This window comes from Periophthalmus magnuspinnatus, chromosome 15, assembly GCF_009829125.3.
Source record: "Periophthalmus magnuspinnatus isolate fPerMag1 chromosome 15, fPerMag1.2.pri, whole genome shotgun sequence".
Classification (NCBI taxonomy): domain Eukaryota; kingdom Metazoa; phylum Chordata; class Actinopteri; order Gobiiformes; family Gobiidae; genus Periophthalmus; species Periophthalmus magnuspinnatus.
The window spans coordinates 13,780,117-13,924,295 of NC_047140.1; the positions used below are offsets into that span (position 1 = coordinate 13,780,117).

At 39.2% G+C, this 144,179-nt stretch overlaps 2 protein-coding genes and 1 pseudogene across 3 annotated transcripts in view; 1 reads left to right on the plus strand and 2 right to left on the minus strand.

Moving 5' to 3' along the window:
* The first annotated feature begins 10,176 nt into the window (after nucleotides 1–10,176).
* On the plus strand, nucleotides 10,177–68,859 carry slc24a3 (solute carrier family 24 member 3). The gene is made up of 19 exons (XM_055227476.1): nucleotides 10,177–10,377; nucleotides 17,808–17,837; nucleotides 30,087–30,103; nucleotides 39,168–39,247; nucleotides 57,289–57,365; nucleotides 59,780–59,854; nucleotides 60,097–60,181; nucleotides 60,526–60,629; nucleotides 61,604–61,678; nucleotides 62,446–62,471; nucleotides 62,548–62,601; nucleotides 62,680–62,804; nucleotides 63,638–63,798; nucleotides 63,960–64,203; nucleotides 64,623–64,789; nucleotides 65,672–65,786; nucleotides 66,421–66,533; nucleotides 67,917–67,982; nucleotides 68,577–68,859. Exons 1-19 carry the CDS (start codon nucleotides 10,177–10,179, stop codon nucleotides 68,727–68,729), a joined length of 1,968 nt encoding a protein of 655 aa, XP_055083451.1. The 3' UTR covers nucleotides 68,730–68,859.
* Nucleotides 68,860–119,077: 50,218 nt separating this feature from the next.
* Nucleotides 119,078–120,887, minus strand: LOC117382951 (general transcription factor II-I repeat domain-containing protein 2-like; annotated as a pseudogene).
* Nucleotides 120,888–131,883: 10,996 nt separating this feature from the next.
* LOC117382292 (ras and Rab interactor 2-like) overlaps nucleotides 131,884–144,179 on the minus strand; it is a 53,552-nt gene continuing 41,256 nt past the window's right edge. For both annotated transcript variants that reach the window (XM_055227334.1, XM_055227335.1), the window contains 4 exons: nucleotides 136,467–136,775; nucleotides 136,078–136,209; nucleotides 135,257–135,420; nucleotides 131,884–134,802 (listed from right to left, as the gene is read on the minus strand). In XM_055227334.1, the coding sequence (XP_055083309.1) occupies nucleotides 134,380–134,802; nucleotides 135,257–135,420; nucleotides 136,078–136,209; nucleotides 136,467–136,775 (1,028 nt within the window). In that variant the 3' untranslated portion in view covers nucleotides 131,884–134,379. The remainder of the gene's footprint in view (nucleotides 134,803–135,256; nucleotides 135,421–136,077; nucleotides 136,210–136,466; nucleotides 136,776–144,179) is intronic.

The window sequence follows — 144,179 nt, forward strand, 5'->3', positions numbered from 1 at the left end:
TACCCTGGGGGTTGAAGCTAACTTGATGCACTGCTCTGTCTGAAGCTCTGTTACTCAAATTAGACTTCAGTCTGAGCTTTATTTCAACATAATTTGACCATAAATAACTACTAGCCAGCATTAGGGCCAGCCAATCCCAAACAAATAATGAAAAGGTTCAACATTTATGGAGAAGCTTGGAGATTTCTTTCAAAAACTGAATCTCCCATAGACAGGCCCCAAGTGCTACATCTGAAATTACAACATCTGCAAGTTGTAATCTCTCTCATGATTCATATTCAAAACCAGTCCACCATTTTGTTTTGGTTTTTTTTACTCTTGTGATTTCCCAGCCCCCGCATCACCTCGCGGACTGAGATGCGTCATGTAAATCTGACAGAGCAATAAGATAAAAATAGCATCTGCAAGCGGAGATGAGGGGATGAGGCAAAGAGCTAAAAATATCCACATCTAAGCCATAACATGGGAATTCTATCTTAGACCAGATTTTTGTTCTATGTTTATATCTCTGTGTGTCAGATGCCCTCCCATCCTCCTGTATCCTTGTGTCAGATGCCCTCTCATCCTCCTGTATCCTTGTGTCAGATGCCCTCCCATCCTCCTGTATCCTTGTGTCAGATGCCCTCCCATCATCTTATATCCCTGTAATGTTGGACAGAGATGGGGGCAGGTAAAATGTCTCGTTAATCTGCACCTGTTAGAGAGGTTGGATAGATAGAAAGAGGGAGAAAGATGGAAAAGGCCATCAGGGGGCGCTGTGTTGTGATCTGTTCAAACATTAACTTGAGGCTAAATGTGTCACTTCCACAGAAACAGTTAGCATTTAACGTCTGATAGCATCACTCACCGCTGCTGATCAGTGTGTTTTTAGAATAAGAAACTGTTTTGAAAATATGGAGGATCAAATTAATACACAAACATATTAAACAATGTGATATCATACTTCCAGATGTTACATTGTACTTTGCCATGACGTAGCCAAAAGGTCAATTCAAAACGCTGAACCTGATCATTTCTATAAGTGACTAGATCCAAAAACTCACTGTATTACAAAGAACAATGCAATATTAATTTGAGCTGCCCCTTGTATTATATATTCTTTAGGTCTATACTGAAAACCCTCCTATTCTCCCTTGCATTTGTCTGCGTTTCCTGCTTTAAGACCTAAAGCCTCTGCATAAGTCCATAGGTTCCATAGGGTGAGTCCTGTACATGTCTGTGGTGATATTATTATTGTCACAGCTGTATTTTCCCCTCAGTAGCAAACGCCTCAAACTCTGTCACTACCAATACCCTCAACTCTGCTACTCTAACCTTGGCCTGTCCTTTCTCTATCTCTCTATCTCTCCATTCTTTTTCACCTCTTTCACCTCTCATCTTCTCTATTTCCCTTTCGTGTCTCTCTTCTCTCTTTTCCCTCTCCTCTCCTCTGCCTTTCCATCTCATCTCTCTATTCTCTCTCGTGTTCTGCCCCCTCCTTCTCTCCTCTCTCTCTCTCTCCCTCTTTTCCCTTCTCTTCCTCTTCTCCCTTCTATAATCACCCCCCACTCTTCTTCCCTTTCCCCTGTCTCTCTCCCCTCTCTTCCTTTCCTCTCCCTCTACTTCTGTACTTCCCTTCCTAGTTTTCACCTTTTCTCTTTCTCCCTCCTAATTTTTTCCTCCCCCTTTCCTCTCTATTTACCCCCCTCTCTTCTCTATCTGGTCTCTCTATCACGTTTCCTCATTCTCTATTTCTTTCTCCACTCTCTCTCCCTCTCTTTCTGTCTTTTCCTTCATTCTACAACCCTTCATTTGTCCTCTCTATTGTGTCTCTCTTCTTTTTTCCCTTATTCCCCCTCTCCCTTTCTCCTCTATTTTCTCTTTTTCTCTCTCCTTCAGACGACTTTGCAAATGGACCCGTTCCAAATATAGCCCTGGCTGCAGGACTGAAATAGCCCAAAGAGCGTGGAGAAATTAGAGGAGAGGAGGATGAGGAGAGTCCAGGGCAGAGAGAGGCAAGAGAGAGGGAGAGGAGGGGGAGAGTAAAGAAATTAGAGGAGAGGAGAGAGAGAAAGTGGAGAGGGAGACATAAAGGAGGGAGAGGGCAGGGGTGACAGGAGAGAAGGAAGAGAGACTAGACACAGAGAGGAAAGAGAGAGGAGGGAAGGAGTCAGAGAGAGAGGGAAAGGGGAGAGACAGAGGGAACCACAAGAGAGGAGAAAGAGAGTAAGGGGGAAAGGAGCGAGAGAGAAAAGGAGAGGAGGCAGAAAAAAGTCTTGGGGAGAAAACGAGAGGGGAGGAGAGAAGAGGAAAAGGGAAAGGGGGAGAGAGAGGAGAAAGATAGACGGGGGTGTTCTACATGTATGTCTATAAAATATTACAAAACATGAAATAATAGTATATTATGTGTATTATATATAGACCATATATATAAATGGACATAACTAAGCTGCTAGCCACTGCTTTCTAAATGGGAAATGAGCATAGCTGTGCTTCAGGCTCCATCAGATTCACTTTCTATTGAAAAACTGTCACCCCTCTCTGTGTAATTGCACCTGACGGGATCACAACATGATCTTGGTATTTTTATTTGATCTATTTTGATTGTAAATCAAGATATGAACATTAAGAACAGACCAATGAGGCATGTTCTTTCCCCGAGGTCGCTCCCGCTAGTGTTAGCAACAGGTTTGATTGACAGCTTTGCTAAGCGCCCGCATCGCTAGTAAAGCTAGCAACGCTGTCAATCAAACCTGGAAGAGCCTTTACCTTCAACAGCCTTGCTGTGGACTGGCTTTTTTGTTGCTATGATACTCATGGTCAGAATTCCTGATATGGACTCAGCTCCAAATTGGCCCTTACACCTATTAGCCTCGATAAACTTCATTAGGCTGGAGCTATGGGTGACGTCACACTCACTTAGTCCACTTCCTTATACAGTCTATGGTATTATAGTATAGTTTTGTTTTTTATATATAGACCTAGGCAAAATAAGAATATCACTCAAACTGTCAAAAAGGTGTGAAAAGGAGATTTACATAACAGAAACCTGCTCTGTAATCTTCTAAACAAGGGTATCCAAGGGTATCAGAATGATGAAAAGTGAGGACCGCTGCCATAGCGATAAAAATGTAAAACTAAATATTATATCTTTTGAATGGGGAAAAAACTGTTGAAAATGTTGCATAGCAGACAGCTGAAGTGAGTGCATGTGAGGGAGGAGCGTGCACAAAGGGCCCCAGTCACCCCTGTGTCTGCTCTGTGTGCGCCCCGCTATTTATCACAATGTGAGGACTCAAATCTGTATACAGTACACACTCACATCATGGGAAACTACCTCACTTACTGGACCAACAACATGCATTAAATGGGTTAATATGGGTTAAGGTTTAGGTTAAGGTAAGGCAAGTAGTGAGTATGGTTAAGGTTAGGATCAGTCTCCAGAAAATGAATGTAAGTCAATGTGATGTCCTCACATTGTCCACATTAAAGGGGCGTGCACGTGAGCCCTACTCTCCTCTGCTCCTGTCATGTCTATTCACATACAAGCCAGAAATACATGCATTCACACTCTCCATTGTAGTAACATTTTAGCAGTCAAATAATGAACAAGACTTTAGAGGTAGGTACTTCAGGGCTAACGTGTTTCATTTTGCTCTTTGCTTATTTCAGCTCATGTTTTGTTTTGGTTTTTTTTTGGTTTTTTTTTTATGATATTGGTAAATTAATATAGAAAAAGGTTCATTTTCTTAAGTGTTTTTGTATAAGGCATATTTGGTTTTCAGGATTTCATTATCATAATATAATCTATAGCAACACTGACAAAGAAGCCTACCATTGTTTTCCATTGTTTGACCAGTCTCTCAAAGAGCTACACTGTGGTTTATTCACTCCGCACTCGGATGGTGAGATACTTCTGAAGCCACAGCTGCCCTGGGGTACACTACTCTGCGCCATTTGCCCCTCTGTCCATCACAAATTACTCACACCACACTCGTGCAGGGAAGGTGAGTGAAGTGTCTTGCCCAATGACAGAACAACAGTGTGCATGGTGTGTTATCGTGACAGGCCTGTTTACCCTTGTACATGCTACCTCGTACACACTCCCTATCCCTAAACAAAAAACCTGCGCAGAATATAATCTTATAGGGTTTGTCAGATGCCCTCCCATCCTGCTGTATCCCTGTGTCAGATGCCCTCCCATCCTGCTGTATCCCTGTGTCAGATGCCCTCCTATCGTTGTGTGACAGATGCCCTCCCGTACTCCTATGCCTGACGCCTGTAGAGATTATACAATGTTGAGATTTTCATATGAATCTCACATGTAAATGACATATTCTTGTTACGTAACCCCCCTCACATCAGCTGCCCCCCTGCTCCCGTCTGCCCCCCCTGCTCCTTTCTGCACCCTGCTGGCAGCCATGGACATTACACCACACATATGACATCATGTTTCTTTGTGTTCTCTGTACATTTAAGACCCATAATCCGGGAGATGTGTTTGCATTGTCTCAGGATTACACCCAATCCCTCACTCACCCAAAGTGTGGCGTAATCTGCAGCACTCGCTAATGCTACGCTAATGTTACACTGCCTTCCTCCTCCGCCAGATCTGTCGCTGCAAAGCATGATGGGACAGTGACATCACCACACCGCAGGGATGCAGCAGTGTGACAGTACATGTAGAGACAGAGGGCACTGGACTAGAGGGCGAAAATGTGCTAAGGCTGATGCTAATTCAAACCAAATGATTTAGGTCAAATATTTATTTTTATACAGTAAACAGAAGAATGGACACAGCCTGTTCACATGTTCAGTGGGATCGCTATGGATTCTGTCAGGGCCTATGGGACGAGACACAACATGAGACTGGGTCCATGAGAACAAGAAAAGACATCATTCAATATCAATAAATTGTGTGAATTAAAGGCAATGTATCTTATTACTGTCTTAAAACGTGAAAGCAGAACTGGCTCATTTTAAACAGTTTGCAATGGTCCAAAGTTATTCCTCATTTACCTCATGGAGTCCGAGCATCCTAATGATTCACCACAATGAGTTAGCAAGAGCTTTTCACAACGAGACCAGAGTTTTCCTGTGACGGTAAAGCTAACAACATCTAGCATGCTCACGTGCACTTCCTGATTATCGGACAAGCTGAGGCAAGAACAATTTTGCTAAAATACATGGGAAATAGTCAGGTACAGACCCTCTAAAGCCTCACAATATTTCATGTACGTGTCACACTGCCCTTTGGAATTACAGATCTTAAAGAGGTATAATTCATCAGCTCTTAACCCTTGTTTTGTCCCAGATCATTTTCCACATATGTACATCTTGATCTTGTCCCATAGATCCTATATTATTAATTTCAGTTTACAATTTAAAATGTTTCCTCATAAAAAGAATCTGAAATATGATTTGTGTCAGTCCGATTCAAAAGGAGATACAGTTTTGCATTGATACAAATAAAGGCATTAAGAAGAACATTTATGCTAAAAAATACCTTAAGAACACAGATCTGACCTGTAACTTTACATGGTGTCCCCTGCTTGTCTTCAAGGATAGATAAGTTTAATGTCATACTGTGAAACATTCCAGGTAAAGCGATACCATCTCCACGGAGACAAACAGGTGGGGGACCCTTCAGAAAAGTTACATTTAAGAATAGATTTTACATGATCTTTTAGATCTTTTCTTTTTCTTACTTGAGTTTATAACATAGTAGTAAAACCAACAGCTGTTCAAAAAATCAAATTATAAAAATGAGTTCCGTCGAAATGTTCAATTCCATCTACTTCATATCTTTTTATTCATCTTTGTGTGGTATTTTTGTTAATTTTCTCTGACCATTGTCACTGTTCACTATAAGTCACAACAATGACTTCATGACTCACCAGTTTTTAATCAAATCCCAGGGACACATTTGGTAATCTCAAAACCATTTCTGCTCCTTTCTTTCATTTCTCTTTCATAACTCGCTGGACTACATTAATTCAGGTCTGACCGTTTCGCATTTGAATAAAGACAAGCCGTGGTGTCTCGTGCAGTTTTTCACTTCCTGTCTGTATAACTAGTCTCGAGGGGGGAGAGGAGGTGGCCATTTTGAATATTATCATTTTAAACAGTGCTCTTGACCCCTGACCTCTCTGTGTGGCCGCTTCGATTGGGGTCAAAATGCACATCCCTCCATCTTTTGAGAGTAAAAAAGAGCAAGTAGAGACCGAAGTGGTATAGTAGAGGATTATTTAAATTGATTTGTTGAAGTCATTATTTTGAACTCATTAATTAAAACATTATTAAAGGTGCATTAGGTAACTTTTGTGGTAAAGGGTCAGCCATCTTCTTGTCTCTATGGCGATGTTATTGCTTAGTTATCTTGCATTTATTTAAGTAAGTGATTGTACTGCTAAAAACACCTTGAAAAACATGAATTCTTACTGTGAGCAGGGTTGCCTCTCCACAGATCTGAGCTGTAACTAGGTCTGGTGAAGTCATCGTTTTGTCTCCGTGGAACTGGATAAGTTTAAAGCCATTTTGAGGAACATTCCACATGAAACAATAATATTTCATGTAGATAAATGAGGCAGACCCTCCGCTGGGAAAGTTATATACTGTACCTTTAACCCAGGCCTAAAAAAATGTAAATGCAAAAAAACAAAAAACAAAAAAACTGAAATTTTGCCATGTAACTTGTCCCACAGTATGGCATCAAAATTATCTATCTTACATTGATTTAAAGCCACAGTATGTAACTTTTTGCCATAAAATAGCCTAAAATAAAAATGTTTCAGCAATTTAGTTGTGTTTATTGCACTGAAAAACAATACTGTGAGTGAGCTTGCATCTCCACAAACCTACTATGTCTCTTATTTGGCCTGGAGGGGGGGCTCCTCCTGTTTGTTTCCATACAAATGTTGTTCCTTTGGCTATAATATTCCACATTATGGCAAAGAAAAGAGAAAACATTTCTTTCTCCATAGAACATATTCTGCATTATGGTTTTAATTTTTATTTCCATGGAGTCATGCGGGTGACGCATGACTTCCAGAAAGTTACATACTGTACCTTTAATTATGTGTGATTTTACTTACAAATACATTAAAAATCACACGTTTTTTTAATCTCTTCACAGATCTGACCTGTATCTCTGCCTAGTGGTATCACCTGCTCGTTTCCGTGGTAAAGTTTAATGCCATGCAGTGGAAAAATCTAGGCAAAGGAATTACATTTCCGTTTGTTATGTTGCACATTGTGATTGACGGCGCTATGACGACGCACAGATCCCACAGTGATGACATAACTCTCATATTTGATTTATTTCATTATCAGCAGATCTGAGAGAGCAGAGAGACAAGCACAGCCCAGTGTAAAGGACTGATCATGTGCCCCTCACAGCAACAGGGTCCTCTGATGTGCACTGGGACACAAGACAGAGAGAGGAGAGGGGAGAGAAAGAGAGAAAGAGAGGGAGGGAGAGAGATACAACACTCATCTGTACTGTCTGATAAACAGAGGAGAGGGGCAGAGAAAGAGAGGGAAGAGAGAGATACAACACTCATCTGTACTGTGTCATAAAGAGAGGAGAGAAGAGGGTAGAGAAAGAGAGGAAGAGAGGGAGACACAGGGAGAGAGATACAACACTTATCTGTACTGTCTGATAGAGAGAGGAGAGGAGGGGGCAGAGAAAGAGAGAGAGAGGGAGACACAGAGAGAGAGAGATATATACAACATTCATCTGTACTGCTTGATAGAGAGAGGAGAGGAGGGGGTAGAGAAAGAGAGAGAGAGGGAGAGAGATACAAGACCTATCTGTCTGATAGAGAGAGGAAAAAAAGGGGCCAGAGAAAGAGCGAAAAAGAGAGAGGGAAAAAGAAGAAGAAGAGGATCGGGAGAGTGGGCGAGAGATACAAAAACTCATCAGTACTGTCTGATGGAGAGAGGCGATGAGGGGGCAGAAAAAAAGCGAAAGAGAGAGAGAGCGGGAGGAAGAGGAGGGGATAGAGAGGGAGAGAGATACAAGGCTCATTGGTACTGTCTGATAGAGAGAGGAGAGGAGGGGGGTAGAGAAAGAGAGAGGAAGAGAGGGAGAAAGACCCAAGACTCATCTGTACTGTCTGATAGAGAGCAAAAAGGGAAGAGAGAGAAATGGAGAAGAGAGAGGCAGAAAGGATGAGAGGAGGGGAGAGAGATACAAGACTAATCTGTACTGTCTCAGAGAGAGATAAAGGAGGAAGGGAGGAGGGCAGGATAGAGAGAAACAGGAGAGCAAGAGGGAGAGGAAAACAGAGAGGGAGAGCAAAAGAGAAGAGAGAGGGAGAGAGGAAGGGCAGAAATAGATAGAGAGATGAACACTCTTCATCTGCTCTGAGCTCCGTCAAACTGCTTCAGAGTCAGCAGAAACAGGGAAGCAGGATTTCACAATAAAAGTGCTACGTCTCAAAACAGAAGATGAGACATATAACATTTCTTATTTGTACTGTTATGTTTCAGCTTACACAGCGACACAGTGTCTGAGCTGCTCTCTCCTCACAGCAACAAGGTCCCAGGTTCAACACCTGTACAGCGTGCATGTTCTCCCAGTGTCTCAGAGAGTTTCGGAATTATGAGAATCTAATCTAGGAACGTTGCTATAGCGATTAACAATTTTAAGCCAAATATTATATTTTTTGAATGGGAAAAAGTCTCAATATGTTGCATATAACAGGAAGCTGACGTCCATGAATAGACCACAGTAGCCTGGGAGACTGAGACTGGTTGTCATAGATACCATAGCTCAGTTTGTGAAAGGAGCATAAAAAATAGCAGCATTAAACATAGACTTATCAAACTCACATGTATCATCTATCTATTTATTCATTTATTAACTTATTTACTTATGTATTTATTTACTTATGTATTTATTTACTTATGTATTTTTTTTACTTATCCATCTATTTATTTATTTAGCTATATATCCATCTATCTGTCTATCTGTTAATTTATTTAATTACGTATTTATTTATGTAATTATTTATGTATCTATTTATTTACTTATCTATCTATTTAACTATGTATTTATTTACATATTTATCTATCTATTCATTTACTTACTTGTTCATTTATGTATTTATTTAGCTATCTATCCATCTATCTATCCATCTATCTATCCATCTATCTATCCATCTATCTATCTATCTATCTATCTATCTGTCTATTTATGTCATTATTTTTTTATCTATCTATTTATTTAGCTATTTATTTATTTATTTACTTACTTATTCGTCTATCTATCATCTATCTATGTATTTACTTATTTATTTATCTATTTATTTATTTACTCATTTACCTATCTATCTATCTATCTATCTTTATCTGTCTATTTATTTACTTTATTTACTTATTTATTTATCTATTTATTTATTTACTCATTTACCTATCTATCTATCTATCTATCTATCTATCTATCTATCTATCTATCTATCTATCTATCTATCTATCTATCTTTATCTGTCTATTTATTTACTTTATTTACTTATTTATTTATCTATTTATTTATTTACTCATTTACCTATCTATCTATCTATCTATCTATCTATCTATCTATCTATCTATCTATCTATCTATCTATCTATCTATCTATCTATCTATCTATCTATCTATCTATCTATCTATCTATCTATCTATCTATCTATCTATCTATCTATCTATCTATCTATCTATCTATCTATCTATCTATCTATCTATCTTTATCTGTCTATTTATTTACTTTATTTACTTATTTATTTGCTCACTGAATCCACACAGAACATAATGTATAATCATAATCACATTCAGTCAGTGAGTTCAGTGCATGCGCAGAACAGGACACTTCTGGACGAGTTTGTTTTGCTGTTGTACTTTTATTTTGTATGTTTTGTATCCCTCTGACGATTGAGACATGAAGAGAAACACAAATCTAGCCTAAACCAGGTCTTTGGTGGCACGTGTTTTACTGTGAAACCCTCCACCCGATCTGCGCCGGTGCGTCTCCTCACACTCGCCCGCCCCTCGGACTCTCTCGCACGACCAGTCAGATCCCGTTTCGTCGAGTGCGGAGTCAGACACGGAGCTGGCACCGCCGCCGCTGCTCCTGGGTCCCTGCACCGCTTCACTGTCTCCACCTCTGCTCCACCACCGCGGACTCCCTGAGCAGCGCTGGCCGAGCAAAGACGCGCCATGGCCCGCGTGGTGGTCCCAGGGATGCCGGGGGATGACGAGGACGAAGGGGCCGTGGAGCTGCTGATGCTGAGCCGGCGAAGGAGCAGCAGAGCCCGGCGGAGGAAGAGGAAGGAGCTGTTCGTGTTCCAGATGTGCTTCGCGGGGCTGCTGCTCGGGCTCGCCACGGGGCTCCGGTCCGTGACGCAGGACGCAGGTACGGCACCAACATATGGCTTTTCCCTGGTTTTGGGCTGGATTTCTGCGGATAACTGGATTTAACACTGAGATAACCGTGGTCAAATGAGGAAACTGAAATACTTGGGTCCATCATGAAGTCTTGGTTTAGACCTGGTTCAGTCCTGGCTGGCTTTGTTTGATTCAATCCAGATGTAGTTTTGCCTATATTTTATTTATGGTGCTGTTTAGACCTGTTTTAGACCTGTTTCAGTCCTGGTTTAGTCCTGGTTCAGTCCTGGTTGGTTTCGTTTGATTCAGTCCAGATTGTAGTCTTGCCAATATTTTATTTATGTTGCTCTTTAGACCTAGTTTTGTCATGTCCATTGTACCTGTTAAATTCAGTCCACATCTAGTCTTGGTTCAGTCATATAGTTGGAATCTGGTTTATCTGATCAGTGTTCTATTGGTCCTGGTTTAGTCCTTGTTTAATCCTGATTTAGTCCTGGTTTGGTCCTGGTTTAGCCCTGGTTTAATCCTGTTTTAGTCCTGGTTTAATTCTGGTTTAATCCTGTTTTAGTCCTGTTTAGTCCTGGTTTTGTCCTTGTTTAGTCCTGGTTTAGTCCTGGTTTAGTCCTGGTTTAGTCCTGGTTTAGTCCTTGTTTAGTCCTGGTTTAGTCCTTGTTTAGTCCTGGTTTAGTCCTGGTTTAATCCTGGTTTAGTATAGGTTTAATATTGCTTTAGTCTAGTCATAATCCTTGTTCGTTGCAGATCCTAGTCCTGGTTTAGTACTGATTTACTAGGATATTTGTTTAACATTGCTTTAGTCCTTTGGTCTTGGTTTAAACCTAGTTAAGTCTTGGTTTAGTCCTGGTTTAGTCCTTTGATTGACATAACTGTATTGAAAAAACACTTCTCTCTGACGTTCGTGTTATGACTGAGGATTGGTGTGCTTTTGACAGTTCTGGCACTGATATATTTTGGCTTATGAAAAAAGACTTCACATCTGGATAGGACTAAATTGTGCTGCTACAAAATCATGAAAAAATAATAAGTTGTTTTGTAAGACAGATAAGCCTAATGATCAGTCTTTTAAATCAAATACTCTATTTCAAGATTTATGTCTAGTCACTCAATGGAACTTGTTTTGGAAAGGATTTCACTGCAATTTGGCACTGGTTAATATGTCTTACAAGTATATAACATACAGCTTTTGCATTTTAATGAAGGGGTATTATACTTCAACATATTTAGATCAACGTATTACCTTTAATTGTTTTGAAAATGCTATAGTCGCAGAAAACAACGTATTAACATTAAAAAAAAAAGTTTACGTTTTTTTTTTGATGCTCCTCGCTCCGTCCCCTTTTCCTCTGCGCTAAGTTACTCCCCCTTCAGAGCGGTATCGCAACACAATCAGCACCTTCCAGTGAAACTACTGCACATCAGAACAGGTTTGTGGAGTTGCAGTGTATTGTTTTGTATCAGTATTTTGCATATTTATGGAAAACTGTTGCGCAGTAGCTGGGTGACATGGACTTGTGGGCAAAGCTTTGGACAGAATCATATTGCTAACCATATGGAGGGTTCAAATAGTGCTCGGGAGAGATCGCTACATTACTCAAACATGCCTGGATGACCTAAGGATCTAAAACCTCTTCATGTTTTTGATGAGGGGACAACCTTATAACATGGTAGAAAGTTCCACAAAGCAGATTTATACTATACTATACTATACTATACTATACTATACTATACTATACTATACTATACTATACTATACTATACTATACTATACTATACTAATACTCCCTATTTAAAATCTAAATCCAGTATTTGGTTCATAAATGATTGGCTGTTTGCATTATGATTGGTTTGTTGTTTTGGATGTATTTTAGGCAGAATTAATTCTATTTTTCACATTTTTGTTAGGCCACATTTTATTTCGATGTCTTTGTTGGCTGCAGTGGTCAAGTTAAAGGTTGGGCTAGAGGTAGGTCACGATACTAACATTTCAAACTCGATTTCGATACTAAGAAATAGACTAAGGAATACCGATTCTGATACTACGATGATAATAAAAACACTCTTTATTTACAGTACAATGTGATTTTCAGCATTAGATAATAGTACTTTCTTTTATATTCCCATGTGGTCTTATATCTGTGTAATCCCGCAGTCGTCCAGGTAGGACCTATAGTGGTCCATGGTCGTATACTAGTCTATGTGTCTTATACTTGTTCTGAAACAGCTCAAAAACCTTTTCTATTCAGCAAAGGTTCATTACTTTTCTGTGAATGTGACTTTTTAGTATACCTGCTCAAATGCGTACCTAATTTTGATATAAATGTTAGTATGCATGTCTGTGGATACTTTACAGCCCTTTCTCTGGGCAATGCAAAGCTCATTTTTTTCTTTTACAATGATGGGATGAACCTTGAGCTCCTGAGGCAATAAAAAAGAAATGAAAACGGCCATTGGGAAAAATGTGTTGTCATCCATTTTAATCAGGAGCAAAAATAGGCTCTAAAATATAATTACATGAAGCCACTCAATCCATCACATGATCTGAAATGTCAATAACTCCAATCTGCCGGACTATATCATCTGCATTTAATGAGGTGGAAATCTACACATGAATATATATTAAAAACATCACAGCCTGTGTAGTATGATCTAGAGATGGGTCTGTTATCATAAACTGTGAATGGGTCAAATGCAGACAACATTTGCACCGCTGTTTGTAATTTAGGGGTGGACAATATTGACAAAATGTATGTCTCAGTATTTTTTTTTTTGTATTCTCAATAACAATATTCAGGAATGTCTGTAAATGTGTGAGAGAGAGCGTAGGAGAGAGACGTGTGAACATGAAAGCAGCAGACATAGCGACCTTTTCAAATCAGCACTTCAGAGGACGCAAGCGACACAAGAGGAGAGAGGGAGGAGGGAGGAAAAGAGGGATATAGAGGGAGAGAAGAGTAGAAAAGAGCGGGGAGGAGAGAGAGGGGCAACAGTGTGAGGAGCAACAGTGTGAGGAGCAACAGTGTGAGGAGCAACAGTGTGAGGAGCAACAGTGTGAGGAGCAACAGTGTGAGGGGCAACAGGAAGAGGAGAAAAGAGAGCAATAGTGAGGGGTGCAGGAGGAGGGGTGGTGGGTCAGGTGAGGTCAGCTGACAAACCATTTTGTACACTGCATTTCACAATATTCTGTTCATTTATATTTGCATGGGTCAAATCCTGTTTCACACCATACTGTAGTTGTGTCATTAGGCAACACACTTCACCTTGTCTTGGTATAGGGCAGGGCAGCTGTGGTTACAAGAGCGTGTTACCGTCACAGAGAGTGGAGCGAATCGATAATCAAAAAAGTGCTATAGAAATCAAATGCGTTATTGTTTATTTTGGAAAAAAAAACACCACAGCTGACTGTAAAAATTGGCATTGTTAAGGTTTCTTTGGAAATTTACATTGATTTACTTTTAACGACTTGATACGTAATACTCATTTTGATACAAGCACTTTTTTCTTAGACAATAGAATGTTATTTTCAACACAGACAGCTTAAAATATTTCTGATAGAGAGCAAGACCATTCGAAAACTATTCGGTAAATGTCAGATTTTTTCTTTATGTGTTTTTATTTTCAGTAGTATGTACGTCTGATGCTAGTAGACCTATTGACTGTAATAAAAGTTAAGTTCCAAGTTCACATTTTACACACTGACAAAAAGAGAAATATGAACTGACAAACTAATACAAGAATCCATTTTCAGAACATGTTTGTACAGATCTATACTGCAGGGTTAACAAAACAGGATATTTAGTTGTTTGTGGAGAAAATCATGGTACTTCAGCTTCTACTGCAGCCTTTGCAATTTGCTAATTAAATCCATTCATATTGCAGTTTTGATTCGATTGCGATGAACTTTGCAGCCCTAATGGTATAGATGTACTGCGTGTACTGTAGTTGTATGGTATAGGGAGTGTACTGGTCTCTTGTCTGAAGGAAAACAACAACATGCTCTCAGGGGCAAGTCTTGGGGGTGGGTCTATGGCATGTTGGAGGTGGGGCTTGTGAGCGACATCTGTAACTAATAATCCACTGCAAATGGTGCTCCACTCAATCCACTTTCTATGCCATGATCCTGAGGAGCTTTAGGTCACATGGTCCGTACACCACCGGACAATGGACTGTAAGGGGTCAGGATATTATCTGCTGTCCTAGGAATACTGTCAGTGATGGTTTTCCATAGGGTCCCTTATAATCCCTCTTGTTTAAAGTGCGTGTGACGGGTTAGGCTGGTCATTTCACTAAAATATTCTGAACATCATTATTTTAAAGATTTTTTTTAAGGTTTTGCCTAGTTTTTGGTGAAGTTTGTAGTTATACAGATATGACATACATAGAGATAACTGTAATCTAGCAGCCATAATGTTAACAAGGCCAGAAACTCATAACTATAGTTATGAGTAGAACACCTTTATCTTGTGAACTGTATGTTTAAACAGTCAGTAAAAAGTCCTTCCTTGTGTGTAAATTCTCCTACAGATGTTTGCGGTGAGGGGGTGTGTCTCTCCATAGACCTGACTTGTAACTTTTCTGGTCTCTTGAAATGGTCTTGTTTGCCTAAAGTATTTCGTTGTATAGCATAAAACTGCTTTAATTTGACATCTTATTGCAAATTTATGGTTTATCTTTAATATGTATGTAAGTAGTAGTACTTTTCCTAGTTAGGCCTGTCCTGTGCAGTAGTAGTATATTTCTCATGTGCAGTACTTTGTCACAGCAGTAGGACTTTGTCACTGCTGAGTCCCTGTGGGTTTGTGGGGTGAGTAGCCAATCCTCAGGGACCACAGGCCTCTGGTGGAAACCTGCAGCTGTTCTGGTTTCATCCTGGTTCAGTCCTGATATTGTCCCTGGTCCTGTCCCTGTCCCGGTTTAGTCCGGGTCCAATCAATGGTTCAGTCCTGGTGCAATCAATGGTTCAGTCCTGGTTGAATCCCGGTCCAATCCTGGTCCAACCCTGCCCAATCCTTGCCCAGTCCTGGTTCAATCCTGGCCCAGTCCTGGTTCAATCCTGGCCCAGTCCTGGTTCAATCCTGGCCCAGTCCTGGTTCAATCCTGGTCCAATCTTGGTCCAATCCTGGTCCAGTCTTGGCTCAGAGCCTGGTTCAGTCCCTGATTTAGTTTCCATTTTATTCTCCATTTTAGTCCCTGGTTCAGTCCCCAGTCAGTCGTGGTTCAGTCGTGGTTCAGTCGTGGTTCAGTCGTGGTTCAGTCATGGTTCAGTCGTGGTTCAGTCGTGGTTCAGTCGTGGTTCAGTCGTGGTTCAGTCGCAAAGCTCAGTCCTGCTTCAGTCCTCCTCACGTGGACCCTCAGCTCTGTCCTCAGATTCACTGCTTTTCAAACTCTCTTTGGAGCGTTTTACCTCCAGGAAATCTAATTGTAAAAGGTAAACCGCGAATGCCGCTTTGTTCACATGTGACCCGGGACTGAACCCGCAACCTGTTCTTTGTGTGTTGTTATTCCCGTGTTTTTAATGCCTGGACCATCTGCAGACCCAAGGCACTATAGCCACTAATGGGCAGTATCCAAAGGGTCTGGTGATGGGGTTATGTAACAGAGAGCGATGGGGGTGGGGGGTGGGGGTGAATGCATATTTTGAAGTACGATATATTGTTTCATAAAATATTACAATTAGGGATGTCAAGATTATTTGGTTAATAGCAGGCCTGTGGTCAACTAAAGAAATTCTCAGTCGACTAAAGCCACATCCTGCCGATCGATTGGTCGACTAAAAAGGGGGTGTGGCCAAAGCTCTCAAAACTATTACTTATCTCTATGTATCTTTATGTATCTGACCCTAACTGCACTGAAAGGAAATAAATCTTAAAACAAAACTTTGTCTGGCACTCTGAAATAATTGTATATTCATGTTTTTTCTTTATTATTTTGTTTTTTATTATTGATTGTACAGAGGCTAAAGTTCCTGAGTTAAAAAGCTTCTTAATTTCGGAGACAATTCTCTATATTACTGAACAGTGAACATAATAAACTCCATGTAGCCTACTATTCACTAGGGTGTCTGCCTCTATTTTAGTATAGTATTAGTATTTTTATTGAATTATTTATTTAGATACATATATTGCTAAAGATATTGCAATGTGCCTTAAATTGCATGTTAAAGTTATATTGACTGTTCAATTAATATTATTGCTCAGGCAACTTAAATTTGATGCATGTTTGAGTGTCAGCACAGAAACCTAACTGGCCCTTGCTGCCCCCTATAAAAAAAATAAATAAATACTCGCTCTCCCCCTGATGCCTTGAATGCATAAGGTAAGTGAGGAATAACTTTGAACCAACTTCAAACAGTTTAAAATGAATTAGTTCTGTTTTTCACATGTTAAGACACAAAAAGTCAGATACAGCCCTTTAAATTACTTTGAATGTGATCACATGACCTGTTGTAGATCACATGACCTCTGGCTGTTTGTGCGAGGTAAACAGTCTGCTTACGTGCGCAGTGTTTAGAGCCAGTGGGACAAAACAGCGTCAGGTGTGAGTCACTCAAAGCCACCACTTCATAGGTCGTGTGGTGTTCAGGAGTTGTAGGACAGCTCAGCGTCAGTCATTTCAGACTAGTCTCGTGTAGGGTTCATGGGCTGTAAGAGACCTCAGCATCAGTCATTTCAGAGCAGGCCCGTGTGGCGTTCAGGGACAGGTGGATAGAGTGAGTGGGATGCAGCGCTGGCATTGCCTCTGCAGGAGATGGTCTATTTTTACAGACACACAAATACAGACAGGACCAGGACTCAGCCTCTGTGTTTCATAAAGATACAGTTTTACTATAGAGGCAATGTACAGAGAATCTGGATACAGTATTATCAGCCTTATCTTCATTTTGTTTTCAATATCTTTTAGGCAATGAAATGTGTTTGTGCAGACATGTGGTTTGCCAGTACCAGCCTTACTCAGAAATGTAGTGTGTGGTGGCAGAGTGGTTAGCACACTCACCTCAGAGCAATAAAAATCCTGTGTGTGATTCCTTGGCAGTGTGGGGTCTTTCTGTGTGGAGTTTGCATGTTCTCCCTGGTTTCCCTCATCAACCCAAAACATACACAATTGATACTAGAAACTGCAAGATCTTGATAAGGCAAGCACATTTTAACTCTCAGGTCTACAACCAATCCTGTAAGAGTGCGTGGAGTCACCACTCTCTTGTTTAGGTGAAAGCTCTGAGTCAGGGCCTTTTCGGAAATCGCATGTGTTTCTGCCGATAGTGGTAACACACGCATGCTTTTAGGCTTAATATATCCTCTCGCACTCTGTAGCGGGGCGAGTGCGGTGTGAACCGAAACCACAACCGACCTCAGGCCGACCTACGTAGTCCATGCAAGTAAGTGTGCTTAGAATTGGGCAAAGGAGCGCTCAGGTCATGTATCTGACGGACTGCATCAACTTATTATCAGCCACACGTCTCCTCATCCCTGTGTCTGCATGTCACTCAAAAAAGCTTTTTCTGCTGTCACAAGTGCATACAAACCTCACGGTTTATTTAGGTGAAAAAAATGGTTACTGCATTTGCACATAGCACGAGGGAAGTGAGCGTGTGCGCACGTATTCACAGTGCTCTGTCCGCTTGAAGCATGTTGTCATGGAAATGAGTACGGCGATCAGCTCACGTGGCTCATGGTGCATGTTTGGGGTGAATGATGCACGATGCATGTGAACAACACTGACCCAAAAGAGAAGTAAACTGAACTAAATCTAGTGTGCAGTGAGGTGTGTGAAACATGTGTGAATACCACCTAAAACAGCTTTATGTTTCTTTCACTGTTTGTTATGTAGTTCCTATCACTGATTGGAGGAAAAATCACACATGCTCTCACTAGAAGAACAGTGGTTTCTATTTTTTTCACTAATACTGTGCAATTTGAAGAAATTGTGTGATCAAGTACTGCCATGTATTCTTTTGATTTAGCAAAGTAACTGTATTCTGAATACCACCAAATGAAACTGTACAGGTTCTCAAAATTAGTTTCTGAATATGTATTTTTTGGTACATGTATTCAGTTACTTCAACACTGTAAAGAGGAGTGCATTGTGATATTTCTGGATTGTCAGTTGATTAAAACTACTCCTGTTTTGTCCATCTGTTCCACTGTTCACTCTGCTCCTGTCTGCTAACTTCAAGGTAGGGCTGTGAGATTAATCACAATCAAATTGAAAACGCAATGAGCAAATAGCAAAGGCTGTAATTTTTGTAGTACCATAATTTCAACCACAAACAACCAGTTGTAATGTGATTCTTGTATTTGTTTGTTATTTTATATTTCAGTCTTTTTGTCAATTTTTCTGGACGTGTTTAAAATATGAACTTTGAACAGAATCCTGTTGTTAAAAGAAATCACAAATCTAATCACAATCTCAATGCTTGTCAGAAAAATCACACTTACATTACAATTTCCCAAATCTTTCAGGCAAAGTTGGAAATGTGACCTCTGCATTTGACCCATCCTTCAGTGTCTTCAGTCTTGGTCAGGACTACCATAGCTGGAGGATTTGACCTATTGTGCATGTTTTGGGTTGACGGGGGAAACCAGAGTGCTTGGAGGAAACCCACCCAGACACAGTAAGAATATGCAAACTCCAGGCAGAAAGGCCCAGGAGTAGAACCTGTGACCTTATTGCTGTGAGGCATGAGCACTAACCTTTCCACCATACTGTCCTCTTCACATAGTTCATTGTGTTCTGGGCTTTGAGCTGATCTTGCTTCACTTGATCCTGAATGTGTTTAATCTCAGACGATTGGACCACCTCTGCCCTCTTTCTTTCTCCTCCTCCTCCTCCTCCTCCCCTCTTTCTCTCTCTCTCTCTCTCTCTCTCTCTCTCTCTCTCTCTCTCTCACTCTCTCCCTCTATTCCTTGTCATCCTCTCTCCTTTCTCCCATTTCCTTCTCTTCCTCTCTTACCATCCTATAGCCCTCTCTCCTCTCTTTTTCTCTTTCTATTCCTTCTCACCCTTTCTCTCCCCTCCCCTCCTCTGCTTTTTTCTTTCTCTACTACCACTCTCCTCCCCTTCTGTAACTTCTCCCCTCTTTACCTTTCTCTTTTACCCATTGCTTAGCCCTCCCTCTCTCTCTCTCTCTTTACAGTCTCTCTCTCTCTCTCTCTCACTCTCTCCCTCTTTTTCTTCTCATCCTCTCTGCTTTCTTTACTACCTCTTCTTTGAATTCTCCCATTTCCCTCTCTTTCTCTCTTACCATCCTATAGCCCTCTCCCCTCTCTTTCTCTTTTTCTATTCCTTCTCACCCTTTCTCTCCCCTCCCCTCCCCTGCTTTTTTTCTCTACTCCTGCTCTCCTCCCCTTCTGTAACCCATTGTTTAGCCCTCTCTGCTCCTTTCTCTTTCGCTACAGTCTCTCTCTTCCTGCAGTATGCTTCCTCCCTCCCTCTTCCTCCTGCTTTCTCATTCTCTTCCTCTCTCTATTCCTTCTCACTCTCTCCTTCCCTTCTTGTTCAGCTTTCTCTCCTCTGTTCTCCAACTCTCAACTCCTTCTTATCTTTTCTCTTTCTCTTCTTTCTCTCATCCTTCTTATCTTTTCACTTTCCCTGTCTTTCTTGGCCTCCTCCTTCTCTCCATTCTTTCTCTCTCTCCTCCCTTTCTCTCACCATCCTTTTGCCTTTCCCTGATTAAATAATTTGTTGTTTTTCTTCCATCTTTCTGCCCCCCCTTACTCATCTTTTATCTCTATGATTAAATAATTAGCTGTATTTCCCTCTATCCGCCCATCCATCTCTCTCTCCTCTCTCTTTTTGTTCTTTCTCTCCCCCTCCCTCTCTTCCCTCTTACCTGTCTTTTATCCCTCTCTCAGATTTGTCACCCCCTCTCTCTCCTCTCCTCACTCTTTCCTCTCTCTTATCATTGTTTCTCCCTCTCCCTGATAAAATAATTAGCCCCCACCACCTTCTCACCCTCTTTCTAACTCTCCCTCTCTCCCTCTAATCCCTCTCTCTCTCTTTTGTCTTTCTCTGATTAAATAATTAGCAGTCTTTCCTCTTCTTTCTGATCCCCCAGCTCCCTCCATCTCCCTCTCTCTGACCATTTTTATTCCTCTTCCTGATTACGTAATTGCCTGTTGTCTCCCTCCCTCACTCCTTCCTTTCTCTTTCTCTGTTATCTCTCTCTGATTAAATAATGAGCTCCATCCCTCCCTTTCTCTCCTCTCTCGCTCCCTCTCTTCTCCCTCTCGCCTCCTCTCCCACCTCTAAATAATAATCCTCCCCCTCTCTCCCTCTCACTATCTCTCCTACTCTCCCTCATCTAAATAATTAATAAATAATAATAATAATAATAAATAATCTCTCTTCTTCCCTCTCTCTTCCTCTCTCTCCTTTCCCTCTCCTCCCTCTCCTCTTTCTCTCCCTCTCCCTCCCTCTCTCTCCTCCTTGATTAAATAATTATCTCTCTCCTTCCCTCCCTCTCCTTCCTCTCCTCTTTCTCTCCCTCTCTCCCTCCCTCTCTCTCCTCCCTCTGATTAAATTATTATCTCTCCTCGCCTCTTTGCTCTCCCTCTCTCCTCCTCTCCCACCTCTAAATAATGATCTCCCTTCTCCCCCCCTCTCTCCCTCTCACTATCTCTCCTACCCTCCCTCACCTAAATAATTATCTCTCGCCTCCTCTTTTTCCTTTCCCTCTCTCCCTCTCTCCTTTCTCTTCCTCCCTCTCCTCCCTCTGATTAAATAATTATCTTTCTTCTTCCCTCTCTCTTTCTCTCCTTTCCCTCTCTCCCTCTCCTCTTTCTCTCCCTCTTCCCTCTCCTCCCTCTCCTCTTTCCCTCCCTCTCTTCTTCCTTCTCTCTCCTCCCTTTGATTAAATCATTATTTCTCTTCTTTTCATCTCTCCTTCTCCTCCCTCTCCTCTCCCTCCCTCTGATTAAATAATTATCTCTCCTTCCCTCTCTCCCTCTCCTTCCTCTCCTCTTTCTCTCTCTCCTCCGTCTGATTAAATAATTATCTCACATCCCTCTCTCCACGCCTCATTGCTCTCCCTCTCTCCCCCTCCTCCCCCTCTCCTCCTCTCTCTCTTCTTCCTCTCTCCCTCTCCCTTTCCTTCTCTCAGATTAAATAACGATCTCTCTCTCTTCCCTCCCTCTCTCCCGTCTCTTTTGTCTCTGATTAAATAATTCTCGTTAGCGTAGCGCGTTAGTGTAGCACGTTAGCCGCGCGCTCCCTCTGGTTTTCTTCACATCTTCTCTAATTGTAACATATAATCTTTACCTCCTCCCGGTGGTGGGGAGTGTCGCGCAGTTGGCTCTGTTCAATTATTCAAGTCCAGGTTCAATGAACCGTGTGGAGATGACGGGGGGATGACAGGAGCAGCGGGGACGACAGGGGGACAGGAGAGACAGGAGAGACAGGAGAGACAGGTCCCACTGACTCTGAGAACCAGGGTGCTGAACTTAACCAGTTTTTATACTGCTGTGCTCAGGCAGTGTTGGGGAAAAATACTTTGAAAATGTATTTAGTAACAGAATACTGAATACCTGCACGGAGATTTATGTATACTGAATACCTGCATAGAAATTTATGTATACTGAATACCTGCACGGAAATTTATGTATACTGAATACCTGCATGGAAATTTATGAATACTGAATACCTGCACGGAAATGTATGAATACTGAATACCTGCACGGAAATGTATGTATACTGAATACCTGCACGGAAATGTATGTATACTGAATACCTGCGTGGAAATGTATGTATACTGAATACCTGCGTGGAAATGTATGTATACTGAATACCTGCGTGGAAATTTATGAATACTGAATACCTGCGTGGAAATTTATGAATACTGAATACCTGCGTGGAAATTTATGAATACTGAATACCTGCGTGGAAATTTATGAATACTGAATACCTGCGTGGAAATTTATGAATACTGAATACCTGCATGGAAATTTATGAATACTGAATACCTGCGTGGAAATTTATGAATACTGAATACCTGCGTGGAAATTTATGAATACTGAATACCTGCGTGGAAATTTATGAATACTGAATACCTGCGTGGAAATTTATTTTGTAAGTGGTTTGGTTACGTGGGCCAATCAGTGTGGTGTAATTCAACATGTGAAAGTGATGTATTTTAGTTTAATTTTAGTGTAAAAATCAACCCAAAACATGCGCCATATGTCAAAGCTTTTGGCTAAGGAAGTTCTAAAATTCATTAGAATGGAGGAGATCTCTCTGGAACCTCACGTATATTATAGTGTGTTTACAGTTTAGCACAAAATCTTCAAATCGTAGAGTCTTAATTCAATCCATGCATCTTCTCTTTCAACCCCCCCATTGCGTCCCGTGTTTGCCTGTCCCACACGGGGCTCTGAGAGGATTGTGTCTGTCCTTGTGTTGTCCTCATTCTGTTAACAGCCTCTGTACAATAAACCCACCATCAAATCATCAAATCATATGGACTTTAAGGGACAAAGGAGACCAGAGAATCAGCGACAACCAAGGGTGTAACTTGGAAATCTCAAATCATATGAGCTGCATCTTTATATGATGGAGGACGCGGGGACAAATCAGAGGCGGAACATGGAAATCTCTAGAGATGTAGTGCTTTAGTTGTCGATTAATCGGTTGATGGAGTCTTCGTCAAATCATTTTATTTAGATTATAGGGATTTATATGGGACAACAGCTGAAAGGAGAAGGTATTTTTTGGTATTTCTATGTAAAAAGGCAGATTAAACTCATGATTCACAAAGTAATTTGTCTTTATATAAATACATTGTTTCCTAATACTTTTTTTTCTGCATTAATAGTTATTTTTGCATGAACTCCCGTGCAGGTGTAGTCTTTTGAGAGCTTTTGCCACACCCCCTTTTTTGTCAACTAATCAATATGCAGGACTTATCTTTACTCGACCAAGAATTACTTTAGTTTTTAGTCCACTACAGCTCTAGAAATCTCACTGTTTGATAATTATTATGATTCTCACAAATTCTAACAATTCTTAGGGCTACAATGATTAAACAACGAATCGTGACAAATCGACTCTGAAAAAATAAGCGTTGTCATATTTTGATAATCGTAATCTGTATCTGGACTACACAGCTTTATTGTCAGATAATCAGGAAGTACGCAGTTAGCATGCCAGTTGTCGTTGACATTACCGTGACAGCAAAACTCCATCCTGGTTTCTGAGAGTTGTAAAAATCACTTTGGTGAATAACTTTGGACCAGTGTTTTGTTTTTCATGGTTTTAAGACCGTAAAAATCAGGCAGCTTTATGTTCACATCATAAATCAGTCCAGACTCTTGATTGAGTAGTAGTTTCCTCTTGTACTTTTTACTCTAACTTAAGTAATTTCTCGGACTACTACTTTGCGTTTGTGTAATCATTTTGAAGTAACTGAAGTCTTACCTGAATACAATTGTTTTGCAGTACTTTTAATATGGCTAATAATACGCTATTTGCACATTGACTTTCTCCTCTCCTCTGTAGTTAGACCTTTAGTATGTCCCTCTCTCCTCGTTTAACACTGATGCCCTCCCAGTCTTGCAGCAGCTCATTTATCAGCTGCACTTTTGTGTCCAGACGAGAGTATTTTTAGAGCAGTGAAAAGATCAGATCATCCCAAAGGACGAAGCAGAGACAAATGTTTAAAAAAAACACTTTGTCTAGACGTGTGTGAGAGGCGCTGCAGTAAATTAACATGTTTTCAATGTTTTTGTGCTGTTTTTGACCCTGAAAAAGTGTAAGTTTTATCATTACAAGACCATTAATCGAGTTTTATTATTCGTTTAAGCATATTTTATGAGCATTTGACTTTGCCCCTGACAGAAAGCAGATGTGTTTTGAAAAGTGTTAAACAGTCTTCAAATGATAATGTGAAGATATTAGCTGTTTAAATCAAGTTGTTTTTATCACTTTGTCCTACACATAAGGAGAGGAGTTTGCATGTTCTCCCTGTGTTTTTATGGTAATATTTAAAACGTTAACGGCCCTGTATCCATGTGTTTGAGCAAAATATGTCTTGCCCCATTAAAGATATATTGTATAAGCAGCTCTTGAGGTCAAAATAAGTCCACTGCGGTCTGTGTTTCATTGTCCAATAATCAGGAAGTGTGTGTTAGCATGCTAGTTGTTGTTTGCTTTACAGTGACAGCAAAACTCTGGTCTCTGAGAAGTGTGAAAAGTGCTTATAAACTCATTGTGGTTAATAATTAGGATGCTCAGAATGCAAAAGAGAAGTGAAGAATGACTTTAGATCAGTGCAAAAATAAACTCATTCTGTTTTTCATGTTTTTAAGACCTTAAAAAAATCAGGTACAGCACTTTTTACAATAATGCTCCAGCTTGGTACTCCTACTAGGGCTAAACAGTATTGTAGAAATAAACATCAGCATTTGACTGAAATCTGAAATGATAAACTAATCCAGGAATCCCAAGCATTTCAGAACATGTTTGTAGAGGTCTAAACTACAGGGTTAGCAGCTTTTACACAAAAAAGACCCCAAGGAGACACAGGAAGGGCATCTGGCACATAGGCATGTTGCAGAACTACAGTGTGTTGTTTTTGCAGAAGAATATTGTTCCTTAAATAACTGCAGTGTTTGTGATTTGATAATTGTGACCATTCAAATGGCAGCATCGATTGGAGAGCTCTTTTTCCAGAACACGATCGTGGCTCAGAGGTGCACTGCCTACAACAGCATGTCTGAAATTTGTACTTGAACAATTTTGATGGCAAAGTTTGATGGGAGGAACGAGAAAGGTGCCAAAGTAACATGTGCAAAGGTTAATCATCTCATCAAAATTCAAATTACCTACAGCTCGATGGTCTGTCAGAGTTTTCACAAGACCCACAAGTTCAGTATACTCTTTCATTTTAGTCAATATTCAAGCAGTTGAGTATATTCAATTTAAAGTTGCGCTATGTAACATGTGGCAGAGTGGTTATCCTCTCTCTAATGTTATATATACATGTTATATTTCTGTGTATATGTAACAGAGTTAAAAATGCACTTATTATTTTCTGTTTGTGTACTATGTTTCTTTTGATTTTATATGTGAATTTTATCATTTTGACATTTTATTTAGAAAAACCGGAAGTGCGCATTGCTCCCATGTATTTTATTTTGATAGCTTCCCTTCCCCTCTCAGTCGCATGTTGGAGACTGCAGAGGGTAAGTTCTATTGCTGTCAAAAATAATATATTTTATGAGAATAATTTAACGTTAGCAACAATACAAGAACACATGTTAATTAGACAATATTTTCACGTGCAATTAACGTATTTTGAAATGCTAATTCTAAATTTTGTAACTTTAATTTGGATTGTAAAATTTTGCTGTTAGCTTGTATTGTTACATGATACTTACACTGCAAAAATGAGGCGCCATCTCATGGTGTGTTCTCATTGTGACAGGGAGTCAATGTGAAGACATATTAACGTGTGTCTATTATGTCTGTCACAGAGAGAGAATAAAGCAGAGGCTCCATCCTATGTCGTGTTATTTGTATACGGACTGGCGAAAAGTTTGCAACTGTTACATATACTTCCTTAGCTTGTTGGCTGCTGTAGGTGTAAACGCAGAGTTTTGTAGCCCACATGTATCTCGTATCCAGGTCATGTCTCATTTCAGCTGAAACACCAGGACTTCCCACTCCCCAGACGCCTCCCGGTCCTGTGGGAATACTGAGGCATTCCACAATAGAGTGCCGAGTATCCGAGACACCTCCCTGGAGACAGGAGTAGGCAGAAACCAATCACTACAATGTCAAATCTGCAGGGTGTCTATGGGAGGTTGCTGGTTTGATTCCCTCATGATTTGTTTGCTGTTGTGCCTTTTTCTGACTGTCTGTATGGATATTTTGGTGCGATTGTGTAACGATGGAGCAGACTTGTAGCAGGTACAGTCTTCCCTGTGCTGCTCCACGTGACTCATTACTATGCAGTGAAAGTGGGTTAGCCCTACTCTGATGTAGGTTATGTGTTGTGTTTCTGCGCACAGGGACGACAGCTGTGGACAATGGACCAAGGACAAAGAAACTGTTTAAAAGTCACTTTGAATCAGATACTTTATGATTGTGTGATGCCCTTGCACAGAAAGATTCATTCCCTTATCCTGCTCCTTGAATCTGCCAGGGTTACTACCAACCCAGAAGAAGCAAGGAGGACAAGACTGATATGTGTAGCCCTCTGAATTGAGTTCTACACATTATCAATCTGAGATAGCTCTCCGAAAGCGATCGGGACATTCAAATGAATACTCCAAGCTTATTAAGTGTCACAACAGCAGAACAAGCTGAAAAATCAAACTTTGATTAAATCCAGTTGAGAGAAAAGCACAGACAACTTTCCCTCCACAATTGCACAAAGCGCTTCCCCCTGCTTGATTTTCACAAACAAAATAGTCTATTTCTACTTAAATAGGCTCAAGTATGTCCATTCTCTTCACCATGTTTGTTTTGGTTTGTTTGGGCGCTTCGCCTTTGGCTCCTCCCTCACCACAATGCGGCCCTGTGATTGGTCTGAACCACTGATGGCCAAAAAAGAGTCTGACAAGATGGATTCTCGTGAGTTTGAACTTACAAAAGTCATAAGAATTGACCTTGCGGCACAAATTGGGGTTTAGTAAAGTGGCCCTGTTTTCAGTTTGATTTGAATCTAAATATTTGTCTGTGTCGTGCTGCTGCTGTTGTTTTTCTTTGCGGAGAGTTTTTTAGACTCACACTGAGCTCCAAACGTCGATAAATCAATGAGAGAATCAGTCTGATGGATCAGGGCTGAGTCTGTAACTAAGTACTGTTTATCTGTGAAAGAGGGGAGGGAGAGAGAGAAGAGAGGTGGAGGAGGAAGAGAGAGAGGAGGTGACCTTTGTAACCAACTAACTAGTATTTTCATGGGAGGGAAAGAAAATACTGTTTACCTGAGGATATACTGAGGAAGAGGAGGGGGGGGAGTAAGCAATAGACTGGGAGGGAGAGAGGGAGAGAAGAGAAAAGGCAGGGGAGAGAGAGAGAGAGAGCGTGGGTGATATCAGTAATGTACTATTGTTTTTGTGTCATAGGGGGAGAGGAAGAGGGGAGAGAGGGGGGCGGACAGAGAGGTGACATCTGTAATCGATTTACTATTACTGCACCTGTGAGAGGAGGATACTGTAGTAATTGAGAGAGGGGTAGAAGGTGAGAGCGGGAGGGAGAGAATATATAGCAATCAAATCCAAATAGCTTTTTGAGTTGAACGCTGCAGTTATTTGGATAATAGTATGTCCTCCGCAAATAACTAAATATCCTGTCTTTTCATAGAACATTCTTGTAGTACCTGTATTTTAGATTTCTACAAACATGTTCTGAAATGTCCGTGTCTGACGACCTCTCTGTGTTTCCGTGGGGTCTTATTCTGTGTAAAAGTTGCTAATCCTATAGTTTCGTCCTCTACAAACATGTTCTGAAATGCATGAGATTCTTGTATTAGTTTATCATTTCATCCAACCCTAGAGGAAAAGTTCACATTTTAAACCTGATCAGAAGAATTGACAAAGAGACTAAAATATTAACTGAAAAACCAATACAAGAATCACATTTCAGAAGATGGTTTTACAGATTTAAACTACAGGGTTAGCAGTGTTTGTGCAGAATAAGACAAGAGATTTGCTTGTTTGCAGAGGAAATAACGGTACTCCAAAAATTGCAGCCGTTGCGATTTCCTAATTGTGTCCATTGAGATTGCAATTTCATTTTGAATACAATTAATCTTCCAGCTCTATAGGGAGAAAGGTACACGGGGAGTGAGATAGAAACAATACAAAGAAGATGAGGGAGCAAGTGTTACAAATATTGGCACTGCTTTCTCTTTGTTTGGTTGAAAATCGGTTTACAGTGAAGCATCTCAATCACTTTGACCCCTGTGACCTTTGGCATGGACAGGAAGTGGTTCCCGGAGCGGTTTCCTGTCTCTTCAGATGAGCGCTGGCTTTCTCCTCGTGTCTCGTTCCATCTCATCACAGCACGCGCCTTATGTAAGAGCGGAGAGGAGCTGTCAATCAAACTCAGAGCTGCAGAAATCACCCAGGACGAAATGTGGATAAAAATAGGTTGTGTTCGTGTGACATCACAACATTAGACTCCCTATAGTTTAAACTGAGCTGGAGGACAGGTCAGAATTATATGGTGGATTAATTTGCTGTTTAACTGTCAGATTACAGATTTGTTGATCTGGTTTATGGTTAATATCTCTGTAATTACTGGCCCTGTCCACATGCAATACAAATCTTCACAGTAGCTTCAGAAAGTGGTGCCATTATGCAACCCCAAAGACATGATTGTTGTCAGCTGAAAGGACTTTAAGGCTTAAGATTAATATGACAAGTTTGTGGAGCCAGTGCCAAACAAATAATGATAACGTTCAACATTTGTGGATCATAAATTCAGATGTCTCTTTCAAAAACAGCGAATCTCCCATAGTGTTATATAGACCCCTGCCCTCCATCTGAAATTAGGACCTCATCAGATTATAGAACGTGAACGTAACCTATTTCGGATAGAATGGACCAATATCCTATAGGAAATACTTCATTTTCACTCATAGCCAATTCCTTCTATAACTCTTCATTCGCTGTGTTTTATGTCTGAGACTCATTATGCAGATTTAAAGTGAATATTATGGGTGAGACACTTCTCTATTGTGTTTTGACATCCAATCTGAATTGACAATTACTCATGTGGCATTTGAACAGGTTTTAATTAAAGAGGGAGGGTCATGCTGAGACTTGCATCAAGCTCATGTAACTATAAACCTCCCAAGTCGTCTCGTTGGTAACTCATTTTGGTCACTGAGATTAGACTCTCTTTCCTGACAGTACCAACGGCAAACCACTTCCTTTAGCTGAACATTTTCTAAGGGCCCCTGTGTATTATATCTCCTCTCACATTAAACAGTGATGAGGATGCTGGAGCACTTACCAGATGGTTTGGTCTCTCTCTTCCAGGTTGGCACTTGTGTGAATAAGTAATAAGTCAAAGGTTAGCGTACTCTTTAGGATCACTTTTTAACTTGCCACACCTTCCAGTTCACCTGGTTCAGAGACTCTAGTCCCAGTGAGATGTGGACAAAGTTATCTCTAAATCTGGGCTCATTGAATATTGTACTAGGGAGCCAGGACAGAGTACACAAAAACCTCTTTATTTATTGTGTACAAAGAAAAAGGTTACACTTTACAGATGGTTAAAAAGCAGTCTGCATGTTGCAGGTGTATCCCTGCAAACTACACTAATGTAAGAAGGTTAAGTGCCCAGGCAACCAGTCTTATAACCCCAAGGTCCCTAAATCTTACCAAAGCAAACCATATGGGAGGCAGGCTCTTAGCAGGTGCTGACCTAGGAGCATGAGGCCCCAGAGGGGATTTCGCCTTGTGGTTATACGACCTATATGCAATCATTAGGTTATTTCTAGCACTTACATGAGAATTTACAATAACTTACACTTCACAAACCATGTTACATCATTTTAATGAAACACATATCCATGAGCACATGCAACACTTCCCAAATGTATTATTATATGATTACACATAAGAGGATAATATATGAGCATTCAATACTAGAATATGAAAATAGACTTGATATTGGGGCATCAAAAAGTCTTGGTTCAGTCCTGGCTCAGTCTTGGTTCAGTCCTGGTTCAGTCCTGGTTCAGTCCTGGTTTAGTCCATGAGAGTGAACTTGAGTGAAATGAGGTCTTCTGGTGGCACAGGTCCCCAGTTCGATTCTCAGACTGTGAGGGTGGAGTTGGCATGTTCATCCTGTGTCTGTGTGGCTTTTCTTCACTTTTTCACATGACCCATTATGCCTTTTTGAATGCTGACCAATATCTATATCAAACCATCTATATCTGTATATTCAGCCTATCACTAAAACATTAAGCTCCTCATCATTAGCTGTGCACTGTTGATATGGGGTATGCTAAAACATCGAAATATCTATAATTGTAATACTAAATTGAGTGATACAGCAGTCTATAATTTGAATCATACTTATTTTGTGACAGTGCTCCAATTTTTTAGCTTGTTTAGAGAATGGAAACAGTTATTTAATACATTTGTTCAATCAATCAATCGATATGACTTTATTTCTGCCAGAGGGGTAATTTACGTGCATAGAGCACTGTTGAGCATCTCAGTGCAGCTCAACAAGTCATCAGATCAATTGTCAGGGCAGTTTGAGTGGAGTAACAACCCTCAGGACAAAAGAGACACAAGAGGAAAGCCTCTCCTAAGCCTTACTCCGCTCGTTGTTTTTGGTCAATGATGAGATCAGTCATTCCCTCTGGAACGTCTTCTGCCTTATTTGGTGTAGAAAGACATATTCACTGCAGGTAGAGGTTTAACAAAGAAATACTGTTGGTAAAATGTATTTGCTTCTTAACATAGTAATAGATCGGTACTAGTTTTAGTATCATTAAGTATTCGGAATCAGTATTTTTGACAACCCTAGTGCCCTGTGAATTCAATGTTACTTTGAAGGATTTTGGAATATATTTATTTGTAAATACAGACCCAACACTCTGCTAGAGTCTTGGATAAACCCATTTCCAGTCTCTCATTTCCTGTGGCTGTTGTTGCTCTTCCATCTGCTCCTCTGTGCCCTCTAGAGGCGCTGCGCTGGAGCTAACAGGTCGCGTCCCTCGACTCACGACACACTTTCTGTACTGTACATCTATATGTGCACGCTCCTATATACTCTTTGCATCCCACTGTACATGCTCTGCGACCTCTGACCTCCCTACTGCTTCCTGGTTTATTTCCCGAGGGAGTTTTGATGCGTCTTATCACTCCACAAGAGCAGAGGGTTATGTGATGGACAGAAACATAAGTGGACAGATCAGGCAGGGTATAGAGCTGCACAATGTTACAATTAAATCAAAATCACTTGTTAATGTGCCTGGAGTTGTTTACCGTGTGCACTCAGGATCCTACTTTTTAAAGAGCGGTTATTAAATGCTAACTCATAATGTATTTATTTTAATGTTATATGCACTAAAAAACACATATTGTTTTATAAGTTTCAGTTTTTGATGCTTTGAGTTTCCCCTCCTTTTGCTCCCTGTGTTAAGTCACCCCCCCTTCAGAGCGCTATCGCAACACAATCAGCATGCGCCCCACTAGTGAAACTACTGTGCATCCAATCAGGGTTGTCGTGTTGCTGTGTACAGTTTTGCATCATGCTTTTGTATATTTATGGAGGTTTTTGTGTGCGACCATAAGGAAGTACTTAAACAAATCTAACTGCAATACTTCAAAAACTCTTTCTAATATATAAATTGTGCGTTTCAGCACACAATTTTGACCTCACCATTCTTTATTTACTTTATTTAATTTGTTTCATGTGATTGTAGCGCTGCTTTTTGGAACTACCACTTCGCAAAAGGTGTAACTTCCCAACACTAGATCCCTTTTTTGCCCCTGCATTTTGGATGGAATATTCAGTATTGATGATATAGATAGAAGTATTCTGTTTTAAAACTCACCGCTACTTCTTGTATTTTTGTACTTTTCTTCCGAACTTTTTTTCAACAAACTGCCACTTAACTGATGTAAAACTATGATAAATATTTACCACAAGTACTATCTCATCAAACCAAGTAGTAGTACCAAGATACTAAAATTTCAAACTCGATTTCGATAGTGATGGACTCAATATTCAATACTGATTCTGATATCACAATGATAGTAAGAAAAAATACTCTTTCTATAGAGAATAGCATATGGATTTTCAACATTAAATCGTAGTGCTTTTTTATATTACCATGTGGTCTTACATCTGTATCTTGTTTCGATACTAGCTTTAGTATCAGTTAGACAATTAGACAAACATGTAATCCTGTCATATTCACTTTAAACATTGTGTCTGTTTAAATGGGGTTTGGTTTCCCCTGTTGCATAAACGAGATGTGAGTATTGAGTTTGTGTGTGCTGCGTTCAGGTGCGGCGCGAAAATGTGGGCGTCACGTGCGTATTCCTGACAGCGTCACCAGGGAGACACGTGCATGTGGCCTGGTTCTACCCTCTCCAGAGAGCGGGGGAACTCAGAATGCATCATTAAGAGAGAGTGAGGGGTAGAGAGGGAGAGAGGGAGGAAGGAGAGAAAGGGGGACAGAGCAGGGGAACTCAAACACATCATTAGGAAAGAGAGAAGGAGGAGAAGGAAGAGTGATGAGAGAGAAAGAAAAAGGAGGGTGGCAGAGAGAGTGACAGGGGTTAGTGAAAGGGGAATGAGGAAGAAGAGATAGGAGAAAAAAGAGAGAACAGGTGGGTGACCGGTGAGACAAAGGGAGAGAGTGGAAAAGGAAGTAAAAAAGAGGAGGAAGTTGGAGTGATGGAAAGGAAAAGAGGGGAAGAGATGGGGAGATAGTGGGGAAAGGAGTGAGGAAAGAGTAGATAGAAAGGGAGGGACAGGGGGAAGACAGGTGAGGAGAAGGAATTAGAGTTAAGCAGCAAGAAAGAGGGGGAGAGTTTGTCAAGAAAGACAAGGGGAGAGAAGAGAGAGAGAATGAAGAGGGATAAGAAAAAAGGACAGAAAGAGGGGAAAGAGTAGAGAGAAAAAAGAGATGGAGAGAAAGTGATGATAAAAGGGGAGAGAAGGAAAAGAGTGGGAAAAATCAAAGAAAAGAGAAAAATATACAGGGAGAGGAAAGGTGGAGAGGGAGTAAAGAGAAGCAGGGAGAAGGAGGGAGAGAGAGAGAAGATGGAGAGAAGGAGAGAGATATTTGAAACTGAAACATTAATAGTGTGCTTGTGTGAGTATTATGAAGATGGACAGAGGGATGTGTGCACAAGGTCAAAGAAAGACACAGGAGTCACCTCTGGATCTTAGAGCAGCTGTGGATTGTTTTACTGGGATTAGATTTGCGATTTATGTTTTTATAAAAGGATTATGTGCAGTACATATTTTAAATTGACAAAAATTGACAAAATGACTGAAATCTGAACTGACAATTTATTACAAGAATCACATTTCAGAAGGTGTTTGTACAGGAGGTTTTGTTGTTTGTGGATGAAATTATGATACTTCAAAAATGGCGATTTGCTAATTGCGTTCGTACAAATTGTGATTTTGATTCAATTGATTCAAATCTTACAGCCCTATCTGAAAATCTGTCAAAACAAACAAACTAATGTTCAGGGCATAATGTGATATTTGTGCAGCACAGTACTGTCATCATTTAGATTTGTAGATATAAATCACTGCTCATGGCTTTTTGTTGTAGTAGTAAATTGCCTTCCAGGTGTCGCAGTAGTTTGGCAGTGGCTCTAGTGCATACTCTTATGTATTTAAACCCTGGTAAAATGTCTTGCTCAAGGGCACTTGTATGAACGAGTGTGTTTGTGAGAAATCTGTTGTGCTTAACAGCAAGTATCTTATGTACGTTCACTTTATTCTTCAAAGCAGTGCAAGTATCCGTATAAATTTACACTTTCAACTTTTTAAAGGTCATATTATGCAAAATTGACTCTGTGAGCTTTTGTTTGAGTAGTGTTGCATTATTAGTCTACATCTCCAAAGCTTAAAATGCTCTGTTCCTCGTAATGTCATTCAGTGGCAGTTTTCAAGTTCAGCTATCTTTTAGTTTTTGTTCAGTAGAGATTGGTAATTCTAGGATCTGAAATTATCCAAATGATTCCAGTGAACGTGTTTGGAGTTTAAAAATTCAGTGGAGCACTTCTTGTATTACCATATGACATCACACATGACAAGTGTTTTCTGTCTGAGAGAAGAACACAGCCTAAATCTTCAGGGTTTGTGTTAAACATGAATGAAACAAAACACAACTTTAGGTGTGTTTTTCATGGGGAAACATTATAAAAGATCAGAAAATAATGTAATAGCGTATGGTGTATGGGCTCTTTAATAGCACATGTATTAGTGCAACCTAATAAATGGACCTAAGTCGCAATTTCAATCAATTGCAGTCAACTGACAATGTAGTACCTGTAGTTGAGACCTCTACAACATGTTTTGAAATGTCCCTGTTTGTCAGATGCCCTCCCTGTGTGTCATATTCCCTTTCTCTGTCTCTGTGGGGTCTTATTCTGTGTAAAAGCTGCTGACTTTGTAGTTTAGTAATGGACCTCTACAAACATGTTATGAAATGCACAGGATTCTTGTGTTAGTTTGTCAGTTCAAATTGAAATATTCTCTCAAAACGTAATGCTCCTGGAGATGGTGACAATGTCAACTCTGAACAGAATCCTACTTTTTAAATATATTTCAAGTCTAATCTCCTCCGCAGTAGATCCTGGTTGAGGTCCTAGTGCAGAGCCTGTTGCTGGGTGAGATCTTGGTCTTGGGTTTGATGGATCTATGGCCTATATACAGTACAGTCTATGATAGTACTATAGGTGTAAGCGGCCCCATAACGTCACATATAACTGTCAGGCCTAATTACACACTTTGTCTTCATTAGAGTGCACGTGAACAGGTGTGCATGTGAGCCCAGGGACGGATAACAACTCTGCCACTGTAACACAGGGACGACATGCACACTCCACTCACACAGATTAGTAGTCTAACCCACAACCTCCTTACTGAGGGGAGGAGGCGGTGTTTTGTGTACCTGTGTGTAAGTTTGGAGTAAGTCGTGTTATGTCACCTCGCTGTCCTCTTCTCGCCTGTTACGTCACATCTCCATGGAAACGGTAGAGGAGGAAATTCATTCTGCTTCACTAAAAATGTGGAGAGAGAGAGGGGTGGGAGAGAGGGAGAGAGGAGGAGAGAGTGACAGAGGAGAGACAGGGAGAAAAAAAGGAGAGGAGATTAAAGAGAGTCAGTAGTAGGGATTCGTAATCTGCTATTTTGGTGAAAAAAAAGTCATATTGTCCATCCATTTTCTGCTGCTTTATCCGAGGCCGGGTCACAGAGGCAGCAGTCTGAGCAGGGAGGCCCAGGCTTCCCTTTTCACACACACTTCTTCCAGCTCTTTTGGGGGGATTCCAAGGCATTTCCAGGCCAGTCAAGAGACATATACCCTCCACCGTGTCCTGGGTTTTCTCCAGCGCCTCCTCCGGGTAGGACATGCCCGGAACACCTCCCCAGGGTGGTGTCCAGGATGCATCAGATACAGCCACCTCAGCTAGTTCCTCTCAATGTGGAGGAGCAGTGGTTCTACTTTGAGATTCTCCCGTGTGTCTGAGCTCCATGCTCTATTTCTAAAGGAGCACCCAGCCACTCTCGGAGGAAAAGCATTTTGGTTGTGCCGTTGTGGAACGTCACCTTGCTGGGAGGGAGGAGCCTGAGCTCATGCAGGAAGTTGAGAGGTACCCGATAGATGTGGTCTGGCTTACTTCCACACACAGCTTGGGTTCTGGTACTGAACTCCTCGAGAGCGGTTGACCATCCACTGCTCTGGCTTTTCCCATGGGGAGCAGAAGCGGATTACTTTTGGTTTGCTTATAGCCTCACAGCTCAGCCACCATGTGTTCATCCAAATGAATGAGAGGGTCACAGCCCTGCACCTTCGGGTCGGGGACAGGTTTCTCACTCTTGTGTCGGCCTATGGGCCAAACAGCAGTGCAGAGTAAATGGCCTCCTTTGGAGGCCCTGGGAGGGGTAATAGACACTGACCGGGCACTCCATTGTTCTGCTGGGGGACTTCAACACCCACATGAGCAACGCCAGTAATACCTGGGGAGGGATGAGTGTGAAGAACGGCCTCCTGGACACTGGAAGTAAGGGATGCTGTCAGGCTGCTATTGAGCCTTGTTGGCTCATAGGACTCCTGAGGCAGCTGACAGGTACTCACAAAAACTTGGGTTTGGGAAGAGTTTGGGGAAGCCAATGAGGAGGACTACGGGTCGGCCTCAAAGAAATTCTGGAAAAGCAGTGCTTCACCAAAACTGTTTACACTGTGGGTGTAGAGCTGCTGACCTCGACTGGGGATGTTGTCAGACGGTGGAAGAAATACTAAATTGTCCAAATTAAAAATCTAATGATTATACTGATATTAATATGTTATTGATCAAGAAAGTGATAAATGTTGTTATTGAGCCTTTCACAGATATGTAATCTTTCATTCAGCACAGGAATATTTCCAGATCACATGAAACTGGCCAGAGTTATTCCACTTTTTAAAAAAGGAAATAAAAATGATTTCTCAAATTATAGACCTGTATCACTGCTTTCGCAATTCTCAAAAATTTTAGAGAAACTATTTGTTAGCAGATTAAATTAATTTATTGAAAAATACAAAATTTTAAGTAAGAGCCAATATGGATTTTGTTCCAATCATTCAACCGCCACAGCATTAATGGACCTGGCTGAAGAAATCACCAATGCCATGGACAAGAAACAATATTTAGTTAGTATCTTTGTCGATCTTCAAAAAGCATTTGATACTCTAGATCATGAAATATTGTTACAGAAATTATACAAGTATGGTATACGAGGTGTACCACACAAATGGGTCAAGTTACTTAACGAACTGTTATCAATTTGTGGAAATCAACAACATAAAATCAGAACATCGTCAAGTAACGTGTGGGGTACCCCAAGGTTCGGTCTTAGGGCCAGTACTTTTTCTCCTTTATGTTAATGATATTATGTCAAAATTACTAAATTGCATCTTGTTTGCTGATGATACCACATTATTTTACTCCGGAAAAAACATAAAGGAGGTTATAAAGAATGTAGAAGATGAGTTTCAAAAAATATTAAAATGGTTCAATGCTAACAAACTATCTACAAACATTAGTAAAACTAAATTTATGATCTTTAGTTGTAAAAAGAAAGATTTAGAGGTAATATTATTCACACAAGGATTAGAGATAGAAGTACATTTAGTTTTTTAGGAGTTATTATTGATGAGCAGCTGACGTGGAAATCCCACATAGAGCAAGTAAGATCAAAAGTATCACAAACCATAGCTGTATTACACAAGGTAAAAGAGTCTCTCAACAAAGATGCATTGTTCTTATTGTATTTCTATTGTATTTGTATTGTTATTGTAAACACATTGATTGTTCCATATATGACATATTGCATTGACGTGTGGGGAAGTGCTTGCAAAACCTACATTGAACCAGTTTTTCTTTTACAGAAGCGTGCTATTAGAATTATCAATGGAAGTAGTTATAGGGCACACACAAATCCAATTTTTCTTCAATTAGAAATGTTGAAATTTAACGAATTGGTGGAATATAGCATTCTCAAAACCATGTATAAAACTCATCAAAAAGTATTACCAGAGAAGTTGCAAAATAGATTTCTAAAGAGAGAAAGTAGATATCAATTAAGAGGAACTGATTTATTTTCTAAGCCAGAGTTTAGAACAAAACTAAAGGAAAGATGTATTTCAATCAAGGGAGTCAGTCTTTGGAACAGTCTTGAAAGTAATAATAAAGAATCCAAGTCCATTTACATGCTTAAGAAAAGCTTGAAATTATCATTATTAAGAAAGTATATAACTGCTATGTGACAGGATGATTTTGTGTTTTTTTTTTTGTAAAGTAGCTGTGCATCTAAGTTTGATTTTGTATAATGTAACAGTGCAACACACTGGAAGGAATAAGAGTCAGAGTTGATAAGGGGCAGATATTATAAGCTTCATCTGTCCTTCATCTTTTCCGAGGAGGAAACAGAGACTGAGAACTCAGACTCATTCATCACCCTGGCTGAAGTCACTGAGGTGGTTGACAAACTCCTTGGTGGCAAGGCTCCAGGAGGGATGAGATCTGTCCTGAATATTGTAAGTCTCTGGATGTTGTGGGGTTGTCTTGGCTGACACTTCTCTGCAACATTGCATAGCGGTTAGCGACAATACCTCTGGACTGGCAAACCGGGATGGTGGTCCCTTTGTTTAAGAAGCCTCCCTGGATAAGGTCTATTCCAGGGTATTGTAGTAGAGAATCTGACTAATAGTCGAACCTCGGATCCAGGAGGAGCAGTGTGGTTTTCATCCCGGTCGCAGAACACTGGACCAGCTCTATATTCTCCATCGGGTGCTCAAGGGTTTATGGGAGTTTGCCCAACCAGTCCACATGTGCTTTGTGGATCTGTACATTACATAATCCACACCTAGTCGGGAGAGGATGGAAGAGGGGAGAGAGGGGGAGAGAGGGGGAGAAGGGGCAGAAAGGAGTGGGAGAAGAGAAAGAGTATGGAAAGAAGGAAATGGGGAAGAGAAAGGGGAAAGGGAGTAGAGAGAGAAACGCCTAAATTTCTCTGAAAGATCTCAGATCTTAATTTGTGGTAACAATTTGGTTAATTGGTGGTCAAAAATTTGGTAAATTGTGGGTATGAATTCCATTTTGCTGTGATGAAATAGGCCACAAATTAGATTAATTAATCAGGTGGGCTCGGTACATTTCAGCCTCTTTTCCATTGGCATGGTTCGCTTGGGGCCACCTTGGAGCTGGTCTGTTTTGGTGTGGCTCCCTCCAACCCAATTGTTTCCATGCTCCAGACACGGCTCCAGGTCCAGGGGCAGGGCTCTTCTACATGAGACACTGACGTCACCCAAACATTACAAATGACCCTTGTCTCTTTTAGACTTTCCTACTTTCAGTTTTAAATGATAATACCCATTGTACTGGTAGACTACAGCCCTATGTTGGGCCTGCTGTTTGTGCACTCATTCTGTGTTACATAAACCATCTGCGCCCAGAGCTCCCACTGTCTTTGAACGTGGTTTTACCAAAGACACAGCTGCTATGTTAACTCGGTCTGAAGAGTCATGTGATTTTGTTTTCTGTTTCAGGACGGTCGTACATGATGGAGGGAGGAGGAAGAGGAGAAGAGAGAGGAGGAAGAGGAGGGATCCAGAGGCATCTCCTACAGCACTACCACCAGAATGAATCCCGGCTGTACGCTGAAGCCGACAACCACAAAAACTGCACTGAACCAGGTACCAACCAAAATATGATGCAACCTGCCCAGTAATAACCGGAGATGAGTAATTGACAGTGATATCACGCTGGGGGACTTCTACATGCGTGTCTATTGCAGAATGTTCAGCAATTACCTTGGTGACACAATGTACACCATAGCAAATTGCCAAACCATCAAAAAGTTTTTAAATAGTTTGAAACTCAAGAAAAACACTAAATAGATTTATACAACACATTTTCAGGACCCTGTGATCAGAACCAGCGATGGTCCTGTTTGATTTTCAAGAAAAAGGTGAGAGTGACTAACTGAAAAACTATTGGCTAATGCTAACTAGCTTGAGACTGTAATGCTATTTAAAAGGGATTTGTTTAATAGCACAAATTAGCTCTCCTGTAATTTCAGCTAAGTCAGCTCTTTTGATCAGATTGTGTTAAAACAAAGCTCACATTAAAGTCTAGCTTCAGATTGTTATCAGACCCCCGGGAAATGCTGATGACATTAGCTGCAAAATATCAATAGGGCTATACTCATGTACTTGTCAGTGTATGTGTCATAATGTACAAACATTGTCCTTCTATATTTTATCCCTACCCATTTTTGTCTAAATGTGTACTTTTGTAGTGAAGGTTTGCTGACTGAGGAGTGTCAGTTTAATCCATATTTTTCTTAGTTAGTTTTTAGTTAGTTTATTGGTTTATTTTAACATGGACCATGTGCAAAAATATCATAATCTCGTAAAAGAAGATATGCTTTACACCAGACTTGGCTAAAGCAAGTCCATCTGCAGTCCCCAGGCAGGTTACAAACAATTAAAATGCACTTAAGTATCCAGTCATTTACAATCAAACCATACATTCACCCATTCTTTCATTTAAAACATTACACTCCACATTTCCACATTTAAAGTATATGTCAAACATTACCATATAACCTCCCACGTGCAAATCAGTGTTGACAGAGCTGACTCCCTAAAAGGACATTTCTATCATTATAAGAGAAGTCCCTCAGGTCAGAAGAAAGTTTCAGTCTGTCTGGGAGCTTGTTCCCTTCTCTCTTGTCCTTGTATGAGAAAGCTGTCTGTGCAAAGGCTGAGCTCTTTTTGGTTAGTCATTGTTTAGCACCAGTATGGGAATAGTGTTGTCCTATATCAAATCTGGTTTAGCCCTAGTTTAGATCTGGTGGTACTCTGGTGGTTCAAATATTTTCTTAGGTTGTACTTGATGTAAAAGGTTTGTCAGACTCCTCAGCTCCCCCTGGTGTGTGAATGCTCCTAACTTTCATCTGAATCATATCACCGAACCTTACAATCTCTTACAATGTCTGATATTTATAGACATCATTATTCACTTTGACATAATTGGCCCAAAATCCTGATTATTGTAGCTCATGTCCAACACAGGAAGAGAAGGCAACACAGAGGTTCAGGTACATTCTGAGCAGAGACGGGAGCGGAGACGGGAGCGGAGACGGGAGCGGAGACGGGAGCGGAGACGGGAGCGGAGACGGGAGCGGAGACGGGAGCGGAGACGGGAGAGATGACGGGAGCACAGACAGGAGCGGAGACAGGAGCACAGACAGGAGCGGAGACAGGAGCACAGACAGTAACGGAGATGGGAGTACAGACAGGAGCGGAGACGGGAGCGGAGACAGGAGCACAGACAGTAACGGAGACGGGAGTACAGACAGGAGCGGAGACGGGAGCGGAGACAGGAGCACAGACGGGAGCACAGACAGGAGCACAGACACAGGAGCGGAGACAGGAGCACAGACAGGAGCACAGACACAGGAGCAGAGACGGGAGCACAGACAGGAGCAGACTAAAGTAGAGACATAAAATTTAAGGAGAAGGAGAGAGAACGCCTGAAGTGAAATCCCATCTCTTCAAAACCCCCTTTCAATAACTTTACATAAGGAGACAAACAGACAGAAGATAAAAGCGCCTTTGGATATCTTGAAAAGCATAATAACGCTCCTGCGCACACATGACTACATTTGATACGGACGTCATATTGGCAGTGGTGAATTAGCCACTTCTCCATTTCTGTTGTCATTAAATGTCATATTAAATCGCAGACAATGATTTATCTTAAAAATGCTTAAAATCATACCCTTGCCAGGTAAGGCAAGAGTGGTGAGAATGAAGAGAGAAAGAGGCAGAGGAAGAGGAGCGAGCACCCATATGAAGACACTTGTGATGCTATTTTCATGTCAGCTTTGTGATTCTAAGATTTTCTCATTTAATCTTGTTTAAATGTTTTGTCCTGGTTTAGTCCTGATTTAGTCCTGGTTTAGTCCTGGTTTAGTCCTGGTTTAGTCCTGGTTTAGTCCTGGTTTAGTCCTGGTTTAGCCTTAATTTAGTCCTAGTTTAGTCCCTGGTTTAGTAGATGTTTAGTCCTAGTTTAGACCTGGTTTGGTCCTGATTTAATCCTGGTCTAGTCTTGGTTTAGTTCTGGTTTAGTCCTGATGTAGTCTTGGTTTACTCCCTGGTTTAGCCCTGGTTTAGTTCTAGTTTAGTCCTGGCTTAGTCCTCGTTTAGTCCCTGATTTAGTCCCTGGTTTAGTCCCTGGTTTAGTCCCTGGTTTAGTCCTGGTTTGGTCCTGGTTTAATCCTGGGCTAGTCTTGGTTTTAATTCTGGTGTAATTCTGGTTTAGTCTTGATTTATTCCTGGTTTAGACCTGGTTTGGTCTGGTTTAATCCTGGTCTAGTCTTGCTTTAGTCCTGGTTTGGTCCTGGTTTAATCCTGGTCTAGTCTTGCTTTAGTCCTGGTTTGGTCCTGGTTTAATCCTGGTCTAGTCTTGCTTTAGTCCTGGTTTGGTCCTGGTTTAATCCTGGTCTAGTCTTGCTTTAGTCCTGGTTTGGTCCTGGTTTAATCCTGGTCTAGTGTTGCTTTAGTCCTGGTTTGGTCCTGGTTTAATCCTGGTCTAGTCTTGCTTTAGTCCTGGTTTGGTCCTGGTTTAATCCTGGTCTAGTCTTGCTTTAGTCCTGGTTTGGTCCTGGTTTAATCCTGGTCTAGTCTTGCTTTAGTCCTGGTTTGGTCCTGGTTTAATCCTGGTCTAGTCTTGCTTTAGTCCTGGTTTGGTGTGTACTTGTTTAGTTGTTTTCCTGTGGTCTGCTCTGAGCATTCTCCCAAATTCCTCAGTTCCTTTTACGAGTTGGTTTGTGCCAGACCTCCTCTGATCTCACTGTAAACACCCCCACCCCCCCACCCCCACCACCACCACCACCCCCCCACCTCACATGCACACTCATCGTCACGTGCACACTCATTCAAACGTGCACTCTCGCAGATTTCATGCACTTTTTTTGGGATGCCGTTGTAAATTTTTGTGTTATTTTTAGCCGATTTGTACATATAATAGGCCTTTTGAAAGAGAGAGGGAGAGAAGGAGAGCGATAGAAAGAGAGAGGGAGCGAGAAAGTCATGGGGATAGAGAGACACAGAAAGGAAGAAGGCAAGGCAGACAGAGATTACAGAATAGAGAGAGACGGGGACTGAAGAGAGGCAAGAGTGACCAAAAATGAAGGGGAGAGAGAGAAAGAGACAGATGGAAAAAGAGAGAGGTGAAGAGGGAAGGAACAGGAAGGGGAGAGGTGGGAGAGAGGAAAAGAGAGGGAAGAGAGGGGCAAAGAGAGGTAGAGAGTGATAGTGGAAGAATAGAGATGAGAGAGAGGGGGAGAGTGAAGACTGGGGAAGAGAGACAGAAAGTGAGAGCGGAGGAGAGAGAGGGGGGGGTAAAAAGGAAGGAAGAAGGGGGGCAAAGTTAAGAGAAATGGAGAAAGGCAGAGAGAAACAGAGAGAGGTGAAGGGAGAGGGGAAAGAAGGGGGAGGGACTGAAGGAGGGACACTGAAAAGAAGGAGAAGAGAGGTAAATAAAGAAACAGGTGGGGAGATGAGAGAGAGGAGAGAAAGCAGGGACAAGAGATACTGAAGAGAAAGAATGAGAGAAAATAGAGACGGGGCAGATTAGAGGCAGGGGAGAGAAAGTGAGTGAGAGAGGGAGAGATAGAGGAGAGTGAAGGGAGAAGGAAAGGGGATACAGAGTAGAGAGAGAAAGTGAGAAAGAGAGGGAGGTAAAGGGAGAGGGAGACAGAAGAGAGGCGGATATAGAAAGACAGAGGGGGTGAAGGAAAGGGAAAGGGGACAAAATTGAAAAAGAAAGAGCAGAAAGATGGGGAGAGAGAGATGGGTTGAAGGTAGAGGGAGGGAAGTGAGGGGAAGAGAGACAAAAAGTGTGAGAGAGAGAAAAGGAGAGAGTGAAAAAACAGAGAGGGAGAGAGACTGGGAGAGGGGATACCAGAGCTGCAAACTGCACCACTTCACAGTCACTTTTAGTGCAGTATTAGTTAAACAAATCTTCAGGTCTTCAGATATCACACACCTCACCACGTGCACTCCCGCCGCATGTTTCCGTGCACTTTTTTGGGTTGCCGCGGTGATTCGTGGGGTTATTTTTAGCCTAGTAGAGTGGTCTCCTGAAAGCCTAATTACATCAATGTGGATTATTTTCGCTTGACTAAAACAGGCGCGTTCGGTGCCTCTAGCGCTGCTCCTCTCCACTCGCTCACATAAAAAGACAAAACCAAAACCGAAAAGAACAAAACATTGGTCAGATTGTGAGAGGCCATTTTGCTGTTGTCCCTGTAGTGTTGCCTACTAAAATTTCAAAACTCCATTTCGATACTAAGGAATAGACTTGATACTCGATGCTGATTCTGATATCATGGGGATAATAAAAAAACACTTTCTTTAGACCATAGAATGTGATTTTCAGCATTAAATCATGGTACTTTCTTTTATTTTACCATGTGGTCTTATATCTGTGTAATCCCTCAGTCTATGTGTCTTATACTTGTTCTGATACAGCTCAAGATCATTTAATCCAGGAAAGGTCCATTTCTGTCCTGTGAATGTGACGTTTTTTTGTATCGATACTTGCTCCAATGAGTATCTAGTTTCGATCCTAGTTGTAGTATCGATTAGTATCTGATTTCCAGTGCTATGTACAGCCCTAGTTCCCTGTGGTTTTGTGGAGGCTTTGTAAGCGCTCAGAGGTAAACCATGTGAGGAGGATGACAAAAATGGGATTCTTCCTCTGTAAATGTGAAGAGTGGTGTTATGCAATCGTCCACAACAGCAGAGTCCAAACAGGAGGAGTTTGTGTGGGATTTCTTTGGATTCAAACACGAATGAGTGAATATATATACGATAAACAGTACATCACAAAAGTATTGATATAACATTAGTTATCTGGACTATACAGACTCTAAAATAGGTCTGTGACTATAACAAATTTTGAAATGCAATATATTCCTGAAGAAAATATAGATGATAAACGATAATATTAAAAACCATCATGGCTTGGACACAAAAACCCTAAAGCAGGATTTCCTCAAAAAAAGAAACAAAAAATAAACTATTTTATTTGTACAGTATTTTTAATGAACACAAGCTGCAATAAACCAATGAAACACGTAATGCGTCATAGAAGTAGGCCGGTCATGATCATTTAAATTTTGATATACTGCTGATATAGACAATAAATGATAATATTGAAAGTACTGCCACTGACACAATAACCCAAGAGCAGATTTAAACCACAAAAACTATTCTAAATCTACAATATTTTGAAAAAAACAAACAAAAACAAAACTCATTGGCTATAATAATTAAAAATCAGAAATAAACATTTTAGTACTTAGTTTGCATCTGTAATGAGTCATAGAAATTATTAATCCAACCTTCTTTGGCACAAATTGTATATAGCCAAAAAGTAACCAAAAATTTCCCAATAGTGCAAATAAAAAAAAAATAAAAATGTATCCAGCTTTTATACACTGAACGATAAGTCAATATAGTAATTATTGTGACAGGCCTACATAGAAGTTATTTATTCAGCCTACGACAGCTCAAATCTTCAGAAAAGTACAAAAAAAATGAGCAAATTCCCCACAGTGCAAAGAAAAATTGCCCCTGATAAATATTAAATCCCAAAAATGATGCCAGCTCTCATGTATTGAACGATAAGTCGATGTAGTATTAATCAAGACAGGCCTACTCTAAAACATGTACTTAAAGATGTTTTATAACAAAGACAGTGGCATTATTAAAGCAAAATGTCAAAAAAGAATAAGCAATTACAAATTTGTATCAATAATACATTTAATTTTGTATTTAAAAAGTCTCAATGTGCAATAGAAATAACAGTTTAAGTGGTCGATTAACTGAAAAATTAATCAGAATGAACTTCTCACACAAATTATGATTATCCTTATAAATCATCACAGGCAAAGCAATAACATCACCATGGAGACAAGCAGGAAATAGAGGAAATAGACCCTTCACCAGAAATGTTCCATAGTGCAGCTTTAAATATTGCACACATTCATTTAAAAAAAAAAAAAAACCAAAAAAAAAAACAAACCTCTGTTTCCATTGTGTTCCGCGTAGAATGGAGACTGAAACGTATCTGGTCAGTAACCACTGTGTGTTAATGAAGTGTGTATTAATGTGATCGTGATTAGTCTTTGGCAGAGAGAGGCTCACATGATTGAATTAAGCTGAACAAGTCATTTTCTGCTTCATTTAAACCCCAGAGTGAGAGAGGGAGAGGAAATTGGGACAGAGAGGAGAGAGAGTGATGGACAGAAGGGCAGAGAAAAGGTGAGAAGGGTTTATAGAGGAGGGAGAGAGAGATGGAGGAGTGAGGATTGAGAAGAGAGAGAGACAGGGAGAAGGGAGAGAAAAAGAGGGAGGGAAAGGGGAGATGGAAAGTTGATTAGTTGTGTAGTGAAGCCAATTTACCATACTGTAACATACCTCCTTGTGAAGGCCTCATCTCTGAAGCTAAGCAGAGCTCTGGTTAGTACTTGGATGGGAGACCGTTGGGAATATCAGGTGCCACAGTGGGGCCGTAGTGGCTCTGGTGGCATTTGTTTCATTAGGCAAGATACTTCATCCACCTTAACCTAGTACCATTGTGGACAGTGGACTTCATCACTAACTATATTTACAACACATTTAAACTCAGCCTATATTACCTGATACCTTTCCCACGTGGCTGTTATTTGCCTGTAATGAGTCGGACGCCCCCTGCTGTTTGTTTGGGGGCAGGCAACTAAGAATAGCAGCTGATCCTGAGGCTGTTTATTATGGGATGTAATGAACCGGTGCGGGAGCAGCCCAGAGGCGTGACCGAGGGATAAACCCAAAAACTACAAAACTACAGACAATTAGCCTAGCGCCCGCGGAGATGTCACACCCGCAGCATGTGTGTAGCACATTTGGCTAACTCACCGCTAATTACAAGCTAATGAGGAAGAGCTAGACTGGTTTTACATTGATGGAGAGGCAGAGAGAGGGAGAGAAATACAGAGATGGAGAGAGCGAGAGGGAGAGATACAGGAAGAGAGTGCGATATAGAGAGGGAGACAGTGATGTAGAGATGGAGAGGGTGATATAGAGATGGAAAGAAAGAGAGATGGAGAGACACATGGTGAAATAGAGATGGAGAGAGAGGGGGAGAGATATACAGATGGAAAGATGGAGAGAGCAATAAAGAGATGGAGAGAGAGATAGAGAGATATAGAGATGGAAAGATGGAGAGAGAGATAAAGAGATGGAGAGAGAGTTGGAGAGATATGAAGGAAGTCTGATGTCTGCTCAAAACCACATGCAGAGGATTGGCTGTAGACCGTTAAAAAGGCTAAGCTGATCATTGACCCTAAAATAAAATGTAATTACTGTCCAATTAAAATTAGATCAGTGCTGCCCTAGCATCATCAACCTCATGTGAGTCTTGTCATATGGTCTTCCAAAATCACAATTACAATCATGTTTTATCTTATTTCTGATGGATTACCACAATTTGCCTTAATATTTTTACTAGATAAAGTACAAAAGTAAACTATTTGTATCTAGGTTTATATATGAACTGATAAACTACAAGAATCCTATGTTCATAAAGGTCTAAACTATCGGTAGAACAAGATTTATCTATAAAAAGACAGAATTGTTATTTGTAGAAGACATTCAATTATTTAGAGAGGAGGTATGATGCAAAATTGACTTTTTGGCATTTTCTACCATGTTGTAACGTTGTTCCCTCATCAAAAACATGCCTGAAAAGGTTTTAGATGTCATTCACGCATGTTTGAGTATTTTTGTCATCTGTCCTGGGCCCTGTTCGAACCCTCTTTGCGGTTAGCCTTAAGATTCTGTGCAATGCTCCGCCCACAGGTCTGCGTCACCCAGGTTCTCGCACGGCCATTTTCCATAACAATACAAAAGCATGAACTGAGCTCTGAACAGTGAGTGACTTAGCACGCAGAGCATTTTCAAAACAGTAAAGGTAGCATGGTGATATAAATACGTCATGTGCTAGCAGTTAATACCCCACACAGAAGTGTAATACCCGAATTGATAAATGCGCCAACTCAAATAGTGATTACATTGTGAGTATGCAGTCCTCCTCCTAAGCACATGCAGTCAGTATTTTTCCTCTGTTGAAATGCAGCAGTGTGTGTGTGTGTGTGTGTCCCTTTGTCAAACACACACACACACGTATTTACACACGCACTGGGACAGGTGACATCGGCCCGCGTTTCCATGGCAACAGGGAAAGTGGCTGGGCGCAATCCACCGGGAAAAATCGTCAGGTTTTACAACATGGAAAATATTGGAATAGGAGAGCAGCTATAATATATGTTACAGAAGAGAGAGAGTGAATATGTGTGCAGAGGAGGAACAATGTAAATATGGTATAGAGGAGGGTATATGGTACTGAGTAGGGATAGTGAGGATATGGTACAGAGGAAGGACAGTGAATATATGATACAGAGGAGCTGCCAGAAAACGGGAGGCCTAGAGACCAGAGGATGCAGAGGAAAGGTTCAGATGAAGCAGAAGATGCAGAGGAAAGGGTAAGACTGAGCAGAGGATGCAGAGGAGAGGGTAAGACTGAGCAGAGGATGCAGAGGAGAGGGTTAGATTGAGCAGAGGATGCAGAGGAGAGGGTTAGATGAAGCAGAAGATGCAGAGGAGAGGGTTAGATGAAGCAGAAGATGCAGAGGAGAGGGTTAGATGAAGCAGAGGATGCAGAGGAGAGGGTTAGATTGAGCAGAGGATGCAGAGGAGAGGGTCAAATTGAGCAGAGGATGCAGAGGAGAGGGTTAGATGAAGCAGAAGATGCAGAGGAGAGGGTCAGATTAAGCAGAAGATGCAGAGTAGAGGGTCCGGTGCAGCAGAGGATGCAGAGAAGAGAGAGAGATTGAGCAGAAGATGCAGGGGAGAGGGTCCGGTGCAGCAGAGGATGCACAATATTAAAATCACCATTAGATATTCTTCCAAATTGTTATAATACAGATTTTTATTTTCACTTAATCTTAGTTCTTCAATTTCCTTTTCCTGAATCAATAAAACCGCAAACATAGACATGAGGGTTAAAGGTCTCTCACACTTCCTGGTCCCGTGGGCTCATCAGGTGGGTCCCAGTGGGGCTAGAACGCAACACATTTATCTTAGTCCAAACACAGCATCGATCCAGAGCAGAAGAGAGGGAGCTTTAACAGGGAGCTCTTGTGATTAAAGTGGACCTATTATCCAAAATAGATTATTTTTTTAGAGTCTTATATGCTATGTTATATTTGTTTCTCATTTCTTCTCATTTACCCTCTCATAGTTGCATTTAGAGTGATTCATGCATGTTTGAGTAATATTTATACTCTTGTTTTCATAAGCCTTCCCAATCATAGCATGTACAAACTATGACATGTTTACAGGCCTGACCAAACAATGGCTTTTAACCAAACAAACCTGTGCACATTAAACCGCCTTGTGTGAATGCAGCATCATGATCTGTATATGTGTAAATAGTACATGGATGTGGTGACTGAGATCGAAGGGGACTATAGTTTTACTTATTGATTGACCTCATGAATGATTGCATTAATATACATTGTATTTTATTGGCATGTACACCATTTATGACATCAGCCTGTCCAGGGACCTTCTTATCGGTGATGTACGTAGGATTTGGTAGCGTCACGTGTAAAAAACCTGCTACTCGCTAATGTGATCTGTAGCTATCCATAGGAAGGACCGACAGCTTTGCCAGCTCTTTGACAGCTTTCATTAGGCACTGCAATTTTTCTCTCTTCATAGTGGCTTTTCACGGTAGACGGTACACTATCAAACAGCAGGAATGTAGACAGCATCTCGTGGTGGTATGTGAGAGTACAACAGGGCCAACACTAATTAGTATTGTGAAGGAAATGCTCTTTGAACCTCCTGTCCTGGTATTAGATGGATATCGGGTTTAGTCTCTGACAGCGAGGATAAGGTTCACACTCAATCTTTGTAAGTCCGTGTGATCAGTCCTGTCCATCATCTGTCAGATCAGAGCCTCATTTGTCATATTTATCCTGATTTCTATTACCAGTGTTATGGAGTTATTGATGAGCAGCTCTTGAGGTTAAAAATAAGTCCCATGTGTGCTAATGCATCTAATTGGAAAGCGTTTTATCCTTCATGAACCAGGAAGTGCCTTGTTAGCATGCTAGTTGCTGTTAGCATTACAGTCATGGCAAAAAAATTAAACGAAACAAAAAAAAACAACTCCACACTGGTCTTTGAAAGTTGTGAAAAGTGCTTATAAACTCATCGCAGTGAATAATTAGGAAGCTCTGAATGCATAAGGTAAAAGAGGAATAACTTCAAACCATTTAAAATGTTTTGTTTTTCACATATTTTAAGACTTTTAGCTGTGGAGATGAAACACAAGACACACTATTGCGTCCAAGAGAGGGTACAAAATGAGATTATACATTGAGCGCAACTTAAAATGGAAATAACATTGTGAAACGCACTGATCTTGTGGCATTTTGATCTTGTGGTGCAAGATCTAAATGTTGCTGGTGTTCAGTGTGTTAACCATGATGTTTATCCTCATGAGAAACCTGCAAAAACAACCTGAAAATCTCTGTCCTCCACTTTTTTTTCCTCCTCTCTCTCTTTTCTTCTTTTCCCTGTTTTCTTTCTCTCGTTTAGGGCTGGAGGTCTACGTACTCCTCTCTCTCTCCCTATCCTATTTCTTCCCCTCGATCTCTCCACTCCTTCCCTCCCTCCCTTGCTCCCTCTCTTCCTCTCCTCTCTCCATCTCCCTCTCTACCCCTCCCCTCTCTATCTCCTTCTTTTCCTCTCCTCTCTCGCTCTCTTCTGCTGCTCTCCCTACCTCTCTTCCTTTCCCCTCTTCCTCTCTCTCCATCTCCCTCTCTTTCTCTCCCCTCTCTTCCTGTCTCTCCATCTCCCTCTCTTCCTCTCCTCTCTCTCCCTCTCTTCCTTGCCTCTCTCTTTCCCTCTCCCCCTCCCTCTTGCCTCCCTCTCTATTGCTATCTTTGTATCGCTCTATCTCTCTTGTTTTCCCTGTTTTCTTTCTCTCGTTTAGGGCTGGAGGTCTATGTACTCCTCTCTTCTCCCCTCTCTGTCCTTCCCTCGATCTCCCCTCTCCCGCCCTCTCTTCCTCTCCCTCCCCCTCTTCCTCTCCTCTTTTTTCCTCGCTTTCATCTCTCTGTCTTCCTCTAGTCTCCGCTCCCTCTCTTCCTCTCCTCTCATCCTCTCTTCATCTCCCTCTCTTCCTCTACTCTCTCTTTCCCTCTCCCCCTGTCCTATCTCCTACCCTCTCGCCTCCCTCTTTCTCTTTCTCTCTATTCGTTCTATCACTCTTGTTTTCCTTGTTTCTTCCTCTCATCTGGGGCTGGAGCTCTCTGTGCATTCCTGTGCTCTGTGGGGGGTGTTTACATTTGGGAACATGGTCACCGAGTTCACAAGAGAAGAGAGAGGAGGGAGAGGAGAGAGGAGGGAGAGAGGAGAGAAGAGAGAGAGGAGAAAGAGAGGAGAAAGAGAGGAGAGAGAGGAGGGAGAGAAGAGAGAGAGGAGAGAGAGAGGAGAGAGGAAGGAGAGAGGTGGGAGAGAGGAGAGAGGAGAGAGGAGGGAGAGAGGAGAGAAGAGAGAGGAGGGAGAGAGAGGAGGGAGAGAAGAGAGAGAGGAGAGAGAGAGGAGAGAGGTGGGAGAGAGGAAAGAGGAGGGAGAGAGTACGGAGAGAGTTAAGAGACATAGGGCTGTAATATGAATCACAATCTAATCGAAAATCACAATTTGACTGGGCGCAATCTGCAAAACACAAAGTCTGCCATTTTTGAAGTACCATCATTTTCTCCACAAACAACCAAATCTCCTGTCTTATTCTGCATAAAAATCTGCTAACCCTGTAGTTTCTATCTGTACAAACATGTTCTGAAATGTGATTGTATTATTTTGCCAGCTCATATTTCAGTCTTTTTGTCAATTCCTCTGGACGTGTTTAAAATGTAAACTTTGAACAGTTTATATTACAACATAACTCACAAATCTAATTGCAATGCTTATCAGAAAAATTCCCAATTAGATATTTTACCAAATTGTTCAGCCCGATGAGAATGATGGATAAAGGAGAGAGGTATAGAGAGATATAGTTTCAGTATTATCATTTATCATCACATTTCAAACTGTGTTATTTTGACAGGCCTATGTAACATTTACAGATGAGAGCAGCTAAAATCAATATTGTTTAAGTGGAGTATTATGCAAAATCATTTTTTTAGCTCTGTACCATATTATAACATTGTTCTCCCTTCAAAAATATGACTTAAGAGGTTTTAAATGTCATCCATGCATGTTTGAGTAATTTAGCAATCTCTCCCAGGCCCTATTTTAACCCTTTTTACCGTCAGCTGTAAGATTCTGTACAAAGCTCCGCCCACAAACATATGTCACTCATGCTCCCACACGACAATTCCCCAAAAATGTACAAAAGCAGGATACAAACAGTACGCTACAACTTCACAAACTTGATGTGATGTGCAGTACTTTCATTAGCGGGATGTACGCTGATTGTGTTGTGATAACGCTCTGAAGGGGGAGTGACTTATCGCAGGGAGCATAGAGCGTCAAAAAACAAAATGAAACTTATAAAACATGTTAATACGTTGTTTTTGGTGAACATACCATTTTCAAAACAATAAAAGCTAACATGGTGATCTAAATATGTTATATGTTAGCAGTTATAGAAGCAAAAAAGCATTTTTTGTTGTAATATTTATTGCTAGGTTATGTAATATAGATAAATCACATTTAAAGCTATACTGTAGAACATCCCAGGCAACATAATGGCATGACTATGGACCAGTGCGGGACAGTAGAGGACAGGACTTGGATAATACCAGACTAAATCATATTATTATTGTCTGAATGTTCTTAATGTGTGTCCAGCTGTTTCTGCTCTGTCCTTAAATGTTCCATAATGTGGCATTAGCTTTAATGTTAGCGCCGATAAAGGAACAGTGTGTTGATGTCAGGGTTTACATTAGAATAAAAAGGCATTATCTTTAACACGGGGATCGGGCCATCTGTTATAAGGGCTTGTGCTATAGAAATACACCGAATTCAACAATATACTGCTGTGTCGTGTCACCGGGGTTACGCTAATCTGAGGGAGAGCTCCAGATCAGGGCATTAATTTATGGACAGTCATATAATGTAATGGATTTAATATTTTAATCTGTCTTCTCTTGATCTTTTCTGCTCTTCCAAATTGCTGTCATGGTACGTTCAGATGGCTGGTTGTTATGGTTGTGGTTGTCATCAGGTCAGCAGGAGAAGTACACTGCAGGAAGAGAGGACAAGTTATGGAAAAGAACATGCTTAAAAGGCAGTAAATAGACCATTTATACTGCAAGCAAGGGCTTTTCAGTTCAACTTAAATCAACATTATGTAACTTTTTAACCAGAAAACAGACTAAAATAAAAGCTTGTTTGGTTTCTTTTGTTTTGTTTGTGTTTATTACAACAAAAAAGTATAAAAAGCATGTGTCCTTACTGTGAGCGGGCTTAAACTCCATAAAACTGACTACTATATATTTGACCTGGAGTCGGGCCCTCTCCTGATTACTTCCATAGCTATAATCTTTCACACTATAAAACATATAGCATATCTATCTCCATGGAAAAAGTATGGCTTTAACTTACTATTTCCATAAAATCATGCAGGTGATGTGCCACCTCCAGAAAGTTACATACTGTATCTTTAACATTGTATAGTCACGTTAATTAGAAAAAAGTTTTTAAAGTAAATTTTGAATCTTTTAAGGTATAACATGCAACACAAAATCATCAAAAAAAATCTGAACTTCAAGCTGATCATTATGTTAGGTCAACAGTTTGATCCAGATATAATTAAAATGTGATAAACTGCTCAGACTTACTTAATAACTTATTCAACTGAGCAATTAAACGGACGACCCTCACCTAACGTATTTTTAAATGTATAATTTAATAATGCTACACTTTATGCATTCAGAGCATCCTAATTCTTCATCACAGTGAGTTTATAAGCACTTTTCACAACTTTCAGAGACCAGAATAGAGGTTTGATAATAAAAACACTTTATAATTATATGCAGACAGTGCGGCCTTATTTTACCTTAGAAGCTGCTTATACAGTATATGTGTCCTGTAGGAAGACAAATTGTCCTTTATTACATCTGGTACATCCCCTTTTACAGTCCTATGTCTTTTCCAGTGTGTGAGTCCGTCCGCCACATGTGGATACGCTGCTTCCTGGATCTCTCTGGATAAAGTGGAAATTGAGATTGAGCCTCTCCTGACGCTTGACCTTTGACCAGTATTCTGTTTTGACCCTTAAAGCTGTAATCCAGACGCTTCCTCTGCACAGAATACATCTGCCAAACAATGAACTCGCAAACCCTCAGAGATGTCACATTTTACTGTTAGGATTATTGTGAGAAGAAACATATTATTATTCACAATTACTGACCCCATTAGACAGTGAGGCTGACCACAGTGATATCATTCTTTACTTCGATTCACAGCGTCTGACCACTGTCGCTCTAGTCAAATCACACTTGAATGAGTGTATGCTATTTACATTTAGGGTTTAGGATCATAGACTGTATAAAGAAGTGGACTACGTGAGCGTGGCGTCGGCTCTAGTCAAATGACGCTCATCGAGGCTAGCAGGTATAAGGGCGAATTTGGAGCGGAGTTTCATATTTGGAATCACGAACGCAAGTATCATAGCAACTAAACAGTCAATCTGGAGCAAGGCTATTGAAGGTAACGCCCCTTCCCGTCCGCACCGCTGGTTTAGAAAGGAGCCGGCGCTTAGCAACCAATCAAACCTGTTTCTAACACTAGCGGGCAAAGAAGGAACACCTGATCTGACTGTTATTAATGTTTATATCTTGATTTACAGACACAAATGCGAAATAAAAACATCTACACCAGGTTCATGTAGAGCGGGTCAATACGAACATGTTAAGACTAAAATGACGAGCCTGTCAGGAGCAGTTATAGAGAGAGGGGTGACAATTTTTCAATGTAAAGTGAGTCAATGGAGCTAGAAGCACGCAAATTAGCACTTCCTATTAGCTATGTCCATTCATATATACAGCCTGTGGTATAGATTAAATGCCTTATTTTTGTTTATAATACTCTCAATTATTATTTTTTAGTTCTTCACTTTGAGTAAATTATGACCTGAAGTGTCACGGTTATCTTAATAATGTTGATAAACTTGAGACAGCTATTTAGGAAGACTGAAATCTGAAATGATAAACTTATACAAGAATCCAACACGTTTTAGAACATGTTTGTAGTGGTCTAAACTACAGAGTTAGAAGCTTTTACACAGAGTAAGACCCTGCAGAAGCACAAGGAAATTTGGTTATCTGTAAAAGCCTGTGTTGCCTATAACATTTGTCTAACTGCGGCCATCCAAATTGTGATTTTGACACAGGATGGAAAGCCATTTTGTTTTGTAGTAGTAGTGGTAGTGGTAGTTGTTTTTGTGGTAGTTGTAGTAGTAGTCGTTGCAGTAGTTAAAGCAGCAGTTGTAGTTGTTGTAGTAATAATAGTAGTGGTAGAAGTGATAGTAGCAGTGGTGGTAGTAGTAGTTCTAGTTGTAGGTGGCAGTAGTAGAACTGAGTGTGAGTGAGTGACAGCTGCTGCTCGGTCCATCTGTGTCTGACCTGATCTGATGAGGGACAAGACCCAAACCACAACATTATGTAATGACATGGAATTATGTAAGGGTGAGGGGGGAGAGGGAAGAGCAGAACTGGGTTATATGACCAAAAAAAAAAAAAAAAAAAAAAAAAAGGTCATAATCAATTAGATGGTTATTGAGAATGGTATTCAATATTCATTTCCTGAACATAAACAACAGACAGACTTTAAATAATTACAATTTAACACAAAATTCTCTTGTGTCTTCTTCAGTCCACATGTTTATACTGACAGAGGTTTAGCTCTAGACCTCTTCATTAAAAACTCCCAAGCTGATCACTGGCCATTAAAAATGACTGATGACGATTAGAATACAATTCATTAAAGAAAGAGGGAAGAAGAGAAAGAGAAAAAGAGAAATCCTCGAGTCCTCTGACCCAGTGTTCCTCACACATCCAGGGTGAGACTCATGACTCTGGATTAGACATTACAGAGAGGGTGAAAAAGAGTGAGAGAAAGAGAGAGAATGAGGGAAAGTGAGAGAGGGAGCTGTTCTTTTGTTATAAAAGTGATTCATGAGGAGGTATTCTCATTTCGATGCAATTCAGAATAATTCAAATAATCAACCACTGAAGTTATTATTGTAACTATAGACCCCTGCCTTCAACGAGATATCTAAACTTGATCCACAAATGTTGTGGTTTGTTTGTCTGGCGTATATGTGTATATGTATTATATAGAGCTGAGACGTGCATCTGTCCTGTGTCGTGTGAAACCTGAAATCCTTCTGTCATAAACATAATGTCAGCTCTTATCCAGCGTCTGATTCTAATGTCACTGATCTGAGCTTAAGCTGCACAATATTTCACATGCAACGCACATTCAACAACTGTAAACACTATTGTGTGTGTGTGTGTGTGTGTGTGTGTGTGTGTGCGCGCACCAGGAAATGTTTGGAAAGAGAAGTTCATATTTAGATATTTCTTTCATGGGCATTATACAAAAAAAAAGATTAAACTTTCTTTTTTCTGTTATTGATCCATCACAATTTTCTATTCAATTTGACAAATAATAAAATAGCTTTAAATATTAAAAGGGGCTGTATCTGAATTTCTTATGTTATTGAACAAATTTGTCTTTCCCCAGCACATGTAAAATTCTAGGCAAAACATCTTTACCCCCTCTCTCTCTGTACTTCCTCTCTTTTTTTGGACCTCCACATCTCTCTCAAAAGACAGGGAGCTTTTCTCTACCCCCCCTACAGTGTCCCTACTACTGTGTCCCCTTCCTCATATTTCTGTGTTCCTCCTCTCTCCCTTCTTTCTCTCAGCTGTGTACACCCCCATCGCTCCCTCTATTCTCTCCGTCTCTCCCTCTCTCTCTCGCTCCCCTCTATACCTCTGCTTTCACTCTCCCCCTCTCCCTCTTTCTTCTCTCTCTCCTCTCTCTCTCCCTCCTCTCCTGTCCTCCCTGCCCACCCATCCCTCCTCTTTTCTCTCTGAAGTGTCCAGCTCTGATCGGTGACTCACTTCAGTCTGAATGTCACTGCACTTGCGCTGCACAGATATAAATAGATATAAAGGGTTAAAGAGCGGGTATCATGCTAAATCTTTTCTACATCAGGAGTTTTCTCTTATAAAAAAACATGCCTAAGGTTTTAAATGTCATCCATGCCAGTATTTTAGTGATCTCACTCAACAATTCGACATGACAGTTCTCCAGAAATATACAAAAACATGATACCAAACTGTATACAACAACTTCACAAATCTGATGGGAAGTGCAATAGTTTCATTAGCAAGATGCATTCTTACTGTGAGCGGGGTCAATTCTACAGGTGGCGTTTCCTTCGTCTTTGCGTTTCACCATGGACTTTACATACTGTGGAACATTCAAGATGAAGCAATAACATCTCCATGGAGACGAACATGGCAGACCCTCCATCAGAAAAGACTCGAAAGTGTTATGAAGAGTCTAACTTGCTTCTGTTGTGTCCACAGCGATCCATGAGTTCCCCACAGACTACTTCACCAACAGAGAGAGGGTGGAGGGAGCGGTGGGGCTGCACGTGCTCTGTGTGAGTAACACTTTACCTTTTTTATGTGATATTTAGATAACTATTACAAGTGTCAATCATGATTTTACTTTTTCTTCATTGTAAGTCACAGTATTGTAGGGCTGCAAGATTAACCGAAATCACGCTTTCAATGGAAGCAATTCGCAAATCACAAAGGCGACAATTTACCATAGTTTCCTCCAAAACAACAAAATCTCCAGTCTTATGTTGTATAAAAAAACTGTTGACCCCATAGCCTCGAAATTCAGACTGATATCTCTCTGTATTTTTTAATACAGATTGATCAGTCTGGTCCCCACGCCCTCCATTGCATCTCAGGCCCAGCCAAACATGATTGTGCCATCAGATTCAATACGCACGTGAAACAAAGGAGCTTATTGGTCACTTATGATTTACAAATAAAATCTAATTCATCTCACCTCAGATTAACAGAGTTTAGTACTTTGCTCATTGATTCTGCCGCCATAAGCCATGTTTTTCAGCCCCCTGCGATTTTCTTTTTTCTTCTCCAATACAGATTTACCCTGCGTGTCCCTAATTGTCTAATCCACCTGTCAATCACGCCCACTTGTAGTCAGGGAGATTCACCAGTGACCAGACTCACATCTTTGTAAAGTAATGAAGACGTGTGTATTCTGGATCACAGGCAACTCATTTTTCCAACAATTGCAACTAAGTACAGAGCTTTCAAGTTAACGGCTCCCATTTACCTTTAGTTTAGTAGAGATTGCCAACTCCAGTGCTGAAATCATCATCCATTCTAGTGAAGGTGTGTGGGGTTTAAAAACCACAGTGGAGCACTTCCTGTATTACCACATGACATCACAAGGTGGAACAGAATGTTTTCTGTTTGAGAGAAGAATTCAGCCTAAATTTGCAGGGTTTGTGTGTTAAACATGTGTGAATGAAACAAAACACAACTCCAGGTCTGTTTGTGATGAGGAAAGATTATAACATATATCAAAAATATCTTTAATATGGACTCTTTCCAAAGCTGCTAATGTAAACATTGTCTTGTCGTTGTCCAAATAAGCTATCCCATATGCACACAGAGGGATATTAGCTGAATGGTGTAGCTTTTAGGTTAGCGGTGGTGCATTAGCCTCATGCTAATCCTCTGGCAGCAGATGTTAGGCCTAAAACATTTCCCATCTGCCGCATCTGCCTCTGCTAGGCTAATGTGCGCTCATCAGCTAATAAAGTCTGAATCCACAGGCTGGGGTTTAGCCTGTTAAGGTTTATCTGATTTCAGTGGTGGAGGGTAATGAAGTACAATTAGGAAAGTTTTGTACTTGAGTAAAATCTTTAGGTATCTGTATTTTACTTAAAGGGTCTATATTAAGCTGTTTTCTGTTCTATGTTATAATATTGTTTCCTCATCACAAACATACTTGAACACACAGGTATCTGTACTTTATACTCCACTACATTTTTTTAACTGGGCTGAAAAGTAAAAGTTTTTTTGTTTTTTTGTTTTTTTAACAATACGTGTGTAAAGTACATTTTTAAATGGGTACTGAAAGACTTTTGGTCAATTCGATTTTTTCATGTGATACTTTTACTTTTAACCTCGGTATCTGTACTTAACTAAATTGAGTGCTTCATCCACCACTGTCTGATTTGTAGGATATAAATGGGAAAAAGTTGTTATAAATGTTGTTATAAGGGTTAGCACAGTTTTTAATGACTGGTCTCTTTGGCTGTGGGCCTTTAGTCGTTTAATTGATTAATCATTAAACTTATCATTCAATACATGATAGATGGAATTATTATTTTTTGGGGTCAATATTTATCATGGGGACATTTTTTTCCACTAGTGGGGAACATTTTTGTTATTTTTCTGTACTTTGATAAGATTTGAATGAGTTAGCTGAAGATTTGTTGTTCTTTGTTATTTGTATGTAAAAAGGCAAATTAAACTCATGTTTCACAAGTTCAGTCTGTTTTTATATACATTATTTCCTAGTACTTTAATCACATAAATGGTAGTGAAGTGAGATACATAGAAATATGTAGTTTTGAGAACTTTTGCCACGCCCATTTTTAGTCAACTAATCAGCAGGACATGTCTTTAGTCCACCAAGAATTTCTTTGTGTCAGTTTAACCTCACATAAAAGTTGCTTGGACCAGCTCCACAGTACGGCATTAAACGTATATAACTAGCATTAATTTCATATATATTGTGTTTATTGTTAAAGCACCTTGAAACTTTTACCAGATTTGTAGTGATTGATTAAATAATTTGATTCATTTCTTATCCTCTGTTTTCATATTTCATCAAAGAGGGAAGAAACCATATATACATCCCACACTTTACGTTTCTAATGTGTAAAAAGTGAAATATGGACGCTGATATTGTTCTGTATATGTGTTAAAATGACTGTTCTCTTGTACGTTCTGTTTTTATGTTCAGGCTGTGTACATGTTCTACGCTCTGGCGCTGGTTTGTGATGATTACTTTGTGCCGTCACTGGAGAAAATCTGTGAGGTGAGACCCACTGAACACACAAATATATCACACATTATACTGCAGTAATACCTTCATATTATTATATTTACACCAATATTTATTTAGTTCTATAACTGTTGTCATTTCTCTCTCTCCCTTCTTCTTTCTCCACTTTCCACTCTCTCTTCCCTTCTTTCTCCTCTGTCTCTCAACCTTCTCTCTCAATCTCCCCCTCCTTCTCTCCTCCTCCTACTTCCTCAATCTCCCTCTCTGTCTCTCAGCGTCTTCATCTGAGTGAGGACGTTGCTGGAGCGACCTTCATGGCTGCAGGAAGTTCAGCCCCAGAACTCTTCACCTCTGTCATCGGTGAGATTCAAAAGATCTGGACCAAATCCTAAGACTCAGGACTAAACCAGGAACTCAACCAGGGACTAAACCAGGGACTAAACCAAGGACCAAACCAGGACCAAACCAGGACTAAACCAGGACTAAACCAGGACTAAACCAGGGACTAAACCAGGGACTAAACCAGGGACTAAACCAAGGACCAAACCAGGACCAAACCAGGACTAAACCAGGGACTAAACCGGGGACAAAACCAGGGACTAAACCAGGGACTAAACCAGGACTAAACCAGGGACTAAACCGGGGACAAAACCAGGGACTAAACCAGGGACTAAAGCAGTGTTATCTCCCTGTATGTTTTACAGGAGTGTTCATCACTAAAGGAGACGTGGGAGTGGGGACGATTGTTGGATCTGCGGTTTTTAACATCCTCGTCATCATCGGAGTCTGCGGCATCTTCGCTGTCCAGGTAAACCACAGCTATATACACTTTAATCACACACTGTATATGTGTTCCAGGCAAAGTTGATAATCCAGGTATTCTAACTTTCTGACAGATAAAGTAAATTTGAGGTGACAGACATAACAATATTAAAGTTTGGAGTATATTGAATAGGAATTACATCATTTTGGTCATTTCATTATTTTTTAGCTCTTACGATTGTGTTTTAACCTGAATAATCACTTATCACCGATAATGACCAGAATTAGGCGAGAGTAAAAATGATTTAAAATGGATTTATTGGTACAATAAATAGCATCTGATTATATTGACTAGGAGAATACTAAAAATATATATTATTTTTGGCACTTCTACCCTCCTCTAATCCCGCCCTGATCTCCTGTGATATAATTTGTCCAGGTGAAGTTTAGTCCAAATAATCTGGTGTGGGCCAAAGTCAGGTTGAAATTTACTGTCCTGTGATTTAATCTGTGTTTTTAATCCCAAAGATGAGCGAAAGAGAGCACATTACGTCATCTGCACCTTGTTACTCAAATGGTGGATTTCAGATTCTATAATGTCATGATGTCATACTTACAGACAGGAGCAAGTGCCTGAATGCCCTATTGATTACATTGTACTTTGACATAAAATATTCAAAATGTAAAGTCACAAATGATGAACCTGTATTTTAATAATATTAATTTTAGCTGCACCCCATCTGTATTAAATAACATTGGCCTGTAGAATGTTGTAATCTGAAACCCAGCAATACAATATTCATATAAGCATGAGCTTTAATATTTCTTTTCACTACCAACACTCACCACATTCATACTCAGCAATGTGTGTACAGTAGAGTCTAGAGTCAGTGCTGCTCCACTGTAACACCTGGTATTCCCAGCGGTCTCCCTTCCAAGCACTAACCGGGCTCCATCCTGCTTAGCTTCAGAGGTTACACAGGGTTCTTTGTTGACCTGTGTCTCTCTTGTCTCCTACAGACGATCCGTTTGTCCTGTTGGCCTCTGCTCAGAGACTCCACCTACTACACTCTGTCCATCTCTGCTCTCATTGTGGTAATGTACTCTCTGATAGAGGAGGGAATAATATTTATTTTATTTTATTACGAAATTACGTATGCAACATGTAATTTTGTTTATATGATTAAATTTAAAAAAAAGAAAAATCCCTGTCATATTACCCAGCCCCACTTCTGCCCTTTTGAATGATTAAATATTGATTTGAATTTGTTAATTGCTATGACGATGATCCTCGATTGAAACCCGTGATTAGGCCATGATTATTAAAGAGCTCTACAGTGGAGTAAGTATTCATTTACTCCATACACTGTGGTGGTAAACTACTATTGTAGCCACAGCTGCCCTGGGGTAGACTGACAGAGGTGAGGCTGCCAATCTGGCTATTGGCCACTCCCACCAAAAAGACAAGCACCACTTTCATACTAGGCAAGGAGGGTGTGTCTTGCCTAAGGACACAACAACAGAACTTGGTCTGAGAATTAATCTTCCAACTTCCAGATTGGGGCACCACTGCTCTAACCACTGACCGAGTCACTGCCGTCCCAAAAATGTTAAAACCAATGAAGATTTTAAGATGTTAAATACTGAACTTAGTGTTTTATGTAATTTGACACTATTGAGTTGTTCCATGGTTCTTTTGTATACATTTTAATATTGTTTATGCTGAAGTATCTCTATGGACGTTTGGCATCTGCCAGTAACATAAAGTTTCTGACATTTGATTCTGAGCTCTATTTTATTCTCTGTATAAACCTTTGCTCTGACATAATAATGCTTGTTCTGTTTTTGTTTCATTCCCACAGTTCATATACGATGAAAAGGTGGTTTGGTGAGTTCAATGATTATGATGCTTGTGTCCCTCTGTGTTAAACTTGTTTTCTCATCTAAATACTTAATATTTTTAGGTGGGAAGCACTCACACTGATCCTCATGTACTTTGTCTACATTTTAATCATGAAGTGAGTAAACACATTTATAAAGAGTTACTTTGGGTGGTTGAATATTTTGCCCATGTTTATAATTGTTGTATTTTCCAGATGTAATTCCTACGTGGTTCGTTTTTTGGAGCGAAGGAAAAAGAACTCGTCGGCTCTGAGAAACGGAGCGGCCAATAGCACAGAGCAGGAGGACGGAGAGGCGACAGCTGTGCTGCTCAAGAAAGGTCAGAGGGCAAATCTAATACTGATATTTTAATTTAGTAATCATTTACAGTAAAACATGCTATAAAAAGAGTTGAAGGTGCTTTATGTAACTTTTCCATAAGTTTTGTACTATTCTGTGGAAAATTCCACCCAAAGCAATAAGCCAAAAAATCAAACTTTTGTTATATCCAGATGAGAGAAAAGCATGGAGATCTTTCCCTCCACCAATGCACAATGTGCTTCCCTCTGCACATTTTTCACAAAATAGTCTGAAATAGGCTGAAGTACATCTGTCACCATCACCATGTTTGTTTTGGTTTATTTGAGTATGTCACCTTTGACTCCACCCAAACTACAATGTTGCTCTGTGATTGGTCTGAACCACTGGAGGTCAGGTCCAATCATAACAGTGGGAGCTGGGCCAGATGGATTTTTTGGAGTTTGTGAACTCACAAATATCACAAGAATTCATGTGGCTGGCAGGTGACATTAAAGGTGCTGTGTCTGATTTTTACTGTCTTAAAACGGGAAAGACAGAACTAGTTCATTTTATATGGTTTGCACTCCATAGTTTTTCCTCACTTAACTTATGCATTCTGAGCATCCTAATTATTCTCCATGAGTGACTCTATAAGTGCTTTTCACAACTCTCAGAGACAACAATTGGCATGCTAGCAGCACTGATTATCAGACAATACAACGCTTTATAATTAGATGCAGACAACACGCAGGAGATTTATTTTGACCTTACAATACAATATGTCTGTGCTGGGGAAAGACAACTTTTGCTTAAATACATAAAGTACAGGACCTTTTAACGCACTTATTCTTCTGGTCACTGTGGTTCTTCCAGCAAATCACCAGAGAAAGACATCTGTGCTGATGGTGGATGAGCTGCTGAGCGCGTATCCTCACCAACTCTCCTTCTCTGAGGCCGGGATGAGAATCATGATCACCAGTCACTTTAGTCCAAGAACCAGGCTCACTATGGCCTCAAGAATGCTAATAAATGAGGTACTGATCCAGGACTGAATCAGCACTGAAGCAGGACTGAACCAGGACTGAACCAGGACTGGACCAGGACTGGACCAGGAAATTGAACCTGGACTGAACCTGGGCCAGGACTGGACCAGGGCTAGGACTGGACCAGGGCTAACCCCTCCTCTCTCCCACAGAGGCAGCGTCTGATCAGCTCCAGGACTCTCACAAATGGGGATTCAGATGTGGTGGGGGTGAAAGCCGGACTCCGGAAGAACGCAGAGAACGGCCTGACGTCAGCCGCAGGGGGAGGGGCCGATCGCTGTGATGACCACGAAACGGGAAATGACACAGAGAATGAGGACAACGACAACAACGAAAACGATGAAGATGAGGAAGAGGAGGAGGGAGAGGGGCCCTTTGTGCCCTTCCAGTGTCCAGGTAAAACCAGGACTAAAACAGGACTGAAACAGAGTTAAATCAGGACCTAACCAGGACTAGACCAGGACTGAAACAGAGTTAAACCAGACTTAGCCAGGTCCAAACCAAGACTAGACCAGAACTGAAACAGGGCTAAACTAGGACTAAACCTCAGATCTTAACTTGAACTAAATCAAGTCCAAACCAAATGTAACTCAGGGATACAATCATCAACTAATACAGGACTAGACCAGGACTAGACCAGGACTAGACCAGGACTAGACCAGGACTAGACCAGGACTAGACCAGGACTAGACCAGGACTAGACCAGGACTAGACCAGGACTACCAGCTGAGCTCTAAGGACCAGTTTATTCCTTCTATAAAGATATCCTCTCACTCATTTGCAGATGAATGGTTTTATATCAACTCTGTTTTCAGGTGGAGTGTTGAATAAGTTTAAGTGGCTTTTGGCCTGGCCCCTCAGCCTGATCTTCTACTTCACTATCCCAAACTGCTCTACTCCGCGCTGGGAGAACTACTTCATGTTCTCCTTCCTCTCCTCCACCATGTGGATCGCAGGGCTCTCCTACATCATGGTCTGGATGGTGAGTGTGGAACACAAAGTGTGTATGACAGGTTTATTTTGTATTTTTGACCAAAATTGTGTTTGTTTTCATACCCAAAAAAATAATCTACTACAATAAATTATTGGAAAACCAAATAAACCTCATATGACGCTTTTCTAATTGATGCTTCCTTTGGTGGGATAGGAACTGTGGAAAATATACTGTACTATACTGTAGTTTAACATATGTAGAGCTGGTTGTCTGACATCCAGAATACACACTTCACAATATTTTATGAAAATGTGAGTCTGGTCATTGGTGAATCTCCCAGAGCTCAGATGGGTGTGATTGACAGGTGGAATAATCAATCAGGGACACGCATGCGTCACTGAAGTAAACTAATCTGATTGGACAGTCATGTTTGAGTCTGGCTCGAGACGGGATGGAGAGTGTGGGGGGATCAAACTGATAAAAAATACATTTTTATCATATTGATCAATTTCATTCTATTTGTACTTTAAAGAAAAGATATTGAAGAGCATTTTTAAACAATGCAAATGTTTAAATCATTACCGTATAACACAAAAATGTTCAAATTTCTTCCTCCTCTGCTCCAAACCATATGCTTTTACTAACATTAAAAATACCAAATTATTGATTACTGACCATTACGAAATGATCTCGATTAAAAATGTATTAATGGCACAGTCTTCGTCAAGTGGCAGTTTGTGAAGAAAAGTTGAGAGAAAGAAAATTATAGGAAGTAACGCCGTGTCCTATTTCATCAATCTCTTGCTCTCTTCTTTTTCTTCTTAGTATTCTTTCTCTCTCTCTCTCTCTTACTTTATTCCTGTATATTTTGATAATTATTGTCCTTGTCTCATATCTTATCTTCACCTGTACATGTGTATACATTTCCAGGTGACAGTGATCGGTTTCACTCTGGGCATCCCGGACGTGATCATGGGCATCACGTTCCTGGCAGCGGGCACCAGTGTCCCAGACTGCATGGCCAGCCTCATCGTCGCTCGCCAGGGTCAGTACACTCAGTACAGTACACGTTATAACCATTATCCACAACAGGAGACATGTTTTTAGGGGACATAAGACTCAGAGGTAGGGCTTAAAGGTGTTGCACAGTATTTTACATTTTAACTTGTAATGATTTTAACCATTTTTACAGAGTTTAGTTTTGGTATTTCACAGTTTACATTTTACAAATAATAAGTACAGGTATATTTAATTCAATCATAACATTATATATCAATTTGTGTTTAAAAGTGTGCCATGTGCATTTGTCTCCATGAAAATGGTCTGAAATTGCTTTGACTGGAACGTTCCACAGTAACTTGTCTATATTGCGTGTTTGTACTGTTTCAGAAATACCTAAAACCACATACATCCTGTGAACATGTTTGCCCTCCACAGATCTGACCTGTAACTTGTCCTTGCTGTACTTGATGAATATACTTTTTATGCTACACTGTGAAACATTCCAGGCAAAGCAATATTATCAGTTTTATATGATATCAGGCTAAAAACTACTTAGAATTAATAGAGTTTTCATGATCAATTGCATTTAAACTTACAAAGTTTCCCGGGTGTGATAAGCCCCCTACTATGTAAAATAATCGTTTTGTTACTTGTCTCATGATATTTGTGTGTTCCAGGTATGGGGGACATGGCGGTGTCTAACTCTATTGGCAGTAACGTGTTTGACATCCTGGTGGGTCTGGGTCTGCCCTGGGCCATCAAGACTATAGCCATCAACTACGGATCAGATGTGAGTGAAGAGGTTGTGGGTTAGACTCCTGATCTCTCTGAGTAGTAGAGTATGCATGCTCTCCTTGTGTTACTGTGGCAGAGTGGTTATCCTGTCTCCTCCTCTCAGTAAGGAGGTTGTGGGTTAAACTCCTGATCTCTCTAAGTGGAGTGTTTTGTTTAAATGTTGCAACTCTCTTATCTATCAGAGCAGCACATTTGTTTATGGGGAAAATATTGACACTAATCTGCATAAACCAAATATTAGTATCTCAACCGCACACAATGCAGATAATAATCCTTTTTACAGCAAACGGGGAAGATCTGTATGATTATTATATGCATTTTTAAACTAAATAATAAAAGTTGACATATGCAAAATCAACTTAACCATGATGTAATGGTTTTCCACTATTAATGGTGCTGTACTTGATCTGCGTATACAATATATCTGTACTGGGGCAAGACACATTTGCTCAAATACATGGGAAAAATCTGGTACAGTACCTTTGATTACTATCCATACCAAATACAAGTTATTTTACTTCATGCAGTCTTTCACTGTATACCCCTAAATCAGTGCCTTTTAGACTTTTTAAACCAAGTAGCATGAAAGAAAAGATGTGGCTTTCTGAATACCTCCAGATCTAAAAAAAGGTCTATAACAGGATTGTCGCAGGTCTGATCTAGGGCTGTCTAAGTATCACCTGAAGGAGATCATGTACCACAGCTTGAGAAACACTGCTCTAAAATATAACACCTCTTTCTATTGAGTGTAGCTGTTAAAACACTGCCTAAATGACATCTTTGTTGAACTAAACTAATGATTTGACATTTGAGGTCCAGGAGAAAATGACTAAATCCATATCTCGGTGCTCAGCCTGCGTCAGTCCTCTGTTTAAACGCATCAGTCATTTGTGCTGCTGAAGAGACAGAGGGACAGAAGGACCCTCCCCCCGTGTCAACGCGAGGACGGCTCTCAACACACAGCAAAAAAACTCACAAGATTAGTTCAAATTTGAGTAGTTTGGGCTATGATTAGTCATTAGTCATTAGATCACAAAATAAATGTTTAAATAATGATCTAAACTCTGCTACGATGTTTAAAAATGTGTTGTCAAAAACTAGACATCCAGACACTACTCGATACTAAGATTGGTATCAAAACTAGATACTCATCTGAAGTATCAATACTGAAAAAACTGGTACTATAACCACTATATATTTATCTACAGCCACTATCAGAAACACATTATATGGAAATGTAACACATTAATTTAGTTCTAAAAAAAAAATGTTTTATTTTCCAAAAATAGCTGTGGCAAATTTTACATTACATTATTATTGTTCTTTTCAATCATTTGCTTTTGTTTTCACCATAATAATGCTATTATTGTCTCCTCAGATCAAGCTGAACAGTAAAGGCCTGATCTTCTCTGTGGGACTCCTGCTGGCCTCAGTCTTCATGACAGTGAGTTTGACGTCTGTATTTCACTGGTTTAGAGAAAGTCTGAGTTCTTATATATGCATATCTTCAAAATAAAGTTTCACTGATGTAGATCGGTTGGGCTGATATTTGCACTTTTTAGTGATTCAACCTTAAATGTTCAACAGAGTGAAATGCTGCCTAAAGAACATGCATAAGACATCAAATATAGGATGCAAGAAATATACACTGATGTAGAAAAAAGACAAATAACTTCACTAAATATTTCTTTCTTTATATTTTAGATTCAAATTCCTCGAAGTATCCACCCTTTGCTTTGTTGACCGTGCTGTAAACCCTCAGCTTTCTGTCACGATGAAGTCTCCTGAAATAGTTTTCACTTCACATCTGTGCCGTGTCAGGGTCAAGAAATGTCAAAAGTGCAAAGCAGTGATCAAAGCAAAGGGTCGATATTTTAAAAAATGTAAATAGGTGTGGATTTAAATTTTTTTTATTACTACATTTCCATTGTGCTTTTCATAGTTTGGTGTCTTCAGCGATAATCTACAATGTAAACAGTCAAGAGAAAACATGAAGTTTTAAGCATCACTCTGTGGTTCATTATGTCTCATTTTGTAGGTGTTGGGGGTCCATCTGAACAAGTGGACTCTGGACCGGCGTTTGGGTCTGATGTGTTTGATGCTTTACTCTGTCTTCCTCTGCATCTCCTGCCTCATTGAATACAACATCTTCACCTTTGTCAATCTGCCCACCTGCCGCGAAGACGAGTGAAAAGAGAACTACAAATGAAAACTACTAAACACTACAGGAAGTCCACATACATCCTACAGTGCAATACTGAGAGGGAAGGAGCTACTACTGCTACGATGACTTTTAATTTGAAAATCCCTCACTTCACACAGAGGAAGTGTGGAGAGGGGACATAGTGGTGATTTACACAAGCTGCTAAGTTTAATTTTGAAAGGAATTTAAGCAATGATTACAAATGGTTACTGTAAGGCTCTAGTGCACATTTAATGACAATGCAAAGGAACGCACGAGATTACAATACACTACCAACAGAGTCGATATTTTATTAGATCTTATATTAGATTTAAAGGAGCTGTACCTGATTTTTACTTCTTCAAAACATGAAAAAAGTTCATTTGAAATGGTTATTTCTCAATGCATTCAGAGAATCCTCATTATTCACCATGATGAGTTTATAAGCACTTTTCACAACTAGAGGCCAGAGCGGAGTTTTCCTGTCAGGTTGATGCTAACAACAGCTATCATGCTAATGCGCACTTCCTGACTCTGACAATAAAATGCTTCATAATTAGACACAGACAGTCCACAGCAGATTTATTTTGACCTCGAAAGCTGCTTATACAATATATCTGTACTGGGGCCAAACAAATCTTGCTCAAATACATGGAAAAGTCAGGTACAGGGCCTTTAACCCAACATAGATTGAGCTATTTGAACTTTCACCTTTATCGTATCACACACTCTGATAAGCTAAACTAGCATTATTTAAATTGTAAATTAATGTGCAAAGGTCCTATATTATGCATTAACAGCTTAAAATAAATATATCAATAATCAATATATGAAAAACAATTAAAAGTAATTCATACTAAAGGAGAAGTGAAACAGTGTAAGTAAGGCTAACAGCAATAGCTGCTCTCTTCACTGGTTAAAATGAGTCTGGTAAAGGTGTATGGACTTAAAAAGCACCGAGAAGCACTGGAACACCACCTGATGACCTCACAAGTGTGAGTGTGTTGAGTCCTGGAGAGGGACACAGAAAATCATTCAACCATAACAACTCAAGTTAAAGTAGGTTTTGCATATTATAGGACTTTTAAAATGATATTTTGTTTATTAAAATTAGACCAACATACACACACATTACATTATTGATCTCAAACCTTATTTTTACGACAAAGGACATACTAGTTTCACCATTACAAATATCAAACATAGCTTCTATAGGTTTAGATTCTGAAACGGTGAGAGGTGGGTCGAGTAGCCTAAAACTGTACTCAAGTAAGTGTAAAGTAAAAAGTATTTACGAAAACTACTATTCAAGTAAAAGTAGTTCAAGTAAAAATAACTGTCTAGTAATGAACACAGTCTGGTATTTTGAAAGGATAAACCACAAAAATGAGGAAAACGGCAACATACCTGAAGGAGCGGAGCGGTTACACTGTCAAATATTTTACTCATGTAGGAGTAATCGAATGAGGGTTTTTATTAACAAAGGCTTGAGTAAATGTAACCGAGTACTGCCCACCTCTTTATAAAGTGTGTAAGCTGACGATAGTATTATGAGCTCTGCCATTAGCCAAGTTAGCTTTAGCATATGTTGCTGCATGCTAACAATAGATTAGCACTGATCTCCTCTAGACTCCGTGGCAGTATTAGCAGCGATTTACTGTAACTTCACTCTTTAATCTTGTACATTTTTGAACCAGGGTCTAGACTTCCACTGCCACTTTTTATTCAGATATTTTTTATATAATTTATTTATTGTTTTTGATATCATTTCAAATTTCCAAACCAGGGCATTATACAAGTAACTGTCACTAGCGCCACAGCTGTAGCGTCTATGTTTTTCTATGGAAAAAGTTAGCTTTATAGACATAGATATTTTATTTGTACATAGCATTGTAAATATGACCGAGATGTCCTATTTATTATTTATTGAGTCATGTCATGCGCACATTACTTTACTCTGATTGGCGCCCTCTGCAGGATTTGACCAGCGTTACGGGACCTGTCGGGGACTTTTTGACAAGCACAAACTCTCTTGATGTCATTGGAGTTGAATGATGCACTGCGAAGCCGATTACGAGGAGTTTTCCTGGTAAAATGACGCCACTTTTTAAAAATACTGACTTTTTTCTTGCTTGGACAATTCCTCTTTTCGAAGACCAAATACTGATTTTAAATGTGGTACTATTTAAAACTTAAAAGCAGGTATTTTTAGTGTGGTAGTTTGTTAATGTTAGATAAGATGCATTATTAGGCATCAGGACTTTGGGAATCTTGACATTTTAGGGTTGAAACTGTTTTTAGTTTGGGATTCAATGCATTTTGTACAAATTCAAATGTCTCTAGCTCTGTCCACGTTTGTTGCCGTGGTGATAGTTTTAGAGCATGTGAAATGTGGCGTGTGAGTCCTCTGGGTTTTTTAAATCGACAACATTTCAAAACGGCACCTTCTCTCTGCTTTTGGCTGTGTTTATACTCAACGACAAATGGGAAATTTCACACCATGTTTCTGACTTTCATAATACTAAGAGGACAAGCAGCTCATTAAAAAACATGTTGCTTGTGACTAAAACGCACTATGACACTTTTTTGTCTCTATGGAGATGTTATTGCTTTGCTTAGAATGTTCCACGGTATGGCTTTAAACATTTATCTTGCATCTATACATTTGCGGACGTTTGTATTGCTCAAAAACATACATTTTTACTGTGTGTGGTGCTGTCTCTCCACAGATCTGACCTGTAACATGGCTTGAGAAAGATGAGTTTAATGTCATACTGTGGAAAATCACTGGCAAAGTAATAACATCACCACGGGAACAAGAAGGGGCAGATCTTCCTCTAGAAAGGTTACACAGTGCACCTTTTATGGTTATAACTTAATTCACTTTTTTTGCATAGTCCTACTATAATTCACCTCTCTGTACTCTTATTTTATTACGTCAGCCCGTCCTTCATCACTTTAGTATTCTTCCTTTCATTCGCTTTAGTATTAGCATTAGCATTAGTATTAGCTTGAGCTAGCTTCTCTTGATCCTAGCCACGTTTAGCAAATAGTAATATTTGGCAGCTTTTTGCACAATGGTAATGTAGCTGTTGTCAGTCAGTTACCTTTCCAGTTGTAGTACTTAACATATACATTTTTGGGCCTAGATTAACGCAGCTTTTGAATTAGAAAAAGAAAATGACACCTTTCATTTATTTAAAATCAGTGTGTTTATATCTGTGAGATTTAGGGTTGTTTTTGGGTATAGGTCATAGATAATACAGTAGATATTATTTCTTCAAAAATTATTGTCAGATTAATTAGTTAAATTAGTTAATCCTGACATAAAAAATAATCTTTTCCATTTTCTTGAGAATAAACACAGCCAAACCTGAGTGTCCTCCATTTTGGGTCCATTGTCAAGTGCCCTATTTCTCTTATTTATCAAACAAAACCAGATTTATTTATTATGACCTAATCTTTATAAATGTTTCTATAGAATATTGTATTTTGAATGTACAAATGATTCATGTTTTTTTATTTTATTGTTTACATTTTATTTATAAACTTTTGACGGGAAACAGGGTTGAACTGTGTTTCACTCGATGCAATAATATGAGTAATAGTAATAAGAGCTCTAATAATGATGTGTACATAGTTTATCGAACAAAGGATTTTAATATGGAATTTCAAGTGTAAATGAAATGTTTTATGCTGTTTATGCTCCTCTAAATGACTGGATACATGGAAAAAGGGAGGTTAAGGTGCAGAACCTTTTATAAAATCACAAGTTTAATGGTAAAACGCAAATTTTAATGGTAATTTAATGGGGGTTTTTTCAGAACTAAATGTCCCTGTGTCTCCATGAGGTCTTAGTCTGTGTAGGAGCTGCTCATTCTGAAGTTTAGAGCTCTACAAACATGTCAGATGCCCTCCCTGTGTCTCCATGGGGTCTACAAACATGTTCTGAAACTCCTGTATTAGTTTCACAGTTTTTATCTTCAGTTTTATCTCAAATATATATCTGACTTACATTTTACCAGTATCTATCCACATGCAGATTTGATAGAAATTAATCAGAGCCTAATATGGAATTATATTTAAAAATGCATATATTTTAGTTGACGCTACTTAATTGTTTTAAGAGTAATTCACTTGTGTTGATCCTGTTTAAAAATATTATGTCACCATTTTCTATTAAATTATTGGAAATACAATGCAAATGTAAGTTAATGCAGTGAAAAATATACATTCATTATGGAAAATGGCGACATAAGGGTCAGCATTTTGTTTTTTTCCTGAGTGTAGCATTATTGAACTCTTCATTCACAGTCAATGTTTAGGAAAGAACCAATAGACGAGTTTAGTTCCTCAATAAAATGCTAATTAATGGTTGTTGAATTTGAGCGTTGATCCTTTTGGACGACACATGACATAACATGACAAGAACATGTTGACAATGAATCAATATTTGTATCAATATACTTTTACCACAAGAGGTTTTAGTCAAAAACTGTCTGAGGGGTTTAATAGATCCAGAGCAGCCAATCAGAGGAGGGCTATAAATATTCCACCCTCCTGCTCTGACTAAAGCACTAGTACGTAACATTTAAATTAAGCTGAAATCTGGACAAAATGTGCGTGTAAACGTATATATGGACTCACACAAACAACCACTGTTTTTAATGTCCACTACACAACTTTAAATAAATATCTGATGTCACATTTATCTATTTATTTAATTAATGTAGTTTAAAATAACATCAATTTGTAGTTAAATTAACATTAACTACAGCTTAAAATATAGTTAAAGTGAATTTAACGTAAAGTACTTCAGTTGAAAAAAGTTATTCTTTTTTTACTGTTGGATAAACTCAGAAATGAAATGTTGACCCTATTTAAATATTTTATATCATATTTTTATGTTAAATGATTGTGTATATTTTTTAATTGATTATCTTAAAATCAGAATTTCTTTGCTTTGCATCAATGTAAAATATTTAAATGGAAAAAGGGGTCACCTATGTTTTATAATTGAATTGGGTCAACATGCATTTTTTGCCTGCATCTTCCACAACCAATAAATATTTAGATATATAGGAAAATATACAGCTTATAAATATATGTTATGTTTTTGATTATCATTCCAGACCAAGACAACAAGACAACCTCCTTCATTTTTAGCTTAAAATATTATCAAAAACCTAATGAGCTGAACTGTAATTGAGTGATAACGTTTATACTTCAGAGGACTTGTAGTGGGAGGGGACAGGGACAGTGGGCGGAGACAAGAACATCAATGCAATGAATGAAATAAAATATAAATACAGCTTTTTGATTCAGGCACAGCTTAAAACGTGGACAAGTTTCAGATGAATTAAATATTGTACTAATAATTCCTCCCTTCCTCCATGTCCCAGAGGTTTACAGGCGTGTTGTGTTTAAGGGACGGTCAAATCAGTGTTGAAGCTATTTCTAAATCCCTCTTTTACTGTGGAAATGTTTTTACCATGAACATATCGACAAAACGAGTCACAAACTTGGAATTAACACAAGAAACATACACGTTTGGACGTATTTTGAGTCCTAATCGTGGCATTACTTAAAGGTGCAATGTGCAGCATTTCTGGATGAGGTTATGCTACATGCTTGTATCCATGATAATGTTTCACAGTATGGCATTTCTTTGATCTGTCTTGCATTTATATAATTCCAGGTGTTAATATCTTAAAAAACATGCAACTTGCCTCTCCTTAGACCTGACCTGTAACTTGGCCTGGTGTGAGAGAGATCGGTTTAATGCCATACAAAACAAATCTCCATGGAGACAAACAGGTGGGAGACCTACCACCAGAAAAGTTACGCAGTGCACCTTTGACACTATTGAGAGCATACAATGTTAATCTTCAAGTGTTTATATAACTAAATACTAAACTGCACTAAAACATGCATCTTATTTCTCTGTTCATCTCCAAAACTTACTGCACATTTTGGTAAAACGCCTGGACTAAAACAGTTTACTTTGACTCCATTTTAAATCTTAATAAATGTCCACGCTTTACCAAAATCAATCAGAATTTTCATGTATTTATTTTGCTGCCACTGGCTGTGTCACATTCTCAAACCAAAACTCAAAGATGTCTCAAAATGGCGTCTTGCTGAGAACATCATTTGTGATATTCACATGGGGAGAACTGAGGAGCTGTACATTTGTAAGAATATATAAGTGTACATTTATTTTTGTCTGGACGTGTTGGATTCTATATTTTCTTAGAGCGTAGACCTCCCTGTGTTTCTGACTCCTTTCGCATGGAAATACTCAAACTATGGTGAATAATTTAAGGTAGAACTTTGTTTAGGAGCGAGGGGCAGAGGAGGTGTGGTCTGGGGAAATTTTCAAATGTTTTGGAACAGATTTATTGTGGAAAAAAGTAGAAATTTGGCTTCCTCTGCATCAATAAAGTCTCTGCTTCAGGGAAAACATCTGGAATCTGATCTCTTCTTTCTGTAAGTTAATGGCTAATTTTACTCACAGCGCAGTGGCAGAGTGGTTAACAAAGCCCAACACCATAATCCTTCTACTGCAGTGGCTTAAAAGTTATCATTTTTATTAGTTTGAGTCTTGGTCTAATAACTTCTTATTTTTAGTCAAGATTTTAGCTTTAGTCAGCCATATTTTCCAGTGCTCATGTCATACCAAGAATGTCCTGGGTTGGATTCAGAGGGGGTGCAGGGCCTGAGTGTGGAGTTTGCATGTTCTCCCCATAAATTCCATCACTGATAGTAGTAAGATCCAGATGAATGCAAAATGTAAAATGCATAAATCTACTATACACATTGTGCGTTATATTTTACCCTTGGTCATAGTATTGTGGCATTCTGCTGTGAGGAAACGCGCCAAAGTTCTTCTGGTTGTTTATTTTCTGAACACAAGGACAACTGTAGGCCGTTACTCACACCGAAACAAGAACAAAACAACAGCAGTCTCAATTCTTCAGGGCCAGTCTCCAAACTGACCAGTGACGACAATACAACCTCCACATCCACATGTCGGCATAGCAACCAAGTGTCACATACAAAAGCAGTATAACAACACATTAACAGATACAAAAACAACAAAAGGTGTCAGCCTTTAACTAAACACAAAATAGCAGCTTACAGCAGCATGGCATTACAAGTTTGCATTTTGATAAATAACCAGTCAGTGTTTCTCATTCCACTTACATTGTTCAGTCTCAGTATGTGGACAGGAAGGGCATCTGACATAAAACCTGAGAAATTACTGTGTGCTTTACCAACAGTGCAACCAAGCTGTCAAGCCACAGTAAGTGCAAAAGTTTCAGTTTCTGAACGTTACCCCCATGAAAAAAATGATGTGATATGGCGCCATCTGCTGGAGATAAAAGGAGCACGTGTGCTGTTCCACTGACTCAAAGATATAAACTGATCTGTGTAACATATTTTATACTGCATAACATCTGAGCTGCAGAGGCTGCATTAGCACTGACTAAAGACTGTCTGCAGGTGCTGGGGTTTAGGTGGTGACAATTCAGTCCTTTTAGTTTTAAACCAACTGAGAAACTCATGCGAGGCTCAATCTGCTTTCTGATTGGATAATTATCTTGAGAACCAAAACACTAAATTATAATAATGTGGCCATCATATCCAATGGCTTTGTAATTAAGAATAAATCAGCATTACGATTGTTATCAGTAAAAGTTAGATATGTTTTGAACACCTCATATCTGGGGACAATTTGTTGAATGAAATAAAAAGTCTACAAACCTACGTCTAAGATGAATACTTTATAGGATTTCTGAAATCCATTGGACTCAAAATAAATACATTTGCCATGAAGTTTCTGATCCAAAGTTTATTAAGTGCAAAATATCCACTGACAGTACAAAGAATGTAAGTGTCACATCAATAATATTAATGAAAACCATCTGTGAAAACCCCCGCACAGACTCATAAATATCATTATTTAGATTTGATGCATTGTACAGGCTTCATAAGAATCCCACTTACAAACAACTCAATTCCTCTTATCTTTTAGCAACCATCAAATACACCACATAGAATCATATACCTGTTCATGTTTTGACTTTTAGCTGCTCAAATATCCCTCTTATTGGTTTCATTAATGCAAGAACATGAAGTGGTTACCACACTAACCACAAATAGAAGGTCCAGGTTTGAATCCATGAGACATTGTGGAAGTGGAAATTTTACATTTTAAAGCAGCCAAAAGTCAAAACATCCCTCTCTTAGTTTTCTCTTTCCTGTCCCTTTTGTCTCACATCCTTTTCCTTTCAAAGTAAAGGTCCCAAACCTGTACAACACATTTTATTTTGTAGGCAGACCTCAGACCAGCTAAGAGGCCTTTACATTAATATTACAACTGTCACAAATATGCTCCCAAAAATAGACGTATCCCCAGGATGATCTAGAACACACGTTTCTACTGTACACCTAAAATACATGCAAAATCTACTCATTTATCTGAATTAAATTGCCACAGAATATGCAACAGTCACGACTTCTTATGATGCACCTTAAGGCAGCAGTGTGTAGATATCAAAATATGAGGCTAAATCTTTTGTTTTTGTAAAAGTGATCAACAGAAACCTGATCAATACTGTTAATAAAGGTTTAAATTGCAGTATGATGAGTACCCACCACATGGCAGTGTTTCATGCATTTGAAGGCACATTGGTTGTGGTTACATGCACAAACAAAATCTGATTAACAACAGAATTCTGAAGTTATAAGACTATTCAAATGACAAGGAAACAGCAAAATCTGATTTCTTTCTGGCCATGGTCCCTCTAATTACTAACAGCTTTGGTGTGTGGTTTGCATGCCGTTTAAATAATCTTAAATGTCCAGAAATTAGATTATAATCAGATTGTGGTGTGCGTGTAAACACAGCCACTGTTGAATGGCTTGCACAGAATAACATTACATGGTTTTAAAGTTACACTATAGTAGTCCTAGACTTTCAAAGTAGACTTTCAGTCATGGCAACATATTAACATATCTTCCATTTCACTTTTGTTTTTGACCCTCTGAGTCTAACCTCCCTTTGCTCTTCATGCTAAGTCACTCCCCCTTCAGAGTGCTATCACAACAGCGTCCCACTAATGAGACTAAACATCGCATCAGGTTTGTGAAGTTGTGAATTGTCGTGATGTAAAATTGTTGTGATGTAAAATTCCACAATATGGCATTGAACGCATCTATCTTGATGGAAACAAATAAGTAAACCCACTGCTTCAAGTTACAGGTCAGCTCTGTGGAGATAAGGTGATTTAGCTTTCTTTCAGGTATGTTTTAACCATAAAAACACCTGTAAGTGAATAAATACAAGATCGATAAGTTTAATGCTGTACTGTAGAACAAGACAAAGCAACGATCTCCATGAAGACAAGCAGGTACTGAACCTCCCATCAGAAATGTTCCAAAGTGCACCTTTAACACCAGTTTTATTTATTTTTACCTTCTCCGTTGAGCAGAGTGGGGGTAAAGTAATTGAACTAAGTTGAAAAGTTGAATGGTCATCAGATGAATAACCTAAAATAACAGAAAGGCTGTGTGAATGTGGGGAGGAGTCTGGGATGTTGTTCCACTACTGACAGATAAGGAAATTGTTGAGGAATGTTGAGCTGTTTTGGCTGGTTTGAGGAGGAGACGATGAAGAAGGCAGAGGAGACCTCATGGGAGCATGTGTAGTTTCTTCTGTGCTCCTTCCCTATGATCCCCTCTGATCAGAGTAAATCAAAGTCTAATACCTGTTTTGAGTCTTTTTTTGGTAAAACATCGCTTCGAGAACAGAGTTTTCATGACATAAACGAATACAAGAATAACATTTCAGATCATATTTGTGCAGATCTGAACTACAGGGTTAGCAGGGTTGTTTATGCAGAATAACATTTATTTTTGTAATTGATTATTTTTGCAAGACAATTGACTTTCTAGTACTGCATATCTTCATTATCTGCTTTGTGCAACTTTCATAGTTAATATTGTTTACACTTCATTTGGTCCTCCTGATACAGTCCAGGTAATTTATTGTAGATAAATGCATTTTGTCTTTTGAATTCTAAGATCTGTAAACCCTGCTGTCATCCTTACCATGACCTAACCATCTGACTGTGTTTTGTTTCAGGGGAAGAAGACACTGGATGGAAAGGAGCATCTGCTGGGACAATTTTTCTATAACAACGATGGACCTGATTTCCAAACGTTTTCTATTGCAAAACAGAACCGCGGAAACTTCAGACACGTGCGATTACAGGTGGAGTCCAACTGGGGCAACACTGAATACACCTGTCTGTACAATTTCAAGGTGCACGGAAAACCTGAGGACCCAGCCAACCAACCCCCCACCTGCTCCAAAGACCACCTTGAATGTTAAATGATCAGGAATCTAAATCCAATCCGGCCTCAACAACCAACTCAGAACCCCAAACAAACCTAGAATCCAAAATTGACCTAGCAGCTAAAATTAACCCAGAAGCTACGGAAAACATGGCCACAAACACAATTCCAGCAGCTAATACTAACCTGGCCTCTAAAACCAACCACGGCTCAAGAACCATCTCAGCAGCCCTAATAAGCCTAGCATCCAAAACTAACATTCAAAAGCTAAAATGCAAAGCTAAAACCATCCCAGCTGGAATTCTCAAACACATCTAATCAGGGAAGCTGTAGTTCATAATACTTCACCATAATTAAGCTTGAACAGGGTGGACGGGCTGGCCTTGTTATGAGGTCAGCAAGTCCACCGTTTCTTTTCTTAAGCTTAACATGGTAAGTGGCTTGAAACTACAACCCGTTGCAAGCATTTCTTGGGGGATTTTGAGGTTTAAATCAAGGCAATAATGAGAAGAGAACCACATATTTAATAGACTGTGGATGTATTTCTAGTTTACCCTTGCTAAGATATCCACCTATCCAAGGCAAAACCTCCAAAAGAAACTAGTGCAACTGTTTTGGCCTGCACCAAAATAGCCACCAACTAGCTGTTACATTTTGTAGCTTACATTGGCCAAAATTTTAGTTCATATCCTCCTGAGACCCGGCCCATTCATTTGTGTCCTTTACAATGGACATTTTGTTCACCTGTATCTTTTTTAAGTATTTGGACCCTCCCAAGTCCTACAGTATTCTGTAGGGGGCATCCTGGGCTTTCCAGTGATGTGTCATGTGATGGGTTTGCATGCTGGGAACTTTACTGTTTTCCTCTATCAAGATGACTGCCATACCAACAACCACATTTTATGGAAAGAGGAGAGGTAAGTCAAATATTCTTTATCTATTGCTATTTTTACCATGATAATTATATATTTTCTTGTTCATAAACATGTTAAGAACAACATTTTTACATCTGAAAACAGTTTCATTATTTCTGTTTTAACAGGCATTTAATGAATGTCAACTCTAGTGGACACCAGGACCATTTTAATGTATTTAGAAGAAGTGAAGAAGAAGTGAAGCAGAGAGGATTCTATACCGGATAGTAGATGGAGATTCAGATTTGGAGCTTTCAGATGAGTAAAAGAATGTGAATGAGGAGTATCAGCCTGTGATTGGTGAAGATGATGATGAAGAAGGAGAGGAAGAAGATGCTGGAGAATCGGATGAGACAGAGTCTGAGGAGGAGAGAGAGCAGCAAAGTCGTTGTGCTCTGTGGGCCAGGAGTAACTTGTATGTTTTATTTAGTTTCAGGCTAATGTATTATATTTTATGATCATGCTAGATGATTGTAGTACCGTAGTTGTAATAGGTGAAAATGCTGTTAAATATATGCAAGTTACCTAAAAATATGCTTATAAAGTTTGTTGGTCAATAGGGAGTCATATCACATCCATGACACTGAAATTACTGCATTCATCCAAATTGATATGAAAAAATTAACTCCTTTTATTGACTTGATTTTTTTTTCCATCATAACAGATTCACACCTGTGCTACCTGGACTTCCTGCCTATCAAGATGACCCTACAATCCATGAATACTGGAGTCCAATTCAGTACTTTTCACAGTACATCGATAACAGAATCTTTGAGGATCTGGCAGCTTTTACAAATCAAAGACAGCTGCAAACTACAGGAGTGTCACTGAATACTACTGCCCAAGAAATTAAGATTTTGTTTGGCATATCAGTACATATGGCCTGCCTTGGCTATCCCAGAGTCAAAATGTTTTGGGCTAAAAAGACTAAAGTGCCAGTTATTAGCAGGAAAATGACAAGAGATAGGTTCTACAAGCTGAGGAGATCACTCAAGATTGTCAATGACCTGGATGTAACTGAAGAGGCAAAGGAGTCGGACATTCTTAGGAGAGTCAGACCATTGCTTGACCGTGTGAGGCAAGGTTGTCTCAGCCTTTCAAGGAGTGACAAGGTGCGCGTTGACGACCAAATCATCCCATTCACAGGCCGCTGCCCAGGTAGGCAGTATGTGCCAGGAAAGCCAAACCCTACTGGCCTAAAGATTTTTGTACTTGCCTCGCCAAACGGTCTAGTCCTGGATTTCGAGGTCTATCAGGGCAAGAAAACCTTTATGGGCCAAAGACTGGGAGTTGGAGCTACATCGGTGTTGCGAATGGTTGAGTCAGTTCCTGCAGGAACTTATGTGTTTATTTATCAATATTTCACAACGATCAATCTCATGGACACTTTGCTCTCAAAGGGTCTTCCAGCAAATGGAACCATAATGAAGAACAGGCTTCCAAAGCAATGCCAGCTGCCAGGAGATTAGCAGCTGAGAAAAGAAGGGAGAGGGGCTTCAGTGACATTGGTCCGGAGGGGACCTGAGCTGGCAGTGACAAAATGGTTTGATAATAAACCAGTTCTGATGGCCTCCACTGTCTATGGTAAAGTCCAACAAAGACAAAGGTCATGTCCAGGTAAGACGGCCAGCAGTAGTCAGGGAATATAATAACAGCAAGGGTGGCGTCTTATAGTTCACTATTGAACTGAATATATTGTAATGTATTACCGTATTACAAACATTTTGTTCTTGCAAGCAACAGCTAACAGAAGAGTGTTACATTTTTATTGTTTTTGTTCAAATTGAATTTGTTCTTGAGAGAATATCACTCTAAAGATATAATCTGCTATTTTTTTCTCATTTTCTAAATTCACTTCTGTTTTCACTTAGATATCGTCCTGTTGTACTCTACAGTGGACATGCTGTGAAATTAAAATAAATATATATTTTTATTTAAATTGCAAGGTGTTTTTTTAGGCCCAAATAGATAGGAAATCACACAAAAACAGTAAGCTCGTCCAGCCTGTACAATCCAAACAGACTGATGCAGATGGTGCAGTGGCTGTTGTGCTCCAAACATCTTTTTGTAATGCAGACCAACTCCCCTCTGGTCGCAGGAGACTGCTGGCCATTCCAAGGAAACAGGGGACATCTGCACATCAAACTGTCCCAGGACATCCACATTACCCACGTCACACTGGGACACATCACCAAGGCACAGTCACCAACCGGAGAGACCACCTCGGCACCCAAGTACTTCTCCGTTTATGTAAGTCATATGTTCTATGATATTTATTTTGCAGCTGGTATATGCAATTTTCAAATGCTGAAAGAATTCTAAGATCTGTAAACCCTGCTGTCATCCTTACCATGACCTAACCATATGATTGTGTTTTGTTTCAGGGGAAGAAGACACTGGATGGAAAGGAGCATCTGCTGGGACAATTTTTCTATAACAACGATGGACCTGATTTCCAAACGTTTTCTATTGCAAAACAGAACCGCGGAAACTTCAGACACGTGCGATTACAGGTGGAGTCCAACTGGGGCAACACTGAATACACCTGTCTGTACAATTTCAAGGTGCACGGAAAACCTGCGGACCCAGCCAACCCACCCCCCACCTGCTCCAAAGACCACCTTGAATGTTAAATGATCAGGAATCTAAAACCAATCCGGCCCCAAAAAAAGATCTATACAGACAATACATTAACTGATAATTTGTGCTTTTGTGTTTTTTGTCCAGAACTGAGGCGAAGTGTTCGTCTACAGGAGTTGGGATATTACAGACCAGACGGCAAACCCACCATCAACTACAGGAAGAAACTCTACAGGTAAATTTGAATTCAGTGATAAAAGTTTAGTTTCAATGGCAGAGCACAAGGCTGTAGTAACGATGAGACTAAACTGAGACTGAACCAGGGGTGAAAACTAGTTGCTACTCATGTTTCTGTAAATAATTTTTAGTAATTAGTACTTTTACTTGTAATTGGTCAAAACTAGCAATGTAACTGTAATAGCTACATTTAAAATCATAGAAGTTACTGAGTATAACTGAGAAGTAGAGACAATAAGTATAATATTGTCTCTGCTCCTTTATACACCTATAAACACATAACCACACTGCATCACCTGCTCTGATTGGCCGGAGCTCAAAGAATATGCACATTGTGATTTAAAACAACTTAATTCAACAAAGTTTTGCATTAAAACACATCTAAAATACAACTAAAATTGCATAATATTCTAACTAGTAACTAATTCAGTTGAGTATTTTTAATGCATTCTTTTACTTTAGTAGACATTTGGCCACACTACTTGTGCTTGTAATACACTAAAAAGTGTATTTTTAGTCAAGTAACTGTAATTTTAACTAAGTCATGTCAGTATTTTTCCTTCACGAAACCAGGACTAAACCAGGACTAAACCAGGACTAAATCAGGACTAAACCAGAACTAAACCAGGACTAGAACAAAACCCAACCAAGTCCACAATATCAGGACTAAACCTAAACTCTTGGTTCAGATTTGGTCCATTAACTGTCCCAGATTAAGTGTACACTTAAATGAAATGACAAATACCAAATGTCTTTTTTCTTTTTTGCAGAGAACAAAATCATAAACCAGTTGCAATTCAACGGTTTTATGAGGCTGAAATCTACAGACCGCTCCGGACCCTGCACCTTCCCTTCTGTCTCATACTGATAATGATTCTGATTTTCACCATGAATCATTTGTCTGTTGGACCAGAGACACTCCCGGCCACAGAGGAAGGTCCTCCTGATACAGTCCAGGTAATTTATGGTAGATAAATGCATTCTGTCTTTTGAATCCAAAGATGTCATCCTTACCATGACCTAACCATCTGACTGTGTTTTGTTTCAGGGGAAGAAGACACTGGATGGAAAGGAGCATCTGCTGGGACAATTCTTCTACAACAACGATGGACCTGATTTCCAAACGTCCAAACGTTTTCTATTGTAAAACAGAACCGCGGAAACTTCAGACACGTGCGATTACAGGTGGAGTCCAACTGGGGCAACACTGAATACACCTGTCTGTACAATTTCAAGGTGCACGGAAAACCTGAGGACCCAGCCAACCAACCCCCCACCTGCTCCAAAGACCACCTTATGTTTGGGTGGATTACATTTACTTTGGTAATGTTGGTTCCTGTTGTTGTTGCGGTGCAGCACATTTGAGGAGCGCACCGGGAAATGTGCGGGAGTGTGAACGCGCACAGGGCGCGCGCGCATGTGTTGGAAAAAAGTTGGTTGTTCAATAAAGAGACGAGCTGTGCACTGTCCTGCCATGTTGGTGATTGTAGCAAGGAAAACAGCAAGAAAGTCAATAGATCAAATCTAACTAAACCGCCGTACTCACGGCCTCAGGAGACTGGTGAGACCAATATTTTAGGGTTACACTAACCTTACCTCTAAAACCAACCACGGCTCAAGAACCATCTCAGCAGCCCTAATGAGCCTAGCATCCAAAACTAACATTCAAAAGCTAAAACCTGAAGCTAAAACCATCCCAGCTGGAATTCTCAAACACATCTAATCAGGGAAGCTGTAGTTCATAATACTTCACCATAATTAAGCTTGAACAGGGTGGACGGGCTGGCCTTGTCTACAGAGGTCAGCAAGTCCACCGTTTCTTTTCTTAAGCTTACAGTGAATTTTCCAGTGTAAAAAATCCATAGAAAGAGTTTATTAACTTTTTAAGAGTAAATATTACAAAACTTACAGTGAAACTCCCTCTAGTGTAAACCCGTCAATGTCATAATTGCACTCTGAAGCTCTGCCTCCATACTTCTTTCCAATTTTTTCGAGCCCGCCTTTGGCAAGTGGCTGCTACATGTCTCAAGTAAATAGTAGTTTTGCAATTTCAACTATATTTCACATATAAATGTGCTAGAAAGGATGAGCATGGCACACTTTTTTGTTTAACTTATAATATTTAATACATATGAAGTGGTTATATGGAGCCCGCGCAAGGTGCAGTTGGGCTAGCTAGTTTAGGAGGAGAAAGAAACGGACACTAGCCCTTTGAAAATTGTTCCATAAGGATAATTATATTGTAAGGATTTACATCGATGGGGTAACTTTAAAGTATCACCACCAAAAATAAGCTTTTATTCTCTTTAATCGTAATTTCAATACTAATGGTGACCAGGTATTAGACGGAGACACATGCTGCTACGTTAACGCCCTGTCTCCGTTTATTTCATGGTCAGAGTGGGCACATGTCTTTACTACACATAGCAACACATAGTAAAGGGCGACTTGAAATTATAATTTGAAATTGAATATTGCATTTTTAACTAATAAGTAGTTAGAGAGCACAATTTGATTGAATCTTGACTGTGCTATGGAGCAGATTGTGACAGGGGCGCAGAGGCGGACCATGAAGTAGTCAGTGACAAAGGGCCATGTTAGCGGGAGTTTTCTTAAGGGTTTGCTCTGCTCATAATGAGCCCAATGGAACCGTACCTAAACACGGTGGACATAGTTTCTCCGCTCAAGCGTTAGCGCTGTTTACATGAATAGCTGATGTCCGGTGTGATGACGTAACCAGACCGGTGCTGTGTTTTTATCTGTGCAGGTGTGCGTGCAGGCAACAAAATCTGCCATAATCGTTCCTGAGCACGGCGGTTGTTTTGTTTAATATTCATTATGTTATCTGTTCAGTGTTGTATTGGCTTGGTTGTCGATAAAGTTTATACAAGTCAGGCGCATCACTTCCTGTTTTGTTAGCCCTTTAGAAAGAGGGAAGGCACATGGCTTGCAGCTAGAGGGAGAATCCAGTTGCATCTATGGTTACGGACTGATAAACCAATGTCGTAAGTTACTTTAATTCGAAATACAAGAGCTTATGTTTATAAATCAATGTTTATTTTGTGTAATTTTTAAATAATTTAGGTTAAAGGGGGCATGATGATTGTAATATAGAAATGTGATGTGGGAATGGTTGCTGCTAATGGGGATTGCACGGAGGTGATGGTTGTCATGTTCTATAATGAATGTAAACTGAAAATGTTTTTGACCACAGTTTTCACTCCATGTCATGGTAAAGGAGTCTGCATTAAAGCTACAAAATACCACATCGACTCATCGCTTTATTGTGAATGGAGTTTAGCATGGTGTTTATTCCATGGTTGTTGCACCTGGTTGAGAACACTAAAGCGGTGCCTTCAAAATAAAGTGAAAAGTGCCTTAGCATTAAAAGCATTTATATTTTTTTCAGAGAAAATCCTACTAAAACTTAAAATAGCCAATGTCCAAAAGTTTGTTCGAGTTCCAGAGCTGAATCTGAGAGCATTTCTGGATGCAGGTAAGCAATATAGTGTAATGACAACATTTTTAATTTGTATCTGGTAGCTAATGTAAACTCACAAAGAAATGTGCATAAACTGCTCAAATATCAGAACAGTACTAATCTTTACTGTCAGATGTGCTGGGATTACAGCATTACAAACATTTTTAAAGAGGAAAAATAGATATTTTAATAATTTTATTATCTCCAGTGCAAAAATAATGTTCGGTGGCTGAGTCACATTTTAATTCCAAATTGTTCATACTGTTATTTTATTTCTTTTTAGCATTTATTAAGTTCGGCGTTTCACCTGTGACAGAAGGTGTGCGCATCCTTGACAGTTCTGGAACTGAGCTTGACGAGGAGGTTTTCGAGGATGTGGTAAAAGATCCTCAAACCGGTGTTCTGACCATCACATATGATACTGGTTTGTAATGTGTGTAAAACATGACTTTATCTTGCTTTGGTAACTCTTGAATTTTTTCTTGTAAAGTGTTGAGTCTGCAGTGGTGACTCTCAGGACACAATCATCCTTCCTGTTAGTCCTGCTACGAAGCGTCAGCGGTTGGGTGACGAGGCTAAGCATGTATGACTTAAACGAAAGTGTACAGCTCAAATACTGTAAACATGCATTAGCATATGCTGCACATTTTGAAGTTGTTGGTGGTAACACCCATTTTCTCTTGTCTTTTTGATATACTTGGTGAAAGGCATTCTTTCTAAAAAGCCCGGGGGGGAAGGGTAATAATGGAGCACAATCGAACACAGTATTTGACAGATGACACAGGAAAAAAAAATGGTGAACATTCTTGCAGCTTTTTTTTTTTTTTTTTTATCCGCAGCTTTTAATATATAGAAATGCTAATGTATCTGTCTTATTGTGCAGTACATCTCCACCCAAACAAGTGAAAGAAAAATATGCCAGAGGGATTGTGAATTTGTTCCCCCGTCTCTGGGACCCCTTTTCAGAAAATGGGCATATGAGTTGTATATTTCAGTGAATTACCTTTTACCTTTATTCACAAAAAGTATATATTTTTTCTTTTTTTGGCTACATCCAGGAGCATTATTATGATGGTAAAAGTGACAGTGGCTACTTGGCTTGGAGGCTTAAATACATTCAAAGATGCAATGCCCAAGAAAGAAGATCAGTTGAACTTGTAACTTCAGAATATTATTTACTCTTTTGTTTTGCAGTTATCTTGATTGTTATTTGTGTGTCCTAGCCTCTTCTAGTGAAGGAATGAGTGGTGAAGAACTGTTGGGAGGACCAACTGCCAGACGGGAGTTCCAGTATCTTCCAGAGGCACCTCTGAGTGACGAAGAATGTCGAGGAGCCATGTCACTGATGACACATTCAGCTGATGAAAACACAGTAAAGAAGAAAATTAAGCAAACTTTTGCTTATCGGCGAAGCATGGTCCTGGACTCCCAGTTATCAAGCAACGTACTGTCACACTTTCCACGATTCAAAGATGTCACAAGACTGGTAATTATCAAAAAAAGAGAATGTGTATAAACTTTTTGGAATTAAGAATAGATTATATCTAAATATCAGACATCATTATTATGTGCATATTTTATCAGTAAATAATTCTGTAAAATAGGTCTACTCAATTATCTAGGCTCCATTAATATTATAAGTCATATTACAATGACATATATTCCTATTTTACGGATAACTTTCAAATTTTAGATTTTTATTTTAATTTTCCGCTTACAAATATGTATTTTCCTATTCCCATTGAATTCATAATTAGATGCCTAATTTCAGACACCAGTGGAGGGTGTACCTGAATAAAGGCCAGGTGAGGGAGGAGTAAGGGCAGGGACAGGTTTCACATCTGCCATCTACTGATAAAATAAATCTGATCTGATAAATTTAAGCTTCATGGTAAATCAAAAGGTGCCATCAGCTGAGAATTTATGTAGGCCTGAACTACTCTGTTCTCTTAATGCAGATCGAAGAAGGTTTTGTTCTGATGTTTGGTGAGATGTATCTGGCAAGCTTCTGGAGAACTGGCAATGAAAACAATGTTTACGGAGAAGATAATCAAGCAGTGCAGAAAGCTTCCATCTACCACAGACCTGGATGACATTATATTGGCTGCAGATCCTCAGAAGGATGACGCTGGTGGCGCTGATTTTGGTAAATTATTGGCCAACTTTTCAAATTCTTTAACATGCAAATGTCCTGTGTGAGATTTAAAACTCAATTCAAAACTAACATCTGTTTTAAGAAATTTTCTCTTTTTTTAAAGGCTGGGATAGTAACATTTCTTTTATTTTGCTGCTTCTGCATCTTGTTCCACCCACTGCTCAAGGCCATAAGAAACCAGGGAAGATGTCAGCATCTCGAGCAGAAAAACATCTTGTGGTCTTCAAGAAGGTGTGCATGGTTTCTTGGTCAGATTGTGGCTTACATAATTGAAAAAGATATATTTTTGTTTGATTCTAATCATGTTAGCCAGTGTGCAGCTACCTCCATGTCATTTCCTGTCTAAAGATTAACTTTATGCTATTATTAAAAAACTAAGCAACTTTTACATGTTTTTTTAGAGTGGCACAAGTATTGAAGAACATCTCGACACCATCACTTCGAGCACTCAGCCTTACCTCCTCGCAGTTGGCACCCAAAGGAACAGGATCAGCCAGTACTTCATTATCTTGGACAAGAATGTCATCCCTTGTATGTCTAAGTCTTCTTTAAGTGCTTTTGATGAATTGTTCAAGGCACATTTTATGTTTGTCACATCATACCACACCATGTTGCACAACATGTACACATTCATACAGACCACAGTTTACAATATTGATGTTGGCAAGGTGTGACCTCGTATTGCAGAAATAGGAGCAAGGTTACTTCATTAGTGTTTCTATGAAGTGCAGTGTTTGCTGGGCTGAGTTTGAGAGTTCAAATTTGCTTGTTAGGCATATCAAACTGTTCCATGGGTTTCTTACAGGAAAAACCCTCAGTCTTAGATGTGTTGAGACTGGATGTGGTTGTATTTTTGGTTCCTTCTTTGGGTTTAGAAAGCACTTAAATGCCAAGCACACTGACCATACTGCACTAGCTACTGAATTGGCTGATGAAGTCTCAGATTGTGGCGTTAATTGTCAAAGCGAGGCACACATGATTTACACACATGAAGTCTTCAACTTCCTATCAGCTTCAACCGTCTAACAAGAGCACTCTGGATATGTGTGCCTCTGCAGTTGCACAGCTCAAGGCAGCTGGTTTAAGTCAGTCAACCCTGAATGGTTTTGTTTCTTGCATGGAGGAAGCTTTTTCTGAGATCCATGCTCAGGCTAAAAATGCAGCTTTACAGTGTTTGTCTTCACAGGATACAGAAACTGTGAACAAAATTGAGCAGTCCTTTCAGATGCTTGACAATCCATTTACACCCATAAATTCAGAAAGTAAACAAGTAAAACATTTTGCTGAGAAATGGAGAATTGTTGACCCTGTTGAAAAGGTTCTTGGCACACGATTTGACAGTAGAAGAAGCAAAGCTTCTGGTGCCTATGAGCAAGTGGTTGTTACTGATAAATTTGCATACATCCCCATTTTGGAAACCTTAAAATCAATATATCTAAACGGCATATATTTGGACATGATGGATGCTACCTATTTGAAGGAAAATCCTCTCTTCTCTCTGAAGAAAGATGCTTTGCAGATTCAGTTATTTTATGATGATTTTGAAACTGCAAACCCTCTAGGCTCTAAAAAGGGCATTCACAAATTGGGTGCCATTTATTTTACATTGAGGAATTTCCCACCAGTTTATAATTCTTCACTGTTAAATATCTACTTGTGTGCTCTTTTTCACTCCTAAGATGTCAAGCGGTATGGCTTCAATGCTGTACTTGAGCCTCTCATCAGTGATCTTAAAATTCTTGAGAGTGAGGGTCTTAAAGTTCCCATGTCTGATCATGTAGTTAATGGAACAGTAGTTCAAGTTAGTGGGGACAATCTTGGCTTGCATAGTATTTTTGGCTTTGTGGAGTCATTTGGGGCTCACTATTGCTGTCGCTTCTGTGTTCTAGAAAAAGAAAAATTCCAAACTGTATTCTGTGAAGACGATACTGAAGTAATATTAAGAACTGTTGAGTTACATGCACAACATGGTCAAACTATTGAGTCAGATTCTACACTGTCTCATGTATTTGGTATGAAACACAGCCAACAACTTTGCTGTTGATGTCATGCATGACATTCTAGAGGGTGTTGGGCAGTTTGAGATGAAGCTTATTCTCCAGTACATTCAAGAAAACTACATTAGTGCGGAACAGCTAGCAGGTAGAATACATTCTTTTCATTATGGTTACAATCAGCAGCGAAATCGTCCACCAGGAGTCACATTGTGTGATGGAAGCAATGATTTTGGACTTAACGCTATACAATCTTGGTGCTTATTGCACAACTTGCCACTATTGTTTGGGGATTTAATAGAGACAGGAGATGAGCAGTGGGAACTTCTATTTTTGCTTCTCCAAATTGTCAACATTATATTTTCTCCTGTTCTTTCTAAAGGTATGACAGTATACCTAAAATATTTAATCGCTGATCATCATAGATTTTTTAAGTTCTTATTTCCAACAAAAAATCTCCTTCCGAAGCATCATTTCATGCACCACTATCCCCATAGCATAAGGAAAGTTGGTCCAATCCTCCACTTATGGTGCATGCGCTATGAAGCCAAATATAACTTCTTTTAAAAACTGTTAAAAAGCTTCAAAAACATCACTCTGACTTTAGCCAAGAAGCACCAGACTTGTATGGCATTGTACCAGGAGTCTTTTACCAAGGAACAGCTGACTTTAGGTCCAGGAAAGGTCATTCCACTCTGTCAGATCATAGAAGGTCCAGATATTGCTTCCAAGTTGGGATGTGACTTGTCAACAAGTGTGTTTTCTGTTAAGTGCGTTAAATGTCAAGGCACAGAATATCATCCAGACCGCATTGTTTGTACGGAGGTAATTTCTGGAATGCCTGTGTTTTGTATGATCAAAGCCATTTCTGTTATCAATGAGACTGTTGTCTTCTGTGGTGAACTGATGTACACTGTCTATTTTGACCAACATTTCTATGCTTCTAAGATCAGATGGCATCCACACACAGTTTCAAAGGTTTTAACAGTGAATCAGTTGTGTTACTACAAGTCATTTGATGTTCAAATGAAGTATGGAACCTAGGATTCTACTCTATATAGTGTTGTATGTGTTATTAAAATCACTCTAATAAGTGTCATTATTAGCACTGCAAGAGAGTAAACAATGAACAATACTTTTAGTACTATTGACTCTGTGTAGAGTAAAAAATCCACTATTCTGAAAACACTGCTCAGTGTCATCAGCAAAACCTCCAAAAGGAACTAGTGCAACTGTTTTGGTCTGTACCAAAATGGCCGCCATCTCAAGCTGTTGCATTTTGTAGCTTACACTGGCCAAAATTTAAGTTCATATCATAGACTCTGGTCCTACCCATGTGTATATGAAGGCTGCTCTAACTAACCTGTCCTGAGTTTTGTTTCCACAGCAACCATCATTACATTACCATCATCAACTAGGTTAGACTTTGATTAGCCCTCGGTTAGGTTCAAGTTCAGACCTTGTTTGGACATTCTTTAGTTCTAGTAGTCAATAGACCTGGTTTGGATCTGGTTTAGACCTGGTTCAGACCTGGTCCAGTCCTGGTTTTGATCTACGCCTCTACTACCCAAAGAGAAAACTCATGTGAACCACTCATATTCGGGATATGAGTGGTTCATGTGAGTTTTCTCTTTGGGTGATGGGGCGCTCCCTTACAAAAAAGTTGAGAAGCTCAGTCACATGGGAGGAGCTCGGAGTAGAGCCACTGCTCCCTTAGGAGGAGGATGAGAGTCCCTGCTTAGACTGCAACTACAAGGCTACGGAAAAGAGAGAGAAGATGGACAGAATCCTGAAGACTGGAACTACAATTTTTGAAAATAAAAATAAATAAACTGGACCCTATTGTTTGTCTTAATTTCTCTGTTAATTAAAAAATAGATATATATTGTGAAAGAATTCTACTGCATCCACAGATTTAGGTGAATAACAAATTAAACGCTGCATTGCTTCTAGTCTTAATCTTCGATCAGTTTCAACTGAGAAAACTTTACAATTTTACAGGCAGAGAATAGTGAATAAAACTGCACAAAGTTTAAATCAAAACCATACAGCTATAATTTATATTATGTATTTATGCAACAAAATAAGATTGATGAAAAACATTTAAGCAATGACTGTAATTTAAAGTTAATTTAAGCAGGCCTATACAATATCAAACAATAGATCAGTTTTAAAGTTGCATTATGTAATGTTTCTGGTGGAGAGTAGTCTTACTAAAATGTTACTGCATTGCGTGAAATGTTCCACAGTATAATATCATTATTATATAGTACAATATAAACTTATCATTTTTTTATTCAGTTACATTCAATTAAGCAAGTCAGTTGCTTGTCTCCATGGAGATTGCAAAATTGCACTGAGGAATAATAACCGTACAAAAATATCAAAAATAAGATACTAATCCATTCTAAAACTAGTATAGAAACTCATTTAAGCAGGTCCCATTGACAGGACAGAAATGAACCTTTCCTGAATATTTTTAGAATGATCTTGAGCTGTAGCAGAACAAGTGTAAGACACACAGACTAGTATACACACATGGACCACTATGGAACCAGGATGACAGAGGAATTACACAGATATAAAGCCACATGGTAACACAAAAGAAACATACATTCTATTGTCTAAATAAAGAATGTGTGTGTGTGTGTGGGGGTGTGTGGGTGTGTGTGTGTAATGATAAGGTTTCATTTGAGAAGTAACGTTTTGTGTAATTACACCTTCACGCCAGTAGGTGGCGCTTTGTTCGGGGAGACGGTTTTGTGGGGTCAGAGATCCTCCCTACTCCAATATGGCAGAAGCGTGGCAAAGAGCAAACTTCACTGTTGCGTCTCTCTTCATTTCCCTGTGTTTTACAGGTTGCTATCCTAGTACATAAAGTACAAATAACAAACACAGCAAACTGTGGGGAAGTAATTCATTCAGTAAATGCTGTATTTTTTTTCAGTTTTGAGCATTGTAAAGATACGTGAAAAAACGGGTTAAGGTGAGTCTGTAACCGCCATTTTGTGTTGAATGTGCACTTGGTTTAAGCTTTTAGTAAATCTGCTCCATAAGACTCTGACATTGGTAAAAATTGTTAAGTTGTAAAGTTTGAGCAAATGTTTCAGAAAGTTAAAAATGTAAAATGTCTCAAGCTAAAAGCTAAAAGCCAGTCTATGAATATGGGGTATTACCATGCAATTCATGAGCCGTTTTGATAGCGGTGATACAACTAATAAACATTAAAAAGCAGTCCAGCTGCATGGGTAAAAGGTTAAAAGGGCATTGTAATTAGAACAGTGAATGACATTAAATGACAATATAATATTTTATAAATCAATTCAATAATGAATTTTGTGAAAATGTACATGATATTTTATTACATGATTGTGAAATAAGAAACAGTTGGAAAACTGATTACTGAAAGTACATGATTGTATTAATAAATATGGCAGAAGCATGGCAAAGAGCAAACTTCACTGTTGCCTCTCTTCATATCTCTGTGTTTTACAGGAACATTTAATCTGCCCAACAGGCCCAGAACCTGGGTCTGTTACAAACAACGGAAATATGCAATACACTTTCAGCCTGATGAACAAGTCAAGATTTAGTTTACTAGAGTTGACAAAAATATAAAAAATGAGACACTAATACAACTAAAAGCAGTATTGAAACTAGATACTCATTTACGCAAGTATAAATACTAAAAAAAGTCACATCAACATTCTGTGAGCATCTAATGCTCTGCTCACATGAGGGGAAGTCATGAGTCAGGAATGGCCCAAAATAAACAGGATTTGACTGATGCTGACAAAAGAATATGGTCAATAGAACTGCTAGGTTAAAGATGCAATGTGTAACTTTTCTGGTGTAGGGTTTGCCACCTGCTTGTTATTGCTTTTCTTGGAATGTTCTCCATTACAGTATGAAAGTTGCATATTTTGCATTTAATTAATTACCAGTGTTTTAGTGCTCAAAAATACACTGAAAAGCATGAATTCTTATTGAGAATGGGGTCTCTTCTTTCCACAGATCTGACGTGTAACTTACGTCCTTGTTTTCTTGGACATAGATAAATGTAATGACATACTGTGAACAATTAAAGCAATCTAGGTAAAGCAATATCATGTAGCGGATCCTTCACCAGAAAAATTACATAGTGCACCTTTAAAGATAACTATCAAAAAACCTGGAAACAGCTGATAAAAATTACATTAAAACGTTTCAGTAAACTTCAAAACAAAGGTGTGAAGTAAATGTGGTTAACTTTAAAGTTCATTCTGTTGTGTGCAGTAATTGAATCTCAACAAAGACATTTTGGCACATAATGGATTGCAAAAATATCTTATTATTGTTCATCAGGATAAGAAACATATAAATTATAATATAATAAACATATATTTTAATTCATATTTTTATTTCAAAATTTTACACGCAGAACTGTTTTGTCGTTTAAAAAAGAAAGAGTGAAATGAAGAATGGTATAAACATTTGCACATTAAAACACCAGTATGAAAATGACCAATGGAAACAGTGCATTGAAGCTATTTTAAACTGTACAATTGAATATATTATTTATGCTTGTATTGGTTTTTAAATACGACCTGCTCATTTGCATAATGCTGTCATCGGAATGTGATCGCTATAGTAACCGAAAGCCGGGCCGTGATTGGCTGCAGCTCATGACATCACAGCTTCACTTTGTGACATCACAGCTTCACTATGTGACATCATCACAGACCCTTAACTTAAGGTCTCAGACTTGACATTTGTTCATTTTAGTTCAGGCTTTCAAACAAGTAACACGTGTATTTTGAGAGAGCGAGAAGCAGGCGATTTAATCGAATTCACTGATAACACTTTTGTCTAATATCACTTTTGTTGGACAAAATCAAGAAAAAATCCACTACAGAAATGGATCCTGTCGACCAGAAAAACAATTCAACCAACAGTAAGTTCAAGTCCGAATCTCTACTTTGAGAAGAGAGTGTAAAATGTTAAAATGCAACATCATTTTTGGTTCAAAATCGTTGTTTCGGGTTAAATACAGATCTGACAGTTTTATTGAAATAATAACTTAAATTGTGATTTTAGACAATACATTAACTGATAATTTGTGCTTTTGTGTTTTTTGTCCAGAACTGAGGCGAAGTGTTCGTCTACAGGAGTTGGGATATTACAGACCAGACGGCAAACCCACCATCAACTACAGGAAGAAACTCTACAGGTAAATTTGAATTCAGTGATAAAAGTTTAGTTTCAATGGCAGAGCACAAGGCTGTAGTAACGATGAGACTAAACTGAGACTGAACCAGGGGTGAAAACTAGTTGCTACTCATGTTTCTGTAAATAATTTTTAGTAATTAGTACTTTTACTTGTAATTGGTCAAAACTAGCGATGTAACTGTAATAGCTACATTTAAAATTAATTTTAAACCAGGACTAGAACAAAACCCAACCAAGTCCACAATATCAGGACTAAACCTAAACTCTTGGTTCAGATTTGGTCCATTAACTGTCCCAGATTAAGTGTACACTTAAATGAAATGACAAATACCAAATGTCTTCTTTCTTTTTTGCAGAGAACAAAATCATAAACCAGTTGAAATTCAACGGTTTTATGAGGCTGAAATCTACAGACCGCTCCGGACCCTGCACCTTCCCTTCTGTCTCATACTGATAATGATTCTGATTTTCACCATGAATCATTTGTCCATTGGACCAGAGACACTCCCGGCCACAGAGGAAGCTCCATTGGAAAACTTTGCTCTTTTGTCACATCGTAAGTATCAAACATTTAACAAATATGTCCATTGTATTGAATTGAAAGTACTGGTACTCACAATACCTTTATTCATTTTTGTCAGTACTACAACAACTGACCTAACCCTTTGTTTGTGTTTCTCTACAGAGGCCACAGTTCTCAGATTGCGCTCGTCCAGCCTGTACAATCCAAACAGACTGATGCAGATGGTGCAGTGGCTGTTGTGCTCCAAACATCTTTTTGTAATGCAGACCAACTCCCCTCTGGTCGCAGGAGACTGCTGGCCATTCCAAGGAAACAGGGGACATCTGCACATCAAACTGTCCCAGGACATCCACATTACCCACGTCACACTGGGACACATCACCAAGGCACAGTCACCAACCGGAGAGACCACCTCGGCACCCAAGTACTTCTCCGTTTATGTAAGTCATATGTTCTATGATATTTATTTTGCAGCTGGTATATGCAATTTTCAAATGCTGAAAGAATTCTAAGATCTGTAAACCCTGCTGTCATCCTTACCATGACCTAACCATATGATTGTGTTTTGTTTCAGGGGAAGAAGACACTGGATGGAAAGGAGCATCTGCTGGGACAATTTTTCTATAACAACGATGGACCTGATTTCCAAGCGTTTCCTATTGCAAAACAGAACCGCGGAAACTTCAGACACGTGCGATTACAGGTGGAGTCCAACTGGGGCAACACTGAATACACCTGTCTGTACAATTTCAAGGTGCACGGAAAACCTGCAGACCCAGCCAACCAACCCCCCACCTGCTCCAAAGACCACCTTGAATGTTAAATGATCAGGAATCTAAATCCAATCCGGCCCCAACAACCAACTCAGTAGTTCATAATTCTTCACCATAATTAAGCTTGAACAGGGTGGACGGGCTGGCCTTGTTATGAGGTCAGCAAGTCCACCGTTTCTTTTCTTAAGCTTAACATGGTAAGTGGCTTGAAACTACAACCCATTGCAAGCATTTCTTGGGTGATTTTGAGGTTTAAAACAAGACAATAATGAGAAGAGAAGCACATATTTAATAGACTGTGGATGTATTTGTAGTTTACCTTTGCTAAGATATCCACAAGGCAAAACCTCCAAAAGAAACTAGTGCAGCTGTTTTGGCCTGCACCAAAATGGCCGCCAACTCTAGCTGTTGCATTTCGTAGCTTACATTGGCCAAAAGTTCATATCATAGACCTTCTTGTTCAAGTTTAGACGGTGTTGGGACATTGTTTGGATCTAGTATCGTTGTTTGATTTTCCTGTTTGTTTTTGTGTGTAGGCAGCACGGTGGCTGAGTGGCAACACTCATGCCTCACAGCAAGAAGGTTTGGTTCGATCCCCGGGTCGCCCAGGCCTTTCTGTGTGGAGTTTTGCATGTTTCTCCCCGTGTCTGGATGGGTTTCCTCCGGGTACTCCGGTTTCCCCCATCAACCAAAACATGAACGCCCTTCGAGACAACTGTTGTTGTGATTTTCGGCGTTACAAAAATAAAATGAATTGAATTGAATTGAATAGTAGTCTATAGACCTGGTTTGGATCTGGTCCAGTCCAGGTTTTGATCTACGCCTCTAATACCCAAAGAGAAAACTCATGTGAACCACTCATATTCGGGATATGAGTGGTTCATGTGAGTTTTCTCTTTGGATGATGGGGCGCTCCCTTACAATCCATTTACACCCATAAATTCAGAAAGTAAACAAGTAAAACATTTTGCTGAGAAATGGAGAATTGTTGACCCTGTTGAAAAGGTTCTTGGCACACGATTTGACAGTAGAAGAAGCAAAGCTTCTGGTGCCTATGAGCAAGTGGTTGTTACTGATAAATTTGCATACATCCCCATTTTGGAAACCTTAAAATCAATATATCTAAACGGCATATATTTGGACATGATGGATGCTACCTATTTGAAGGAAAATCCTCTCTTCTCTCTGAAGAAAGATGCTTTGCAGATTCAGTTATTTTATGATGATTTTGAAACTGCAAACCCTCTAGGCTCTAAAAAGGGCATTCACAAATTGGGTGCCATTTATTTTACATTGAGGAATTTCCCACCAGTTTATAATTCTTCACTGTTAAATATCTACTTGTGTGCTCTTTTTCACTCCTAAGATGTCAAGCGGTATGGCTTCAATGCTGTACTTGAGCCTCTCATCAGTGATCTTAAAATTCTTGAGAGTGAGGGTCTTAAAGTTCCCATGTCTGATCATGTAGTTAATGGAACAGTAGTTCAAGTTAGTGGGGACAATCTTGGCTTGCATAGTATTTTTGGCTTTGTGGAGTCATTTGGGGCTCACTATTGCTGTCGCTTCTGTGTTCTAGAAAAAGAAAAATTCCAAACTGTATTCTGTGAAGACGATACTGAAGTAATATTAAGAACTGTTGAGTTACATGCACAACATGGTCAAACTATTGAGTCAGATTCTACACTGTCTCATGTATTTGGTATGAAACACAGCCAACAACTTTGCTGTTGATGTCATGCATGACATTCTAGAGGGTGTTGGGCAGTTTGAGATGAAGCTTATTCTCCAGTACATTCAAGAAAACTACATTAGTGCGGAACAGCTAGCAGGTAGAATACATTCTTTTCATTATGGTTACAATCAGCAGCGAAATCGTCCACCAGGAGTCACATTGTGTGATGGAAGCAATGATTTTGGACTTAACGCTATACAATCTTGGTGCTTATTGCACAACTTGCCACTATTGTTTGGGGATTTAATAGAGACAGGAGATGAGCAGTGGGAACTTCTATTTTTGCTTCTCCAAATTGTCAACATTATATTTTCTCCTGTTCTTTCTAAAGGTATGACAGTATACCTAAAATATTTAATCGCTGATCATCATAGATTTTTTAAGTTCTTATTTCCAACAAAAAATCTCCTTCCGAAGCATCATTTCATGCACCACTATCCCCATAGCATAAGGAAAGTTGGTCCAATCCTCCACTTATGGTGCATGCGCTATGAAGCCAAATATAACTTCTTTTAAAAACTGTTAAAAAGCTTCAAAAACATCACTCTGACTTTAGCCAAGAAGCACCAGACTTGTATGGCATTGTACCAGGAGTCTTTTACCAAGGAACAGCTGACTTTAGGTCCAGGAAAGGTCATTCCACTCTGTCAGATCATAGAAGGTCCAGATATTGCTTCCAAGTTGGGATGTGACTTGTCAACAAGTGTGTTTTCTGTTAAGTGCGTTAAATGTCAAGGCACAGAATATCATCCAGACCGCATTGTTTGTACGGAGGTAATTTCTGGAATGCCTGTGTTTTGTATGATCAAAGCCATTTCTGTTATCAATGAGACTGTTGTCTTCTGTGGTGAACTGATGTACACTGTCTATTTTGACCAACATTTCTATGCTTCTAAGATCAGATGGCATCCACACACAGTTTCAAAGGTTTTAACAGTGAATCAGTTGTGTTACTACAAGTCATTTGATGTTCAAATGAAGTATGGAACCTAGGATTCTACTCTATATAGTGTTGTATGTGTTATTAAAATCACTCTAATAAGTGTCATTATTAGCACTGCAAGAGAGTAAACAATGAACAATACTTTTAGTACTATTGACTCTGTGTAGAGTAAAAAATCCACTATTCTGAAAACACTGCTCAGTGTCATCAGCAAAACCTCCAAAAGGAACTAGTGCAACTGTTTTGGTCTGTACCAAAATGGCCGCCATCTCAAGCTGTTGCATTTTGTAGCTTACACTGGCCAAAATTTAAGTTCATATCATAGACTCTGGTCCTACCCATGTGTATATGAAGGCTGCTCTAACTAACCTGTCCTGAGTTTTGTTTCCACAGCAACCATCATTACATTACCATCATCAACTAGGTTAGACTTTGATTAGCCCTCGGTTAGGTTCAAGTTCAGACCTTGTTTGGACATTCTTTAGTTCTAGTAGTCAATAGACCTGGTTTGGATCTGGTTTAGACCTGGTTCAGACCTGGTCCAGTCCTGGTTTTGATCTACGCCTCTACTACCCAAAGAGAAAACTCATGTGAACCACTCATATTCGGGATATGAGTGGTTCATGTGAGTTTTCTCTTTGGGTGATGGGGCGCTCCCTTACAAAAAAGTTGAGAAGCTCAGTCACATGGGAGGAGCTCGGAGTAGAGCCACTGCTCCCTTAGGAGGAGGATGAGAGTCCCTGCTTAGACTGCAACTACAAGGCTACGGAAAAGAGAGAGAAGATGGACAGAATCCTGAAGACTGGAACTACAATTTTTGAAAATAAAAATAAATAAACTGGACCCTATTGTTTGTCTTAATTTCTCTGTTAATTAAAAAATAGATATATATTGTGAAAGAATTCTACTGCATCCACAGATTTAGGTGAATAACAAATTAAACGCTGCATTGCTTCTAGTCTTAATCTTCGATCAGTTTCAACTGAGAAAACTTTACAATTTTACAGGCAGAGAATAGTGAATAAAACTGCACAAAGTTTAAATCAAAACCATACAGCTATAATTTATATTATGTATTTATGCAACAAAATAAGATTGATGAAAAACATTTAAGCAATGACTGTAATTTAAAGTTAATTTAAGCAGGCCTATACAATATCAAACAATAGATCAGTTTTAAAGTTGCATTATGTAATGTTTCTGGTGGAGAGTAGTCTTACTAAAATGTTACTGCATTGCGTGAAATGTTCCACAGTATAATATCATTATTATATAGTACAATATAAACTTATCATTTTTTTATTCAGTTACATTCAATTAAGCAAGTCAGTTGCTTGTCTCCATGGAGATTGCAAAATTGCACTGAGGAATAATAACCGTACAAAAATATCAAAAATAAGATACTAATCCATTCTAAAACTAGTATAGAAACTCATTTAAGCAGGTCCCATTGACAGGACAGAAATGAACCTTTCCTGAATATTTTTAGAATGATCTTGAGCTGTAGCAGAACAAGTGTAAGACACACAGACTAGTATACACACATGGACCACTATGGAACCAGGATGACAGAGGAATTACACAGATATAAAGCCACATGGTAACACAAAAGAAACATACATTCTATTGTCTAAATAAAGAATGTGTGTGTGTGTGTGGGGGTGTGTGTGTGTGTGTGTGTAATGATAAGGTTTCATTTGAGAAGTAACGTTTTGTGTAATTACACCTTCACGCCAGTAGGTGGCGCTTTGTTCGGGGAGACGGTTTTGTGGGGTCAGAGATCCTCCCTACTCCAATATGGCAGAAGCGTGGCAAAGAGCAAACTTCACTGTTGCGTCTCTCTTCATTTCCCTGTGTTTTACAGGTTGCTATCCTAGTACATAAAGTACAAATAACAAACACAGCAAACTGTGGGGAAGTAATTCATTCAGTAAATGCTGTATTTTTTTTCAGTTTTGAGCATTGTAAAGATACGTGAAAAAACGGGTTAAGGTGAGTCTGTAACCGCCATTTTGTGTTGAATGTGCACTTGGTTTAAGCTTTTAGTAAATCTGCTCCATAAGACTCTGACATTGGTAAAAATTGTTAAGTTGTAAAGTTTGAGCAAATGTTTCAGAAAGTTAAAAATGTAAAATGTCTCAAGCTAAAAGCTAAAAGCCAGTCTATGAATATGGGGTATTACCATGCAATTCATGAGCCGTTTTGATAGCGGTGATACAACTAATAAACATTAAAAAGCAGTCCAGCTGCATGGGTAAAAGGTTAAAAGGGCATTGTAATTAGAACAGTGAATGACATTAAATGACAATATAATATTTTATAAATCAATTCAATAATGAATTTTGTGAAAATGTACATGATATTTTATTACATGATTGTGAAATAAGAAACAGTTGGAAAACTGATTACTGAAAGTACATGATTGTATTAATAAATATGGCAGAAGCATGGCAAAGAGCAAACTTCACTGTTGCCTCTCTTCATATCTCTGTGTTTTACAGGAACATTTAATCTGCCCAACAGGCCCAGAACCTGGGTCTGTTACAAACAACGGAAATATGCAATACACTTTCAGCCTGATGAACAAGTCAAGATTTAGTTTACTAGAGTTGACAAAAATATAAAAAATGAGACACTAATACAACTAAAAGCAGTATTGAAACTAGATACTCATTTACGCAAGTATAAATACTAAAAAAAGTCACATCAACATTCTGTGAGCATCTAATGCTCTGCTCACATGAGGGGAAGTCATGAGTCAGGAATGGCCCAAAATAAACAGGATTTGACTGATGCTGACAAAAGAATATGGTCAATAGAACTGCTAGGTTAAAGATGCAATGTGTAACTTTTCTGGTGTAGGGTTTGCCACCTGCTTGTTATTGCTTTTCTTGGAATGTTCTCCATTACAGTATGAAAGTTGCATATTTTGCATTTAATTAATTACCAGTGTTTTAGTGCTCAAAAATACACTGAAAAGCATGAATTCTTATTGAGAATGGGGTCTCTTCTTTCCACAGATCTGACGTGTAACTTACGTCCTTGTTTTCTTGGACATAGATAAATGTAATGACATACTGTGAACAATTAAAGCAATCTAGGTAAAGCAATATCATGTAGCGGATCCTTCACCAGAAAAATTACATAGTGCACCTTTAAAGATAACTATCAAAAAACCTGGAAACAGCTGATAAAAATTACATTAAAACGTTTCAGTAAACTTCAAAACAAAGGTGTGAAGTAAATGTGGTTAACTTTAAAGTTCATTCTGTTGTGTGCAGTAATTGAATCTCAACAAAGACATTTTGGCACATAATGGATTGCAAAAATATCTTATTATTGTTCATCAGGATAAGAAACATATAAATTATAATATAATAAACATATATTTTAATTCATATTTTTATTTCAAAATTTTACACGCAGAACTGTTTTGTCGTTTAAAAAAGAAAGAGTGAAATGAAGAATGGTATAAACATTTGCACATTAAAACACCAGTATGAAAATGACCAATGGAAACAGTGCATTGAAGCTATTTTAAACTGTACAATTGAATATATTATTTATGCTTGTATTGGTTTTTAAATACGACCTGCTCATTTGCATAATGCTGTCATCGGAATGTGATCGCTATAGTAACCGAAAGCCGGGCCGTGATTGGCTGCAGCTCATGACATCACAGCTTCACTTTGTGACATCACAGCTTCACTATGTGACATCATCACAGACCCTTAACTTAAGGTCTCAGACTTGACATTTGTTCATTTTAGTTCAGGCTTTCAAACAAGTAACACGTGTATTTTGAGAGAGCGAGAAGCAGGCGATTTAATCAAATTCACTGATAACACTTTTGTCTAATATCACTTTTGTTGGACAAAATCAAGAAAAAATCCACTACAGAAATGGATCCTGTCGACCAGAAAAACAATTCAACCAACAGTAAGTTCAAGTCCGAATCTCTACTTTGAGAAGAGAGTGTAAAATGTTAAAATGCAACATCATTTTTGGTTCAAAATCATTGTTTCGGGTTAAATACAGATCTGACAGTTTTATTGAAATAATAACTTAAATTGTGATTTTAGACAATACATTAACTGATAATTTGTGCTTTTGTGTTTTTTGTCCAGAACTGAGGCGAAGTGTTCGTCTACAGGAGTTGGGATATTACAGACCAGACGGCAAACCCACCATCAACTACAGGAAGAAACTCTACAGGTAAATTTGAATTCAGTGATAAAAGTTTAGTTTCAATGGCAGAGCACAAGGCTGTAGTAACGATGAGACTAAACTGAGACTGAACCAGGGGTGAAAACTAGTTGCTACTCATGTTTCTGTAAATAATTTTTTGTAATTAGTACTTTTACTTGTAATTGGTCAAAACTAGCGATGTAACTGTAATAGCTACATTTAAAATTAATTTTAAACCAGGACTAGAACAAAACCCAACCAAGTCCACAATATCAGGACTAAACCTAAACTCTTGGTTCAGATTTGGTCCATTAACTGTCCCAGATTAAGTGTACACTTAAATGAAATGACAAATACCAAATGTCTTCTTTCTTTTTTGCAGAGAACAAAATCATAAACCAGTTGAAATTCAACGGTTTTATGAGGCTGAAATCTACAGACCGCTCCGGACCCTGCACCTTCCCTTCTGTCTCATACTGATAATGATTCTGATTTTCACCATGAATCATTTGTCCATTGGACCAGAGACACTCCCGGCCACAGAGGAAGCTCCATTGGAAAACTTTGCTCTTTTGTCACATCGTAAGTATCAAACATTTAACAAATATGTCCATTGTATTGAATTGAAAGTACTGGTACTCACAATACCTTTATTCATTTTTGTCAGTACTACAACAACTGACCTAACCCTTTGTTTGTGTTTCTCTACAGAGGCCACAGTTCTCAGATTGCGCTCGTCCAGCCTGTACAATCCAAACAGACTGATGCAGATGGTGCAGTGGCTGTTGTGCTCCAAACATCTTTTTGTAATGCAGACCAACTCCCCTCTGGTCGCAGGAGACTGCTGGCCATTCCAAGGAAACAGGGGACATCTGCACATCAAACTGTCCCAGGACATCCACATTACCCACGTCACACTGGGACACATCACCAAGGCACAGTCACCAACCGGAGAGACCACCTCGGCACCCAAGTACTTCTCCGTTTATGTAAGTCATATGTTCTATGATATTTATTTTGCAGCTGGTATATGCAATTTTCAAATGCTGAAAGAATTCTAAGATCTGTAAACCCTGCTGTCATCCTTACCATGACCTAACCATATGATTGTGTTTTGTTTCAGGGGAAGAAGACACTGGATGGAAAGGAGCATCTGCTGGGACAATTTTTCTATAACAACGATGGACCTGATTTCCAAGCGTTTCCTATTGCAAAACAGAACCGCGGAAACTTCAGACACGTGCGATTACAGGTGGAGTCCAACTGGGGCAACACTGAATACACCTGTCTGTACAATTTCAAGGTGCACGGAAAACCTGCAGACCCAGCCAACCAACCCCCCACCTGCTCCAAAGACCACCTTGAATGTTAAATGATCAGGAATCTAAATCCAATCCGGCCCCAACAACCAACTCAGTAGTTCATAATTCTTCACCATAATTAAGCTTGAACAGGGTGGACGGGCTGGCCTTGTTATGAGGTCAGCAAGTCCACCGTTTCTTTTCTTAAGCTTAACATGGTAAGTGGCTTGAAACTACAACCCATTGCAAGCATTTCTTGGGTGATTTTGAGGTTTAAAACAAGACAATAATGAGAAGAGAAGCACATATTTAATAGACTGTGGATGTATTTGTAGTTTACCTTTGCTAAGATATCCACAAGGCAAAACCTCCAAAAGAAACTAGTGCAGCTGTTTTGGCCTGCACCAAAATGGCCGCCAACTCTAGCTGTTGCATTTCGTAGCTTACATTGGCCAAAAGTTCATATCATAGACCTTCTTGTTCAAGTTTAGACGGTGTTGGGACATTGTTTGGATCTAGTATCGTTGTTTGATTTTCCTGTTTGTTTTTGTGTGTAGGCAGCACGGTGGCTGAGTGGCAACACTCATGCCTCACAGCAAGAAGGTTTGGTTCGATCCCCGGGTCGCCCAGACTTTTCTGTGTGGAGTTTTGCATGTTTCTCCCCGTGTCTGGATGGGTTTCCTCCGGGTACTCCGGTTTCCCCCATCAACCAAAACATGAACGCCCTTCGAGACAACTGTTGTTGTGATTTTCGGCGTTACAAAAATAAAATGAATTGAATTGAATTGAATAGTAGTCTATAGACCTGGTTTGGATCTGGTCCAGTCCAGGTTTTGATCTACGCCTCTAATACCCAAAGAGAAAACTCATGTGAACCACTCATATTCGGGATATGAGTGGTTCATGTGAGTTTTCTCTTTGGATGATGGGGCGCTCCCTTACAAAAAAGTTGAGAAGCTCAGTCACATGGGAGGAGCTCGGAGTAGAGCCACTGCTCCCTTAGGAGGAGGATGAGAGTCCCTGCTTAGACTGCAACTACAAGGCTACGGAAAAGAGAGAGAAGATGGACAGAATCCTGAAGACTGGAACTACAATTTTTGAAAATAAAAATAAATAAACTGGACCCTATTGTTTGTCTTAATTTCTCTGTTAATTAAAAAATAGATATATATTGTGAAAGAATTCTACTGCATCCACAGATTTAGGTGAATAACAAATTAAACGCTGCATTGCTTCTAGTCTTAATCTTCGATCAGTTTCAACTGAGAAAACTTTACAATTTTACAGGCAGAGAATAGTGAATAAAACTGCACAAAGTTTAAATCAAAACCATACAGCTATAATTTATATTATGTATTTATGCAACAAAATAAGATTGATGAAAAACATTTAAGCAATGACTGTAATTTAAAGTTAATTTAAGCAGGCCTATACAATATCAAACAATAGATCAGTTTTAAAGTTGCATTATGTAATGTTTCTGGTGGAGAGTAGTCTTACTAAAATGTTACTGCATTGCGTGAAATGTTCCACAGTATAATATCATTATTATATAGTACAATATAAACTTATCATTTTTTTATTCAGTTACATTCAATTAAGCAAGTCAGTTGCTTGTCTCCATGGAGATTGCAAAATTGCACTGAGGAATAATAACCGTACAAAAATATCAAAAATAAGATACTAATCCATTCTAAAACTAGTATAGAAACTCATTTAAGCAGGTCCCATTGACAGGACAGAAATGAACCTTTCCTGAATATTTTTAGAATGATCTTGAGCTGTAGCAGAACAAGTGTAAGACACACAGACTAGTATACACACATGGACCACTATGGAACCAGGATGACAGAGGAATTACACAGATATAAAGCCACATGGTAACACAAAAGAAACATACATTCTATTGTCTAAATAAAGAATGTGTGTGTGTGTGTGGGGGTGTGTGTGTGTGTGTGTGTAATGATAAGGTTTCATTTGAGAAGTAACGTTTTGTGTAATTACACCTTCACGCCAGTAGGTGGCGCTTTGTTCGGGGAGACGGTTTTGTGGGGTCAGAGATCCTCCCTACTCCAATATGGCAGAAGCGTGGCAAAGAGCAAACTTCACTGTTGCGTCTCTCTTCATTTCCCTGTGTTTTACAGGTTGCTATCCTAGTACATAAAGTACAAATAACAAACACAGCAAACTGTGGGGAAGTAATTCATTCAGTAAATGCTGTATTTTTTTTCAGTTTTGAGCATTGTAAAGATACGTGAAAAAACGGGTTAAGGTGAGTCTGTAACCGCCATTTTGTGTTGAATGTGCACTTGGTTTAAGCTTTTAGTAAATCTGCTCCATAAGACTCTGACATTGGTAAAAATTGTTAAGTTGTAAAGTTTGAGCAAATGTTTCAGAAAGTTAAAAATGTAAAATGTCTCAAGCTAAAAGCTAAAAGCCAGTCTATGAATATGGGGTATTACCATGCAATTCATGAGCCGTTTTGATAGCGGTGATACAACTAATAAACATTAAAAAGCAGTCCAGCTGCATGGGTAAAAGGTTAAAAGGGCATTGTAATTAGAACAGTGAATGACATTAAATGACAATATAATATTTTATAAATCAATTCAATAATGAATTTTGTGAAAATGTACATGATATTTTATTACATGATTGTGAAATAAGAAACAGTTGGAAAACTGATTACTGAAAGTACATGATTGTATTAATAAATATGGCAGAAGCATGGCAAAGAGCAAACTTCACTGTTGCCTCTCTTCATATCTCTGTGTTTTACAGGAACATTTAATCTGCCCAACAGGCCCAGAACCTGGGTCTGTTACAAACAACGGAAATATGCAATACACTTTCAGCCTGATGAACAAGTCAAGATTTAGTTTACTAGAGTTGACAAAAATATAAAAAATGAGACACTAATACAACTAAAAGCAGTATTGAAACTAGATACTCATTTACGCAAGTATAAATACTAAAAAAAGTCACATCAACATTCTGTGAGCATCTAATGCTCTGCTCACATGAGGGGAAGTCATGAGTCAGGAATGGCCCAAAATAAACAGGATTTGACTGATGCTGACAAAAGAATATGGTCAATAGAACTGCTAGGTTAAAGATGCAATGTGTAACTTTTCTGGTGTAGGGTTTGCCACCTGCTTGTTATTGCTTTTCTTGGAATGTTCTCCATTACAGTATGAAAGTTGCATATTTTGCATTTAATTAATTACCAGTGTTTTAGTGCTCAAAAATACACTGAAAAGCATGAATTCTTATTGAGAATGGGGTCTCTTCTTTCCACAGATCTGACGTGTAACTTACGTCCTTGTTTTCTTGGACATAGATAAATGTAATGACATACTGTGAACAATTAAAGCAATCTAGGTAAAGCAATATCATGTAGCGGATCCTTCACCAGAAAAATTACATAGTGCACCTTTAAAGATAACTATCAAAAAACCTGGAAACAGCTGATAAAAATTACATTAAAACGTTTCAGTAAACTTCAAAACAAAGGTGTGAAGTAAATGTGGTTAACTTTAAAGTTCATTCTGTTGTGTGCAGTAATTGAATCTCAACAAAGACATTTTGGCACATAATGGATTGCAAAAATATCTTATTATTGTTCATCAGGATAAGAAACATATAAATTATAATATAATAAACATATATTTTAATTCATATTTTTATTTCAAAATTTTACACGCAGAACTGTTTTGTCGTTTAAAAAAGAAAGAGTGAAATGAAGAATGGTATAAACATTTGCACATTAAAACACCAGTATGAAAATGACCAATGGAAACAGTGCATTGAAGCTATTTTAAACTGTACAATTGAATATATTATTTATGCTTGTATTGGTTTTTAAATACGACCTGCTCATTTGCATAATGCTGTCATCGGAATGTGATCGCTATAGTAACCGAAAGCCGGGCCGTGATTGGCTGCAGCTCATGACATCACAGCTTCACTTTGTGACATCACAGCTTCACTATGTGACATCATCACAGACCCTTAACTTAAGGTCTCAGACTTGACATTTGTTCATTTTAGTTCAGGCTTTCAAACAAGTAACACGTGTATTTTGAGAGAGCGAGAAGCAGGCGATTTAATCAAATTCACTGATAACACTTTTGTCTAATATCACTTTTGTTGGACAAAATCAAGAAAAAATCCACTACAGAAATGGATCCTGTCGACCAGAAAAACAATTCAACCAACAGTAAGTTCAAGTCCGAATCTCTACTTTGAGAAGAGAGTGTAAAATGTTAAAATGCAACATCATTTTTGGTTCAAAATCATTGTTTCGGGTTAAATACAGATCTGACAGTTTTATTGAAATAATAACTTAAATTGTGATTTTAGACAATACATTAACTGATAATTTGTGCTTTTGTGTTTTTTGTCCAGAACTGAGGCGAAGTGTTCGTCTACAGGAGTTGGGATATTACAGACCAGACGGCAAACCCACCATCAACTACAGGAAGAAACTCTACAGGTAAATTTGAATTCAGTGATAAAAGTTTAGTTTCAATGGCAGAGCACAAGGCTGTAGTAACGATGAGACTAAACTGAGACTGAACCAGGGGTGAAAACTAGTTGCTACTCATGTTTCTGTAAATAATTTTTAGTAATTAGTACTTTTACTTGTAATTGGTCAAAACTAGCGATGTAACTGTAATAGCTACATTTAAAATTAATTTTAAACCAGGACTAGAACAAAACCCAACCAAGTCCACAATATCAGGACTAAACCTAAACTCTTGGTTCAGATTTGGTCCATTAACTGTCCCAGATTAAGTGTACACTTAAATGAAATGACAAATACCAAATGTCTTCTTTCTTTTTTGCAGAGAACAAAATCATAAACCAGTTGAAATTCAACGGTTTTATGAGGCTGAAATCTACAGACCGCTCCGGACCCTGCACCTTCCCTTCTGTCTCATACTGATAATGATTCTGATTTTCACCATGAATCATTTGTCCATTGGACCAGAGACACTCCCGGCCACAGAGGAAGCTCCATTGGAAAACTTTGCTCTTTTGTCACATCGTAAGTATCAAACATTTAACAAATATGTCCATTGTATTGAATTGAAAGTACTGGTACTCACAATACCTTTATTCATTTTTGTCAGTACTACAACAACTGACCTAACCCTTTGTTTGTGTTTCTCTACAGAGGCCACAGTTCTCAGATTGCGCTCGTCCAGCCTGTACAATCCAAACAGACTGATGCAGATGGTGCAGTGGCTGTTGTGCTCCAAACATCTTTTTGTAATGCAGACCAACTCCCCTCTGGTCGCAGGAGACTGCTGGCCATTCCAAGGAAACAGGGGACATCTGCACATCAAACTGTCCCAGGACATCCACATTACCCACGTCACACTGGGACACATCACCAAGGCACAGTCACCAACCGGAGAGACCACCTCGGCACCCAAGTACTTCTCCGTTTATGTAAGTCATATGTTCTATGATATTTATTTTGCAGCTGGTATATGCAATTTTCAAATGCTGAAAGAATTCTAAGATCTGTAAACCCTGCTGTCATCCTTACCATGACCTAACCATATGATTGTGTTTTGTTTCAGGGGAAGAAGACACTGGATGGAAAGGAGCATCTGCTGGGACAATTTTTCTATAACAACGATGGACCTGATTTCCAAGCGTTTCCTATTGCAAAACAGAACCGCGGAAACTTCAGACACGTGCGATTACAGGTGGAGTCCAACTGGGGCAACACTGAATACACCTGTCTGTACAATTTCAAGGTGCACGGAAAACCTGCAGACCCAGCCAACCAACCCCCCACCTGCTCCAAAGACCACCTTGAATGTTAAATGATCAGGAATCTAAATCCAATCCGGCCCCAACAACCAACTCAGTAGTTCATAATACTTCACCATAATTAAGCTTGAACAGGGTGGACGGGCTGGCCTTGTTATGAGGTCAGCAAGTCCACCGTTTCTTTTCTTAAGCTTAACATGGTAAGTGGCTTGAAACTACAACCCGTTGCAAGCATTTCTTGGGTGATTTTGAGGTTTAAAACAAGACAATAATGAGAAGAGAAGCACATATTTAATAGACTGTGGATGTATTTGTAGTTTACCTTTGCTAAGATATCCACAAGGCAAAACCTCCAAAAGAAACTAGTGCAGCTGTTTTGGCCTGCACCAAAATGGCCGCCAACTCTAGCTGTTGCATTTTGTAGCTTACATTGGCCAAAAGTTCATATCATAGACCTTCTTGTTCAAGTTTAGACGGTGTTGGGACATTGTTTGGATCTAGTATCGTTGTTTGATTTTCCTGTTTGTTTTTGTGTGTAGGCAGCACGGTGGCTGAGTGGCAACACTCATGCCTCACAGCAAGAAGGTTTGGTTCGATCCCCGGGTCGCTCAGACTTTTCTGTGTGGAGTTTTGCATGTTTCTCCCCGTGTCTGGATGGGTTTCCTCCGGGTACTCCGGTTTCCCCCATCAACCAAAACATGAACGCCCTTCGAGACAACTGTTGTTGTGATTTTCGGCGTTACAAAAATAAAATGAATTGAATTGAATTGAATAGTAGTCTATAGACCTGGTTTGGATCTGGTCCAGTCCAGGTTTTGATCTACGCCTCTAATACCCAAAGAGAAAACTCATGTGAACCACTCATATTCGGGATATGAGTGGTTCATGTGAGTTTTCTCTTTAGATGATGGGGCGCTCCCTTAGAAAAAGGTTGAGTCAGTCACATGGGAGGAGCTCGGAGTAGAGCCACTGCTCCCTTAGGAGGAGGGTGAGAGTCCCTGCTTAGACTGCAACTACAAGGCTACGGAAAAGAGAGAGAAGATGGACAGAATCCTGAAGACTGGAACTACAATTTTTGAAAATAAAAATAAATAAACTGGACCATATTATTTGACTTAACTTTTCTGTAAATTAATATATATATATAAATATATTGTGAAAGAATTCTACTGCATCCACAGATTTAGGTGAATGGCCAAGTAAACTATGCATTTCTTCTAGTCTTAATCGTAGTCTTTTATCAGTTTCAACTGAGAAAACTTCACAATTTTACAGACAGAATAGTGAATAAAACTGCAGAATTTTTTTTTAATCAAAACCAACCATACTTTACATAATTTATATTATGTATTTATGCAACAAAATAAGATTGATGAAAAACATTTAAGCAATGACTGTAATTTAAAGTTAATTTAAGCAGGCCTATACAATATCAAACAATAGATCAGTTTTAAAGTTGCATTATGTAATGTTTCTGGTGGAGAGTAGTCTTACTAAAATGTTACTGCATTGCGTGAAATGTTCCACAGTATAATATCATTATTATATAGTACAATATAAACTTATCATTTATTTATTCAGTTACATTCAATTAATCAAGTCAGTTGCTTGTCTCCATGGAGATTGCAAAACTGCTCTGGGGAAAATCTTGGCAAAGACCTGGTGAGCTAACATGTCCCTATGCTCTAATCTTAAACAAATGAACTGTTCTTAAACCTCACCTTAATCCTAACCCTAAAATTAACCTGACAGTGAAAAAATATATTGTCAAAATCAACTATTTATAGAACAGAGAAGACCATATTCAAAACACAAACTTTAATTTAATTAACTATCTTTGTGATAGGGTTGTCAACAGTATCAAAAATAAGATACTAATCCATACAAAAACTAGTATAGAAACTTATTTAAGCAGGTGTAAGTCACATTCATAGGACAGATATGAACCTTTCCTGAATATCTTTAGAATGATCTTGAGCTGGGACTTCCGGGATGGCGAGGGAGCAATCGGCAGCATAATTCCTTAGCTCCCCGATGGCCCCGGTAAAAGTATCATAACTAGAAATAAAAGTTCTCAGTAATATGTCGGGGCAATAAAAGAAAGACTAGAGCAAATCTGCAAGACATTCCAAACGAAGAAGACTCTTTACCCGCGAAGGCTGCCGCGGCTCACAAGCTAACAGAAAACGTGACCATGGATGCTATTCAAGCTAACATTATAGCAGAGATGAGAAACGTCCAAAACGATATAAAGAAGGAATTTAACGACAGAATTGACACTCTAAAGACTGAAGTCACTGGTTTTAGAGAAGAAATGGGAAAGCGTATGGACAGTTTTAATACGGACTTAAAACATGTTACACAAAGAGTCGGCGAGGCCAAGCAGAGAGTAGCCGACATGGAGGAGTTCAATGTTAACGTCAAAGATGCTCTGGAGCACACTACAAAGACAACTATCAGACCTAGAAGCCCGCTCCCACTGAAATAATATCCGAATTCATGGGATTGTTGAAATTGGAAAATGTATATCAGATAAAATGTCCCTGACCTGTGGGGTGCCCCAGGGTTCAATCCTGGGACCCCTGCTGTTCAATCTCTACATGCTGCCGTTAGGCCAGTTAATACGCAGCAATAATGTGTCCTACCACAACTCTGCAGATGACACTCAGATCTATGTCTCACTGGCAGCAGGTGAATATGGACCAGTGGATTCACTCTGCCACTGCATCGAGCAGATCAGTGTGTGGATGCAAAACAACTTTCTTCTGCTAAACTCAGACAAAAAAGACTGAAGTCATCATCTTTGGCCCACAGAAACATAGAGAAAGTGTCAGCAGTCACCTCCAGTCTCTCTCTCTAAAACCTTCAAATCAGGCTAGAAATCTAGGGGTAATAATGGACTCAGACTTGAACTTTAACAGCCACATCAAATCAATAACATCTGCAGCTTTTTACCACCTAAAAAACATTGCAAAAATCAAAGGTTTACTGTCAAAACCAGACTTAGAGAGACTTATCCATGCATTTGTCTCCAGTAGGTTAGACTACTGTAACGTCCTGCTCACTGGCCTCTCCAAACGAGCCTTAACACAGCTGCAGTACATCCAGAACACTGCTACTCGGGTCCTGACTAGAACCAGGAAGTACGAGCACATAAGTCCTGTGCTCAGGTCTCTGCACTGGCTTCCTGTAGCTCAAAGAATAGACTTTAAAGCAGCTCTGCTTGTGTATAAGTCTCTCCATGGCCTAGGTCCAAAGTACATCTCCGACCTGTTAGTGCCATATGAACCATCTCACACTCTGAGGACTTCAGGGACCGGCCTCCTGCTGGTGCCCAGAGTCAGGACTAAACATGGGGAATCAGCATTTCAGTTTTATGCAGCTAAAACTTGGAACAGTCTTCCTGAAGATGTGAGCCAGGCCTCTACTTTGACAATATTTAAATCCAGGCTCAAAACAATTCTGTTTAGCTGTGCATACGACTGAAAGGTTTTTATTCTGCACTCTTCTCTTTTAATGGTAATTTTATGATGACAAAAGAAACATGGACTGATGGACTTTTATTAGACATAGTAAAGTGACAGGAAAGTATTTGAGAAGTGAAAGGAAAGTTTTTTGTAAAGTAATGGGAAAGTTCTTAAACTGAGCAAGACAGTGTTTAAAGAGTGCGAGAGAGAGTTTTTAAAGGGGCAAACGAGTGGGTGAGAGAGTTGCAGATTGGGTGATTATTTATGTTGTGATTTTAATGTCTTTCTTATTCTGTAAAGCACTTTGAATTACCTTGTGTACAAATTGTGCTATACAAATAAACTTGCCTTGCCTTGCCTTGCCTTGAGAGAGCAGAGGGGATTTTCTTAAATCTGAGCTTTCCCTCGCTGACGCTCCTTAAGCCATACAGCGCTGTCACCGCTCTCTGGGGCCCAGACCACCGCCGAGCACTAACCCCAGATCTAATATGTTTTTTGGAATACAAGATGAAGGAGATGGTTCTCCGCTCTGCTTGGGGTAAAGAGGATATTCAGTTTAATGGAAGGCATGTATATTTTGACCAAGACTACCCCAGTGATCTGCTTCTTAAACGTAAAGCCGACAACACCGTCAGGAAAATGCTCAAAGAAAAAGGGTATCGCTTCCAAACTCTTTACCCGGCCAGACTCCGTGTGTTTTACGACTGAGGCAATGACACCGTGGTGTATAATTACGTGGAGGAAGCCACGGACGACTTAAAGAAAAGAAGGCTTTTGCAGGCATAAGCGGAAGACGCAGTGGACCCGACTCCCTCTCCCAGACCGAGGAGACCTACGTGGAAATCTGCGTGTGCAACAAAGGGTTGGAATAGAAAAGAGCTGACAAGAAGCATCCAGGACAAGTTTAAGGTGTTTAAAAGAGGCACCGTGTGATTCAAGGCAAGCTTCTGCGTGGTATAGCAGTGCAATCATTATTACATCTGCGCTCTGCTAACTGAATCACTATATCTGATTGGCCGTCAGGGAAATTGCTTCCTCACTATGCGTCACCACGATGGACAGTAGCCTCCACATGTGCTAGTCGGGCCTCCACCTCTGCTAGCTGGGTCTGCACCTCAACTAGACGAGCCTCAACCTCAGCTTGCTGGTGATTTACCACAGACTTGGGTTTCTCCCTCCACCAGTGTGGCGGCGAGTTCAGCGGAGTTGTGTAGGGGTCCAACGCGCCGGGGACGGGCGAGGAACGTTGCCTGGGCTTCCCCCTCCACCAGCACACTGGTGGCGGTGAGTTCAGCGGGGTCATGCTGGAGACCAGCGCACTGGGGATCAACGTATGGGGGACTGGCGGAGAACGTTACCTCAGATGCACTTTCAGTTACAACGATGGTAAGGTACAGAAACCCAGTAATGAAAAAGCATAGGCGTCTAAAAATATTTAATACATTAAATAATGCAAGAGCTGTCTGGGACCCATTGTTAAAGAAAAGTGGACTGTTTGGGGGCCATTTAAATGTCCGTAGTATGGTCTCTAAATGTGAACAGTATCTTCCTTTCAGCTGAAATGTCACTCACTGTTATCTGTCTTTATCGAAAACCTTCTGCTAAAATAGACTTTTATGACCATTTTAAAGCCCTCCTAAATATATGCAACCACAAAAAAGAAATAATTCTAATAGGGGATTTCAATATAAATTGGGATGACAAAAAGGACAGGAAAAAACTCAAATGAATAACTGACCAATTTAATTTCACCCAGCTAATACAGCATCCCACAAGAGTCACTCATCATTCAGCATCCAGAATTGACCTGCTCTTCTCCAACAAACCTGAAAGAATCACTAAAACACAAAATTTATTGACTGGTCTTTCTGATCATAACGCAATCTTCTGTTTGAGAAAATTAAGTAAACGTTTTGAAAATTCAATTACTAATCATTCAAATAAGCAGTCAAAATTCAATATTATACCAAAAAATCAAGAAAAAAATGTGGAAAGAGCATTAAGTGGAGAATTAATTGGGGAAATTTGTGATGACACTGACACCTGTTCAGAATTATTTCTTTAAAAAATCCAGGAAGTTAGTCAGTCCTTTTCTAAAACCACAATTAATAGGGGAAAAAAAAACTACAACTTTCTTCCATGGTTGAACTCAGAGTTTTAAATTAATGAAAATGAGGGATCAACTACTTAAAAAATCAATTAAATCAGGGTTGACCACTGATAGACTAAACTATACATCTATAAGAAATAAAGTAACATCTAAATTGCGGAGAGCTAAAGCTAACTTTTTCATCACAATAATGGAAAATGCAAAATGGAATGGGAAACAAATTTGGTAGAATAGTAACAAACTAACCATGAGACGGAAAAAGAAAGACATCAAAGATATAGAACTAAAGGTTAACAATCAGCTTGTCAATGATCCTGCTGTTTTAGCAGATGAGCTGAATCTGTTCTTCATACGATCTGTGGAAGAAATATCCAAGTGCTTTAAGTCTCCTGAGTTCTCCTATAGTCCTGAAAATGGCACTCAGCAAACTTTTAACATTACTCAGATAACGGCATCAGAAGTTATTAACATCATTAATGCAATGAAGAATAGCAAAGCTAAGGACTATCTTGACATAGACTTTCTTAAAAAATATAAAGTGGCCTTATCATGCCCCATTGCTCATCTGATTAACAGAAAACACTCTGTGGTTCCAAAGGCCTGGAAGACTGCAATTGTGACGCAGATTTTTAAGTCAGGGGATAGAACTGACATGAAAAATGATAGGCCAATCATCATATTACCAGTTTTTTCAAAGGTGCTTGAAAAGTGGGTTGCAAAGCAATTAATTGATCATATTGATAACAGCCAATCCCCCTTGCACCCCATGAAGTTTTGTTTCCGTACGTTACATTCCACTGAATCTGCAATAACAACATTCTTAGAAAAGGTTAAAGGTTATTTAGATAAAAAAAAAAAACATGTGGGAGCAGTTTTTTTAGATTTAAGAAAAGCGTTTGACGCTGTGAATCATAATGTATTACTATCAAAACTGTTCTCCTTCAACTTCTCTAACAAAACTATAAAATGGATGGAATCATAGAAAACAGTGTTCTGTGGTAAATGGGGTGGAGTCCTCTTTTCGAGATTGCCCTCTAGGGGTTCCCCAAGGGTCAATTTTGGGGCCCCTTTTATTTTCCATTTACATTAATGACCTTCCGGACACTTGTAAAGATGTGGACATACAGCTTCATGCAGACGATGCTGTGCTCTTTACAAGTGGGAACAATTTCAAAGAAGTATCTCAAATTCTTTCATCAGCATTAATACATGTTGAGAATTGGCTCACCAGGTCCTGTCTTCTATTAAACACACAAAAAACGTGTGTATGTTTTTTTCTAAGAAAAAGAAATATATAATCAGATCAAATGTGTATTTTAAAAGTCAAGAATTAAAATCAGAGAAGGAGTTTAAATATCTGAGAGTAATGTTGGACTTTGCACTTACATTTAAAAACCATGTTAAAATGGTGTCCTGAATAGTCAAATACAATCTATACAATTTTTATCAAATACGCGGGTCATTAACTAATGAAGCTGCAATGATGTTTTTACATTGTATGATCTTTTCTCACATTAGTTATTGTATAACCAGTTGGTCTTTGTCAGGTGTTACAACTCTTAAGCCAATAGAGTCCCTCTATAAAAAAATCTTTGAAAATATTGGACAAGAAACCCTTTACTTACCACAGTTGCAATGTTCTCTCCAAATACAATCTATTGAGCTTTCAGAATTTCATCAAATTTAGAAATGCCTGTTTGATGTATAAGACTTTACATGGTTTAGCTCCACCCCCACTCAGTGACTATATTAGGTACAGGTCAACTCTTTCATCTCGCTCCACCAGGGCCACAACCAGAGGTGACTGTGTATATGTTCATTAATGTGTTTTGTCCCTATTTAAAAAATAAATAAATAAACAGTGGATGGATGGTGGGTTCCCTGGGATCCCCCTCCCAACTTTGAGGGTGGATTTATACTTCACTTTCGGAGGTCACGTATGTTCCATGTTCTGGTATGTTTTTGTTTTCTTTTTCTGCAGACCTATGTGTGTTTTTCAGAGCATCTAGAGCAGGGGTGTCAAACACATTTTCACCAAGGGCCACATTTGGATCATGGTTGCCATCAAAGGGCCAGTTGTAAAGTTAAGACTGTAACAACTACTGTACTGTATGTAATATCGGTATGTTACAAATGAGAGTCTGTATTTGATTTTTCATAATATTTGTTTAAGTTTTAAATATTATATAATATTTAATTTATTTGTATTGATCTATTGACAAAGTTAAGACATTCACATTACTCCTTCAATTACAGAGCAAACATTAAGTAAACTTAACAGATAACAAATAACTATAATTATAATTACAAATATCAAATTTATTTAATTTACTTCCTTCTGAACCTTTCTCATTCAGGGTGATCTGCTGAGAACTAGGGTAACAGATCTAGCATATAAAAAAACAAACTTTAAAAACAGTAATAAAAAAATGAATAAAGGCTGTCAGTGTCACTATATTGGTGATGTTAGGAGTGAAGCTTATCATTGCTGCCTCTGAACACAAGTGCAGTCCAGTGATCATGAACTGAAAATAAAAACACAAAACACAATCAAAGATTAAACTGGAGATATTAATTTAAATACATTATGTAACATAAATGCTCACCAGTTCTGGGTGGATGTTTGACGTCGTTTTCCCCTGGTCAGCATGTCTAGGTGTGGTTTTAGGTCTTGTGCTGTAGCAATCCTCAAAACAGCACAGAGATTTTCATCAGTGATGCGTGATCTATGCTTGGTCTTGTTTAGATTAATGATAGAAAACATGTGTTCACACAGATAGGTGCTCCCAAACATAGACATAATACAGGCAGCATGAAGTCGAAGCTGTGGCATCACGTCAGGGGGAAGCAGACGGTGAAAGTCCTCGAGTGCAGCATCCTGGAACTTTGATCTCAGGCCACTGTCGCTCTGAAGCTCGATTAACTCCATCTGAAGATGATGAGGTGAGCTGTCAATATTGGCGGTGAAGGGATTAGCAAAAATGTCAAAACCTGGCTGCTGCACTCTGAAGTCAGAAAAGCATCGGTCAAATTCATTAATTAACCAGGTTACTTTGGTTTCCAACCGAGCACATGAAAAACCTGAATATGAGGTTGAAATATCCTGGCATGCAGGAAAGTGGGCAAGATTGTCCTGTTGTAGTTGAGACTTCCAGAAGTGAAGTTTACGTCGGAATGCTGAGATTGAGTCAGACATCTGCGTGATGACTTGTTTGCGTCCCTGCAGTCTCTTATTCAGTTGGGCGAGATGCTAAGTTAGATCGCACAACATGGCAAAATCACACAGCCACTTTGGATCTGACAGTTCATGCAAGACTTTTCCTTTACTTTGCATGAAAAGCGCAATTTGCTCTCTGAGCTCAAAAAATCGCTGGAGGACAGCACTTCGACTGAGCCACCTTACTACATGCTCAGTGCCCACCTCTTGTAAAAAGTTCTTAAACTGGCGGTGATTTAGGCCACGTACACGAATAAAGTTTACTGTTTTCATTACCGTGGCCACAATATCATCCATTTCCAGAACCTTTCCACACAAAGCCTCTTGATGGATAATGCAGTGATAGGTTATTAGAGGTGCGGGACAGTTTTCTTGTAGCATTTTCTCTTTCACCAGCCCAATCAAACCTCTTCTTTCGCCACACATTGCAGGAGCGCCATCTGTAGTCAGCCCCACCCATCTTTCCCACGGTAATTTACAGTTAGATATGGACTTCTTCACCGCCTCAAAAATGTCCTTCCCTGTTGTTGTCTTATGCATGGCAACTATATCCAGCAGCTCCTCAGTGACAGACAGATCTGCCTTTACAGCTGTGCTGTATCGGTGTTGTCTGTGCTTTCATCAGTGGCTAATGAATAAGCCACAAAACTGCTTGTGTCGTTGGTAATCTGTGATGTAAGATTACCTGCTATCTCTTTCACCCGGTCTGCAATGGTGTTTCTTGACAAACTCACATTTTTAAAACTCTGTATCTGGTCCGGGCACACCTGCTCACACACCTTCAGCATGCACTGCTTTATAAACGCACCCTCAGAGAAGAATTTAGAAGTGCGAGCCATTTTCTCTGCCACTATAAAGCTAGCTTTCACTGCTGCATTGTTCTTGGCTGTAGCTCTTGTAAACATATCTTGATGTGATTTTAGTTTTCCTTTTAATTCCTGGACAACTCGATGTTTTTCTTGGAGACTAAAATTAACATATTTAGTGCCATGTTTTGTGTCAAAATGCCGCCGTATATTGTACTCCTTCATCACTGACATTGTCTCGTGACATAAAAGACCGGTTTACCTCCATGAAGTACAAACATGTATTCATTTTCCCATCTTTCATGAAATAGCTGTCCTTCTGCATCAGTTTTTCTTTTCTTGGACATTTTGGGGAGATTTGTTGAGTTTTCACGGCCAGAGCGTCTTGAGGAATCAAAAGTGGGGAAACACTCTAGTTGCGGGATGCGGTCACTTCGCGGGAAACTGCAGCGCATTGTGGGAGATGTAGTAGAGGCACAGAGTCATAACATAATAATAAATTATACCTTTTAACCCCTTGCGGGCCACATAAAATGGCTTGGAGGGCCGGATGCGGCCCGCGGGCCTTGTCCTTGACACATGTGATCTAGATCTGTTTAGTTTGTACCTTTCTCTTGATGGGGGTTAGACAACAGTATACAGTTATCACTCTCAACATAAATGGTCTTCATAACCCCATTAAAAGGGCTAAAGTCATTGCTAAAATGAAAAGAGGAAAGTATCATATAATATTTTGGCAGGAATCTCATCTTTCTGCCACAGAGCATGAAAAGATAAGCAAAATGGAGTTCAAAAATATGTACTAAAGGGTCACTCTAGAGGAGTTGCCATCCTACTACCAAATAGAGTGAACTTTCAGTACACATCTCAGGTCAGTGACAAGGAAGGACGTTATATACTAGTTAAAGGATATATAGACAATAAAGAAGTGACTCTGTTAAATGTGTATAGACCTCCAGGCAAAGACGAATGCACAATTAAGAAGATTTTTGATTTTATTGTGACAGAAATATCAGGTATGCTTATATGTGGAGGGGATTGGGATGTCTGTCTTAACCCTTTTATAGATTCCTCCTGTAAAATAAAAAAAAATAAAACCCACCCAGAAGCAATATTGGTTAAGAAAATGCTTAATGAACTAGGAATGATGAATGTGTGGAGAAACTTGCATCAATCAGATAAGGGATACACTTTTTTCTCACACTCCCATCAGGTATATTTAAGATTAGATTTTTTTTTTTTTTTTTTTTTGATGTCTGACAGACATACAACTGTGAAATAGGTGTCAGAGACGTATCTGACCATGCAGGGGTGTGCTTGACCCTCCATTTGGATAATGATCGTAAAGAAATTCTATGGAGACTTAACACAAGTTTTCTAAAAGATGACAAGTTTCATGACTTTGTAGATAAGGAACTGAAAGATTATATGGATCATAATAGTATTAATGATATCTCTCCCAGCATAGTGTGGGATGCGTTAAAGGCCATACTTAAAGGTAAATTGATTATGTGGTCCTCTTTTAAGAAAAGACAAACTGAACAAGATTTTTAGAAAAAGAACACATGCAAAACAAAAACAATGATATCCTAATAAAGATTAACAAAACAAAACAAATTTTGAATAGACTATATGAGGATCAAATAGAAAAGAAGTCAAAATTTGTAAAGCAAAATTATTATGAAAATGGTCCTAAATCTAAGAAACTTCTTGCTTGGAGGATACGTAAACATCAGGCCGAAAGATTTATACATAAAATGAAGAGCCCTCTTGATGATAATATATGTCATAATCTTAAAGACATACAGAACTCCTTTGTGGCATATTATGAGCAAATGTATACCCAACCCCACTCTGCAAATGTTGAAGCTATAAATCATTTTCTTGCCTTACTTGATTTACCATCCATAAGAACCAAACAAAACTAGAGGTTAAATTGGGAAATAACAGATGAAAAAAATAGTAAAGCCATCTCAAAGTTGAAAACCAATAAAATGGCCGGAGAGGATGGTTATCCAGCCGAGTGGTATAAACATTTTCGACATTTAATACTTCTGCCACTTAAGGCTTGCTTTAATCATGTTTTAAGGGGTGGGGAGATACCACCATCTTGGAAAAGAGCAGTGATTTCAGTGATCCATAAACCAGGTAAAGACAAAATTCTATGCAGCTCTTATCGTCCAATATCTATTTTAAATATTGATTATCGAATATTTGCCACGATACTAGCTCAGAGGCTCGAGGCTATTATTCCAGAATTGACAGAATGATCTTGAGCTGTAGGAGAACAAGTGTAAGACACACAGACTAGTATACACACATGGACCACTATGGAACCTACCTGAACGAAAGAGGGACAGATATAAGACCATGTAATAAAAAAAAAGTACTATAATTTAATGTAGAAAATCACATTCTATTCTCTAAATAGTAATAATAATAATTTATTATTATCATGGTATCTGAATTGCTATTGAGTAGATTAAAATCTATTCTTAAGTATCAAAATTGACTTTTTTTATTATTGTGACAACACTATTAAGAACTGGACCTCATACAGACGTGATAACAGTTTCCAATGTTTGATACAAAGCAAGAACAGTAAATGCAAAATAGTATTTAACACTTCTGAATTTTCACTTATGAACAACTAGATAAACAACTTGTAATTCTAACTATGAGACAAAATGTATAGATGTTAATGGCTCATTTTTAAAGTTGGACTGTGTAACTTTTCTCTGCTACCTGCTTGTATAAATGTTTCACGATATAGTATAAACTTATCTATGTTTTATGTATTCAATTAAAGGCATTTTATTGTTAAAAAAGACTTGGTTGGTAGAATCAGATTTTTTGTCTCCATGGAGATTGCTTTAGTTTTAAGTTTAATGTCATTTTTTGGAATTTTCAAAGCAAAACATCTCCATGGACAAAAAAAGTCACTCCACCAGAAAACTGCTTAACAACCTCTCTAACAATTGGCTAAAACTACTGGAACAAAATGGATAAGTTAGACTCAACATTTCAGCCACCTACTATGTGTTATAAAAATAAAACTCTAAAATCCTAAAAAAAAAATACCACTTCCTGCTCACAGTTATTCTTCCCCATTAAACTTCACAGTAAACAGCGGCAGTACTCACATGTTGAAACTCACTGGGCTCTGTCTGTCTCTCCGTCTTTCTCTCCATCCACGCTCTACGATTCTGTTTGTTCGGACACTGACTCACAGCTAAAACTTCCAGTCTCCGCCTCTTCTCTCACTCCTCCCTCTCCCTCGCTCAATTCTCTCCTCCCCTTTTCTCTCCCTCTTTCTCTCTCTCGTCCTTCTGCTTCTGCCTATTGTGTCTCATCTGCACTGTCCCTCTCTCCTTTCGCTCCAATTCCTCAATGGTTGATCAAATGTGCCATATTAAAAGTCCCGTACCCAAACTGCAAACTGAACTTAGACTTAATGACTTGATCTTGCTAAATATGTATAAGAAACTTTAAAATGTCTCGGAGGAACAATTGTCTGGTTGTAGTTGTTTTACATGAGGTGTCTATTTTTATAACATCTTAATGTTTTTATTGGATGATGCGTAATCATGTACAGTTGATTGTCCCAAGGTTTCTCTGTTTAATGATTGTGAATTGTGCTGCATCTTGGCCAGGACACTCTTGGAAAAGAGACTTTTAATTGCAATAAGATTCTCCTGGTTAAATAAAGCTTAAATAAAAGATAAAACAAATAGCATTTCTTTCCATGTGTTTGAGCAAAACATGACTTGCCCCAGTACAGATATAATGTCTGACCAGCTCTTTGGGTGCGCTCACACTAGAGTGTTTTAGCGGGGAAAAAAGGTCCAGCAGCAGAAATATCTATTAAATAGTGATCCAGATATGAGTCGCTTCTCTTTATAGATTATAGATTAAACAACAGTGTGGTGGAGTGAGGGTTAAACAGGGGACGAGAGGCTTACAAACTTCTGTCGCTGCGTAAAGTCCTTGTAGAACATAAGCACGGATTCGGCGTGAGCTTTGGACCTTCTATCCTCTCCGTGCACATGACAGGGCTTACAAACATATATCATGCATGTGTGCGTACATGAGCACCCGTGCAGTGCTTTAGGTCTGGGCACAGCTGGTTTGCACTCACACTGGACAAACGTACTGCGTTTTAGGGACTTTCCATATTTGGGCAGGGTTTGATTGGGCTAGTGCAGGGGTGGGCACACTACGGCCCGGGGGCCACATAGGGCCCGGGGGCCTTATTAATCCGGCCCGCCGAACGTGACCAAATTATGGCACACTTCAGCTACATCACCCAAAGAAAAGAAAAGTGGATAGTGAGCACTGAGTGTTTAATACAGAGTGGACAACAAAATAGTTTTATAATTTTATAACTCCGATCAAAGTACCAAGGCAAGTTTTTTGCTGGCATTCAAATTAGTAAAAGTTAGCAAGCCTTTCTCTGAAGGCGAGTTTTTAAAAGAACAATTTGGAAAACAATTTGTACAATGAGCCTTGCATATTCATGATTTATGATTTGCTACATGTTACAGGCCAAATCTCTAATGTAATATATACATACACACACACACACATATATATATATATATATATATATATATATATATATATATATATATATATATATATATATATATATATATATATATATATATATATACATATACACACACACACACACATATATATATATACCCCCCCCACACACACACACACTCACTGGCTCGTGTGTCAAAAAGTTTGTCCATCCCTGTGCTAGTGTGAGTGCACCCTTAACCCCATGGAGACAGAAGGATATTATATTAGCTATATAAATGAAGCTTATTTGATCTAGGTGATATGGAAAAACACTTTCAATAATATTTTCATCAATTCAGTGATCTTTAACCCAAAAATGTTAAAATGTCTTAAACCAAAACCGTTTACTAACACAGATTGGCTGTAAACTATTACAGCTATTAAAAAGCTGATCATTGACGATTTGAAACTATTTGAGTTCGATTAAATTAAAGTTAAATTAATTGTTAAGCACTACCACATTATTCTTCAAATGTTTTTTATCACTGGGATTTTTGCAAACTGCCTGTCAGATGTGGCAAAGATATGACAATTTATTATAGCAGGAAAAAAGTACATCAAAAACAAAAGTGAATCAAAAACAAAGAAGCAATCAAAAACAAACACTTGACCTCCTCAAAGACTATTGGGAGAATCCTACCCCCTCAGTGGAGAATGTGGTGGCCTATGTGGTAAAGATGAGGCAATGTCTAGAGGAAATGTCTGCTTTGGCACAAGAGACTTTAAGGACCGCTCAACAAAATCAAATGACTTGGTATGACCGCAAGGCTAGGGAAAGAAGCTTTGAACTTGGTCAGAAAGTGCAAGCTGGTCAGAAAGTGCTTCTTCTCCTCCCCACCTCCGAAAGCAAACTCTCCTCTCCAAATGGCATGGTCCGTATGAACTCACCAGAAGAGTGGATAAGGTCACATATGAACTTTATATGCCTGACAGAACAAAACAACATCAAACATTTCATATGAGCTTGTTAAAAGAATTTCAATCCCACCAGGAATCTGTTCATTAGCTGCTGATCTGTGTTGTTCAGGATGAGGAAAGGCCAGAGAAGTTCATGCCTGCATCTTCCACAACCAATAAATATTTAGATATATAGGAAAATATACAGCTTATAAATATATGTTATGTTTTTGATTATCATTCCAGACCAAGACAACAAGTGTATCTCCTTCATTTTACCAACTTTAAAATATTATCAAAAAACCTAATGAGCTGAACTGTAATTGAGTGATAACGTTTATACTTCAGAGGACTTGTAGTGGGAGGGGACAGGGACAGTGGGCGGAGACAAGAACATCAATGCAATGAATGAAATAAAACATAAATACAGCTTTTTGATTCAGGCACAGTTTAAAACGTGGACAAGTTTCAGATGAATTAAATATTGTACTAATAATTCCTCCCTTCCTCCATGTCCCAGAGGTTTACAGGCGTGTTGTGTTTAAGGGACGGTCAAATCAGTGTTGAAGCTATTTCTAAATCCCTCTTTTACTGTGGAAATGTTTTTACCATGAACATATCGACAAAACGAGTCACAAACTTGGAATTAACACAAGAAACATACACGTTTAGACCACTGTTCCCTCCAAGCTGCACGCGTGCACAATTGCGCACTGCTGACACGGTCTCCACGCACAGAAATTCTGTGCTGCGCACAAAAAAATCTAACTGGAGTTGTAAATAAAATAAACACAAAAACAAAATCAATTCATTCTGCGCTATTTTTCAATGTGAGTCAGTGAGTGTGACCGGCAACGAGCTGCTCCAGCCAATTATGTGATTTGCGCGGCTTATCAACGTCACTGACAGGCGTCCTCATGTCCTTATGTCCTCTTTGAGCGTACGATACGTACATTACGTACGTTATTTTTAATGAATTATTATTTAATAGAAGAAAAGTCAAGATGTCGTCGTCGCAGCCGTTTCTTTGTTTAGATTGAATATCAATAGGCAAATATAAGTTTCAAGGTGATTTTTTTCTCAATTGTAGCTACTTCATAACTTAAACAAAATATACCTTGTGAACACGTAATAACAGAGACAGAGGTAAAAATATAATTTTGACATTCATAGTCTATAAACCAGAGAACACTGATTAGTTGTACATATAGTGGGATATTGCAGTTTAATGATTCGGTATTTTGGCCAGTGGCTACACCACTTTAATAACAGTAGAGGGCGCTGTTTCCCTTCTATGCCATGCCAGTTCTTTCCATCTTATTATTGTAAAGTATTTTCTAGCAGTGCAGCGCTACATCAAGCTCATATCTTGATTTACTAACACGAAGGTACATGACACGTGCCCACGAGGGGCGCAGACCTATGGAATGTACCGGAACACATGAAGATTTTGTGCACGTCTCAGGACTCTCTTCTGTCCTTTCTGGAGAGTTTGTTGCTTCATTGTTCACTTTACCTGTGTGGAACTCATTAAACTCTTCTGATTTTATGTTTCAGTCTTTTGGTCTTTGACGCTTACAATGGAAACAAACATTCTTACATTATTCTTATTGCAATAATAATTTCTAATGATAATAATGTCTCTTATTGTCTAGCAATAACTGCACATTCCTTTATTCCATGTAACTCCCCTCCTTTTTAATCATCAAACACACGGCCTGTACATATCTTTATTCAGATTTAACAGTTTCATGTCGCACTGATGAGGTAAACCAGTATGAACATTTGAACGTGTATTGCGCAGCGGACTCCATTTTCTTCTCTTTTTTGCGTAGTCACGGTGCATGATGGGATATAGCAGTGCGTGAAGTGTGCATGGATGCACGCTTCGGTTACGTCCGATCTCCATGGAAACGGTGGAAAGAGCAGGGCAGGTTTGTCGGGCGCATTCAGTAGGGTGTGTTGAAATGGGACAGCCCTTGTCATGCCGGAAATTACGTAACTGCCCTTCAATGCACACTTCGAATGGTGATTCTAAGGCCATTTTGGCGAATTGAGACACAGCCGATGTGGCCGATGTGGAGTGAAGACTCGCTAATGATGCTACGTGCTGTTTATCCCCTTAACGTTCCGACGGCTCGCCCTCAGGCGCACTGTTTTGCAGCAGTGCTGCGTTTTAAACATGACGAAACAAACAAAAGAAAGGAAGGACACGACCAAGGACACTGTGGATGTTTGTACAAGTTAAACTAGAGGCATCTCGGAACGGTTCGTGGAACCGAGTGAAGATCTCATGGTGGACTCAGGAGTAGAGGACCTTATGTTTTGATGGACTGGATGCTGTTCCTGATCGGTAAGCGTGGTTTATTCTGCTATTGACTTAATTGTGGGTCAAATATATCATGCGTAATCATTAGCATTAGCTAATGCCAATGTGCGCTCCCCAATCACCACCAATCATCACGCACACACCACTTGAGCGAAGTGTCTTGCCTAAGGACATAATGACAGAAGTTCGTCCGAGTGGGACTCGATCCTCCAACCTCTAACCACTGAGCCACTGTCACAGAATGACTGTCACATGTACAGTGTATTTTTAGTTTCCAGTGTGTGTTTGTTTACATTTTGAAGTGTGTGTTTGTTTACTGTTTGCAGTGTGTGGTTTGTAAATATATATTTATTTGGACCCATACCACTTGTTTTGACTATATTTTATATACAAATACACATTATATATTGTGTTTTGATATGTACAGTATAAATGTACAGTAATAGAGCAGCTGTGCAGATACAGATTCCTCTCAGTGTGTATTGGTCATTGACTGTCACTAGTTCATGAGTTGTAAAAATCAAATGATCGTGTCATATACTGAAAAAGAGTTAACGGACTGTCTCCCAGACACAGTAGGACAATCTCACTCAGTCACAGCAAAAGCTTCACACAACTGCTTATACTCATAATACAAGTCAGAGCTTTATGATAAAAATGTTAAGTGTGTTTTCAACATTGGAGTTTACAGTTGTCTTGGTTTGGTTGGAAGCTCATGTTTTACCATAGTTAAAATTAAATATTTATACTTCCAATAGCATTAACATACTACACAGGTCATGAGCAAGATTTTTGTCATTTTCATTGTATAAGTGGCTAAAGCACTTAATTAAAAGTCTTATAACAGAAATGTAAATGCAGCAATTTGATTCTTTTAATAAACCATTTAACTTGGATGGATGTGATGCAGCATGACCACAGTGCGCTCGTCTGATGTCGCTCACACTGGTCCATGGGACGCTCAGGGAGTTTGTGTGTTTGCTCAGACTCGTGAAAAATTAGAGGGAACATTGGTTTGGACGTATTTTGAGTCCTAATCGTGGCATTACTTAAAGGTGCAATGTGCAGCATTTCTGGATGAGGTTATGCTACATGCTTGTATCCATGATAATGTTTCACAGTATGGCATTTCTTTGATCTGTCTTGTGTTTATATAATTACAGGTGTTAATATCTTAAAAAACATGCAACTTGCCTCTCCTTAGACCTGACCTGTAACTTGGCCTGGTGTGAGAGAGATCGGTTTAATGCCATACAAAACAAATCTCCATGGAGACAAACAGGTGGGAGACCTACCACCAGAAAAGTTACGCAGTGCACCTTTGACACTATTGAGAGCATACAATGTTAATCTTCAAGTGTTTATATAACTAAATACTAAACTGCACTAAAACATGCATCTTATTTCTCTGTTCATCTCCAAAACTTACTGCACATTTTGGTAAAACGCCTGGACTAAAGCAGTTTACTTTGACTCCATTTTAAATCTTAATAAATGTCCACGCTTTACCAAAATCAATCAGAATTTTCATGTATTTATTTTGCTGCCACTGGCTGTGTCACATTCTCAAACCAAAACTCAAAGATGTCTCAAAATGGCGTCTTGCTGAGAACATCATTTGTGATATTCACATGGGGAGAACTGAGGAGCTGTACATTTGTAAGAATATATAAGTGTACATTTATTTTTGTCTGGACGTGTTGGATTCTATATTTTCTTAGAGCGTAGACCTCCCTGTGTTTCTGACTCCTTTCGCATGGAAATACTCAAACTATGGTGAATAATTTAAGGTAGAACTTTGTTTAGGAGTGAGGGGCAGAGGAGGTGTGGTCTGGGGAAATTTTCAAATGTTTTGGAACAGATTTTGGAATAATTTTACTCACAGCGCAGTGGCAGAGTGGTTAACAAAGCCCAACACCATAATCCTTCTACTGCAGTGGCTTAAAAGTTATCATTTTTATTAGTTTGAGTCTTGGTCTAATAACTTCTTATTTTTAGTCAAGATTTTAGCTTTAGTCAGCCATATTTTCCAGTGCTCATGTCATACCAAGAATGTCCTGGGTTGGATTCAGAGGGGGTGCAGGGCCTGAGTGTGGAGTTTGCATGTTCTCCCCATAAATTCCATCACTGATAGTAGTAAGATCCAGATGAATGCAAAATGTAAAATGCATAAATCTACTATACACATTGTGCGTTATATTTTACCATTGGTCATAGTATTGTGGCATTCTGCTGTGAGGAAACGCGCCAAAGTTCTTCTGGTTGTTTATTTTCTGAACACAAGGACAACTGTAGGCCGTTACTCACACCGAAACAAGAACAAAACAACAGCAGTCTCAATTCTTCAGGGCCAGTCTCCAAACTGACCAGTGACGACAATACAACCTCCACATCCACATGTCGGCATAGCAACCAAGTGTCACATACAAAAGCAGTATAACAACACATTAACAGATACAAAAACAACAAAAGGTGTCAGCCTTTAACTAAACACAAAATAGCAGCTTACAGCAGCATGGCATTACAAGTTTGCATTTTGATAAATAACCAGTCAGTGTTTCTCATTCCACTTACATTGTTCAGTCTCAGTATGTGGACAGGAAGGGCATCTGACATAAAACCTGAGAAATTACTGTGTGCTTTACCAACAGTGCAACCAAGCTGTCAAGCCACAGTAAGTGCAAAAGTTTCAGTTTCTGAACGTTACCCCCATGAAAAAAATGATGTGATATGGCGCCATCTGCTGGAGATAAAAGGAGCACGTGTGCTGTTCCACTGACTCAAAGATATAAACTGATCTGTGTAACATATTTTATACTGCATAACATCTGAGCTGCAGAGGCTGCATTAGCACTGACTAAAGACTGTCTGCAGGTGCTGGGGTTTAGGTGGTGACAATTCAGTCCTTTTAGTTTTAAACCAACTGAGAAACTCATGCGAGGCTCAATCTGCTTTCTGATTGGATAATTATCTTGAGAACCAAAACACTAAATTATAATAATGTGGCCATCATATCCAATGGCTTTGTAATTAAGAATAAATCAGCATTATGATTGTTATCAGTAAAAGTTAGATATGTTTTGAACACCTCATATCTGGGGACAATTTGTTGAATGAAATAAAAAGTCTACAAACCTACGTCTAAGATGAATACTTTATAGGATTTCTGAAATCCATTGGACTCAAAATAAATACATTTGCCATGAAGTTTCTGATCCAAAGTTTATTAAGTGCAAAATATCCACTGACAGTACAAAGAATGTAAGTGTCACATCAATAATATTAATGAAAACCATCTGTGAAAACCCCCGCACAGACTCATAAATATCATTATTTAGATTTGATGCATTGTACAGGCTTCATAAGAATCCCACTTATAAACAACACAATTCCTCTTATCTTTTATCAACCATGAAATACACCACATAGAATCATATACCTGTTCATGTTTTGACTTTTAGCTGCTCAAATATCCCTCTTATTGGTTTCATTAATGCAAGAACATGAAGTGGTTAACACACTAACCACAAATAGAAGGTCCAGGTTTGAATCCATGAGACATTGTGGGAGTGGAAATTTTACATTTTAAAGCAGCCAAAAGTCAAAACATCCCTCTCTTAGTTTTCTCTTTCCTGTCCCTTTTGTCTCACATCCTTTTCCTTTCAAAGTAAAGGTCCCAAACCTGTACAACACATTTTATTTTGTAGGCAGACCTCAGACCAGCTAAGAGGCCTTTACATTAATATTACAACTGTCACAAATATGCTCCCAAAAATAGACGTATCCCCAGGATGATCTAGAACACACGTTTCTACTGTACACCTAAAATACATGCAAAATCTACTCATTTATCTGAATTAAATTGCCACAGAATATGCAACAGTCACGACTTCTTATGATGCACCTTAAGGCAGCAGTGTGTAGATATCAAAATATGAGGCTAAATCTTTTGTTTTTGTAAAAGTGATCAACAGAAACCTGATCAATACTGTTAATAAAGGTTTAAATTGCAGTATGATGAGTACCCACCACATGGCAGTGTTTCATGCATTTGAAGGCACATTGGTTGTGGTTACATGCACAAACAAAATCTGATTAACAACAGAATTCTGAAGTTATAAGACTATTCAAATGACAAGGAAACAGCAAAATCTGATTTCTTTCTGGCCATGGTCCGCTTTGGTGTGTGGTTTGCATGCCGTTTAAATAATCTTAAATGTCCAGAAATTAGATTATAATCAGATTGTGGTGTGCGTGTAAACACAGCCACTGTTGAATGGCTTGCACAGAATAACATTACATGGTTTTAAAGTTACACTATAGTCATAGCCATGACTTTCAGTGTTATAAAAAAAATGGGGTTGTTACCATAGCATAACAATTCAAAACATATTCTTTTTAACTGTCACAAGTCCTCAAAATGGCGCCTATAACAGGATAACCATAAATAATATGATACATCGGCTTTTTTATTATTATCTATACATGTTTTTTATCCCCAAGGGACATTTTAAGCACCGTGAGCAAATAAAATACAATCATATTATTATGGAATTTTGATTGTAAATTTTGTAACTTTTGTTGTAATGTTGCTGGTGTGCAAGCAGGTCAGTCACTGCGCCCACTGCTGGCAACTATGGCATTTTAATTTTGTGTGGTCTGAAATCACAATAGATTTTTTTTTTTTTTTTGCCTGATATATTACACATTTTACACGTGTGATATTTTAGTCTGTGAAATGCCAAAAAATCCAGAAAAGTAAGCAAACTATAATAACAAAAGAAAAAATCTTGGGAAAATTCTTACAAACATTTCTGGACAATTCTGAATCTCTTCAATAATTACCCAAGTCTCACACACTGCACCATCTTAACATTAAAAACAGTCACTTGTTTTTCTTAACCTGATATTGGACATTCATAGAAAATACAAGATATGACATAACACACACCAATCACAGATTTCTATAGAATAAACCATAACATTATTACATTTAAAACAATATCAACAGTTAACCAGCAACTGTTTTGTTCACCATCTCCATAGAGAGTTCATGTTTTGAATCCGAATGTCGCGTGAGTTCTTAAAAAGACAGAAAAACAACTTTGTTTCCTTCTCCTTTGCTCCATCCGTTCATCTGTTCGTTTGTTTAGGTTTGACTCCAGTTTCCGATGAGCCAAGCCACAAAAAGCAGAAGTTTGTGCCCCGTTTTGCACGATATTTAAGTCTCTAGGAGGTTGTCTGCAGATTCTCAAATCGCTGATGCCACTTTTACCTCAAAAAACCTCATCACTTGATAAGTAGGCTGATTTTGGAGATTTTAGTCAGTAATGTCCTTTATGCTTTAAAATAAAAAGCATTATTCTTGTATGCAATTAATTACAGTCCACTAAAAGGGCATAATTTGTAGGTAAAAGTCTTGTTATAAGTTTTTATTAGCATAGTTAACACTATTAGCAATGTTACTACTACTGTGGGTCTAGCCAGCAACAGTTTAACATAATCGTTAGAACGTTTAACACCATTAACATTTCAGAGGTTAAGATTGCGCAAGTCTTTAAATGTTAGAATTAAGCAGTGCTAAAGCTGTCATAATTTCAGTTTTTAAACAACTGAATAGAGCCCAGCCACATAAACAAAGACACTTCATCTTTTTTTACAATAATTAGTGACTCACATTGAAAAAGAATGACGCATTGGACCAAAGTGCGAAACATGCGTTGCAATTATAGCTTTTACTTTAGCAATTTAGTATTTAAGATAGTAGCACCTGAAATCTCCATAAGTATTAACGTGTGCTAAACCTGTTTCAATTTATAAGCAACTGAACCACATCGATTCAATTCCACACCAAGAGAAAACAAAACGTACATTTAAATTCATAGAGAAATACTTAGTGGCTCCTGTTTTGAGAGTTTGATTTCTTTTGAAGTTAAATCTTGTCTTAAATCTTGTACTGGTGGCAAAAAGTAATTATAGGGTTCCAATTAGCTCACTATGCTAATTAGTATTGGGAATAATTTTGCTGCAATTAAAGAGCAACTCGGGTTTAAACATTTAGCGGCTCAGATTGACACAGAATGGATGCTTCCTTGGGGCAAACTTAGGCTTAACCTTGGACTGAGGTTGTTTTGTTGGTCAGGTGTTGTCGTTGCTGAGTTAACATTAGCATCTTTAGCAAAGTTAGCATCGTTAGCTTGGTTGGCTGTGTGGCTGTTAAAGTCCATTCTGCGGTAAACAAAGTGAAAAGTGTCGGGTTGGTCGCGACTGTGCAGTTCGGCTTTTATTTTCTGGGGGTGAGTATCGGGAGCGAGCTGTTGGGTGGTTCCCTCTGTGACCAGGAAAAGTCCATACTTTTGTGGATCTGAGACAGAAAACTTGACCGCACACAGAGAGCACACTTCCTCCACTGTGGCCTGCGGACGAACTGACAGCGTTTTAGCCGTGCAGCCGCTGTCCAGCTCCTGTAGCGCCACACGCAGGTAGTTCTGAGGAAAGACAAGGAAAAGTAAATTAGTCTGTGATATAGAGCTATAAGTGGTGAAAGTGATGTGTGTGTGTGTGTGAGTGAGTGTTGGTGGTGGTCAGAGAGGCTGCTGCAGATTAGCAGGCTTGATTCCGTTACTCTGCCCCAGGGCAGCTGTGGCTACAATAGTAGTAGTAGTAATTGTATGGAATGAATGAATAATGCAAGAGATTGTAAACTGATTGTGAACTGATTTGATTTTGGTTAAATAAATTTTCTACCCTCTACAGCTCAAATATTACATAAACAAGTAAAAGTACTAGTGCAAATAATATAAAAATTGAACGATAAGTTGATATAGTAGTTATCATGGCAGGCCTAATCACAGGTTTAGTTTCCCAAGATTATAGTGAAGAACATTTAACAGATTTATAATTTGGTTAAGGCAGAATCTATATAATGCTAGAAGTACAGACCTGGAAGTCGTCTATAGAGGGCGCTGTCCTCTGCATGGTCCTCCTGCGGTGCCACTGGTGCAGAGTGTCTCTAGTTTGGGAGCTCAGGACTCTGGCCGCCTGCTCCTCCTGGAAGTTCTTTATGAGAGACATGGCCCCATATGCACTTGTCAGGTAGTACCCTCCTGATAGAGAACAGAGGGGGTAAGAGGATTAACTTTGGTCACAGACGCTACTTTAAAGAGGGAGTATTTGTCTTCTATGGGGTATTAACTGCTAACACATAACATATTTAGAGCACCCTGTTACCTTTAATTGTTTTGAAAATGCTATATTAGCAGAAAACAACATATTAACATATTTTACATTTCACTTTTGTTTTTGACGCTCTGAGTCTCCCCTCCCTTTGCTCTTCGTGCTAAGTAACTCCCCCTTCAGAGTGCTATCACAACAGCGTCCCACTAATGAGACTAAACATCGCATCGAATTTGTCAAGTTGTTGTGTGCATTTTTTCTATCCTGCTTTTGTACATTGATGGAGAATTGTCGTGTTGTACAATTCCACAATATGGCATTAAACATATCTATCCTGATGGAAACAAGCAGGTAAACCCACCACTTCAAGTTACAGGTCAGCTCAGTGGAGATAATGTGACTTGGGTTTATTTCAGGTATGTTTTAACCATAAAAACACCTGTAAGTGAATAAATGCAAGATCGATAAGTTTAATGCTGTACTGTAGAACAAGACAAAGCAACGATCTCCATGAAGACAAGCAGGTACTGTCTCCCATCAGAAATGTTCCAAAGTGCACCTTTAACACCAGTTTTATTTATTTTTACCTTCTCCGTTGAGCAGAGTGGGGTCCAGCAGCTCCATCATGTACAGAATCTCATTATCCAGCTGAGGCATATCACACTGGGCTAACACAAAAGTCAACATGGGCAAGAAGTCATCTGCCCCGAACAACCGCCCTGAAAACACAAGCACCAAATGTTAGTGTCATATGCACTTTAATCTTCTTAAATATGACTTGGTTTGGTGGGATAGTACGTGTAGTAAATATTTGTCATAGTTTTACATCAGTTAAGTGGCAGTTTGTGTTTTTCTTATCATCATGGTATTGAAATCAGTATTAGGTATCAAGTCTATTAAAAGTATTAAAATCAAGTTTGAAATTTTAGCATCATAACAACACTAATTTTGAAAGGTAGAATGTAGCTTCTCTTACCTGAGTTGTCCTCCATGATGGTGTAGATGAGTTTGCACACCTGGAGCAGACGTCCCACCTTCTTCTCAGGTGAGTACAGTTTACACATGGCCTGGAACTTCTGTCTGATCTTCTCTATGGCAACGGCGTCCGGCGGGAGGGCATCTGACACACCCATCTCCGCGGGGGGCTTGGTTTTGGCCAGGCTCATGTTTTCTTTGAGCTCTGTCCAAGCGCCGCTGCGAACCATAGCCTCCTGCAGGGCATCTGATATAACGGACTTCAGAGGCTTTAGGACACACTTGTGCATGGCTTTTTCCAAAACGCGATCTAAAGAGGACAGAGGAGAAACAGGACACAGATTCACTTTTAGACACGTTTTGTTTTAGTTTAGACCTCCTGTATGTTAGTTATTAATAGGAATACACTACCAGTCAAAGGTTTGGACATACTTTTTCATTTTTTTCTTTAGTTTTATTATTTTTTTATATTTGCATGCTTGGGTCACTTCTCTTTACCACTTCATTCTGTACATCTTCACATATCTGATGACTTCTGTATGTATTTATGAATGTAGAAATTAATAAATGAATGAGAGGGTGTGTACAAACTTTTTACTATTAGTTATATTCAATACATTTAACACCCCAAAACCCAAAGTTGAAGTTCAAATTTGCCTTTAAGTTCAAAAGAAATTTCCCCAAGTCTCAGTGTATTTAAGAGATGAGGTTTGGCAGGTTTCTGTCATTTGTTAAAACTCTCTGCATCTTAACCCTAAACCCGTTCAGTCACATTCTGTTGAATGTCTGACGGGAAACAGGAGAAATCTGAATATCGATGAAAGTTTAGATTGGCTCTGGGATTAAGAGTTCATCACAAAGTCAAAATTGGGCTTTCTAGGCTTTTGAAGCATTATAACCATGACTAAATGTTTTGTCCATGTGTTTTTGCAATCAAATTTGAGGAATATTTCACACAATCAAACAAGATCACCTCACTTTATCTCACAACAGGAATAAAACAGATTAACAGCAGTAGATTAGAGACACCAAAACTAAACAAAATAAAAAAATAATTAAAATGATTAACAGAATAATGTAAGTAAAAAATCAGATAGTGACTGATACTAAAACTACTATCAAAACTAGATCCTAAAAAAGTCACATTCACAGGACAGAAATGTTCCTAAATGGCTTTAAAATGATCTTGAGCTGCATCAGAACAAGTATAAGACACAAACTAGTACCATTGGCCACTACGGAGCCTACCTGGACGACTGAGATATAAGAGCATATGGTACAAACAAAAGAAAGTACTATGGTTTAATGTTCACATTCTATTGTCAAAATAAAAAGTGTTTTTTATTATTGTGGTATCGGAATCAGTAGTATTGAGTATATTTTTTAGTATCAAAATCAAGTTTGAAATGTTAGTATTGTGACAACACTATACGTGTCCCTCAATGACTAATCCACCTGTTAATCATGCACATATTTGAATCAGTGGGTATTTTTGATCCCAGGAGATAATGTGAAACCCTTGTCTGTGCTCAGTCTAAATTTAGCTCCTTTAGTTCCTTGTCGTCTTTGTATTTACTGAGCAGGGACTTTTGGAGTTTCCTGATTGCATCCAACATGTCCAGGAAATGTCTCTATGTTTACTTTGTCTTTACAAAAAGATAAACATTGAAGAGGCAGATATGAGGCTGGGAACTGCTGTGTTTCAGATGTCATCACAACATTCTATAGGCCAATAATATTTAATACAGATGGAGGGGCAGCTAAAATAAAAATAAAAATGTTTTAGATATCTACAGATCTAGGGTGTAGTCAAAATGATCAGGTCCAATACTTGTCAATTTACCTTTCAGATAGTTCACCTGAAAGTACAATGTACTCAGTGGAAAAACTGACTCCATCTGGGAATATGACATCATCACATTCTAGAAAAAAATATCAGCTCGGAAAACTGCTTTTCCAAGCTCGTGTAGAACTGTCTAAACATGTTTTTAAACATGTTCTGGGGGAGTGTCTGCCACCTGATTGTCCCTATGACGATGTTATTGTGTTTCACATTATGGCAATAAACATACCTATACCCAACAAGTGATGCCAAACCAACTTACAGGTCAGATCTGTTGCGAGGCGACCCTATTCACAGTAAGAATGCATTTTTATGGTATTGTTCAGCAGTAAAACATACACGCTTAATACAATACTGTGGAACATTCCAGGAAAAAACAATAACATCTCCATGGAGACAAGCAATAAGTGGATACTCCCCTATCAAAAAAGATACATAGTGCACCTTTAAATTAGGTTTTTAAAATTATTATTATTGTAGCAGGGGCTGTTACAACAGACTGGCTATATTTACAAAAGCTTTACATAACTTTAGTTAAAAGTTGTAATTTAGCATCTTCCCTCAACTCTGCAATTGCACTTATATTTGTAATTCATTCAAGACAAAAAAAATGAATTATGAACTGCCTTGTCAAACCCTGATCTTGTCAGATCTCAACAACATTTGAATCTCTAAAATCCACAAAGCTAATTCCTTTTTACACAGCTATTCCAAGACCAGTCCTACCAGTTCAGCTGTGAAAAGCAGAGGCAGAGTTTAGATAAATACTTACGTTGGCAGATTTAGAATGACAAGACGTCACTAACAGGAACGCACCATGATATAGTTCAAACTTAAGTGTTTATTTAATATTATTGGTATTTTTATCCAAGTGTTATAGTGTGGTTACTGTTCTGGTAAAGGTTACACTTTATGGTATGTTCCGGGCCAAAGTACAAGCCAGATCTGTGGAAAGGTTTACTTTTAAGAATGAGAGTATAGGTTGAATTGAAATTACCTGAATAATCATTATTAGTAATTAACTGCTCAAGTAAATTTTGTATTACGACATTATTTGTATATTTTAAACATCCATCGATATTGTCAGTTTTACAGTTTAGTTTTACTGGGTTGTCATTGTCTATTAACTTTTCTGAGCCAGACTTTATAAAGGAGCTGTCTGAGTAATCGCTCAGTCGTCCAGGTCTGATCCAAAAAGGTTGCACAACTTTTTAGTCCAGTTGACAGATTTTACTTTTGGCTTTTACTGTTTATAAAGAAGCATTGCAGATGTTATGTAATGGTCAAAATAGTTAGTCAAACATATATTCTTACTGTGACTGGGGTCGTCTCTCCACAGATCTGCTCGTATTCAGCGAGATAGACAAGTTTTAATGCCATAGTGTGAAGCAGTGTAAAAGCAATAACATCTCCATGGACACAAGGAGTATAGACGCCTCACCAGAGAAGTTACACAATGTATATTTAAGTATAAGTGCTTACTTGTTGCATTTTCTAGAAAAGAGTAAAAGTTCAACATCAAAGAGCTCAGTGCGAGTTTAAACCTGAAAACCCCTGGACATGTGGTGGATTGTTTCTGTAAAAATGACTAAAGCAGTAAATCTCCTGTTCCTCTGTGCTCGGGGGTTAAGGGGCAGGGTCTGTCAAATTTATGTGCTCTGCTGTGGTGCAGTTTATGCCCAATGATGAATCATCTTTCTCTATCCACGACTCGGCAAAAAAATAAATAAAAATACTCTAGCGCCTGCAACAGAGGGAAGAAGGACTTTTGCATTGGGTCACATTTGGTTTAAAGGCCCTGGGATCTATTTATAAAGTGTTTTATTGTCCGGTCATCAGGAAGTGTATGTTGGCATGCTAGTTGCTGTTAGCTTTACTATCACAGAAAGACTGGTCTCTGAGAGTTGTGAAAAGAGCTTATGAACTCACTGTGGTGAATAATTATGATACTTGGAATGCATAAGGTAAGTGAGGAATAACTTGCAAACCGTGTAAAATGAACTGGTTCTGTTTTTCACGTTTTAAGACAGTAAAATTCAGATACAGCAAGTTCTTTGGGGGTGACAAGTACAGATAAATCCATATATCAGTTATATATTGAATTGTTGTTGGTTAATATAGGACAATTATTGCAATTATTGGCATATCGTTCACATAATTAAAAAAAAAATTAAAAAAAATGCCTAAAGGAAAGCTTATTTGTTGCCTACCCTATTAAATCTATCATAGTACAAACACTGAAACAATTTTATAATACCTAAAATGTTTAATCTGTCAAAAATACAAAAGGAGCTAGTGTAAATTCAGCTTGGAAGACATCTCTAACTGAAGATGTCATCTAAATGGCTTCATGTCTTCTGCTGAGGCCTGAGCACCAAAGACAACTCTTTAAATAAAGCTTACTAATACTTCCTGAGGCTCAGAGAATAGACTTTAAAGCAGCTCTGCTTGTGAACAAGTCTCTTCATGGCCCAGCACCAAAGTACATCTCCCACATGTTAGTGCCATATGAACCATCTCACACTCTGAGGACTTCAGGGACCAGGTTTTTTTTCTGCACTCTTCTCTTTTAACATCAATTTTATGATAATTATTTATGTTTTAATTTCTCTGTATTGTGCTTTTAATGTCTCTCTTATTCTGTAAAGAATGTTGTGTATGAAATGTGCTATACAAAAACCTTGCTTTGTCTTGCATTGACTTCTCTTCTCTTTATGTCTGTCTGAGTCTCTCCAGGTTGAAATAGTTAACATTGTAATTCTGACTGTGTTCCAGGAAAAGCGGTTCTTCCGGTTGAACTGTGGAAGTTTGTAGGCATCAGTCTGTCTCCTGATAATAGAATTTAAAATAGCTGCTTCAGACAAGAGCTGAAACATTAGATTAGATTTAACATGGAACGGTAGACTCACTGGCCCCAAACTTAAAGGTACACTAGGTAACTTTTCTACCTACCTGCTACCTCCTTATCTCCATGCCTAATGGTTATGGCTTTTGCTTTGAATGTTCCATAATATGACATTAAACATATTTATCTCTCTGGAGACCAGTATGAGGCCACCAGGCCAAGTCAGATCTGTGGAGTAGTAGTAGCAGTAGTGGTAGTGGTGGTAATAGTAGTACCACTACTAGTATCATGGGATCCTCTTACAGAGAGTAGGGGACTGGGAGGTCATCTCTGGTACGGCACTAAACTGGTTCAAGTCCTATTTAGAAAACAGGTAGTACTTTGTTGAAATTGGAAAATGTATCTCAGATAAAATGTCCCTGACCTGTGGGGAGCCCCAGGGTTCAATCCTGGGACCCCTGCTGTTCAATCTCTACATGCTGCCATTAGGCCAGTTAATACGCAGCAATAATGTGTCCTACCATAACTATGCACATGACACTCAGATCTATGTCTCACTAGCAGCAGGTGAATATGGACCAGTGGACTCACTCTGCCACTGCATCGAGCAGATCAGTATGTGGATGCAAAACAACTTTCTTCTGCTAAACTCAGACAAGACTGAAGTCATCATCTTTGGCCCACAGAAACAGAGAAAGTGTCAGCAGTCACCTCCAGTCTCTCTCTTTAAAACCTTCAAATCAGGCTAGAAATCTAGGGGTAACAATGGACTCAGACTTGAACTTTAACAGCCACATCAAATCAATAACATCTGCAGCTTTTTACCACCTAAAGAACATTTCAAAAATCAAAGGTTTACTGTCAAAGCCAGACTTAGAGAGACTTATCCATGCATTTGTCTCCAGTAGGTTAGACTACTGTAACAGCCTGCTCACTGGCCTCTCCAAACGAGCCTTAACACAGCTGCAGTACATCCAGAACACTGCTGCTCGGGTCCTGACTAGAACCAGGAAGTACGAGCACATAAGTCCTGTGCTCAGGTCTCTGCACTGGCTTCCTGTAGCTCAAACAGTAGACTTTAAAGCAGCTCTGCTTGTGTATAAGTCTCTCCATGGCCTAGGTCCAAAGTATATCTCCGACATGTTAGTGCCATATGAACCATCTCACACACTGAGGACTTCAGGGGCCGGCCTCCTGCTGGTGCCCAGAGTCAGGACTAAACATGGGGAATCAGCGTTTAAGTTTTATGCAGCTAAAACTTGGAATAGTCTTCCTGACGTGAGACAGGCCTCTACTTTGACAATGTTTAAATCCAGGCTCAAAACAGTTCTGTTCAGCTGTGCATATGACTGAAAGGTTTTTATTCTGCACTCTTCTCTTTTAATGGTAAATTTATGATGATTATTTGTGATTATTTATGTTTTGATTTGTGTGATTTTAATGTCTTTCTTATTCTGTAAAGCACTTTGAATTACCTTGTGTATGAATTGTGCTATACAAATAAACTTGCCTTGCCTTGCCTAGTAGTGGTAGCTGTAGTGGTAGTTATAGTAGTAGACTAGTTGTAGTAGTAGTAAGTAGTTTGGCTTGTGTCTGTTTCATGAATCACACACTTTCAATGGACAGCTTTGTATTTCAGATGAAAGAACATGGCAGTGTTTATGTGAGTGAGGGGTCAGAGTAAGAGAGAGAGGGGGAGAGAGAGAGGGATAGAGGGAGAGAGTGAGAGACAGAGAGGGGGAGAGAGGGAGTGAGAGAGAGAGGGGGGGTGAGAGAGGGAGAGAGAGTGAGAGAGAGGGAGAGATAGTGAGATAGAGAGGGAGAAGGAGAGGGGGAAATCAGGAGAGAGAGGAGAGAGCAGGAATAAGAGGGGGGGACAAACAGATCTTTATTCTCTGACCCCTGCTGCTGCTGCTGCTGCACACATAAACATCCTCTGAGGCACAGCTGAGAGGAGCAGGACCAAAACAACAACAACCGGCAGCATTTTGGAAAACTAAGGCTGTCCTGGTTTGGTCCCGGTCTGAACCCAGTGTGTGGACCCAATAGAGATGTGGTTTAGTCCTGTTCTAGTCAAGGTTTATTTCCAGTTTAGTCACACTTTTAATGCAGTACAGTATATGTGTATGTGTGTGTGTGTGTGTGTGTGTGTGGGGGGGGGGGGGGGGGGGGGGTATGTGTGAACACATAATAATAATAATGTCTTATATACAATTTTTCTTGCCACACATTGAATCAGTTAGATGCATTAATTCATAAATCTCTCATAGCTCTCATAGTAGTGATAATACCCACACCTGCTGGCCAAAGCCTGGTTTTGCCAGATCTCTGAAGCTATGATGGGTTGGCCTGTTTATCAATTTGGATTGGGAGACTGCTGGGAATATCAGCTGTCACATTGGAGCAGCAGTTCACACACACACACACACACACACACAGTAGGGGCTGGTGGTGCAAATTGGTAGCCTCGCTCCCGTTAGTCTGCCCCAGGGCAGCTGTGACTACAAGAGTAAATTACCACCACCAAGTGTGGAGTGAATGAATAATGCAAAAAATTGTAAAGCCACCTTGAGCATCTTGTCATAGGACACAATCAAAGTTTAGGGGGTAAAGCTCCCAGCTTTGGGTAAGTGGGATTTCTATCCTTTTTTTAATGCATCGTATGTTGAAATTGGCTTGATTTTTGTTTTGGTCATAAATTCTCAACATGTTCTGGATTTTCTACTAAAGTATCTGTTGTTGTCATCTCTCTCTCCTTTTCTCTCCCTCCCTCTCTCTCTCTCTCTCTGATCCCACTCAGAAACAGATGCAGCTGAACTTGTGCCAAACTCGTCTCACTCACATCTTTATAACCCTCTTGACCAATCAGTTTGCAGGATTCAGGGACCAGCCTCCTTTACTTGCTGTCTCCATTCACAATTTGTTTATGTCCTGCTCTAAGCCAAAAACATGTCACTCCAGCGCTGTAGTAAAAACACAGTAGTGAACGTCACCTAACATGTGCTACATGTGTATAGTCAAATACA

Coding starts and splice junctions, on each gene's coding strand:
- slc24a3 (XM_055227476.1), top strand. CDS start 10,177: ATGGCCCGCGTGGTGGTCCCAGGGATGCCGGGGGATGACGAGGACGAA. Junction 60,630..61,603: donor GCGGCATCTTCGCTGTCCAG/GTAAACCACAGC, acceptor TGTCTCCTACAG/ACGATCCGTTTGTCCTGTTG. Junction 64,204..64,622: donor TGTGCCCTTCCAGTGTCCAG/GTAAAACCAGGA, acceptor CTCTGTTTTCAG/GTGGAGTGTTGAATAAGTTT.